The sequence below is a fragment of the Hemitrygon akajei genome, chromosome 6 (genome assembly GCF_048418815.1).
Source record: "Hemitrygon akajei chromosome 6, sHemAka1.3, whole genome shotgun sequence".
NCBI lineage: Eukaryota > Metazoa > Chordata > Chondrichthyes > Myliobatiformes > Dasyatidae > Hemitrygon > Hemitrygon akajei.
The window spans coordinates 41,095,936-41,215,799 of NC_133129.1; the positions used below are offsets into that span (position 1 = coordinate 41,095,936).

The 119,864-nt window shown below is 39.6% G+C and overlaps 1 protein-coding gene and 1 long non-coding RNA gene across 4 annotated transcripts; one reads left to right on the plus strand and one right to left on the minus strand.

The window, feature by feature from the left end:
• Window positions 1–2,780: 2,780 nt before the first annotated feature.
• On the minus strand, window positions 2,781–56,100 carry tent2 (terminal nucleotidyltransferase 2). 2 transcript variants are annotated; one of them, XM_073048212.1, is made up of 16 exons: window positions 55,963–56,100; window positions 48,875–49,006; window positions 47,615–47,728; window positions 42,274–42,466; window positions 39,875–39,989; window positions 31,164–31,255; window positions 31,002–31,065; window positions 29,927–29,993; window positions 27,183–27,259; window positions 23,892–24,020; window positions 22,986–23,029; window positions 19,334–19,470; window positions 15,529–15,620; window positions 7,175–7,254; window positions 4,749–5,133; window positions 2,781–3,366 (listed from the first exon to the last, which is right to left on the minus strand). In XM_073048212.1, the coding sequence occupies exons 2-15, from the start codon at window positions 48,967–48,969 to the stop codon at window positions 5,053–5,055; spliced, it is 1,380 nt and encodes a 459-aa protein (XP_072904313.1). In that variant the 5' UTR covers window positions 48,970–49,006; window positions 55,963–56,100; the 3' UTR covers window positions 2,781–3,366; window positions 4,749–5,052. The 2 variants fall into 2 exon arrangements, with proteins under 2 accessions (XP_072904313.1, XP_072904315.1); XM_073048214.1 differs by lacking the exon at window positions 55,963–56,100 and having other exon boundaries at window positions 48,825–48,957.
• On the plus strand, window positions 56,081–90,010 carry LOC140728998 (uncharacterized). 2 transcript variants are annotated; one of them, XR_012099231.1, is made up of 5 exons: window positions 56,081–56,180; window positions 63,058–63,200; window positions 70,498–70,611; window positions 89,289–89,416; window positions 89,516–90,010. It is a non-coding gene; the product is annotated as an uncharacterized lncRNA (long non-coding RNA). The 2 variants fall into 2 exon arrangements; XR_012099230.1 differs by lacking the exons at window positions 89,289–89,416; window positions 89,516–90,010 and having other exon boundaries at window positions 70,498–73,180.
• Window positions 90,011–119,864: the final 29,854 nt, after the last annotated feature.

Here is a 119,864-nt window from a genome sequence, read left to right on the forward strand (position 1 = left end):
GTGTTTCATCACTGTAGATGTGAATGCTACTAGGTGATAGTCATTAAGGCAGCCCACATTATTCTTCCTAGGCACTAGTATAATTGTTTCCTTTTTGAAGCAAGTGGGAACTTCCTCCCATAGCAGTGAGAGGTTGAAAATGTCCTTGAATACTCCTGTCAGTTTTAGTTGGCACAGGTTTTCAGAGCCTTACCAGGTACTCCCACCAGGACCTTCCGCCTTGTAAAGACCGTCTTTAAAGACAGCCTAACATCACTGCCATTCATGCTATTGGGTTTGGCTTTGTAGGAAGTAATGTCTTGCAAACCCTGCCAGAGTTGTCGTACATCTGATGTCGCCTCCAACCTCATTCAAAATTGTCTCTTCGCCCTCCGCAAATCATACCTGGTTTTCTGGTACAGGCCTGGGTCGCTAGACTTGAATGCCACAGATCTAGCCTTCAGCAGATGACGTACCTCCTGGTCAATCCACATACATTAGTTCAAGTTGATGCTTCGCTATCCTGAATGTGGTGCATCCATAGGTAACAACCCAAAATGGTTACATCCCAGGATGCTTTGCAATGCTCTATACTCACTCACTCTCTCATTGTTACCAATTCCTGCTTCTTTTATATTTTAATCATTTTCCAAGACAAACAAGGGAGTGCCTTTTTCAAGAGTCTATTATTCTATTATTACAACCTGCTCACCATAGCTAGCCGAGTATAATTAGGACCTCAATATTGAGAATGCCAGCCTGACATTCATTTCCTTGACCTTATCAAAAGTCTGCCTAAAGTCCACAACACCTTAGCTTCATACTCTTTTGGTTCCTTTTGAAAAAGCTCCAACAGATTTGTCAGATGTGATTTCCCCATGCATAAAGTCATGCTGCTTTTCCAGAATTAGTCCTTGCCTATTCAACTGCTGATACATGCTGTCTCTCAGAATCACCCCCACTATCATATCCACCAATAGTAGCCTCCCTCCATTCTTCCAGAACTTCAATTGGGGCTAAAGGTGAAGCAAATGCCTCTACAATGTTATCTCTAGCTTCCCACAAGATCACTCCTTTTTTTGCCCTCCCAATTTCCTTCTTATATGTACTTTGAAACTTTAAGGTCATTGATGGATTTGCTTGTTCCAGATTGCCGATCCAAATTATCCCTCCTCCTTTTTCTTGATCAAGAGCCTCAATATGTCTCATCAACCAGATTTCCCCAAACTTTCCAGCCTTACCTTTCACCTAAGGAGCATGCTTTTACTGTAATCAAAAGTAGTTTGAATACAATAGACATTGATAGCATTGCAGCAAACTTTAAACCATCTTTTGTAGTATTATTTGTACATACTGGAGATGGTCTCACTCCAATCATAGCAAGATTCCTTTTGCTTGCCCCAGGCTCCACCAAAACACCATCTTACTCAAGATCTGAGCCCAACCTGCCATTCTACTGAGCATGAAACCAACTGATTTCACATGTTCTCAGAAACATGTTGGCCAGCGTGGCTTGAAGGGTTTTTCCCATGCTGCATCTCTAAATAAAATAAAACATGCTGATTCGGCCCAGGATTCAGAATGATACCAAAAGACTGTGCAGCTGTTCAATTGTTTACCCAATGTTTTTGGGTAAAGAATGGAATAATAGGAAAGGGTCAGCCGAAAGTAAAGGGAAGCAAGTAGAGACACGAAACAACACTTCAGTCATGGTGATTTAGAAGCTTTTTTATAATATGCTGCTGATGGAGTTCATTATGTCACATTGCTGCATTGTTAGAATATTTTAAAAATGAGAAATTAAGCATCAATGTATCTGTTATCTCCGACATTTCTATCTTCTTTTTGGAATTAATGTTCAAGTCAATGCTGTTATTGAACTCTACTTTCTCAGGAGGTAAAGAAAATTTGGCACGTCTCCGTTGACCCGTACCAATTTTTATCAATGCACCACTGAAAGCATCTTGTCTGGAACTATAACAGCTTAGTGTGGACACAGCTCAGCACATCACAGAAACCAACTAACCTTCTATGGACTCTGTCTACTTCCCGCTGCCTCAGTAAAGACACCACCATAATCAATGATTTCCCCCCACTCCAGAAAATTTTGCGTTCTCTTTCCCATCAGGCAGAAGATACAAAAGCTTAAAATCTCATATGAGGCTTAAAGACAACATCTACCCTGCTTATCTGATTCTTGAAGAGACCTCGTGCAGGATGAGATGGACTCTTGACCTCCCAATCTACCTCATTATGATTCTGAAACCTTATTGCTTACCTGCACTGCTCTCTCTGTAGCTGTTGCAGAACAAAGTGCATCTTGGTGCATGAGACAATAAACCAATACCAGCCCTGAAAAAGGCTGCACAGATTTAAATTTTTGGATTAAAATTTCAAATTAAGAGAAAAATCTTTTAAATTCACTATTTGTATCATAAACCAACAAGAGCTATCAAAATAAATTGGGCAGACACTTGCAGAAGTATGGGGAAAAGAGTAGGAGACTGGAAATAACACATCTGTTCTACAGGAGCTGGCAGTCTCATTGGCCTGAATAGTGTACTTTTGAGTCACAACAACTTGACAACTTCCTAATTAGATAGGTCAAAGTTATGGAAATAATTCTTACCCTTCTGAACAGTATACTTCCCTGCCTGCATGCTATGTTTTAATTATAGCACACCGAAGTTGTCTTAAGAAACTGAATTTTACTTTGAATATTGTTAAATCTTCTAGGAAGTAGCCCACATTGTTGTAACCCTATATTAAGAATAGCAAAGTAAAACAGTCAATTAATAACACTGTGTAGCAAATATTTCTTTATTTACAATATAATTCATGCCATTTTATAGAAATCACTTGATCCATTCAAGTAAATAAGGAGAGGCTTAATAAATTTATTAATGTTTCAACCTTAAATGATATTCACATGAACATGGGCAAAGTAGCTGTGTAAAATGTGCTTTGCTAACTAGGTATAATATAATTCTATATAAACAAAGATACAAAACATCTACAAAGTTAGGATTTCACAAAATACATTTGTGTACTTGGAATGTTAGGTTTAAAAACACATAGGTCAGTGATTTGGGGTTAGAATTTTAAAACAAATCTCATTCTATTCTATTAATGAGGAAATTCAACTGAAAGGGTTAAACTTTCCCTTAAAAACACAAGATACTTTTACATGCTATGTTCATTATCTTCAACTAAAAGCAAGTTTGTGAATTATACATTGACCACTGTGTATATTGTCTAACTTTCATTAGTTGGTAACTTTCTTGAAAGGGGGTGAAGTGGGGGAAAATGCAAACTTGTAAAAATAATTATAGCCTTGGGTTGAATCAATGTGCAGATGATTCGGCCTCTCCGTTTACCCGTTTTCCTCTGCAAAAAACAAAAACAATTTATTCAAAATATTTCTTTAGAAATCCAAAATGACAGAAAATAGGTCTATTTAAGTGACACTTATTAATTCAGAATTGGATTGATTTGGCAATCATTTCAATTTAAATAAAAGATAAAATAAAAACATTAAGTACTGGTCACACTGAGTAAGTCAGATAGCACTGTGGAATGAGAAACTGATTTCAAGCTCAAGACCCTTCTTCAGATCAGATGAAGTGGAGTCTAGTACCTGAACCATTAACTGCTTCTTTCTGTAGATGCTGCCTGACTTGCTCAGTACTTCAGGCTTTTTCTTTCAATGTTTCTTTCTAGCATCTGCAATTTTTAAAAAAGTTTCATACAAAAATCAAAGTCGCCTCATATGTCTGTTACCCAGCATAGCAGTAAACTATTCTCTGAGCTAAGTATTTTATTGTGGCTGTGCAAACATTTAACCAATTCAAATTTCTTCTTGCAGCAGGCTAAGCGATTCTTCGCTCTATTCATAAGAAGGTGCAATATTGTGTCAAACTGTATGCAAGTACCAAGCTTAAATACTGTATTCCATTGTCAGTTTCAAATTATAGTTGTCATTTCTGAAACCAGTGTGATCTTGGGGTCTCGATTCACAACAACAGAATGGAAGCTGAATAAACAGCCATGAAAATAGTACAATATTTCACTGTAAATGCTCAATTCAGAAAGTTTTTTTCCATATGCAAACTTTATTTAGATTTAGACATACAAAATACAAAAAGGAATTTCCAAAAAAAAGAACATAGCAAAAAATTATTTTCATACTTTATACAACATCAGTAAACATAAAAGGAATGATATAATTACTTAAAAAGAGAGCACTGTTTAGAATTTGGTTGCTAGAATGGTTTAATAAATAAATTGAAAAAATTACATCACCCTTCAGCAGTATTTTGCTCATTATCCTACAAGTTTTTTTAAGATAATTAAAGATATTTCAGCTTTTATTCTTATGAAGGATAACAAATGTTATTACCATGCTTAAATAAAGTTTTATTGATTTTAGCGGTAAGAGACCAAAGTAAGAGAGAATGTATTTGCTCAGCATGTTATAGCAGGAGGGAAACTGGATAAGTATGTCATTTTCAATCTGAAAATGGAGGCAGCAATCATTGTTATTAACAAAATAGGATATCTACTTTCAACAAAACAATTGAAAGTTAACTATAGTTATTACATTGCAAACAATAGACCTATCATCATTCAACATTGTGCAACTAAGATGATGCACATGATAAACATCTTTAATTGAGTTCTATATCCTTTGGGCTCCCCCACTCCTTACCACATTGCACAGACCGAACTTTGCAGCAAATCAATTAAAATCATTTAAATAAGTGTTTTACCTTTGAGGATTCAGAAGGATCTTTCAAAAGAAGACTTTGTTTTATTAATCATCTGTCCTTAATTCTAGGATTCTATTCTTCAGTGTCCTTATTATGACTCCAATGCCAGCTTGTTGTGACAAATGTAGGAAAAAAACCCAAAAAGGTCCATAGTATTTGTTGCCATGTAGAAGTCAAAAAAATCTTAAGTCAAATATTGTAACTGACATCATTGCCAGATGAAATCTCCTCAATGTTTGTTTGCAAAAGGGTTTCTACTTCAATTTTTCTTAACTTAAATGCATCTGTAAGTAGGGCCAGTCCATCATCTTCTCCTGCACTCTGTTGCAACAGCTTCTGGCAGAATGCTGAACAAATCTCTCTTCTCTTTAAGTTTGTGCCATGACTAAAGAAAAAATGAAATCATAATTAAATCAGCAATAAAATTTACTGATTTCCACTGATATTAAACAGATAACTATAATTCTGACCAATTGAAATGCAGCAATATAGCAGGCACAACACTGGAATAACAACATTGAGCATGGGATTTCAAATCACAGAATAAGCTGAAGATTTAAAATTCTAACAAATTACATGACACCAGAAAAGTGAGTTAAAACTGATGGGATTGTGTGAATCTTCGTGTTGTTATAATTAAATGATTTTTAAAAATTTCATTCATAAGCTGTAGAAATCACTGGCAAGGTCAGCATTTATTGTTCATCACTTACTGCCCTAGAACTGAGACACTTGCTGGAACATTTAAGGAAGCAATTGGCTACACATCGTGAATTTGGAATTACTAATGGCAATCCTCTTCCTAAGACTGCAGTCTTCCAGTAAGATGGCAGCGGCTTCTACAGGGTCAACCAAAGGTGTTAGTGTATTTTGAAATGTAGTTTTTGCATTCACAAGATGCTGAACCTTGAGAACTGAAATGTACAGCAGGTCTACCCCATTAATGAGTTGCTGATTGGCTGGAAATCTGAAGGAACTGCATTTGGTGTGGACCGTGATACTGCCCACGACAGAGGCTCAACAGTGCACAAAGGAGATGTGCAGTCTAACTGTGAGTGACCGTTTTAAGTCACTTTTCTTGTGATTGCAAGACTCTGTTGGACATTGGTGGTATGAAACTCCATTGCATTGGTTTAATTGATGAATGACAAGGTCGCAGCATGCCCTCAGTCATAGCGAGGATGAGGCCTCAGGTCGTAGTGTTACCCATTTGCTGCCAGTCAGGGGAAGGCATTGGAGTTGGGCGCTCCACTGGAGTCCAGAGGCAGTGTGGCACAGCGTTCATGCAAGAGTCGGTGTTGCCCAAGACAAGCTGTATTGTTTTTGACTACAGACTGCTGCAAAATTCATGGACTCAGGGACTTGGACCATTTATTTTTTGTGTAACTGTACTTTACTGTTATATATATGCTAGCTATCCTATGTGCTATGTGCGCTTTGTGCTGTATATGACTGTTGGTACTGTGTTTTGTTCCTTGACCTCAAAGTAATGCTGTATCACTTGGCTGGATTCATGGGGATTCATGTATGGTTGAATGGCAATTAAACTTGAACACAAGCACATAAAATAGGTTTTTAAACAATCTTGTAGCTAAGCCCAGTAGCTTTCTTCAACCAGATTGAAAGTCCCAGGATTTCATCCCAGCAATCACAAAGGGAAAGTAATAAATTTAAAAATCATGATTGTGTGTAGGATAACAGTAGTGGTGGTGTTACCAACTTCTGTAATCTACTGATACAAAATACCTTATATTGGCAAACAGGTTAATAACGCACTGAAATATTATATCTGTATACAATTTCAACATGGTTTCAATTATATCATGAGTCAGACAACTTTAATGGTTTACTCTGTCCTCTGCCCTTGACATCTGCACTGTTCCAATTAAGCCACTATAAGTTCAAGGAACAGTGTCTCCTCTTTCGACTACTGCATCCGTGTGGACTCTGAATATGTCAATTTCAGATAGTGACTCTACCCTTCATATCTACATTCCCTTTAGACTTTTCTTTCTTAACCCATTAACATCCCCTTCTCCTTTGCACCATCTCTTTTTCTATTTACATTCTCTGGATTTGATCCCATATCATCAATCATCCCTTCTGCTTTTGCCTCATCTTTTTACATTTTCTCTATCTGCAAATTTGTTCTCTTTTTCTGAATGTGATGGAAAAATTAATCATCTGAAATGATAATGCTATTAATTCACAATGGAATTGGAATTTTGAACATTCCTTTGTTCTGGGTTTCTTGCTTCATGGCACAGACAAGCACGAGTATGTAGGGAATGCATGTCCTGCTCAAAAGTGCTTATTTTTAAAGACTTACTTTGAAATTAAAATAATGATCCAAAGTCTCCTAGAATAAAATCATGCCTGTAAACATTGTTGTTTATAATACGGAATCACATGGTTTCAGATTTTACCTGTACAAATTCCTTTTTGATCATGTCAAACTTGCATTTTTCATGTACAGCTCGAGCTGTGTTTGTTCTGTCAAAGGGTTCTGCAATGTCAAACAAAGCTGTCAGTGAGGATTTCTACAATTTTTCAAATGTAGAATAAAAACAAATTTTATTAAACAGATGCTATAGTAGTTGCGCTGAAACAATTTTTCTAATATATTCTGATCAGTGGTGGTCATAGGTAGTATTATAAAATCACATTACTGATTATTAAAGGAACAAATACAAGTAAAGATAAATAAAAATATATGCTGACCTTTCATCAGTTATTTGCTGCTCTCTTCACAGATACTCCCTGGCCCTTTCAGAATTGCAATATCTACAGCTGTTGAATATATTATGCTCTGAAGCTGCAAAAGAACTGTCTGAGGAATCTATGACTATTTTTCTACTTTGAGGAGCATATTCCATATTTTCCAATCTGATTTATAAATAATTTGTCAGGCAAAACTATAGGAGATTGTGTTTCCCAAAACCAAAGCCTACATTTGTGTCACACTTCCAGATCTTTTATGCAGTTTATGTTTTAAAATTTTTACTTAGAGATACAGCTTACAACAGACACTTCCAACCAAATGAGCCATACCGCTCAGCAACCCATCTATATTAACACCAGCCTAATCACAGGACAATTTACAATGACCAAATAACCTACTAACTGGTACTCCTTTGGACTATGGTCCCTTCCATATCAGCTTTCAGGTATCACTGATGATAGGTTCTTTAAATCATTGTTTTCCTGTGTATTTTAAATAAGCATTGCACATTCAAACAGTAATATGACAGAAGAATTTTTTTTAAATCCGAGCCAGTGAGGTGTTGCACTATGCAAAGTTTAATGCAAGGTGAAGGCATACAGTTAATGGCAGAACTTTTAACATTATTAACGTACAGAGATCTTGGATCTAAATTCATAGCTCACCAAAAGAGGCCATGCAAGTCAATAGAGTGTTAAAGGAGGCATATAGCATGCTTCCCGCCGCCCCTCCATCGGTCAGAACTGAAGGAGACAGTTAATAAGACTTGTTGCGGCAATGTAAAATTTTGTTTAGGCTGCACATGGAGCACTGTGTGTTCTTTTGGTCACCTCATTACAGGAAGGACGTGGAAGCTTCAGAAGAGGTGCTGAAGAGGTTTACCATTTACCACAATGTTGTCTGGATTAAAGGGATTATCTGTAAGTAGAGGTTGGACAAACTCCCCCCCCCACCGCCCCGCTGAAGGTTGACCTGATTTAAAAGTATACAAAATGAGAAGCATAGGTAGGGTAATCAATTAGAATCCTTTTCCCCCATAGTAGAAATGTTAACTAGAGGACACAGTTAAAGTAAGGTTATGAGTATTTAAAGGAAATGTCCAGGACTAGGAATCAGATACAACAATGGCACTTTAGATACTGTTAGGTACAAACAATTTTTACGCAGAAAACAGAGGGATATGGATCATGTACAAGCAGGAAAGGTTTAGTTTAATTTGACATCAGCTTGGACAATGAGCTGTTGGGCCTATTCCTGTACTGTACTGACCTATATAATGTTCACCATTTGAGAAAGCAAACAAAATATAAGAATTTTATGTAGGAAAATAAAATTTGCTTTAAAAAGTTTTTAATATCTTAGAAAACAAAACCCAACTTGAGAACAATGCAACAATTTCTAAATATAACAAACAAGATTGATGAAGCCTTAAAATATTATTCCCCTCCTTAATTTATGCAAGTCTAATGCCTTCCTAGGTTCTTCTCATCCATCAACCAACTGCCTCTAAATCGGCACACATCTCCTAACTCACAACGAGCTCTTATTTCCCATACATAACTTCTTTTTGTTAAACAGCATGAAACTCAAGTCCACCAAGGTTGTGGATTGTTTCAATTCCATTCCATGGAAATCAACTTTAATTATAAATCTTAGAAGTGGTTTCATGTTCTTTCCTTTTAAGCTTATAATGAAATTACCTATTTGGCAAGGTGGAGACTAAATTGCCTGCTAGGCAATGAACTCACCCACCATCACTTTCTATTCTTTGGAAAGCACATGGTCATCCAAACCTTCCTGTCAGTTCCTTACAGGCACCTTCCCATTCATCACTCATCTCTGTGCTTGCAGGCCTACATAAACTTCAGGTTAAACAATGTAACAAATTAAAGTGTCCTGTCCCTTCGAATTACTATTACCTCAAGTTCTAAAGCCCTCCAAGCTCTCTATACTGTACTCACACTGTACTATCGTGGCCACCATGCCTTCAGTGACCATACTCCTAAATTCACAAATTTCATTCCTAAAGCCTTTGCCCCTCTCCTTCTCCGGCCTGCAGTAAGTCGACTAATAACAGCTATCTTTTTACAGAGGCTTTAGCAATCAGCACTAACATTTCTTTATGAAACTGAAAGACCACTTTATGAATATACAGCTTGCGAGTAGAAGTAAACCATCCAGCCCAAATGAGGCTCCAGCACTAATCCCCATACTTGACTACTTGATTAAGAAAAATCCATTTATAACTATTCTGTTTTCTGTTAACCAGCCAAACTTCACTCATACCAATATAGGACGAGATGTTCATTTCTACAATACATTTAACATGGCACCTACAGTAATGTGCTGAATTCATCTACCAATTCTCCAACATTCCCCTTACTTCAAAAAAAAACCTGGTCAAACATGTATAATTTCACTGGACAGCAAATTCCCCCCCCCACCCCCGCAAAGGTGTTGCTTCCTCAGATTTTTTTTGGTTATGATAACATGCTTGAAGCTGAATACAAGTACAATTTCAGAATACTTGTATCATGTAGGAATTTGGAGAAACACGAAACTAACTTTTATTGAATGTCTTTAAATGCATAACAGTGGTGATGCTTTGCAATCGTTAAATCGTTAAGCTAAAAATGTTTTGTTGATGATTCTCATTTGTACTCAGTATCTCAGGCTTCTCATTTAGGTGTCCAACAATAATCTGCCAACATTGATAGATTCCTGTTGTCCTATACTATTTCTCAATGACCGCAATGTCCTGGTGTAGCCTTCACCATGCTCATCACTGACAGCACCAACATTTGCAGGCAAGAAGTCTAAATGGGAATGCAGACAATGAATCTTCAGTGACATGTTGCACTCCATGGCTTTGCATGCTTGAAGCATGATGTCAATCAGCTGCACATAGTTTGGTGCAAGGAAATTTTTGGCAACATCCTTGAATGTCTTCCACGCGATTTTCTCCAGTACTACTAGAAATTGCTTCTCTTTAAAGACCGGTTTGATTTGTGGACCAACAAAAATGCCTTCCATAATCTTGGTTATCAGTTATTCCGGGAAACATCTACCTCAAATATCCAAAATCCTTCACGGAAATTTTTTGAGTCTGGTGACAGTTGTGAACCCAGTAATTCTGCTTTTGCCTTTGACAAACCAAAGTCTCAGACCAGATCATCTGATTAAGTTATCAGATGAGGCTCACTCAACATAAAGGGTTCAAAATCTGTATCAGAATCAGTGTTGTTTTCAATTTTGGGCTTGTGCATCGTAGTATCTTCGTCTACCTTCTCTAGACTCCATGTCTCTGGTGGTTTCAGTACTGGAAGACTAATGTCATGCAGCACAGGTCTCATGGCTGAAGGAAGTTTGGAGTATTCTATGTATTTCTGGTTTTTAGCAGAGAAACCAGACACACTGGTCAGTCAGAAGTGACAGTCTATCACGTGGTCCTTCTGCTCTTGCCATATCATACGGACAGTGACATCCAAGTACCTCTGAGCCAAGCTCCAAGATCAACAGAGAATATTGTGCAACAAATGTGAGACCAGGCTTTGTCTTGGTTACCAATTTTACACCCAAGGTAGAGCTTGTAAGCTTTCTTAATAAGAGGAGTCATGGTCAGTCTTTTGAGATTTCAGCATATACTCGCCACAAATATAACAAAAATATCGCAGCTGTCACAACATTGGCGAGACATTTTGCTATTACAAATACTCCTGAAAATAGAGTTACTTTATTATAATGAGTCCACATAATATATTACGTGCGTAGAGCATGCATATCAATGTGATCGCAAACCGATGTACACGCAAATGCAATGCATAGCAGGGTGTGTGCTTGATGCTTTTATTGCCCTTTTAAAACCTGTCCTGCCATGCATCATCTGCCCTGCACAAGCATGTGCAGATGTGCCTGGACAAGATAGAAAACTTCTCAGCTTACATTTTAGGTACTATTTTAATTGATCTGAATTATGAATTAAAGTAATAAATATAGGCAATTTCAAAAAAAATGGCGCATGATAGGGAAATTTCATGGTGATTCTCATGATGAGCAACCCAAAATCCATAAGATACACCCAAAAGTAATCAGAAAGCAAAATCTTTATTGTCCAGTGTTACCTTTCTTCTAAGTGTTCAACTATAATGTCTTTAATAATATCTTCTAATATTTTTCCCATGATAGATGTAAAGCTAACTACGTAAGTTGTGGTTTCCAGCTTTCTCTCTTTCTTTTGAATGATGGAATACTTTATAATTTTCCATTCTATTGAAATTATCCTCAAAACTAGGGATTTTGGAAAACTAAAATGAATGGACAAATTATTGCACTAGCCTCTATTTTTTAAACATTGAAGAATGAAATTCATCAGGATCCGATGTGCTAGCACTGGAGAGGGTCCAGAGGACAATTACAGAATGTTCCAGAGGTGGTTTACAAGAATGATCCTGAAAATGAAGGGGTTAACGTATGAAGATTGTTTGATGGCTCCAGGTCTGTACTAACTGGAGTTTAGAAGAAAACGGTGGTGGGGAATCTCATTGAAACCTACCCAATACTAAAAGTCTTAGATGGAGTAAACAGGGAGTAGATGTTTCCAATAGTGCAAAAGTCTATGACCAGAGCCTCAGAATGGAAGGGTGTCCCTTTATAACAGAAATAAGGAGGGATTTCTTTAACCAGAAGGTGGTAAATATGAGGAATTCATTGTCACAAATAGTTGTGGAGGCCAAGTCATATTTGAAACAGGGATTGATAGGCCATTGATTCCTAAGGGCATCAAACATAATGGGGAGAAGGCAGGAGAATGGGGATGCGGGGGAAAATAAATCAGCCACAATTGAATGGTAGAGCAGACTTGATGGGTCAAGTGCCTCAATTCTGTTTTATGGTGCTACAGTAATATCAAGTTCAGCACAATTTCCTCCTTGTTTGGCTCCAGAACCTGGTTTTCTACAAAACTAAAACAAAAGTAGAGTATGAGCTTCTGATCCAGGTTAGCTTTGCCCATCTGATTTTATTAGTCAACATGTAGGTTTTATTTAGGACCTAACTTTATTAAAAGGTACAAGTTGCTATCCAATTCCAAAGTTTAATTATGCTTACTTAAAACAACAACCTAAATAAAAGCTCTTAATATACCTGGTTTATTTTTGATTTAAATTAACTATATGGACTACAACACTTTTCAGTACTTTATTTCACTTCACATCTACCAAGACTCAAAGATTCAAGATGAAAAGAGCGCTCACTGTCCTCTGAGGTTAGCACTGTGATTTACTTTAAACTGTAGCAAGTTATAACCAGTAATTCACAGATTTTGTAGAATAAACATCTATAAGAAAGTGTCTAAATTTAGATCAGAACCAATGGATAAGGAGATGCTCATAACCCCCAGTCTGACCATCTTAAGAACACGAAGCAGGACATCGCAGAAAAGGCTCCCTTAGCCCATCGTAAACACAAGATGTTCTACAGATGCTTGAAATCTTGAGCAGCACACACAAAATGCTGGAAGAACTCAGATAATCAGACAGCTTCTATTGAGGAAACGAACAGTCAACATCCTGTGTCGAGACCCTTCATTATGACCGAGTTTAAACAATTTAAACTGTACATCAGACTGCACACAGTCTATGTCCATTAACTTTTTTTAACCTGTTCCTGTGTCAATCTGAATGCCTCTTAAATGTTGCTTTCATATGAGCTACCACAAACTCCCACGGCAGGAAATTCCATGCACTTGTCTTTCTCTGTATGAAAAACTATAGACCTCTTTAAAATTTCCCCACTCTCACTTTAAAACTATGCTGTGTAATATCTGACATTTCCATCCTGTGAGAAAGACCTACTTTGTGTGATTTTCATAATCTTATATACTTCTCTCTTCCATCAGGTACAAGATACAAAAGCTTGAAAGCGTCTACCACCAGGCCCAAGCACAGCTTCTACACTGCTCTTACTGGACTCTTGAATGGACCTTCTGTACTTCACAGTCTACCTTGTTATGATCTTGTACTTTGTTTACCTACACTGCACTTTGTCTATAGCTTCTACATTTTGTTCTGCATTGATATTATTTTTACCATGTTCTACCTTAATGCACTGTGTAATCAATTGATCAATATGAACAGTATGCAAGACAACCTTTTCACTGCATCTTGGTAACAATAATGAGCAAAAGACAACACCACTGACACCCCAGAGAGAAAAAAATATCATCCAACCTCTCTTTATAGCTTATTTTCTCTAAACTAGGGAACATACTGGTAAACTTCTTCTGCACCCTTTCCAAAGCATTCATGTGCTTTTTATAATATCACAACCAGAGCTTCACGCAATATTCCAAATGTAACCTGACCAGTTATTATACAGCTGCAACCTGACTTCCCGACTTTTATACTCAACACCCTGACCAATGTCTACTCTACACCTTCTTTAACACCCTATCTAGTAACAATGAACTTATTTAAAATATATAAGGCATTAGCACTATGTGCAGTATTACAGCAAGGATTGTTACATTTTAAACAGGGTATAATCTACAACAGAGGAGTGTCAATCTCACAGATTGTCCAGTAATAGCAAGAAATACAAGTCATATCTCATGAAATGAGCTGTTAGCAACCCATTAAAAAACAGCTCTGTGTCTTATGGTTTGCAACAGTGAAAGCTGATAGCAGTGCTGCCAAATGCTTATTGAATAGCCAACAGAAAAGAACTGCCAACTAAAACAACTGGCAATAACTACAAGCATCTTTAAAAGACAGTCAACGGCTTCCTCCAAGGTGAAACAATTAGAAGGATGTTTATGCTTTAATGGCCCAAACCAAACTTGAATGAAAGCAGTAGCAAGGGAATAAGAGTGAAGGGTGAACAGAAACCCTTTTGTACATTACACTTTTTAGGACTGAAATGAGTTTTTCTTTCAATTCTCTAGTCTAAACGATCATGAAGAGGTTCATAAAGTCATCTTAAGAGGTTGATATACATTGTCCCCTTGTGTTACGGTAGTTTGGCTGATGGAAAATTGCCCTCACATAAATGACCAATCACTACCAAAATAGTGGATATAGAATATATGCGAGAATGAAAAACTGAATACAAAATACGAATGAAAAAACATACTGTGAAAATTTGCCAAGTGTTTGAGTTACAAAGAACCATGATACAAACTGTTTTCTAAGAACACAGCACCACGGTAACATACAGATTTGTTGCATTTCTGGCATTAAAGAAACTGGAATGTAGTGTTTGTGTAGGAAATTCAAACATGATCAGGCTAATTGCAGAGCATTCCTGATGCCTTCACGTACAAACAAGCTGGATGAACTCAGCAGGTCGGGCAGCATCCATTGAAATGAACAGTCAACCTTTCGGGCCGAGACCCTTCATCAGGACTGACGAAGGGTCTCGGCCCGAAACGCTGACTGCTCATTTCAATAGATGCTGCCTGACCTGCAGAGTTCATCCAGCTTGTTTGTACATGTTGATATGACCACAGCATCTGCAGTGTACTTTGTGTTTACTATTCCTGATGCCTTGCATGGCTTACTACTGCTCCTATTCCTTATATTTTTACAGTCATATCTTTGGAAAACAGAAATTGGATACGTTTTGCTCGTTTACTTTAGTGAAGCACAACTGTAGTAAGTTGTTTTAGTGAATTCACAACCTTTAAGTAAAAATTCTGAATATTATTCTGATTTTAGGTACATAAACAAACATAAAAGACATTGGTATTTATACTAGAGAGAAGTATAGTTTTTACTACATACAGTGGTTTGAATCTATGTATTTTCTGTATTTAATTGAAGAAGCCTCCAAGTTATTACCTCTCTAGTTTGCAAAAGAGAAACAATTGGTGTAAGCGTCCTTTAAATTGTTCAGGTCTATATGTTCCTTGCATTGAGAATGACACTTGCACTATATTTAAATATCTGATTAAATTTTAATAACTAAGGCTGGGATGCTCAGAACCTCTATAAGGTAGAGTTCCACAACCAGCTTTTAAGCATCGAGTAGAAAATGTCCACATCTTGCAAAATTATTACATACCTTCAACACAAATATATTTATTTTTCCACTCCATTTCATTGGTTTTGGGAATCACTTTGGCTTCACGAATTGAAATTATTGAATTACTCCAACTGAAAGATCAGAGTCAGAAAATATATATTAACATTCAAGTTTGAAACAATTGCCTTAGTTAACTATTAACATAGTGCAAACCTCTCCTTCATATCTGAAATTATTGTGTTATTTACAGAACACTTGCATCAGAAATCATAAATAAATGCTTCATTATTTTTGCATCTCACATAATGGTGCACATTTTTTCAAATTGGTGTGTAATTTTTAAAAAAAATAGCTTTAATCTATTTATCTTCCAGTCACGACATTAAATGCCGTCATGACATTAATTGTTTAATAAGCATTTATTAGAATAGTTGTGGAAGCCAGAACAAATAAGGCCAACCAAAATTAAAATTCTCTTGCCCTTTCTTTAGAATTAGAATACCTGCATTTGCTTCAATTTACCTACGGTGCATTTAATTCTTCCAAAATCATGCTTCTCTGTTTTATAAAGAGAAAATAACCTTTGCACACAATTCACACCTTTTGTACAAAGAAGCGAGCAGTAACAAATACAGACATAAAAAATGCTAATTATGCACTCAACCCATGCAATTTACAAATCTCCACTGGCAAAACAATATGCAAGTAATGTAAGCTGCATCTTTCTTCAGTGAAGGACTTCTCCCCCTGGCAAACATTTACACACTATCTATGCTATAACAGCTGAACATTAAAGCTTGCATCTCTGGCTCCAACACTGATTTGCATCCAACTTCCACCTGTTGCCTTCACTCACTTTCTGAAATCTGAACTCAGAAAATTGAAGCAGCATAACCGTCACCAAGATATTCAGCTTTTATCTTAGGCTAAAAATGGCGGTCTTAATTTCTAGATCTGGATAGAAGTACGACTCAATTGCAGGTTTTCTTTATTTATAGTACATGGATGTTGCCATTAGGTCAGCATTTCCTGCACGTGACCCAAAGAAGTGATGGCAAGCCACCTTCGTCAACCACGATGTTCATGGTTCAAAGTAACTTTATATTCAAAGTATGTACTTATATGCCACTATATTCTACCTTGAGATTAATTGTTTTAGCAGGCATTCATGGGAAAACAAAAAAATACAACAGAATCAATGAAAGACTACACACAAAGACCAACCAATGTGCAAAAGTCCTTCTGGTGAACATTTTTCCAGAACGGTGTTGAGTTCGAAGTTCCAGGATTTAAATCCTGGAATAATGAAGGTAGCGGGGTATTTCCAATGCAGAATCATGTGCAAGTTGGAATGTAATGTGCTGGTGATGTGCTTGTGTCTGCTGTGACTGTTGTCTTTAGTGGTAAAGGTATTGTGGGGGGGTGGGTTAGGAAAGGGCTATGAAAGCAGAATAGAGCGAGTTACTATAGTAGGTTAAATAGTTTGTAGCCCATTTCAATTTGACTTCCCATTCCCACACTGACCTAACACCTCCCTCTGGCTACCTACCTTCTTCTCTTTACTCCACTATTCCCTCCTACAAGATTTATTCTTCTTCAGCCTCTACACCTTCCATCCATCACCTCCAAGCTTCTCTTATCATTTCTCCCCACCCCTACCTTCCTCCTCATTTGGTTTCACCTATAACTGCTAGCTTGTACTCCTCCTCGCCCACTTTTTCTTATTCTGGCTTCCAATCCTGATGAAGGGTACCAGTCCAAAGCATTGACAGCTTACTTTAATAGATGCTGCTTGACCTGCTCAGCTCCTCCAGTACTTTGTGTATGTTGAAGATTTCTAGCATCTGCAAAATCTTGTGTCCCTTAAAATGTTTAATCTTTCTTTTTAACTTCTCTTCCTTGACCTCACCTCTCCCTACAATCTTCTGATTTAGCATTTGGTACATTTCTCATCTCATTCCCAAGAGATTACACAGTGAGATTCCCTGTGCACAACTATGCAAAACTATATAACCATATAAAGCAACACATATATAATTTATAAGAACCATCTAGAAAAGGCAGGACTTACAAAGACACAGACATAATGTGGGCAAATTAGTTAAGTGTAAAGGCAAAAAGTTGACATGGATAGGGTGAGCTTAAGGGCCAGGAGGAGAGACAGAAGAGATTGAAGGGCTGCTGAGAAGAACTTCCAGGTTTGGAGTGAAAGAGATGCAGGAGAGGGCAAAATAACAAAAAGTGCAGCTACTGAATTGAAGATTACAGGAATGGGGGGGGGGGGGGTGAGAGAGCATTCAGAAATTTTGACACAAAGTTAAACAATTTAAATTCAATGCACAGGTAGCCAATGTAAAGTGCTTTGAAAAACTATTCAGCCCCAAACCCTTTGGTTACAAAAATGATTATTATTACAACCAGGGATTTTGATCAACTTAACTCATAATTTTTATTTGTGAATCATTCTCCTTCCCACCCACCCCCCACAGAAGAGCCAAAAAACCAGGGAAAATTGAAAAGCATGAAAAATTACAAATTCAAAAACAGAAATGTCAGCAGTTCTAAAGTATTAATTCCCCTTTGCTTAGTACTTAGTTGAACCACCTATTACAGCCAGTAGCCTTTTTGGATTAGTCTGTATTGGTTTTGCACAATGATTGGAGCAAGATTTGCCCATTCCCTGGGTCAGGTGGGAAATGGTGGTGAACAGCAATCTTGAGGTCTTGCCAAAGATATCTGATTGGGTAAGAGTCAGGACTTCAACTGAGCCACTCAAGGACACCAATTTTCTTCATTTGAAGCTACTCCATGGTTGTTCTGGCAGCATGCTTTCGGCCATTGTCCTGCTGAAAGATGAATTCCCTCCCCAGTTTAAGCTTTCTGGCAGAGGCTAGCAGGTTTTTATCCAGGAACTCTCTGTATTTAACAGCATTCATCTTCCCATCAATCCTGACGAGATTTCCAGTTCCTGCTGCTGAAAAGCATCCCCATAACACGATGATACCTTCACCATACTTTATAGTAGGGATGGTGTTTTCTGGATGATGCATAGTATTAGATTTACGCCACATATACCAGTTAGTGTTGAGGCCAAGAAGTTCCACTTTAGTTTCATGAGACCACAAGACTACCTTCCACATCTTTAGAGTATCTTCTAAGTGACGCAAATCTAATACCGTGCATCAGGCAGGCAACACTGCCTCTACTGTAAAGTATGGTGGATGTAGCACCATACCTCAAGATTGCTGTCCAGTGCCACTCACCAACTAACCTGTCATACTTGGGCAATTTTGCAAGGAGTAATGGACAAATTTTGCTCCATCAAGTTGTGTAAAGCTAATAGAGACTTATCCAAAAAGATTACTGGCTGTAATAGCTGCGAGAGGTGGTTCAACCAAATACTGAGCAAAGGGGGATGAATACTTTAGAACTGCAGACATTTCAGTTTTTGAATTTTTAGTTTGTTATGCTTTACAATTTTCCCTGTCATTGGGCTCCACTTTGAAAAAAGGAGCAGTGATTCACATACAAAAATTGTCTGTTAAATTGATCAAAATTCCTGGTTTATGTGAACAAAGGATCTGGGGCGGAACAGTTTTTCAAAGCACTGTACATCAGAAAGAACAAAAGTTCACCAAGAGCGCAATGTCGGTGGCTGGTCACAGAACTTAGGAAGAATTAAGTCTGAAGGTGTAAAGACCATGACTGACTGAGATAGTTAAGGCAAGATAACAGATGAATTAGAGTCAGGGAAAATGCTGAGAGAAACATTCCTCATTTCAGTAATATTAGTTAACGAGAAAATAAGTGGGACGAATAATCTATCTTAAAAAAATCTACTTACTCAAATTCTGTAGCATAATATCTCAGAAAACCCATAAGCAGATCTCCCAGATTCGAGTTATTTAGTGAGCTGTATGGGCTAATGTTGCTTCCTCTTCGGTGAACAAATTGCAGCTGCATAGTGGGTTCAAAGCACTCCTAGGGGTATGAAATTGCTTTTTTAAGTAAGTAGAACATTTAAAAAATGATAATAGACAATAGGTGCAGGAATAGGCCATTCAGCCCTCTGAGCCAGCACTGCCATTCAGTATGATCATGGCTGATCATCCACAATCAGTACCCCGTTCCTGCCTTCTCCCCATATCCCTTGACTCCGTTATCTTTAAGAGCTCTATCTAACTCTCTCTTGAATGCATCCAGAGAATTAGCCTCCACTGCCTTCTGAGGCAGAACATTCCACAGATCAACAACTCTCTGGGTGAAAAGGTTTTTCCTGAACTCCGTTCTAAATGGCCTACCCCTTATTCTTAAACTGTGGCCTCTGGTTCTGGACTCACCCAACATCGGGAACACGTTTCCTGCTTCTAGCATGTCCAATCCCTTAATAATCTTATATGTTTCAATCAGATCCCCTCTCCTCCTTCTAAATTCCAGTGTATACAAGCCCAGTCGCTCCAATCTTTCAATGTATGACAGTCCCGCCATCCCGGGAATCAACCTCGTGAACCTACGCTGCACTCCCTCAATAGCAAGAATGTCCTTCCTCAAATTTGGAGACCAAAACTGAACACAATACTCCAGGTGTGGTCTCACCAAGGCCATGTACAACTGCAGGAGGACCTCTTTGCTCCTATACTCAACTCCCCTTGTTATGAAGGCCAACATGCCATTAGCTTTCTTCACTGCCTGCTGTACCTGCATGCTTACTTTCAGTGACTGATGAACAGGGACACCTAGATCTCGTTGTACTTCCCGTTTTCCTAACTTGACACCATTCAGATAGTAACCTGCCTTCCTGTTCTTGCCACCAAAGTGAATAACCTCACATTTATCCACATTAAACTGCATCTGCCATGCATTTGCCCATTCACCCAACCTGTCCAAGTCACCCTGCATTCTCCTAACATCATCCTCATATTTCACACTGCCACCCAGCTTTGTGTCATCTGCAAATTAGCTAAAGTTACCTTTAATCCCTTCATCTAAATCATTAATGTATATTGTAAATAGCCGCGGTCCCAGCACCGAGCCTTGCGGTACCCCACTAGTCATTGCCTGCCATTCTGAAAAGGACCCATTAATCCCTACTCTTTGTTTCTTGTCTGCCAACCAATTTTCTATCCATGTTAGTACCCTACCCCCAATATCATGTGCCCTAATTTTGCCCACTAATCTCCAATGTGGGACCTTATTAAAGGCTTTCTGAAAGTCCAGGTACACTACATCCACTGGCTCTCCCTTGTCCATTTTCATAGTTACATCCTCAAAAAAATTCCAGAAAATTAGTCAAGCATGATTTCCCCTTCGTAAATCCATGCTGACTCAGACCGATCCTGTTACTGCTATCCAAATGTGCTGTTATTTCATCTTTTATAATTGACTCCAGCATCCTCCCCACCACTGATGTCAGGCTAACTGGTCTATAATTCCGTGTTTTCTCTCTCCCTCCTTTCTTAAAAAGTGGGATAACATTAGCTACCCTCCAATCCTCAGGAACTGATCCTGAATCTATAGAACATTGGAAAATGATTACCAATGCGTCCACGATTTCTAGACCCATCTCTTTAAGTACCCTGGGATGCAGACCATCAGGCCCTGATGATCAAACCAAGAAAACTGCAGCTGCAAGAATTATGCACATAATTCTCTGTGACATTAATATTGTACTTCAAGTTAGTAGCATTGCCATACACGTTTCCTTCATGCATGAATTTTAATTTTTTTAAAGTCAGGTGCAACTACTAAAGCAGAAAAAGGCAAATATTCTTTTTCCCTCATCGAGAAAACAGGAGAAGTTATCCATTTTTCCCTCAATATACTGAATAAAAATTGAATTGCATCGTATCATGAGTAGAGTAAATTATCTGCTATGGTTGAAGCTGTAGGTTTGATTCTGAGATTTAGAATTAGGAAATTATCCATTTTATTTTCAGTCTGGAGCATGACTATGACGCTTAAACTGTTAAAGCAAATGGCTGCTTTAATGCTTTTGTCTAGATATTCCCCAAGAGGAAGTGTCTAAATAAATGCATCCTGAAGTTAGGCAGAAGTAGCTAATGTCATAATTTTTCAGGAGTGCAGCTGCTGCCTGATAAATCTACTTTCTGCAGAGTCCAGGCCACTACAACATCAAAGATCTGACAGGCCTTCTTTTAAACTTTGTTCATCTTCTCTCAAGAAAAGGTGCATATTAGTTCATGTCATAAAAATTAATGAAATACTTATCAAATCCATATGTATTTTGAGGTCCTCTATTGCTCAGGATCAACCACAGATATAGCATCCTAGCTGTCTACATGATATGCAAGTCAGTGCAGTACGATATGGAGAGCAAGCTGTTGCCCATGTAGCAGGATCCCCCTCTCCAAACACCTGATGGATCCAAAAGAATGGCAGAGACCAATACAGTTTGGCACCTGCAGCATCGCAGAAGTTGCCTGTCAGCATTGAACTCAATATAGGATTGGCTTGGGGACTGCAACTCTGAATTTCTCCCCAGGGTTTACTCTCAAAGCCTTTCCCACAAGTGGGCAAGCCACAAGGCAATGGAGGTTTGAGATCAGATTTTTCCTTCTCTGAGATGACCTGCCAACTATGGCTAACGAGCCCCATCTGACCAAAGCGACTGGCTTTAGGGCGCTAATAACCTGCCTTTTCCCCCTTCTTCTGTCAGTAGAAACAGTTCTCCTGTTTCTTGAATCTTGAGGGGACATAGCCTCAAGATTCGGGGGAATAGATTAGGAATGGAGCTGAGGAGGAACTCTTTTTCCACCAGAGGGTGGTGAATCTGTGGAATTCTCTGCCCAATGAAGCAGTGGAGGCTACCTCAGTAAATATATTTAAGACAAGGTTGAATAGATTTTTGCATAGTAGGGGAATCAAGAGATGGGGAAAAGGCAGGTAGGTGGAGATGAGTTCATGGCCAGATCAGCCATGACCTTATTGAATGGCAGATCAGACTCAACGGGCCAGATGGCCCGCTCTTGCTCCTATATCTTATGTTCTGCTGAGCTTAGAAGGCCAGGAGCTGGACTTAACAGGTACTGGAAACAATCCTATTACCACCCTCCACCCCACCCCCCGTTAATAAAAAGCATAATCAAAGGTCATACTTTCAATACAGTTTCTATTGTACATTTAGAAGACAGTTTCAATTTGGGTACAATTATGCCCATTCATTTCCTTAACATAGTGCAGTTTTGGCACAAATATGGGTAAGACCCAAATTCTAGAGGGAAATGAGAGTGAACATATCAAAGATGAACTGGTATATGCAAGTGTGCATGGAATCACCTAATGTCATAAAGTGAGATAAGATATAGAAGCAGAATTAGGCCATTCAGTCCATCATGGCTGATGCCGGATCCCACTTAACCCCATACACCTTTCTTCTCGCCATATCCTTTGATGCCTACTTTTGATCAAAATACAAGTGGTCAAATTTTTTTTTTACCATTAACATCATCCTAGTCCAAACGAAGAATGGTACTTACTGGGTACTCCTTCTGGAGAGATGGAATGACAGGTTCAGGTAAAGCTTAAAAGCAAAGTAATAAAATTGGAAAACCAGGTTACAACCAAAACACTGATTTACTATAGTAATGTACAAATACTCAAAATATTTTAGGAATGCTAAAGGAAATGTAAAATTAATTGGATACGTATCAAATAGTATTTACATAGTTATGTTATTGTCCACAGCAAATCAGTATTAACAGGGCAAACTGATAGAAAAAATAACCAGGGAAACTGAATGGCATTCAGATGTGGTAGCAAAAGAGTTTTAATGAACAGGAAATCACTCTGGTTGTTTTTCAGGTGTTTATAAAATATAGTGATCATAATTAATTTTTCCAAATATGTCCTCTCAAACTGGTCAGATACAGGATGGACTTCTTAACCAAGAACCTTGTTAACTTAAAAAAAAATTTCTGATCAAAAACCATAACATTGTGGTATTCACAATAATATTTGTCAATATTTACATTGGCACATTGCACATGTTGGTGATAATAAACTTGATTCTGAATCTCTCATGATAGGAATGAGTCTGGTGAATGTTTGCTGTAGTCCGTCAATGTCAACATTATCTTCTACTTTAGGCAAGGAGACCAAAATAATACATAATGCTTCAAATATGTCTCCCTCACGAAGGCCCTTCATAATTATCATGAGTGATACTACTTGGCAACTTACCACTTGCCTCCTAATGACCTGCTGTTGCTACATGCTAGTTCTCAAGTGATTTGTGTACAAGGACAGACAGGACGATCTGAAAATTTACACTTCCCAATCTGCCACCAGGTGGGCAAGTGGTTAAAGAAGGCGTTGGACCATTACCTTCTCACAGGCAATTAGGGAATGGTGGGATTATCAGCTATGTCCATAAAAAGACTTACTTTGTAGATAGTGTAATACCATCAGTACTAAAGAATAGCTACTCAATGTGCCACGACTAGCATCGTTTATTCCATGGTAACGTGCCCACTTTTTCACCACCAGCACCAGAGGACGAACTCGGCTCTCAGCTGAATGAAAATAAAACACACAATAATTAAGGTAAACTTAATAGGAGAACATGTTTCAGAACAAATTTTTTAAAACTTCCAGCTCTGTGCATTTGTGATAATGTTATAGTGTTTCTTTCTTTTAATCCAACAGAAGAACAAAATCAAAACTTCCAGATGAGGAGCCAAATACTCATTCAGTTTACTTTCTATCATCTTGGCAGTCATACTACAGTTTGTTCCATTTCGCACCTTGTGGGTGGCATTTTTTGCAATTTCCATAGCATCTGTCTATTTTCACAAGGCCAAGTTGATAGCGAAACGCTCAACCCAGCATGGATGGAAAGGTGTAAGGAGCTGTCCAGATCTGAACCCAGGACCATTTAGCTTGAAGTCCGGTGCTGATGCCACTATACCACTGGCTCGCTACCGTGACAGTTTGGTTGTGGGCTAATTATGGCAATGAGTCCCAGATGGATGGTCAAAACAAATGTATTCATTTGATTAGAAGGGAAAACAATAGAAAAGAAATTATTTATGCCAATTGGATGAGGGCATTATAGTCTAAATACTGTCCCAAGGTTTTTCAGAAACAGCGATGGTACAAATCTCTTCTGCCAGCAAAAATTGATGCCAAATTTTGAAAAATGCATTTATTACAGGATACCGGGGGGGAAACTGGGTTATATTGCTATTAAGTAGTAGAACAAACTCTTAAATTTTGTGGAATAAATAGCCCACTCTACTCCTTTATTCCCAACACTAGGGACTGAATGCTTTGGGAATAATAGCTCTAAAATCACCTGTTCCTTCCAAGTATTATATGTTTATCATGTCTTCTCCCAAATTACGAATGTATGATTTCTCAAAATGCTATTTCCTGAAAGAACTGTGTTCAACTTCCATCAATTAATGCAAAAAAGAATTAACAGAAATAATGGAAAACGCTAGAAAACTCAGAAGACCAGGCAGCATCTGCATAAATATAAATGAGGTCAAAGACTCCGTCAAAACTGGGAAAGAGAGCTACTGGGCATTTGCAACTTAGTGTTTTTATTTCAGATGTGTAGCATTTGCAGATTTTTGATTTTCATTTGACGATGGATTGGCTGGCTGGGCAACAGACAGTTATTGCTTTTTAAAAAAAAATAAAATTCCAGAGTAAATAAATTGTTTAATATTTCAACTAATCTAATGCAATTTAAACAAGTATCAGAAAAAATTAGAGATAAACTAATTTACCAAAAAGCCAACAATGAAAACTAAAGATTATTAGTTATTATTGAAAAAGTCTGAGTCTATTTCTACACAAATAACACTATCAGGGATTACGGCAAACAGAGCACGTGAATGCTAGAACTTTAAATTATCGTGGAATCACTCAGGACTAAAATACTTGCAGGTAGGTAAAACCCCCGCAACCACAGCGAGACTTTCTATCGAAGCTCATCTAAACAGAAGTGCCTCACAGCAGCAAATTGATCCTTTACAATGGCTTTCATTTTCAAGAACATTGGTTTGCTGGTAATTTTAAAAAGGATTTTACCCACAAGTAAAAATAGAATAGCACAGAATGCATTAAAAATGTTAATGTATGATTATATTTGTAGTTACAAAAGAAAGTAAAGTGTCTCTAAGTTAGATTGGAGAAAATTAAAGGATTTGCATTCTTCTGCCACTAAAATCTGTTCGAGGAAACAACACTGACCTCTAGTGGGCAATATTACTAAAACCCTTGCTGTTCTGAAGAAACATAACCATGAAAGTCTATAGCATAGGAAGGAATAATTTGGATCATTATATCCTGAACAGTTCCTTAATAGATCAATCCTAAAATATGCAAATCTGCTCAAAAACCAATAGAGATTATTGAGTGCCTAAACAAACATGTATTCACATAGCATGTAAATGCAGAGATAAAATTTATACGGAATGCCTTATTCACCAAGGTTTTAAAATGCATTGCAGCTATTCTGAAACAAAACAACTCAGATGTAGCAGTTATATTTCATGCAACAAGACTTCACAGCAATGAACAGATTAATTGGAAATAGTTATGTGATTGTCGGTCTGATGGAGTGGATCAAAGAACCTGTTTCCATGCTGTGTACAAATGATTTTAAAAGATTTAGATTCTTGAATTCAGAAATGATTCATTTTTAAAATATGCATAATTTATAGGAGATGATACCATATATTGAACTATGTGCATTTGGCTACATCTGGTTTACTGGGTGCATTGTTCCAATGCCAAATCTCAGTCTTCGTATTTACGAAACCAACATGGGAGATATGGGCACTCTTCCTGAGGATGAGACATGACTTCCAAATTTGTACAAGTTGTAAAAATGTGAACAATGGTCCACAACAGAGATTTAACAACTATTTCTTTTTAACAAATCAATCCTAAACTTGCTGCTGCCTATCTGATTATGTGACTCATTAAATTTAATTTACAATTCCTTAAACTTGACTAAAATTCAGCTAGGTTGTTCAACATCCTATTAGCCCTGACGAATGTTGCTCTGCAAGAAACAAAGGTTTGGTGTCTTTAAACTTTATAATCAGATACAAAATCCTGGAGGAACTCGGCAAGTCAGTCAGCATCTATGTAGAGGAATGAACCATTAAAGTTTTGGGACAAGACCCTTCATCAGGACAAAGCCCGACAGGTCATCTGTTCATTCCTCTCCACAAATGCTGCCTGACTTAAAAGTTCCTCCAGCATTTTGTGTATACTCCAGCATCTGCAAAATCTCTTGTGTTTATAATCTATATATAATTTTGAATTAGCTATGCATGTAACTCACTTTACCTTCCTACATGCCAAACTTTATATGTGAATTTTATGCACTAAATTACTCAGTTCAGTTCGTTAAAGTGAGAAAGCAACATTGAAACATACTGCATCCTCAAGGAATGGACCACTACTGTATTTCTTATGCATCACACTTCACACTGATTTTACATAAACTAATTTTAGAATTTAAATTCAAGACTGTTTAATGTCAGTTCCACTGCACAAGTGTAAAGGAAAACAAAATAATTGTTAATCCGGATCCAATGCATGTTTTCAATTTAGGTTAAGATCAATAGCCTAGACTGCCAATTTGGTCGGATTACCTAAGATTTTTAAGTCACACTGGAGGCAGAACAATGGCATGTCACATGTACAATACTTACTAGATGCATAGCTCCTCAGAAGGAATGTATTTCTTATTCCCACGACATTGTTTACATTCAAGTCAAATTCCACACCACTAAAAATTAAACACAGACAAATTAGTTTTAAAATTGAAAAATGTTAGATTCAGGACATTCCTGAAAATTGACAGTCACAGCTTTAATTTTGTTAAGTCACACACAACATGGATTACTACAGTAACTCTCAGCTGCATTTAATTTTTTTTATGGTCAGTTTATCAGGTAATATGGAAGTTATTTGAGTCAGAAACATCCTATAAAGCAAAACCTGTTATAATACCTCTCTTCCCCAGCAAAAAAAGGGTGGAACAAAAGATACAACAGATGCTGCAAACTGGAGCATCAACGTGCTAGAGGAACTCAGCAGATCAAACAGCATCCATGGGGAAAAAAGAACCGTCTGCGTTTTGGGTTTACACACTGTGTCAGAATTGAGAGTGGAGGAGTGAGATGGACAGGCATAGAGACGAGAAGGGAAATGGCAAGAAAGGATTCTGGGTTTTTCGTGATCTGAGGAGGGGTACAAGATGACAGTCAGGTCAAGGAGGGAGTGTAAGTAGGGCTGGAGTTGGAAGACTTGACAGGTGAATCATAGATCAAAGACAGAGAAAGAAAAACAGGTGGAGCAAAGTGAGCAGGAAGGAAATGTGAAGATGGGCAACAGCTGTTGGAGGGAGACAGCAGGAATATAAAGCTCAATTGAGACAAGGAGGTGAGAATGGGAAGCATTAGGAAAAGTGATTGACAGTTGGAATCAAAAGGGCAAGGGGTGCAAACTTGAGCATGAAGTGGGTAGCTGGAGCCAGGAGGGGAAAGGGGACAAAGATGGGTAAAAGGGGCAGAAATAGAAAGACCAGAAGATCAGCTGTTGGGGAGGGGGGAGTGGGTGGAGATCAGTGAGTGAAAAAGTTGGCTCTTTTTCACTCAACACAAATAGTACGAAATCTAATTATAGACAATAGGTGCAGGAGTAGGCCATTCGGTCCTTCAAGCCAGCACTGCCATTCAATGTGATCATGGCTGATCATCCACAATCAGTACCCCACTCCTGCCTTCTCCCCATATCCCTTGACTCCACTATCTGTAAGAGCTCTATCTAACTCTTTCTTGAAAGCATCCAGAGAATTGGCCTCCACTGCCTTCTGAGGCAGAGCATTCCAAAGATCCACAACTCACTGCGTGAAAAAGTTTTTCCTGAACTCCATTCTAAATGGCCTACCCCTTATTCTTAAACTGTGGCCTCTGGTTCTGGACTCCCCCAACATGTTTCCTGCCTCTAGCGTGTCCAATCCCTTAATAATCTTATATGTTTCAATCAGATCCCCTCTCATCCTTCTAAATTCCAGTGTATACAAGCCCAGTCACTCCAATCTTTCAACATATGACAGTCCCGCCATCCAGGGAATTAACCTCGTGAACCTACGCTGCACTCCCTCAATAGCAAGAATGTCCTTCCTCAAATTTGGAAATTAATTATTTCTTGTGTTGAATTTGATTGTAATTTTCAGGTCAAATCACACTTTTTTGGAAATTCTTTCAGGCATCGTCCATAAGTGATTCACACTTGATGATGCGACCCCTTATCAGTCACTTAGATTTTTGTAAAGACTCTTAGTTGAGAACTGTTAAAGCCTCAAGATTTACTGCTGATTCTGAAAGCTGCAGGTAAAAAATATTTTGCTTAAACTTACAGTACTGTGCAAAAGTCTTTGGATATATATTAGATATAGATAGCTAGGATGCTCAAGACTTTTGCACAGTACTGTAAATGGCGATGAGATTTACTCCATGAAGAGCTCAATGTCTTTTTATGCTTGATGTTAGAGAGAATTCTGGAGATATGTGAACAGAGCAGATATTAATTCAAAAAACAGCCTTCAGTTCTCAATGTAAACTTGTAAACTGCAAGCAGTAAATTGAAGATACAATACTGTGCACCATAGCTATAAATATGTGTCTTTGACTTATGCACAGAACTGCATTCTAGATTTATGATTAATTTATCATTACACAGCTTTGGACCAATGCAATATCTTTATTGTAATGTTTTGTACTGTTTACATTCTGGGTTTCAGTAATCAAAATTAGTGCTACACTACTAACTAGGGTACAAAACTATCAAGAATCAAGGCAAAAATTACACAATTGTAATGATGTTCTAAACAATGAAATTAAAACACAAAAAGGACTTTTCTCAGCAACTAACCAGTTTTGATTTTTTTTAAAAAATTCAATAGATTTGACCTTTGACAGGTAGTTTAAAAACAAAATGACAGAATTGTAAATCAATCCAAAAGTTAAATGTGGCACAATTCATCATGGTAGTCAGAATACAAAGTTAAGACCAAAAATATCTGCAGTATTTCATTTACAATGGACTGGATCTCCAGGACATTTACAAAATCAGGTGTGTAAAAAGGATCACTGAGGACCCGTGTCACCCCAACCACAAACTGTTCCGGCTACTACCATCCGGGAAACGGTACTACAGCATAAAAACCAGGACCAACAGGCTCCAGGACAGCTTCTTCCACCAGGCCATCAGACTGATTAATTCATGCTGATACAATTGTATTTCTATGTTATACTGACCGTCTTGTTGTACATAGTGATTATTACAAATTACTATAAATTGCACGTTTAGACGGAGATGTAACAAAGATTTTTACTCCTCAAATACATGAAGGATGTAAGTCAATTCAATAAATCATTCAAATTATTACCTGACTTTATCCCTGAATTTTACTATTGGCACTTTTGCTCGGATCAGTTGAGGTCTGTCAATGTAAGCTGAAAGGAGAAAAGATTAAAATTTGAGAATATTTATAATTACTGTCAAGTTTTACTATCCAAATACTGATTTCAAGTCTACTTGAGATCAGGCAATTCATCCACAAATCCTCTGACAACTGATGTAAAATAAGAGGGAAGATATCACCATTTGATTCAATGTTCAAAACTACTAATGTTCTAGAATAGCATGTGGTCAATGCTTACCTCCAAAGCATCTAACATCTATTGCCCTTTGCTTAATTACTTTGGGTAGAAATGTGACAAAAGATTATTTAAAATGCAAAAAATTCACTGTACAAATTCATATTACATGCCCTAATGAAAGGCCACATAAGGAGAAACAGTATTAGTATGAAACAAAATTACAAGTCAAGTCACTTTTATTGTCATTTCAACCATAACTGCTGGTACAGTACATAGTAAAAATGAGACAATGTTTTTCAGGACCATGGTGTTACATGACACAGTACAAAAACTAGACTGAACTAAACAACAACACAGAGAAAGCTACACTAGACTACAGACCTACACAGGACTACATAAATTGCACAAAAACAGTGCAGGCATTACAATAAATAATAAACAGGACAATACAGCAAGGTGTCAGTCCAGGCTTCGGGTATTGAGGAGTCTGATAGCTTGGGGGCAGAAACTGTTACGTAGTCTGGCCGTGAGAGCCCGAATGCTTCTGAGCCTTTTCCCAGACAGCAGGAGGGAGAAGAGATTGTATGAGGGGTGCATGGGGTCCTTCATAATGCCGTTTCCTTTGCAGATGCAGCATGTAGTGTAAATGTCCGTGATGGTGGGAAGAGAGACCCCGATAATCTAGTTAGATTAATATTACTTGGAAATGCTAACAGTTATACAGGTCATTCAGCCCAAACAGCCCATTTTTGCTATAATTGTCTCTGCTCTTTTCCTCAACCCAATCTAACAAGCCCATTTTTCAAGGTTTGATATTCTATTCATTGCAACATAAGCATTACATCTTCATAATTGACTTACAGAGTCTGTACAAAAGTTGTTGGATTAAACTGAGTATATGACATGCTTCACTCCTTTGGTTCATCTGTAATATAAAAAGGTACGCCTTTCAATATAGCAAGTGGCTATATAAAATAATTGACTAAAAAGTGAGGCTAAAACTAAACCATTAAGCCAACTTACTGGCACTTCCTTCAACACAAGGCACAGGTCTGCATCACTGTATCGAGTACCAAAGCCATTCAGTGATGAACCAACCAAGTACAACTTTGTCTCTGTGATGAGGAAAAGAGAGATAAAATTAGAAAACTCAACCATGGAAAGGTTACACAACTTTTTTAGTTTGATATTATCCAATTCTTTTATGCTTTCCATTTTCAGTAATTCTCACTGAATCAAAAAGTTAAAGTGCAATGCTCCTTCACATTAAATGTGAAAAGATTATGTACTGGTTATAAAGTATTAGACCATAAGACATAGGAGCAGAATTAGGCCATCTGACCCATCGAATCTGCTCTGTCATTCAATAATAGCTGATCCTTTATTTCTATCTCCTTCTCAACCCCAGTTCCCGGCCTTCTCCCCATAACCTTTGATGCCATGTCCTATCAAGAACCTATCAATCACTGCCTTAAATACACCCAACAACCTGGCCTCCACAGCTGCATGTGGCAACAAACTCCACAAATTCACCACCCTTTTGCTAAAGAAATTTCTCCGTATCTCTGTTTTGAAAGGCTGCCCCTCTAACCTGAAGATATGCCCTCTTGTCCTAGACTCTCCCACCATGGGAGACATCCTTTCCACATCTATTCTGTCTAGGCCTTTCAACATTTGAAAGGTTTCAATGATATCCCCTTCACCCTTCTGAATTCCTGCAAGTACAGACCCAGAGCCATCAAACGTTCCTCGTATGATAACCCTTTCATTCCTGGAATCATCCTTGTGACCCTCCTCTGGACCCTCTCCAATGCCAGCACATCTTTTTTGAGATGAGGGGCCCAGAACTGTTCACAATACTTGAGGCAAGGCCTAACCAGTGCCTTATAAAGCCTCAGCATCACATCCTTGCTCTTGTATTCTTGATGTCTTGAAATGAATGCTAACATGGCATTTGCCTTCTTCACCAACGACTCAACCTGCAAGTTAACTTTCAGTGTGTTCTGCATAAGGACTCCCAACTCCCTCTGCATCTCCCCATTTAGAAAACAGTCCACACATTTATTTCTACTTCCAAAGTGTATGACCATGCATTTTCCAACATTGTATTTCATTTGCCACTTTCTTGCCCATTCTCCTAATCTGTCGAAATCCTTCTGCATCCTACCTGTTTCCTCAACACTACCTGCCCCTCCACCAATCTTTGTATCATCCACAAACGTGGCTATTCCATCATCTAAATCATTTATATACATCATAAGAAGTGGTCCCAACACCGACCCATGCGGAGCACCACTAGTCACTGGCAGCCAACTAGAAACGGATCCTTTTATTCCCACTCGCTGCCTCCTACCAATCAATCAATTCTCTAACCATGATAGCATCTTTCCTGTAATACCATGGGCTCTTAACTTGGTAAGCAGCCTCATGTGTGGCACCTTGTCAGAGGCGTTCTGAAAGTCCAATATACAACATTGAATGCATCCCCTTTATCTATCCTGCTTGTAATCTCCTCAAAGAATTCCAACAGGTTTGTCAGGCAGGATTTTCCCTGAAGGAAACCATGCTGACTTTATCCTATCTTGTTCTGTGTCACCAAGTACTCCATCACTATGCCAGAGTCCAATGATTTTTGAAAGATCATTTCTAGTGCCACCACAATCTCTAATGCTACCTCTTTCAGAACCCTTGGGTGCAGTTCCTCTAGTCCGGGTGACTTATGTACCTTGTACCTTTCAGCTTTTTGAGCACCTTCTCTCTTGTAACAGTAACTGCACCCACTTCTCTTCCTTCGCACACAACATCAGACATACTGCTAGTGTCTTCCACAGTGAAGACTGACGCAAAATACTAATTTAGTTCAGCTATCTCCTTGTCCCCTGCTATTATTTTTCCTGCCTCATTTTCTAGCGATGCTGTATCCACTCTCATTTCTTTTATTTTTAACATAGTTGAAAAAAAACTTTTACTATCCACTTTGATATTATTTGCTAGCTTGCTTTCATATTTCACCTTTTTCCTTCTAATGACTTTTCTAGTTGCTCTCTGCAGGTTTTTGAAAAATTCCCCTATCTTCCCACTAATTTTTGCTTTGTTGCATCCTTTTCTTTTGCTTTTACCATAACTTTGACTTCCTTTGTCAGCTATGGTTATACTATTTTACCATTTGAGTACTTCTTCCTTTTTGGAATACACATGTCCTGCACCTTCCTCATTTTCCCCAGAAACGCATGCCATTGCTGCTCTGCTGACATCCCTGCACCATCTCCTTCCAATTTACTTTGGCCAACTCCTCTCTCATACCACTAATTTCCATTACTCCACTGAAATATTGCTACATCAGACTTTACTTTCTCCCTATCAAATTTCAAGTTGAACACAACAATATTGTGATCACTGGTTCATAAGGGTTGTTTTACCTTAAGTTCCCTAACTGCCTCCAGTTCATTACATAACACCCATCAGTTTAGCTGATCCCTTCATAGGCTCAACGACAAAATGCTCTGGAAAGCTATCTCAGGCATTCAACAAACTCACTCTCGAGATCCATTACCAACCTGATTTTCCCCAATCGACCTGCATGTTAAAATCTACCATGACCACCATAACATTGCCCTTTTGACACATCTTTTCTATTTCCTGTTGCAACCTGTGGTCTACCTCCCAGCCACTATTGGGAGGCCTGTATATAACTGCCATCAATGTTCTTTTACCCTTGCAGTTTCTTAATTCAACCTACAAGGATTCAACACCTTCCAATCCTATGTCATATCTTTAACATCCTTAGTTTACATTAATGACTAAAAAGGAACATAGTACAAAAGATACTGCAGCAGCAGGAAAATTGAAATAAGTGTTCAGATGCAAGATATCCATTCTTAAAATTATGCTTGCTTAAAGGCAGCACTGTAGTATACGCCATCTTTTAACAACATGCAGCTAAAAGGGTAGAAGTCTCAGTGTAATGCAGCACAAAGCAATAACTTAAAATACAGTGGCATGCAAAAATTTGGGCACCCCTGGTCAAAATTTCTGTTACTGTGAATAGCTAAGCGAGTAAACGATTACCTGATTTCCAAATGGCATGAAGTTAAAGGCGACACATTTCTCCAATATTTTAAGCAAGATTATTTTTTTATTTCCATCTTTTAGTTTCAAATTTACAAAAAAGGAAAAGGGCCCAAAGCAAAAGTTTGGGGACCCTGTATGGTCAGTACTTAGTAACACCCCCTTTGGCAAGTATCACAGCTTGCAAACGCTTTCTGTAGCCAGCTAAAGAGTCTTTCAATTCTTGTTTGGGGGATTTTCACCCATTCTTCCTTGTAAAAGGCTTCTAGTTCTGAGAGATTCTTGGGTCATCTTGCACGCACTGCTCCTTTGAGGTCTACCCACAGATTTTTGATGATGGTTAGGTTGGGGGACTGTGAGGGCCACGGCAAAACACAGCTTGCGCCTCCTGAAGTAGTCCATTGTGAATTTTGAGGTGTGTTTAGGATCATTATCCTGTTGTAGAAGCCATCCTCTTTTCACCTTCAGCTTCTTTTTAAAAAACAAAGTGTGATATTTGCTGGTATTTAATTGAATTTATTCTTCCCTCTACCAGTGAAATGTTCCCCGTGCCACTGGCTGAAACACAAGCCCAAAAGCATGATCGATTCTCCCCTGTGCTTAACAGTTGAAGAGGTGTTCTTTTCATGAAATTGGAGGTTTTTTCTCCAAACATACCTTTGCTCACTGCGGCCAAAAAGCTCTATTTTAACTTCATCAGTCCGTAGGACTTGTTTCCAAAATACAAAAGGCTTGTTTAGATGTTCCTTTGCAAACTTCTGATGCTGAATTTTGTGGTGAGGATGCAGGAAAGGTTTTCTTCTGATGAATCTTCCATGAAGGTCATATTTGTGCAGGTGTCGCTGCACAGCAGAACAGTGCACCACCACTCCAGAGTCTGCTAAATCTTCCTGAAGGTCTTTTGCAGTCAAACAGGGGTTTTGATTTACCTTTCTAGCAATCCTACGAGCAGTTCTCTTGGGAAGTTTTCTTGGCCTTCCAGACCTCAACTTGACCTCCACCGTTCCTATTAACTGCCATTTCTTAATTACATTACAAACTGAGGAAACGGCTACCTGAAAAAGCTTTGCTATCTTCTTATAGCCTTCTGCTGCTTTGTGGGCATCATTTATTTTAATTTTCAGAGTGCTAGGCAGCTGCTTAGAGGAGCCCATGGCTGTTGATTGTTGGGACAAGGTTTGAGGAGTCAGGATATTTATAAGGCTTTGAAATTTGCATCACCTGGCCTTTCCCAACTATGACTGTGAACAAGCCATAGCTCTAACAAGCTAATTAAGGTCTGAGACCTTGGTAAAAGTTATCTGAGAGCTCAAATCGCTTGGGGTGCCCAAACTTTCACATGCTCCTTCTTTCTTTTTCCCACTCTAAAATTGTACAAAACAAATACACTAATCTTGCTTAAAATGTTGAAAAGAATGTTTCATCTTTTAACTTTATGACATTTGGAGATCAGTTCATCTTCTGCTCACTTAACTATTCACAGTAACAGAAATTTTGACCGGGGTGCCCAAACTTTTGCATGCCACTGTAAATTGTCAAGGACACAAATGCACCAGTATTACATGACAACTTTCATGGCAACAGTAACCGTCCCATTAAAAATTGAAAAGTTTTCACATGCCCTGAAACACGATGCACCCAAAGTGCACTAATAATTGATGTCTTAAAGCTTTATTTTCATATTTTAATTAAGGAATAGAGGGTCCAAGCACACTTCCTTATGCCCAGTACTGACTTCCACTGCTTCTACATTTAAGGACTTGGCAGAAAAATCCAAACTTAAATATGCATGGGTAACTGGATTATTTTCAGTTAAACTTCCAGATTAACACAGCACTGGAAATTCTATCCTGTGATTAACAGCAAATAAAAGACCAAGAATTTAACTTTATAATAATAATGCCATAAAACTGTCAGTTAATTTCACATAACCAGCTATCATTAATACAACCAAAAGCACTGCAATTTCTTCTGACTACACATAAATAACATAATAATAGGAATACAGCTATTACATTGATTACATCCTTCTGTTCAAGGATGAAATAAACATCAGTTACTTGAAATGATAGGTTAAATTAATAGTTACATTTCCAACAAATGGACAAAAAAAATCAGATTTATTATTTATTGGCAATAGAACAGTTTTATTTCAAAAAGAATTTATTTTACTGAATCAAATGGAAGGATTTGGAATGCACTCTCTGATCAGTTGGATATAAACTAATGGCATCACTGAAAACTAGATCAATATCTCAAGGGAAGGAAAATGAGTGTTATGGAGAAAATAACGAGGAGTGGGACAAAATGGACTGCCTTTCAAAATGTCAGAGTCTGAGTAGAACAAATTACCCTCTCAGTAATGAAGTATTTATTGACTCTATAAGTTAAACAAGTCTGAACAAATTATTCTTGGGTAGACCTCTTATGCAATAAAGATGAACTCTTCACAAGCAAAAGAAAATCTGCAGATGCTGAAAATCCAAGCAACACACACAAAATGTTGGAGGAACTCAGCAGGCTAGGCAGCATCTATGGAAAAGAGTACAGTCGACGTTTCGGGCCGAGACCCTTCATCAGGAAAGATGAACTCTTCATCTCTCAATCTATCTTCCCATAGCTCTTGCAGGTTATATACTTTCGTATGAAATTATCCATCTAGAAAGCATGCAAACAGCTTTTAAATGCATCTCAGTACATGTAACAATAATAAATCAATTATCAATTACACTTTCTACACCCTTGGAAAGCTCTTGGCTGGAAGGTTGTAAACATGGGCATTCTACATGATCTTCAGTACTCAGTGTTTTCCAACTGAGCATAAATGCAGTTTAAGATCAAGAAGAACAGAGACATTTTTCTTTCAAACCAACAGACCAAAATTTGAAGGGTGGGGGCAGGGAAGGAGGAACATCCAAGGGGTGACTTTTGATAAAAGTCCAAGCCAAATTGCAAATCTTTTTAGTGTGAAAGATCAATCTTTAACAGCTCTTCCAATGTCATTAAACAAGAAATAAAAACAAAAATTACTGAAAACACTGCAGTCAGGAAGCATCTATGGATAAACCAAATGATTTGTTTCATGCCAATAAAACATCAGAATTTACTGATGAAACTTACTTAGTACTTACTTAGAAACTTAGTAAGAAACTGCTTACTTTTCAAAAGTTTTTCACTGATTTGACGAATTATCCAAGCTTTTTGAATAATTTTATTATGCTTGGTAATTTGCTTTTAATATTATTATTCTTTTAAGATACAGTGCAGAACAGGCCTTTCTGGCCCAACTAGCAGCTCTGCCCAACAACCCACCTACTTAATGCTAGCCTAATCACAGGACAACCTCCATTGATTGTCACCTTGTCATGGTGGAGAAGCTTGTGTGGTCCTGAGATCTGAAAAGCGATGTCATCTGGAGCTATACTCCTGGTAGGGTCAGCCATGGCAGTAAGGTCGCGGGTGAGGTCCCTGACAAAGAACAATCCAACCAAGACCTCAACGGTGGAACAGGCGGGCGAAGTTATTTTGAACTCAACAGATGTGAAGGCGGATGAAGGCTGCAACAAATCCATCAGCTGCAATCGTCGTGGTTTCCATGCCATTGGAATAGGTTGATTTGTGAAGTACCGTGTGCTTCTTGGAGTGCAACATCAAGTACACGTTAAACAAATACATGCAGAGGCGTCTTCGCTCTGTGGAAATGGAACGAGACCATCATCCTCGACCTTGAGGGATAGCCACGACGACGAATCACAGGACAATTTACAATGACCAATTAACCTACTAGCTAGTACCGGTACGTCTTTGGACTGTGGGAGGAAACTGGGGCACCTGAAGGAAACCCAGATGGTCATGGGGAGAACCTACAAACTCCTTACTAATGGCGCAGGAATTGGAATCCGACGTCCAGAGCTGTAATAGCATTGTGCTAATTACTATGCCTTTGTGGCACCCCAAGTATTCAAGGTACACCCTCAATAAGGGGAAAAAATCTAATTTCAAATTAACAAGATGAATTGGAGAATATGACTCATTACATAATGAAAATTTATATTATATTATAATATTTATAGCTGAACTTCATATTAAAACTCAAAACTGTAAAGAGCAAAATTAAAAGCAACAGTTTTATCAGTTTAAGTACCCAAGGTTCATAAGATCTAAACTATTAGTAATGCAATTCCTTCAACACCAAGCTTAAAGTCAAAGCCTCATTTCAATGGCTCACAGACATTCCAGAGAAGATGTTCAACCAAGACTGTATGTCATCTTGGGTAAAGAACCTATGAAGCAATTTAGAAGATGAGCAGAAAGATACTGTATCTACAGTATTTATCCTTCAAACCAACATCACAGACATCCTAGCTATCTGTGGGATCTTGCTGTGTAAAGTGAATGCCACTTTTCCTCTTCTTCAGCAGTTATCATATCATAAAGTACTTCACTGGAGAGAGAACACTGAGACTTAGAAACAAATATACAAATGTCATTAATTTTTTTCAGAAAAGTAGTGGTTTAGTATATTAATTCTTGTTCTTAACTTTTTTCTCCTTTTTATGTTCACAGGACATGTACATCATTGGCAATATCAGATTATGTGTAGGTGTGATTGCCTTAGTAAAGCAGATGTGCTTTTACAGCAGTTCAGTGTTGTAAAATGGCTACTGCTGGTGAAGTAGATTTTTTCAGTTCTGTTTTGAAAACTTAGTTACTTAAACATAAATTCCACATTTGCTATGATTGGATTTAAATTTTGATCTTTGGAAGAATGATCAGAAATCTGTTACTCTCATAATTTAAACATTACACTAGCATATAGTATAGTCAAGTAACTTAGGACTTTTATTCAACTTTGAGGGACATTGTTCAGAAATTACCCTTTTAAAGAAAAAAAAATTGCTTTGGTTAAAAGTTGAAAACCACAACAGAGAAGTTTTAATTATAGTAATTTACCTATTAATGAGAACACAATGAGCTGAAACTGAATTCCCAAAATTAATTTTTGATCAGATCATTTAAATTCTGAAACAGGAATCCAATCTGCAGACTTCCATCTGAAACAGGTGCAGATTAAGGAACCTGAGCAAACTGTTCACATCAGATGTGCTAGTCATTTAAATAGTACTTGAACACCAAATCCCTTTGATGTAGAATCATACACTGTTTTTAAATAGTTTCCTGGGTCTCAGGAATCCAGCAGGTAAAAAGAGGAGAGAAGACCCAAATCAATGAGGTAATTTGCTTTTAAGCTACTGATCAGCCAGGAGAAAAAGGGACACTTCCACTAGACTGCAAAGCTACCCAACAAGATCCCTACATTGCCCAAACATCATCCAGTGAGTGGTTCACTCCCTGAATGAAACACAACACCTTACTAACCAACCCCATGCCACCACCCAATTATTGTTGCTTTCCTCTTAGTTAATACATATTCAAACTCTGCTTCAATCTTACTAGACCCAACTACTCTTAAAGTCAGCTTGTTGGACTTCCTCCCCAAAATGCTCCTTACCCAATCAGCCTGACTACAAATTGTAAAATAGAAGTTGCAGAATGCATCATTGTTTCCTAATCTCATAATCTGGGCTCCCAACCATAAAACAGCACTCTTTACAGTTCACTTAGAAAACCCTGTCAATGAACCAACAGCCAGAAATTTAACTTACGTGGAAAAATTCGCTGGATTTCTCTCTGGATTTGAGTTCTGCATAGATCCTTTTTTTCCAGATCAATCGACTGTTGTTGGCAATTACAGAAGAGATCCAAAATTTGTTGACTCAACTGCAAAAAAACCTCAAAATATTAAATCTCATCTCCAAATAACCACAATTACATTTAACTTAAAAATGCAATTTGTTGCAAAGATTTTCTCTTGAATCATTTGTTAAACTGTAAATAATCTACCATAGTAATTAGAGATTCTTTAACTGTGCTTATAAATATTCTCTGGAACTTTTCAAATAGACAACATTACTAAAACAAAATGATAGATTTAAAATTTCCAGTCAACTCTAAACTTAACAAAATAATTGATTTGAAAATTAAAGATAATTGGAAGCATATGTAGTAATGCAAAGATATCCAATAAAATACAAGAGAATACTGGAAAAACTCAGCAAGTCAGGTGGCAGCTATGGAACGGATAAAGAGTCAACTGACCTGATTAGGGTCACAGCCCAAAATGTTAACTCTTTATTCCTTTTCATAGACGCAGCCTGACGTGCTAAGTATATTCAAAAGAAATAGCTTTCTGATTAAAATTTAAATTGTTACTTATAAATGATATCACCACTTTTCTCTTTACAGATATCAATCCAAGATTCTGTTATTTCCCATATCTACATCTTTTGGTACAGTTAATCACTGTACCAAAGTGACCCTAACCAAAGTTGCTAATCATTATCTGCTTATAGTCATGATACATTATCATTCCACAGTGGTCTAGTGGTTGGCACAACGCTTTACAGGACAGACAACTGGGGTTCAATTCCTGCCACTGCTGGTAAGAAGTTTGTACGTTCTCCTCATGACCATGTGGGTTTCGTCCGGGTGCTCCGGTTCCCTCCCACAGTCTAAAGACATAATGGTTAATAGGTTAATTGATTATTATAAATTGTCCCGTGACTAGGCTAGGTTTAAATCAGGGGAATTGTTGGGCGGTGCAGCTCGAAGGGCCAGAAGGGCTATTCTGCACTGTATCTCATTAACTAAATAAATGTTTCTCATCCTCTTGGTTATAACTGTCTTTCTCACCTTTATCCAATAACTGTATACTGTCACCAGCTGCAGTTTCAATTACATTCACTTGATCACCATCTGTGTCCTTATGACATACAATCTGAAATTTTAATTCCACATCCACTACGACACAAAGAATCTTTAGTCCTAAAAACATGACTGGACCCTACCCCATCTCATCCTACTTGTTACGAATGGTGTGGTTTTCAGTAACATTATCCAATTATAATACTGTTTTTAATAAGACAAAATAAACTTAGTACATTGACATCTAGAAAGGAGCTTGAGAATTTTTCAGTTAAAATGCAATATAGATGTCAAGAAAAATGGGTATTAAAAATGTAGTTGTTTAAAAATGACACAGCAATTCAACCCATTTTAACAAGAACAAGAGATACCACCAGGTTTTGGCCAGAAGTAGAGGCCAATGTGGCAGTTACTAAAGAAACATTCCTGAAAACAAAATGAAAACTTAAGGCAGTTACAAATGAAAGTCTTATAAACATCACAGGAATACATTTTTGAACCTGCAACTTCAAGCATTATCCCTCTAATAACAACTTTCAATACAGCTTTTGTCTCCAATAACTTCTTGGTTGATTGTCAAATAAAAATAAATCCCATTTTAATCTCTCTGTTACCACCTTCCTGCATCATTCCAATAAAACTTGATGCAAGCTCAAGGAATATAATCTCTCAGTAAGACCTTCTGGACTCATCAATTCCAAATTTCTAGTCTGCCTTTTGCATTTGCACTTAAACAAGAGATTCTGCAGATGCTGGAAATCCAGAGCACGAATTTCCCAATGTTGCTCCATTTACACCTCCTGTCTTTTGAATAAAGAAACCATTTCTTATCTACACCATCATCTCTGCTGTCATTTAATGTCTTCCACCCTATACTGGAATTTCTAATTGTTCTTTCCTTTCATCTTTCTCTGTACTTCAACACTTGATTAAAATCTTTTTTTTGTTCTTATGAAAAATCAATTATCTGAAACATTAAATCTGAATTTCTCTCCTGAAAAACCGATGTCTAACTTGAATATTTTTTAAAAATGTTTTTATCACTTTTAGAGTACAATGAAGAGATTAGAATAAATCTGGCTCCAATCTAACCTACAGCTATTCAAATATAATTTTGTTTACCAGATACACCCTCCATAAAAATCAGATTTCCTGTGCAAACAAGGTTGCCTTTTTAAAAAAAAAATCAGACTGTAAAACGGAATTTTCCAAAATATGTTAATGCCTTCCAGTCAATTCTAGCACATCTTCTTCAGTATTGAGTAGCATGTTACTATAATATTTATAACTGAATCAATACCTTATCTCCAGTCCCTTTGAGTGAATTTTGTGGAAACTCAGCAAGTGGAAGCAGAGCTGATATTCCAAGTGAAGGTACAGAATTCCTGTGGTCAACTAGAAAAGGCACTGATCTGCCAGATGGTTGAGAAGATGGTGACTGAAACCGTTGGCGCTTAACTTCATAAGGACTGCTCTGGTCATCATTTCTTCGCCTGTAATTCATATTAGATTTCTTGTGCATTAGATTATTAGACATTTAAAATTAAATCCATACCTTTGAAGTTCACAATTTCACTAGTATTGACAGGAAAGCCAGAAACTTACTATTTCAGATGTATAAATATAACTTGAAGCCAGTGAGCAATGTTTGACAAGGTGTTGCAAATAAAGCTGCTAAACAAGATAAGAGGCCATAGCATTACAGGAAGAATATTAGCAGAATATTAGAAATATTAGAATAATGTCTAATTGGCAGGAGGAATAGAGTGAGAATAAAGGGGGTCTTTTCTGGTTAGCTGCTAGTGACAAGTGGTGTTCTACAAGAGTCAGTGTTGGGAGCACTTCTTTTCACATTATAGAGTACGTCAATGATTTGGATGATGGAATTGGTGGCTTTGTGGCCAAGTTTATGGACAGTACAATGATATTGATAGGCAGAGGGGCAAGTTGTGTTGAGGAAGCAGAGGCTACAGGACAACTTAGATTAGGAGAATGGGCAAAGTGGCAGCAGATGGAACACAGTGTCAGGAAGTGCATGGTCATGCACTTTGGCAGAAGGGATAAAAGTGTAAGTGATTTTCTAAACAGATTGAAAATTCAGAAATCAGAGGTACAAAGGGATTTCGGAGTTCTAATGCAGGATTCACTAAAGTTAACTTGCAGGTTGAGTTGGTGGTAAAAAAAGGCAAATGCAATGTTAGAATTCATTTCAAGAGGACTAGAATATAAAACCAAGGTATGATGTTGAGGCTTTATAAGGTATCGGTCAGACCGCATTTGAAGCATTGTGAGCAGTTTTGGACCCCTTATCTAAGATAGGATGCACGGATATTGGGAAAAGGTCTAGTGAAGATTTAAAAGAATAATCCCAGGAATTAAAAGGTTAATGTATGAGGAGCATTTGAAGGCTCTGGGGCTTGAAACCTATCAAATATTGGAAGGTCTAGATAAAGTGAATGTAGAGAAGATATTTCCTATAGTGGGAGAGTCCAGGATTAAAGGGCACAGCCTCAGAATATTAGGGCTTCAGATAAGGAGGAATTTCTTTAGCCAGATGGTGGTGAATCTGTGGAATTCATTGCTACATACAGCTATTGACCAAAGTCATTGGGCATACAGTGAATTCCAAGTAATTGGGATACATTGGGCCTAGTATATTTTGGCTCAATTAAGCAGCTGCCCCAATTAGCTGGTTTCATGGAAATAGTTAAAAAGGTATATAAAATGACAAACCACCATTTAACTGAGTAACAATTTATCTTTAAATGAAATACAGAATAAATTAGAACACTACTACAGTACTATAAAACTGTGTGTTAGTTCTCAATAGTTACAAAACAAAGGAATTCATCTGCTATGTTCTTTTGACTGACTGTAAGTGAACAAAATCAGTGCAAACATCTAGTGCAGATAATGGACTGCCTTCATACAATGCTTTTGAAGACTGTATCCTCCAATCTTCATTTTCATTGTAACATTCAAGATGATTCTCAATACCTCCACAATTTCTAACTCATTGAAGTGGTGAAATTGTTTTATTTTCACTCCCAGCCATTTTTGGCATCTCCATGCCTGAATGCTTTAAACAGCGGTGAGCAAAATAGTTCCAAATTGTCATAATTGCTTATTTCTTACTAACTAGCAGTGAAAAAAATCATTGCTTTTTGAACACAAACACACACAGCTAACACTATTTAAAAGCTGATCGCTCTCGGCCTGGTGTGGTGTCTAACAGCCACACAAGTGACCGCAACAAATGTTAGGCAGAAACTGTTTGACATGTCTCCTGCCCCAATTAAGCTGTTTTCTTAATTTAGATTCTGTTCTTTAGTTGTCCCAAATAAATAACTCCGCGACTAACAAGTGGCCCAATTAACAAGAATATTTAAAGTGGAGTTTTGATAGGTTCTTGATTAGTAAGGCTACGGGGCGAAGGCAGAAGAATGGTGGTTGAAGAGGATGATAAATCAACCATGATGGAATGGCATAACAGACTTGATGGGCTAAATGCTTTATGTCTTCTGTTAATGCTCCATTGTGTTTATCATCAGTTTGAATATTGGATTTGAGCACAAGAAATTTATCAAGTTTGTTTCCTTTTTACGCTACTGAAAGTTACAGCACATACTGCAAAGTACTGTAACGGTAGCATACAAGCTGTTTGCAAATAGTAACCTTAACAGAACATAACAAACCCTGATACTACACTGGCCCATATCCCAACTCTTTCCTAGTGCTCCTTTAAGTTGCCAACAATTCATCATTTGCCACACTTGGCTGATAACAGATGTGTATAATAGAAAACAACCTAATTTGTAATATTTTAAAAGCAGATACTCAATAAAGTGAAAAGCTGGGCACAGAAATCAAATTTTATTTTAGAGTATTTGGATTATCATTTATGTGCAATTTGATAAAGAAAAAAATCAGCGACATCCAATTTCCACCTATTGGTCCATGTGATTTTACTTCAAGAGCACATCCATATACATCATAAAACAACAGCCTCTATCTCTACCAACTTTTAGTGAGTTCAAGGCCATTGTGCACTGGATGATTTTTTCCCCTCTCTAATCCCTTAAAGAAATTTATAACTGAAATTCCAAGATGGCGGAGCGACGCAGCTTGCAGCGGCCACTCCGGAGCTGATTATCTGTTATTTGTGAAGTGGGGTGCCGTGCGCAATCATAATCAATTGAAAACGGACGTGGGAGCACGGAGGAACATCGGGAAATCTCCAGGAAGACCTTCTTCATTGCTGCTGTGAGGTCCGGGACTCTGCTGGGAAGAACAGGCCCCCAGTCCTCGGGGTCGCGTTGCCGATGGCCGTTGGCGGGGCCGTCTTAATACGCTCGGCAGAGGATGGTGCTCGGAGAAGCTGTGCCGGAGGGGATGGTCGGAGGCTCGGAGGTTCGACGGACTCGGAGTCCGCTGCGGTCAGGTCGCTTTCGGTGTGTGCTGCGTCTGCGAGGCTGGGTCGGGCGGTGCCGTGGAAGTCCATAGCGGGGGTATTCCCTTCTGCCACCGGCGTGGGATGGCAAGTCTGTCGGGACCCTGGGGACTTGCGGAAACTGTGTGGCGATTTCTTTTGAACTTATAGTCCTTTAACATCTTTGGACGTTTTTTATCAATTATGCTATTGTTTGCACTGTTGTAACTATGTGGTTTTGTGCAGGTCTTGTAGCTTTAATTTTTGGTCTTGTTTGTCTGGTGGATTTGGAGCTCCTTTCCGGGGAACGCGCTAAGACGGTAGCGTGATATTAATACACAGCAGCCTCTCCGGACTCTGGATTGGGGATTGCCAAACGTTATGCGGATTTTCTAGTGTAGTCTGTTTTGTCACATGCTTTTGTGATATCATTCTGGAGGAACGTGGTCTCATTATTTAACTGCATTGCATTTGTGGTTTCTAAGTGACAATAAACTGAATCTGAATCTTATCTGGTCATCCCTCATGGGAAATCATTAATGGCTTTGAGTGTGGAAAATTATGTCTCACAAATTTGGTTGAGTTTTTTTTTGTTAATTGAAGAGGTGACCAATAGGATTTACAAGGGCAGGTGGTGGAAATCACATGGACATTAGTAAAGTTTTTGACAAGGTCCTACATGGTAGGTTAGAAATTGGATGCAAAATTGACTTGGTGGGTAGGAATCAGAGTGGTAATGCAGTATTGTTTTTCAGATCGGAAGGCTGTGAGCAATGGTAAGCTACAAGAATCACCGCCAAGACCTTTGTTGTTCCTTGCATGTATTGATGATTTGGATGAGATAACATGACAAGTAGATGACAGAAATTGGTAAGATAGACAATGAAAGATATACTGTAGATCAACTAGCAGGGAAGGGCAGGTGGAATTTAATTCAGATGATTATGCATCATCAGAATTCAGATAAAGTGATGCATTATGCAAGTTAAACTAGGCCAAGATGTGCATAGTGAATCATCGTGCCCCAGAGGTTGTAGCTGAACTGAAAGACCTTGGGATTCAATGACAGAGCTCCCCTGAAAATGGCAACATGGATAGGCATAGTGGTGGTGAGGAAGATATATAATACACCAAGTGTAAGAGTTGAGACATCCGTCACAGTTGTACAAAATGATTATTAGGCTGCACTTGGAGTATAGTGTGCAGTTCTGGTTGTAAACTATAGGAGATATGTGATTAAGCTAGAGAGGGTGCAGAAAAGATTCACAAGATGGTACCTGGCTTAGAGGGCATGTATTGTCAGAACAAAATTGGATAGCTGTGTATTTTCTCTGCAGGCTGCCAGATGACATGACAGAATTATATAAAATTATAAGAGAAATAGAGTAGATAGGCAAAGTCTGTTTCCATGATAAGGAGATGTAAAACTAGATGGAAAAAAAAGCTCTTCTGTGTAGTCAACTCTATGACTATTATGTTTTCCCTTTTACATAGAGTTGATTTTTAACACAATCAGACAAAAATTGTTTATCCATCATTAATTCCAATATTAGTTATCTGGCCAATCCATCACAAGATCTTGTATTTTACATAGATTTCACAAGTATTAAACACCAAATATTTCAATCACTCCAATCCTCACTCTTAAGTATTCAAAGTATTTATAGCAAGTACATCAAACTCATTCTGATTACAGATCACTGCCCTGAATTATTAACACTACTTTCTTCATAGACATTCCCTGAACTGTCAAGTTTTCCCAACATTTTCTTATGCAAATAGTCAAACATGACTTGTCACTCAAAAAAGGCATGATACTTCCTTTAATTCATACCTTTCAAATAGCATTTAATATCATCCCAATAAAACAAAAAATCTGCCATCAAAATCAAGCTGCCCCACTCGTCTTCTCAACATTGTTACATTAGCCTTTCTCACGTCCTCCAAAACCCAAGAAAAACTGGAACACAATAGAAAATTATATAAAAACATCCACTAATCCTCTTGAAAATACCCCTTGCTGATTCTTCAGCTCCCTTAACATCCAGACTCTGATACATGTTCTCAGGAATTTACCATAATAAATCTACTTCTCTGATCCAACCTCCCCAAAACTCCTCATCTTAAAATTCATCATCCTTTCAAGGGCTGTACTTTTCATTGAGGTACAGTAGTTTAAAAAAATACAAGATATAAACTGAACAAAACTTACTTCCTGCCATGATTACTGGGCACAGCCAGTGAAAAGTTAGGGCACATATTACTGAAGGGCCACACCCGTGGTGATTGCGGAGCAACGACTCCCGCCAGAATGGTACCGGAAAGGCTGCAAATAAATAAATGTATTTTTAAAATTAGATAAATTACTTGTATTTGTTTACACATTTAAAAAATATATTGAAACCTCTACACCGCACCCAAAAAGTTAAGAGATTTTGATAGAGTAGACATTATGAGAACATATCCCTTTGCCCCAAAGGGCATTTCTAGAACCCATCAATATTAAGGAAGAAAACCATAAGAAAATTCAAAAACAAAAGTCTTTAGTTGGAAAGTAAAGGGAATTAATCAGCATCTTGCTGTCCTTTGAATGAAAGTTATATTTGCATACAAAGGAGGGAACAAACAGGCATGCTAACAAAGCAAAATAAAGGAAGTTAAAACTCCTTCATGGAATGATTTGACTGAATGGCTTATTTCTGTCCTGAACATTCGACTTCTACACAAATTAGAATTGGAATATTAAATGCAACTGCTTTAATCAGAAGTACTTTTAGACTAGCAGAGAATCACACTAGTTAGATTCTTTTTCATAAATCAGAATATTGTTACTATAAATGTGAGGGGGAACAACTCAGATCAAGGCAGAAGCTGACTAAATAATCAGTTATTACTCTCAATGCTAAGTTCTAAGGCACACCGGCAGTAGCCAACCAAAATGAGGCAGTATTTTCAAAACTGTCCAGGCAATACATGCACTCTCAAAATGAGTCTTACTTTATTCGAAATAAAGATCATCCAAATAACTGAACAGGAGCTTGAGCACTTTGCTCACCAACATACTGCGAATTTCAAGCAATACACACCAAATACTGGCGGAACTCAGCAGGCTAGGCAGCATCTATGGAAAAAAAGTACAGTCGACGTTTCAGGCCAAGACATTGCCTGTACTTTTCTCGATAAGTGCTGCCTGGCCTGCTGAGTTCCTTCAGCATTTTGTGTTTTTTTTTGCTTGGACTTCCAGCATCTGCAGATTCTCCCTCTTTTGCAAATTTCAATATTGATTACCAACAGAACTTGCAGTTTCCAATACAAGTTAATGTCACTGCCCTAAAGTAATTAAACTCAGGTGGCTTTTCTAATTATTTCATAAGTAAAATACAAAGTAATAATATACGATAAGGGAATTAAAATGTGTGCACCGGCTATTAAAATATGAGAAGATCCATCAGTGGAATCCTGCCGCACTCACGTTGTATTCCTGAAGTTGTGAGCATTGATGAACTGTTGCTGTGAAAAGAGGGCAGGAGAAAAGGGTGGACGACCCAGATTGGAATTAGGGAACATGCTCTTCTTTACTTGAAGTGAACATTTAAATCTTCACCTAGAAAACAAAAGAACAAAACTGCTGAATTCACCACTAATCAAATATCATGCCAAAAAAAGCAAATAAAGGGGATAGAAATGAAAACAAAACAGATTAAAATCACAAGGCAGTAACCATTAGTTAGGCTCTACTCACTTTACAGTTATCATCATGTGGCTAAGTACAGCTCAATGCCATATTTAAGTTTGCTGATGACATTGCTGCTGTTGGCCGAATCAAAGGTGGTGATGAATTGGCATATGGAGGGAGACTGAAAATCTGGTTGAGTGGTACCACAACAACCACCTCTGATTCAACGTCAGCAAAAACCAAACAACCCATTATCGACTCCAGCAGGAAGAGGTCAAAGAGCCAGTCCTCAATGGGGGAAATGGAGGTAAAGAGAGTCAGTAACTTTAAAGTACTTGAGCATTTAGATATCAGAGGGTCTGTCCTGCATCTTGCACGCAAGTGTTATCACAAGACACAGCAGTCCCTCTACTTGCCTAGAAGTTTGCAGAAATAGATGCACAGTATCCTACCTAGGTGGGTCACGACCTAGTAAGGAAACAACAACGCCCAGGAATGAAAAAGGCGACAAAAAGTAATAAACACAGCACAGTCCATCACAGGCAAAGCCCTCACCACCAATGAATACATTTTCATGGAGCACGGCCACAAGAAAGTAGCATTCATCAAAGCCCCACCACCCAGACCATGCCCTGTTCTTGCTACTACCATCAGGTAGGAGACATAGAAGCCTTAGGATCTACACCACCAAGTTCAGGAACAGTTATTACCCTAAACCAGCAGATTCCTGTAAAGAGTGGATAACTTCAATCACCACTACTTTGAACTGATTCTACAATCTACAAGCTCACTTAAGGACTCTTTACATTTCATATTCTCAGTATTTTTTTATTTACAGTTTCTTCTTCTTTTGCACATAGCTTGTTTGTCTGTCTTTGCCATTTATGTATAGTTTTCGTAAAATTCTATTGTAATTCTTTGTACTAACAAAGATTTGAACTTTATGAGAATATGGTATTTAGTAGGAATTCAAAATAAAACTGATCTCAGAAGTCTGAATTAAGTAGTACTTGGTCAGAAATGTCAAGAGTGTTTGGGAATTAAAACCACAATACAGTATAAAGATTCCAGGAGAAGGATTGCAGTCTGGGAGCAGAGAGAACATTGTTTCCCCATGCAAAACAAAAATCTAGATCACAAACCAGATGTATGATTAGGAACATAATAAGAAACACAAGCAGGATTAATCTATTTGCATTTGCTTCTTCATTATGATAATAACTGATCTTTTACCACACTGCCAATTTCCTAGACAAATCCTACATCCTTTGATTCCCAGTCCAAAACTTTGTATTGAAATAAGGGCTACCTAAAATGACTAGTCACTAATTTCAGCTTGACTTTGAGCTACAAACGAAAACCTATTGGAGCTGACAAGAGCCAAACAGGGATGGCTTCAGTTTTGCAAACTGCTAAATTTGATTTATAAGAGATTTAGATCATTAACTTTTCTAAGGGCAAGAAACAGGGGTCAGCAGTAAACTAATGGCACAGAAATAAAGCAATGGTAAATGGAGAGTTTAATAATGACTTGGGAAAAATGAATTGAACAGATTTCCAAGAGAGAACATTAGAGCAAGTGAGAAGCTCATTTCAATCAGGGCAGGGCCCAAATACCATCACAGGCTCTGACAATGAAACATCTCTACCGGATGAGTTCAATGCCTTTTGTGCCCGTTTTGAGAAGGCAAACAAGGTTCCAACAAGGTACATCCCCTCATCTCCTGTTGGCTCTGCCCTTACATCTCAGTAGCAAAAATCCAATCTACTTACACAAAGATAAACTCTCAGAAAGCATTCAGTCCAAATGGAGTCCCAGTACAGGTTCTGAAATAAGTGCAATCAGCTGACCATCACATTTGCTGATATCTGCCAACCTCTCACTTCAATGATCTATTCTCCCATATGCTTCAATGAAACCTCTATTACTCCAGTCCTTAAGGAGCATTGTGTTCTGTATCAATGACTACCAACCAGTAGCTCTAACATCAACATAATGTGGTCTGAGAAATTGATAACAACCCACACCAGTGCCAGACAATGTAGACCCCTTGCACTGTTTATGGAAGAAAAATAAGCCAACAGAAGAAGCCATCTTCCTCACACTACATTCACCTTTGGGATACCTCAACAATATGAACACAAATGTCAGCTTCAACATCATAATACCAAATAAACTCATCTCCAAACTCTTGCACTTTGCGGTTCCCCACCTGCAACTGACTTTTAGACATCCTGACCAGCAGACATCAGTCACTTAGAATTGATCATAACATTTTATCCACTCTCTCAACACTGATGCACCTCACATTTGCATGCTTAGTCCCCATTCTACTTCCTGTATATCCATGATTGCATGGCTTGATACAGGGCCAACTCAAAATATCTTTAAGTTCATCAATAACATCACTGTCATAGGCTTAATAAACAGTAATAAGACGGCATACAGGAAAGAGATTGTGGAACTTGTAACATTGTCCAAATAACACCAAGGCTCTTAACACCAGCAGGATGAAAGTGCGAATAATAACCCCATCTATCCTCATCAATGAAGCTGTAATGATGGTTGGCAGCTTCGAATACTTTGGTATCTACACACACAAAGAATATAAGATCTAGGAACTTGCAAGCCCAGAGAACCAGACTTCTTTTGCACCAGTGCTATAAGACTACTGAATCCATCACTACTTTTATATCCCTTTTACAATGGTGCTGCCACATTTTCAGACTCTTAATTCTACCTCAGTTATTGAATCTATTATTGTCACTTTGGCATTTATTTTGTATCACAACCTTTGCACCACTGTATGGTTTTGCACACATCATTGCATTTATTACTACCATAAATACTATTTACACAGTGAGCCTCACACAAGCAAAGAATTTCAGTGTGCACCCAGTATATGTGGCAATAGACTAAACAATCTGAACCTGGCTAGTTGATATGGTGTATAAAATTTCCAGTGTCTTGCATAAAAGGCAGAAGTTCTCTTTTTAAATATAAAATACAGAGGATGCTTCCCCTCATGGAAAAATCAAGAACCATGACAGATTTTAAAAAAATATTCTCCATTTAAGACAGGAGATGAAAAGGAATTTCTTCTTGCAAAGTCATGAACCTTAGAAATTCTCCATTACAGAGTGCTGTGGAGCTTGAGCCACGTTCAAGATACAAATTTGGTTTATAGGGGAATTGAGGGTTATGGGGGAAACAGACAGGGAAATGGAACCATCGTAAAGCTAGATCAACAATGATCTCTTGGAAGGGCACAGCAGGCTCAAGTGGAATACCACTTCCCCTATTTATGTTCTTATGGACACCTTGTCCTGGATGTTGGCAAGAATCTAAATTGTCAAGGATTATTCAATCATGCTTCTGAGGTGCTTCCTGAGTGACAGAAAGGTGTCATGGAGACAAAAGATCATCAGAAAACAGCTAGCTAGTGGTCTGGAATTTCATTAAAAGTTTAATATTACAGTTTATATTGCTGACTTCAATAAGGTATTAAAGGAGGTATAATTTGGAGACCAAGATTTATTGTGTATTCTACAGTAATTCAATTGCTTTTTTCGTCATTTATGATCTGTCATTAGCACAGGCACCGGTATCAAAAGAATGCACATTATGAACAGTCGAGGTGTGAAAAGGGTCCAGGACGCTGCAAATGACTTCTCAAAGTCACCATGAAAAGCGATGGCTAGCAGTTTGTGATCAACTTATACAGTAGCATAGCGGTTAGCACAACACTATTACAGCTCAGGGTATTCTGGTGTTCAGAATTCAATTCTGGTGCCGTTCTATAAGGAGTCTCTGTACATCCTCCCCGTGGAATGTATAGGTTTTCTCCAGGTACTTTGGTTTCCTCCCACAGTTCAAAGACATACCTGGCAGGTTAATTGGCCATTGTAAATTGTCCCGTGAACAGGTTAGAGTTAATGAGGTTTGTCAGTGGTTGCTGGGGCCGCATGATTCAAAGGGCCAGAAAGGCCGAGTAGGCATCTCAAAAATAAATAAAGTAAAACTTGCTGTCCAGAAACTAGGACAATCAAAGGTGTGCATCTTACAGCACTTTGATCAAAAGGTAGAAAAAAGTCAATTACATTGCATAAGTATCAGTAAATCTTTATGGCTATTTGGTGTCAGAACATTTTTTTTTAAAAAAAAGTCATTTGAAATTCTTGATAACCACAATGGGATTTAAATTTTAATTATTTTTCATGGTCTTTTGCAGTGGAGATGGACTTGCTTTGGTTCCGATTATGAGAGCTGATGATGGCAATGTGTTCTGTAGACTGTTCAATGAGGTATTGAACAAGATGGGAAAGCAGCTTGGGAAGTGTCACATTCTTCCTGATGTATATAACCAAGGTGCTCACTCCCATTTTGAATGCTCCTATTGAATACCCTGTGCAACAAATATCTCCTGTCTTAAATGAAGAACCCCTTTTACTATATCCTGTGGTTCTAAATTCTTTCAAGAGGATAAGCTTCTTCTCAGCATTTTTTTTAAATCTTGAAGAAAATAGAAAAGAGCCTGCCTATGGAAATTCCTCTAGTTTCTAGTGATGTTATTCATGGAGAATATTTGTCAATTTTTCTTCTGTCCACCTGGTATTTTCTTGCCATGAGAACGCTCAGTTTTGGGACTCTAGTGTCAGTCAATGCCTGCCCATCAGAACCACATTAAGACATCATTCTAGTGGCAAAACCTAGCAAGTACACACTGCTATTTTCAATTCACTCCCAAAAAAGTTGGTAACTTGTCAGCGCCAGCCAAGTTAAATAATTAGTGATGAAATTGAAAACATTTAATTTGAAGCCAAGACTTGCAACATGCTAGAGATCTGGTGAAAACCAAGCAAACGCTGCAAAAAAAAACTTACCAAGATCTTTGCGTGATAGATACAAGGCAAATACCCTTCCTCATAAAAGTAAACACTAAACCAGACCTTGCCATTCCAGTCCACATGCCTGCAATATGTCCTCACTTCTTCTCATGCTCAAACTTACCTGGTTCAGTATAGAAGCCAGTTAGGCTGGGCTAAACCATTTAGAGACAAGAGCATGAGCACTGACAGGCCCTGGCAACAGAGCGAGTAATCCCTGACCCTGAAATTGACTTGGAAGCTGTGATAACCAGAGAAAAAGGAAAGGCAAGATAAACTACAGGGTTCAATTCTAAAATGTAACAGAAAGATTGGGAGATCATTGTGCATAAGTTATTAAAATGGCAGGGCAAGTTTAAAAGGGAAGCTGGGCTATGTACAGAGCCATGAAGTCAAAGAACATGGACATCAAGATGAACTTTTATAAAATGCTGAATTGGTCATATTGGAGTATCATATCCAATTCTGGGCATAGAACTGGGAGAGATTTGCAAACCCTAGGGAGGATGCACAAGAAGCTTACCAAAATAATTCCTGCAACAAGGGATTTTGGTTACATAGATTGGAATATCTGGAATTGTTGACCATCAGGTTCAAAAATCATGAAGTTTTGACAGAAAAGGCAGCAGATTCATTCTAAAGGAAACAGAATACACAATAAAGGAAACAAAATATTGAGCTACAGGCAACAAAGAGGTGAATGACACCAGATGGTTTCAAACAGCCTTCTGGTATACTGTTATCCTTTTGTGATTGTGTAAATTTCACCAGTCTGCTGCATCAGGTTCATCACACTGCCAAAATTTTCATTATCAGCAGAATTTGAAACAGTACTCCATACACACAAAAGTAATACCTAGACAACACTCCAGGAATACTGTACCTTCCTCCAACCCAGACCACTTCATCACAACTTTGATTCCTGCCTGAAAGATGATTTCACATCCCTTTACACCAAACAAAATCCCTTACATAAAAACAAATGCTTCCAACTGGAGAACGATTATCAGAAATTTCAACGAATCTTGCTACCTCCTCACGGACATTGTTTGCCAACATCTTTTACAGTATTGTCATTCTAAAATTGATTTCCCAATTGTCTTACAGGCAGATCAGGACATCCTGAAATTTAAGCATGAAAAATTATTTGTTTCTGACAATGAGAACAATCCCTTGTCATCTACCTGTAGTGTATGGAATTTAGCCTGCTAAATGGATCATAACCTGGTCCATGGAATGGTCAGCTGTCTACAATTTTTCTGATACCTTTGTATCCCGGTCTACTCAATATTTGCTACAAACAGGGAGCACCACAATGGTAGCAGAGCCCGGTGAGTCACTGAGATAAAATCCACCACCTCCTTATTTTAAGCATAAAGGATACTTTCGTTTAGTAGTGGAAGGGCGTCAGTTTCATAATTGGCCAAAGGACGTGGATCTCAAAGCCTCGGTCTATTTCTCTCCATTGATGTTACTCATCCTGTTAAATATTTTATATTTTATTAAACTTCAGATTCCCACCTGAATAATGCTGTACATGTCTCTCGTTTGGTTTTAAAGGACCATTTGCCATGTTATACGAATAGCAACTATTGTCGCCTTCCATGAGCACAGTGGGTGCAGAAGAGGGTGTGGGGACAGTTTCACATCAGAAAACTACCACGTTTAACAACTTTATCAGTGAGGAGCGGCGTGTCCACAGGGCTGAGGTCGGCCCGCGTCAACCTTCCACCTCCAGCGAGTTCTCAACACAGCCCAGCCCCTCACAGATACTGGCTACTAACAGGTGCTGCGGGCTTCGTCCATTTTGTTTCTGTCGGACGGCGCCGGTGACTTTTAAAACAAAATTCTAGTTTAAAAAAAAACTTCCCATTTCTTTTTTTTAAAAAGCCCCGCGAGCTCACGGTGCCCGGCGGCTGGAACCGAGGCCGCACAACCTCTGACTCCCCGCCGAGGCGACCCCACGGACGTCACTTTACCCCCAACTTGTTTCTTACCATCTGACGCGTTCTTATTGAATCACTCGCCGGCCTTCTGCCTTCGTCCCCCTCCACGGATTCATCTTTGCTTTACGTCAGAGCCAGCCAACTCTGTCAGCCTCTCTACTTCCGTGTCAGAGGTTAAATCCGGCTCAGCTGGAGCGCTAGGCAACAACGTCGCCTCGCACTACTTCATAACGCGTTGCTAAGGTTGCTTTTGCGTGTGGCACGCTCTGGTTTGTTGAAAACTTCCACGTTTTAGGGCTAAAGATGTTATAAGAATACTTTAAGTTTTAGGATGTGCTTAAATAGAAAGACGATGTTTTAAGGTTTACGGAAATGGCGATTTCCAGCGTTAATGTGAAGCATTTGTTATTGAGGGTAGTTATCACAGGTTTCGTTTTCTCGGGGGTTGTATTTTCTAGTGGTGCTCCAGATTCCACCGTCTGCAGTTTTTACTTGTCTTATTTCCTAAATCACTTTGCTGTTCCAGAAGCCAATATGAATTAGAGATTGAGTAATGTATATAGTTCTTATATCTTTAAGAACTATGAAAAGACTTTGGATGCATTGTTGTATTAATATTGATTGCTTATTGACAGTATTTCCCACTGCCGTCTAACATAATCAAAGACTCATTCCCAGCCTGGTTATTCTCCTCCCTCCCTCCTTCCTACCTTCGGGCAGAAGATATAAATACAGTGGATTCCGGTTCATTGTGACACCAGCATATTTTGGCCCGATTAAATAGCTGCCTTAATTAGCTGAATTTTCATGGAAATAGTTAAAAGCTATAAGAAGACAAGCTATCGTTTAACTTAATAATTAATTATGTATTTAAGTGAAATACAGAACAAATTAGAACACTACAGTACAGTAAAACTGTGTATTAGTTCCTAATTGTTATTGACAGAGGAATCCATCCAGTGTTTGTTGCCATGTATGGGGTGTCCAGGGAGGGGTAGTACCTCTGGTGAAGGGGCTTTTTGTGTTCACTCTGGGGTAGCTCACTAATCTTTGGTCCCCACCAGCCACTCAGCTCTCAACGGTTTGCATGTGACTGCAGCCTCACTCTAGTACTGTACACCATTTTGACAAGCAAGCTAAATGAGGTGAGGGTAGCCAGGGGGCCTCATACCCTGGAGAATTAGGAAGTTGTCTGATCTGGCATGTGAAGTCAGCTCTGGCAGATTGGGTAGATTGGATCAACAGTGAGATCCAACAGCCAAGAAGGCGGTCCTGCAACACTTTGTGTAGAGCGAAGGGCATAAGGAACAGAAGAAGTCATGGTTATCCACTGCAACCAAGGAAGACTGCAGTCTGTGACGATTATTCGTACCATGGGACCCAGACTAAAGGGGTTGAGAGAGTGGAACTGTCTCAATGCGTAGGCTTTTATACTTTGAAAACTCTCCTGCACAGGTTTCATCATTATCGTCGGATACAACAGACAACTAACACACTGCCATGTCCTTTTTAATGACTAAATGATCAAAATTAGCACAGATAATGGACTGCCTTCATACAATGCTTTTGATGACTACATCCTCCCAATCTTCATTTTCTTTGTAACATTTAAGATGATTGTTGATGCCTTCAAATTCTTTGTAGTTTCTGACTTGTTGAGAAGTCAAATCTTTTTATTTTCACTCCCAGCTATTTCTGGCATCACCAAGCCTGAATGCTTGAAACTGCAGTGAGCAAAACAATTCTAAATTGTGTTACTTCTTATTTCTCGCCAACTGTCAGTGACACAATATCACTGCTTTTTGAACACAAGCACACACAATGGATGTTATTTAAAAACTGGTCGCTCTTAAGCACGGTGTAGTGTCTAACAGCCATACAAGTTCATGTATCTGTTGCTAGTTGGAAACTGTTCTGCAACAGCTTACTGCCCCAATTAAGTTGCCTAGTGTCCCAAATAATGAAGGGAATCCTGGCTGTCTTCTCAACTAGACACAAATACTCTCAACTCTAGCTGGTGACCAGCATGCTTGAGGCGTTTCCTGTAGAAAGCATCTCACTGCTTTGGGTTGTAAAAAAAGAATTCATTTTCGTTTGGCTGTAGAAACAATGATAATGTATATTTTTATTACGGGTAGGGGTTAAAGAATCGAGGGGCTGCACTGCAATCCGCATGCCAGCAAAATTGTTACTATAGGTTTGCCACCTCAGCTCGGGCAATGCACTTTGATACCCTCACTGGAATCTTTGCATGACTCCACTTGCAGACTGCCTGGAGATGTCTGTACTCCTCCAGTCTCTGTGGTAGAGACTACCTGGCCACTTGAGCCTGCCCTACAATTAATCAAGATCATGGCTGATCTTTCACCAAAGTGCCATTTTTCAGTAACATCCCTTGATTAATTAATGCACACAAATCTACTGATTTTGCTTTTGAATAAACATACTGACTGAGCCAAACTGATAGAGAATTCCAAAATCACCATTCCCTGAGTGAAGAAATGTCTCCTCATGTCAGTTTTAAATGGCCTGCACATTACTCTCAAACTATGACCTCAGCCCTTGATTTCACAGTCAGTGGAAACATCCTCCTTGTATGTAATCTGTCAAGCCTTTTTAAAAAAAAGTTTGTAAGAGCAATCTACTGTCATACATCTAAATTTAAAGACTGCAAAACTAGTCTACTCAATCTCCCCTTCAATAGCAGACTTGTCACACCCAGAATCAATCTAATAAGTAACAACAGAAAATGCTGGAAATATTCAGCAGGTCAGAAAACATCTGTGGAAAGAGAAGCAAAGTTAATGTTTCAAGCCCAAGATCTTTAATCAGTTAACTGATGCTGCCTTGCTGAGTTTCCAGCATCCTCTGTTTTCTTCGACTACTAACATCCTGCAATTTTATTGATTTTCATCAGGCCAGTAAGTCTTCACGATTCTATACTAAACCATTCTTAGGTAATATGACCAAAACTGTACTTCAGGTGCAGTTTTACTAAGACCTTGTTCACTCACAATAAGGCATTCTTACTGCTGTAAAGGCTAAGACACAATCAGCATTCCCAATCATTTACTGAATCTGTATGTTGGCATTCAAGCTCACTTGGATCCCTTTGCATAATAGAAGATGTAGCTTCCAGTTCCTTTCTGTGGCAGGTAGTGAGCAAACCAATACAAGGAATAAACCTACCAGTCCTCACCAATATATCAATGATAGATGCATCTATGCCTGATATATTGATTGATATATAAATGACCTGGATGAAAATATAGATGGTATTTAGAAAGTTTGTAGGTGGTACAAAGATTAGTCATGTTATGGATAAATTAGAAGATTGCAAAGGATATAGTAAGATACAGATCATTTGCAGATACAGGCAGAGAAATAGCAGATGGAGTTTCATGCTCTACTTTGGGAGATCAAATGTAAGGAAACATAATGCAGGACCTTTAGTAGTGTTGATGGACAGAGATATCTAGGGGTTCAAATCCATAGATCTTTGAAAGTGGCTGTACAGTTTGACAGGGTGGTGAAGATGTGTGGTATTTGACTTCGATTGGTAGAGATGTTGAGTTTATGATTTGGGAAGTTACGCTACGTTGCAGCTTTATAGAACCCTGGTTAGGCCACATGTGGAGTATTGTGTTCATTTCTGGTCACGCTGTTTTAGGAAGAATATGGAGGATGCTGAAAAAGTTCAGCAGGATGCTGCCTGGATTAGAAGGTATGTGCTATAAAGAGACATCGGACAGACTTGGATTATTTTCTCTGGAGCAGCAGAGAAACATGTTTAATAAGATTATGAAAGGCATGAATAGACTAGACAGCCAGTATCTTTCTCCCAGGGTCAAGTGTCTAATATTAGAGGAGTGAGGAGGGGTGAATTCAAAGGAGATGTGTGGGAGAAGTTATTTGCATGAGGAGTAGCGGGTCCTTGAAATGCACTGCCAGGGGTAGTAGTGGAAGCAAATATGATAGAGGTGTTTAAGAGGCTATTAGATTGGCACATGAATGTGCAGAGAATGGAGGGACATGTACATTATGTGGGCAGAAGTGACTAGTTTAGTTAAGTAATAATTAGTTTAATTATTTGGGCACAATATCGGCCAAAGGGCTTTTTCCTGTGCTGTACTATACTAGTTAAAAACAATGCAGCTAGTCAAACTCCCCTGCAAATTTCTCCCTTTCTCCCTTTCTCATTTTCTCCAGCACTTTTTTGATGGCTGCAGTTCAATCTGCCTCCACATACAATGCATTCCACATCCAATAACCTCATGGATTAGCATATGCTACACTCTGCCATTATCAACCAGCCAGGGGATCAGCACTAGTTTAATAACAAATGCAGAAAGGCATGCTGAGGGCAAACCTAAAAATACCTGGTAACAGAAAAAGGAATACAAGAGATAGCCAGACAATTCCATAACCAACTGGTGAGATAAAAACTCTGTATTCTTGTCATATCCAATTGTGAGTGCTAATAAACAATTGAACAGTTATGAGGAAGAGAAAAATCCAAGAATATTCCCATCATCAATAATGGTGAGTTCAGCATGTGAGTACTGAAGAATGTGGCTGAAATACTTGCAACCATGTTCAACCAGTTGTGCTATTGGATGAGCCATCTTGACTTCCACTTGGGATCCCCACCACATGAGCAATTCTTCAAATAATTTTGGTGGCACATGATATTAAGAAACAGCTGAGAGCTTTAGATGCAGAAACCTCTACAAAAGTAGACAGCATCATAACCATCAATAAACTTAAACACACATTCTGGAATTTGAACCAGAAAATGCTGGAAGTACTCAGCCAGTTAGGTGAGAGGAGTAAAGTTTAAGAGAAATGAGCAAGGTGAATTTAGGGTCCAGATCTAAGGTGGAAGTCAGGTATAGAATCTGGCAGCAGGATTGAAGTATGGAGCAGGGGCAGGGGTGCACAGAAAAACCACAGGATAGAAAGCAGATGGGAAACCATTGGCAGGGGACGAATGAAAGTCTTGTGGAGGAGATCAATAAAAGTCATCGAGTGATCTGACATTGTGTGCTAAAGATCAGAGTGATTGGGGAAGGTTATAGAGTTGGAGGTGGGGGAATGAAGATTGGCAGGAATAGGGATTTCCAACTGTGGCAGAGCAGATGGTAGATCAGACAGGCTTCATTCAGCAATATGTGAAAATACAGTAATCTCATAGATCCAGCTACTGTACCTTTTTATTTCTTCAGTTGCTAGGTTTACTGAAGCCCAGCATGTTCATCTGACAGAGGGTAAATTTAAATTGGCAGAGAAATATGAAAAACACAGCTTCATAATATTTAAATTACTAAGGGAGCTGACTAGGCTCACTTATTCAATGCCAGAGATGCACCAAGGATCAAATTGTTAGGATTCTTAATTGGGTATCCAAGGCAAATGTCTGTTTTTAATTTTAAATAAAAGATACTGCTTACAGCATAGGACATATTTGTGAAATTAATTTTTTATATTACACTGCTGCTGTAGGGCATAGCAGATTTTCCTTTTCTTGCACTGCTAATTATATCTTTACTGAAAATGTTTGGATTCATACTTGTTTAGCAACTGTTAGTGATAAGTCAATAAACATACAATCTAAAGAACTCACCCCTTCATACCAATTAGTTGCTGTGTGTCTTCTTGGATGGCTAGTTAACCTCCCAACCTTTTTAAGTTTATTTTCTGCTTCCAACAAGTGAATTCAGATTCCTAGGATTAACTTTATACTGATACTGGAGCAACACATAGTGTGCTGGAGGAGCTCAGTGGGTCGAGCAATATCCGTTAGGTGAGAGAATTTTTTAACATTTCAGATCAAATCAGATTGAAGAGTTGAGAAAGGAGATAGCTGGTATAAAGAGAAGGGAGGGAATGGTGTGACAGGAGCCCAAGGTGATGGGGGTACTGAAGAGGAGTGAAGGGTGACAGGTAGGGAAGGAGAGATTTGAGTTGGGAGACAGAGCAGGTGGCTGAAGGTTGGAGAAGATGCAGAGGGAAAAAAAGAGGCAGATGGAGCAAAATGGGAGGAAGGAAGGCTGAAAGTTTGAGACAGCTGCTGGAGGGTGATATGCAGAAACACCAAAGCTACTGACTGATGCTGGAATCTGATAAGTAAGGGAGGTGATAATGTAAACCATTTGGGGAGAGATGAATGCATGTGGAAACCTAACCAGGTGTGTGGGGAGAGAGGCCTGCAGGTGAACTGCATGTGCATGTCCAGTTGGAATCAAATTTATAAGTTAACAGAAGGTCAAGTTTACAGGACGTCTACACAAGACTATTAATAAATAAATATATCCAACTTACATGTATTGGCTCAACATGCTCCTATTAGTTGATGACAGGCAATAGCTGAAGAAAGGTGACTTCACCATATTGTTTGTAACAGAATAGGTCAGATCTACAGGTCCCATTTAATTCATATTCCATTCATTGTATCCCCTCCTGATAAGTGTCATTTATCAGTTGTTAAATCACAAACAAGAAAATCTGCAGATGCTGGAAATCCAAGCAACATACACAAAATGCCGGAGGTACTCAGCAGGCCAGGCCTGATGATAGGTCTTGGCCCAAAATGTTGACTATATACTTTTCCATAGATGCTGCCTGGCCCTCTGATGTTGCCTTATCAGTTGATGGGTGACTAAATCAATTTTTTTTCTGTTGGAACCCTGTTTATTATAGTTATATTGGGCATAGAAAAAATAATCTGCATCTAATAAAAGTAAAATCATGTAATTTCGGATATTATAAAGTAGTCAAAGATAGTACTGTAAAAATATTACTATGGCCAAGTTATTTCCCATGGTAGGGGAGTCTAGGACAAGAGGGCACGACTTCAGGATTGAAGGATGTCCATTTAGAACAGAGATGCAGTGAAATTACTTTAGTCAGAGGGTGGTAAATCTGTGGAATTTGTTGCAACGAGCGGCTGTGGAGGCCATATCATTGGATGCATTTGAGGCAGAGATAGATAGGTTCTCGATTAGCCAGGGCATCAAAGGGTATGGGGTGAAAGCAGGGGAGTGGGGATGACTGGAAGAATTGGATCAGCCCATGATTGAAAGTTTGAGCAAACTCAATGAGCCGAATGGCCTACTTCTGCTTCTATATCTTATGGTCTTATTACAGATATGGTAATGAACAATATAAGAATACAAGATGAGACCCAGAGGACTGATGGGAGCAGAGCCATATGCACTGTCTACTACATGGTCTTTAACAAGACCCTGTATCTTATGCTGGTCTGGAAGATGAGAACACATGGGATCCAGGTAAGTAAGAAAATTGGAAACAAAATTGTTTGAAGGTAGGAGGCAGAGGGTGGTATTGAAGGGTTGGTTTTTTAATTGGAGGTCTGTGACCAGTGTGTATCACAGGGATCAGTGCTGGGTTCGCCATACATAGTAATGGTTCAGATGAGAATGTAGGTGGCATGATTTGTAAGTTTGCTGATGACAACAAACTTGGTGAGATAGTGGACAGTGAAGGTGTCAGCAGGAGTTGGGTCAACCGGGAAAGTAAGCCAATGAACGACACTTGCAATTTAACTCAGACTATGCTATGACTCTGTGACACAACATACTTTCCTAATTGCTTGCTGAATCTGCATATTAATTTCAAGTGATTCATGCACAAGAAAATCGTGGTCCCCTTAATTGCTCACAAAAGAAATAAGATTGGCATAAAGTGACAGAAGAAACAAAAGCTATTGCACATAAATAAATTGTTTTTTTGTGCAGAGTGGGTGGATCTAAACTGATTCTATGCATGATCTATGCAAAATCCATGCATAATCTAAGCAGGATTACTCTGGTATTACAGAAATGTTAACTATTGATATAGCCTTGTGTAAGTTCTAGATTTTATAAATGTGAAATTTATCTGCTTTGTTTTAGTTTTTTAGCAGCCTTTGGAAACTGGGCACCATAAGTAAGAGTTTAAGCAGATATTTGCACTGTCTCAATGTATATAATGGCATACGATGAGAAGTCTCTTGTTACTTATCTCCCTGGTAACAAGTTTGCGAGGAAGTTCAAAATATAATGCCAAATATAAGCAGAATTTGTAATTGGTCATGATTTTGAAATGCAGCTGTTTATTGAATGAAATGACCAAATATGAATTTCTAATTGCAACCAATGAAAGAGGAAACCAAAAGAAGTGCATCAACAGAGAGGAATTAAACAGAATAGTCTTCAAAGAATGACAGTTTTAGTTAACTCCCATTCATAGCTTATAAAGGAGCCAAAAACAAGGACTTTTTAAAAGAACTCACATGCTTTTATTTTTTCTCTTTGTTTTCTTTTTTGTGGAACAAGCCAATAATTACAGTTTTAATTATAATTTATTATTTATTGATATTTGCTTTGTATGTGCTTGTTCAAAGCTTAATAAAGGTAATTAAATAATGTTAAGTGAGTGCTAGTTCTAAAGCTTTCTTTTATCTTTCATTGAAGATTGGAGAACAAATCTGTGGTGCACTAGAATTATTTATGTGACTTAACAGTTCTTGAAAACAGTTCTTTTCAAAAGCATGGTATTTTCTTTCCTAAGTGTGAAGTGAGATACTCACAAAAGTATAGGGAGTCTCATTTCTTGTTGAGAATGTTAAACTTGTCCATTTTGTGCAAGTGTTGTAGGGTCATAGAGTCATAGAAGAGTACAGCACAGAAAAAGGCTATTCACCCCATCCAGACAGCGCCAGACCATTTGAACTGCCTACTCCCATCAAACTGCACTGAGACCAGAGCCCTCTATACCCCTACTGTCCATGTACCTATCCAAACTTCTCTTTAATCTCTTCGAGGTATGCCTACCCTGAAGAAGTTCAAATCTTCTCTTCAATAGGAGTTCAGTGAGACCCTCGTTCACTGCCCACCCTCAGTTATCTCTGCCTCTCTCTATCTCTTCAACCACATCCTGACCCAGACACGGTACCATAGCCATGTCTCGTTTCCACCTGGCGACTCTAGGCCCTACCCCCTCCCCTATCTCTATTACTGGGCTTCGGCCCTCTCTTCCCCCCCATTCCTGATGAAGGGTCTCGGCCCGAAACGTTGGCTACTCTTTTCTCACAGATGCTGCCTGACCTGCTGAGTTCTTCTAATGTTGTGTACGTATTCTGTATTTTTGTGTTTCAAGCTTCTCTTTAAATGTTGAAATTGAGCTTGTACACACCACTTGTGCTTGCAGTTCGCTCCACACTCTCATGACCCCCGAGTAACAAAGTTTCCCCCCATTCCCCTTAAATTTTTCACCTTTCACCTTAAGCCATGACTTCTAGTTGTATTCTCACTCAACCTCAGTGGAAAAAGCCTGCTTGCATTTACCCTATCTAATTTTGTATACCTCTATCAAATCTCCTCTCAATCTTCTACATTCCAAGGAATAAAGTCCTAACCTATTCAGTCTTTCCTTATAACTCAGATCCTCCAGACCCAGCAACAAACTTGTAGATTTTTTCTGTGCTTTTTCAACTTTATTTGCATCTTTCCTGTAGGTAGTTGACCAAAACTGCACACAATGTCCTAAACAACTTCAGCATAATATCCCATCTACTGTACTCAATACATTGATTTATGAAGACCAGATGCCAGAAGCCTTCTTTACAACACTATTTACCTGTGACACCACTTTCAACAAATTATGGACCTGTATTCTCAGATTTCTATTGTCTAGCACACTCCTCAGTGCCCTACTGTTCACCGAGTAAGGTCTACCCTAGTTGGTCCTACTGAGGTGCAACACCTGGCACTTGTCTGCTTTAAAGTCTGTCTGCATTTTTTAGCCCATATGGTCCAGAAATGGAGTCAGCTATTCACTACTGATGTAAAGGTTTCAGATCTCATCATTTCAGAAGAGAAATTAAATGATTTTTGCACATAGGACTTAGTCGCTTCTTATACCGTAAACCTCTTTATGATTTTGATTTTGTTATAACTGACAGATAAAAATGGTGTGTGGGTAAAGAGCCAACATCATTCTGAAATAGGTTGTTTTGGTGGGCTTTATTTCCTGGCAGTAATGTTTGAAATGTTAAGGAAATGTTAATAGCTCTCCACACAGCTTTAATCCACCTGGACAACGCAAACACCTATGTCAGGATGCTGTCCATCGACTATAGCTCAGCATTTAATACCATCATTCCCACAATCCTGATTGAGAAGTTGCAAAACCTGGGCCTCAACTTCCTAGCCGTAAGACCACAATCTGTGCGGATTGGTGATAATGTACCCTACTCGCTTACGATCAACACTGGTGCACCTCAGGGGTGTGTGCTTAGCCCACGTACTACTCTCTATATACACATGACTGTGGGGCTAGGCATAGCTCAAGTACCATCTATAAATTTGCTGACAATACAACCAGTGTTGGTAGAATCTCGGGTGATGAGAGGGCTTACAGGAGCGAGATATGCCAACTTTTGGAGTGGTGCCTTAGCAACAACCTGGCACCCAATGTTAGTAAGATGAAAGAGCTGATTGTGAACTTCAAGAAGGGTAAGATGAAGGAACACATACCACTCCTCATAGAGGGATCAGAAGTGGAGAGAGTGAGCAGTTTCAAGTTGCTGGGTGTCAAGATCTCTGAGGATTTAATCTGGTCCCAAGATATCAATGTAGTTACAAAGAAGGCAAGACAGCAGCTATACTTAATTAGGAGTTTTAAGAGATTTGGTATGTCAACAAATACACTCAAAAGCTGTACCGTGGAGAGCATTCTGACAGGCTGCATCACTGTCTGGTATGGAGGGGCTACTGCACAGAACTGAAAGGAGCTGCAGAAGGTTGTAAATCTTGTCAGCTCCATCTTGGGTACTAGCCTACAGTGTACCCAGGACATCTTCAGGGAGCGGTGTTTCAGAAAGGCAGCTTCCATTATTAAGGACCTCCAGCACCCAGGGCATGCCTTTTTCTCACTATTACCATTAGGTAGCAGATACAGAAGCCTGAAGGCACAGACTCAGCAACTCAGGAACAGCTTCTTCCCCTCTGCCATCTGATTCCTAAATGGACATTGAATCTTTGGACACTACCTCACCTTTTTTTAATATACAGTATTTCTGTTTGTGTATGTTTTTTCAATGTATTCAATATATGTATACCACAATTGGTTTACTTTTTTTTATTATTTTATTTCTCTGCTAAATTATGTATTGCATTGAATTGCTGCTGCTAAGTTAACAAATTTCATGTCACATGCCAGTGATGATAAACCCAATTCTGATTCTTATTCTGAAATATAATTCAAACACATTCACATTTTACTTATTTAAAGCTGTCATTTGAATTAATCAACAATTGGTTGTTATTTCTGAATGCTGTAACTGCCTTTCTGACAAGTTATCTTTTAATGATAGTAGAGAGAATTTTAACCCAGCAAAAACTAGATAGTGAAAGCAGTTGATCTGAAGATGAAAAATTCAGTGCTTATTTTATACCAGAACACATTGCACAGGCACAAGATAGGATGTTGTTCATTTGGTTATAGTTAAGAAAAACATCTTTGTCTCCTGTACAAACACTTTGCACCCTTCTGGAATTAACATTGATTTTTTTCAACTTCATACAAACTGTTCTCTCATTGTTTGCTGTTCTTGTGTCCCCTTCTCACATCATTTCTTTAAAATGCCTTGCTAACAGTTAGTACTCATGTTTCTTATCATCTTAATATACCTTAATATTCTTATTGAATTTTTTGAAGAGGTTACTAGGAAAGTTGATGAGAGTAAAGCAGTGGATGTTGTCTATATGGACTTAAGTAAGGCCTTTGACAAGGTTCCACATGGAAGGTTAGTTAGGAAGGTTCAATCGTTAGGTATTAATATTGAAGTAGTAAAATGGATTCAACAGTGGCTGGATGGGAGATGCCAGACAGTAGTGGTGGCTAACTGTTTGTCAGGTTGGAGGCTGGTAACTAGTGGTGTGCCTCAGGGATCTGTACTGGGTCCAATGTTGTTTGTCATATACATTAATGACACATCAGACTTCCAATATAACTCGGAGTCCTGCCATGTGCAGAAGTTCGCTGATGACACGGCCATAGTGGGGTGTGTCAGGAATGGACAGGAGGAGGAGTATAGGAAACTGATACAGGACTTTGTGATATGGTGCAACTCAAACTACCTGCGTCTCAATATCACCAAGACCAAGGAGATGGTGGTGGACTTTAGGAGATCTAGGCCTCATATGGAGCCAGTGATCATTAATGGAGAATGTGTGGAGCAGGTTAAGACCTACAAGTATCTGGGAGTACAGTTAGACAAGAAGCTAGACTGGACTGCCAACACAGATGCCTTGTGCAGGAAGGCACAGAGTCGACTGTACTTCCTTAGAAGGTTGGCGTCATTCAATGTCTGTAGTGAGATGCTGAAGATGTTCTATAGGTCAGTTGTGGAGAGCACCCTCTTCTTTGTGGTGGCATGTTGAGGAGGAAGCATTAAGAAGAGGGACGCCTCACGTCTTAATAAGCTGGTAAGGAAGGCGGGCTCTGTCGTGGGCAAAGTACTGGAGAGTTTAACATCGGTAGCTGAGCGAAGGGCGCTGAGTAGGCTACGGTCAATTATGGATAACTCTGAACATCCTCTACATAGCACCATCCAGAGACAGAGAAGCAGTTTCAGCGACAGGTTACTATCGATGCAATGCTCCTCAGACAGGATGAAGAGGTCAATACTCCCCAATGCCATTAGGCTTTACAATTCTACCGCCAGGACTTAAGAACTTTTTAAAAGCTATTATTAATGCTTTTTGAGATAGTGATTTTGATGCATATCATATTTTTTACTGAGTTAAGTATTGTATGTAATTAGTTTTGCTACAACAAGTGTATGGGACATTGGAAAAAAGTTGAATTTCCCCATGGGGATGAATAAAGTATCTATCTATCTATCTATCTATCTATCTAATGATCTGGATGATGGGGTGGTAAATTGGATTAGTAAGTATGCAGATGATACTAAGGTAGGTGGCGTTGTGGATAATGAAGTAGGTTTTCAAAGCTTGCAGAGAGATTTAGGCCAGTTAGAAAAGTGGGCTGAGCGATGGCAGATGGAGTTTAATGCAGATAAGTGTGAGGTGCTACATTTTGGTAGGACTGATCAAAATAGGACATACATGATAAATGATAGGTCTTTGAGGAATGCAATAGAACAGAATGATCTAGGAATAATGGTGCATAGTTCCCTGAAGGTAGAATCTCATGTGGATAGGGTGGTGAAGAAAGCTTTTGGTATGCTGGCCTTTAAAAGTCAGAACATTGAGTATAGGAGTTGGGATGTAATGTTAAAATTGTACAAGGCATTGGTGAGGCCAAATTTAAAGTATTGTGTACAGTTCTGGTCACCGAATTATAGGAAAGATGTCAACAAAATAGAGAGAGTACAGAGGAGATTTACTAGAATGTTACCTGGGTTTCAGCACCTAAGTTACAGAGAAAGGTTGAACAAGTTAGGTCTTTATTCTTTGGAGCGTAGAAGGTTGAGGGGGGACTTGACAGAGGTATTTAAAATTATGAGGGGGATAGATAGAGTTGACGTGGATATGCTTTTTCCATTGAGAGCGGGGAGATTCAAACAAGAGGACATGAGTTGAGAGTTAAGGGGCAAAAGTTTAGGGGTAACACGAGGGGGAACTTCTTTACTCAGAGAGTGGTAGCTGGGTGGAACAAACTTCCATTAGAAGTGGTAGAGGCAGGTTCGATTTCGTCATTTAAAAAAAAAATTGGATAGGTATATGGACAGGAAAGGAATGGAGGGTTATGGGTTGAATGCAGGTAGGTGGGACTACGTGAGAGTAAGCGTTCGGCCTGTTTCCGTGCTGTAATTGTTATATGGTTAACCTACTATATCTTTAAGTAGTCTTTTGTCTTACACCTCACAACTTTTCCCCCTGTAAATTGTAAACGGTAAATTAGGTGACCACTTTGTCGAACACCCCCGCTCCATCCACCAAAAGCAGAATTTTCCAGTAGCCAGCAATTTTAATTCCTATCCACATTCCTGTTACAACATGTCGGTCTACGGCCTCCTCTTTTGCCACGATGAGGCCATTCTCAGGATGGAGGAGCAACATCTCATATTCCATCTAGTAGCCTACAACCTGATGGCATGAACACTAATTTCTCCTTCCAGTAAATTTTTCCCTCTCCCTTCCCTCTTCTTGTATTCCCCACTCTAGCCTCTTACCTCTTCTGCTCACCAGCCTTATCACCTTCCCCTGGTGCCCCTCCTTCTTCCCTTTCTCCTAACAGATCATTCTTCCCCAGTCATTTACCTTTCACACTCACTTGGCTTCACCTATCACATTCTAGACAGATAGCCCTCCTTCCCCTCCCCATGTTTTTATTCTGGCATCTTCTTCCATCCTTCCAGTCCTGAAGAAGTGTCTTAGCCCAAAACATTGACTGTTGATTCATTTCTATAGATGCTGCTTGACCTGCTGAATTCTGCCAGCATTTTGTGTGTGTCACTCTTTTCCTTGTTCTGGTGAAAGGTCTTTCACTGTTTTGTCTCTCTAACAGATGTATCTTGGTTGACCAAGTTCTCTACTTTTTCTGTTTTTGTTTCAGATTCCAGCATCTACAATTGTATTTGTTTTCTGACGACGCTGGAAATACCCTGGGCAGTGATCATGTACGATATTCACATTTCAGCAGCTTCTGCGATCCCCTCTCAGGGTGCCAGTGAGTTTTTGTTTTATTTTGTGTTCTCTCTCTAAATGTTCTTGTTCATCTATTAATCAGTGACTCAAAGGGCATTATGTGATCTGAGAACTTTGATCTACACTTCATCATAAATATTTTCTTTGTTCTGTTCATCCTTCCTCCTCGCTGTAATATTCATTTCTTCAGTTCTGATGACGGGCCTTTGACCTGAAACATTAACTCTGTTTCTCTCTTCCCCTATGCTTCTTGTAATGTTGAATGCCTACTATTTCTATTTCAGACTTCCAGCACCTGCAGATTTTTTGATATTCAGTTCAACATTCACTGATAGGTCACAGGAAAATAAAGTAAAGATTTGCAGCTAACACCTAGATTAAATATTCAGTGTTGTAATCTACTGTTTCAGATAAGATATTTCTTGTTATATGAATCTTTATATTCTGCTTCCTCTGATTAAAAACTCTCCATAGTAGTTGATTATTGGGGATGCTGTGTGGTATTAGAACATAGAAAGTACAACACAGTACAGCCCCTGTACATGATGTTGTGCCAACTTTTTAACCTACTCTAAGATCAATATAACCCTTCCCTCCCACATACCCTCCATTTTTCTTTCTGAGTCCCAAATCTGTACCGCCACCCCTGCCGGCACATCCCACATACCTACCATTCTCTGTGTAGAAAAAAAACGACTTTTGAAATCACCCCCCCCCCCCCCCATACTTTCCTCCAATCACTTTATACATGCACTCTCTTATGATAGCCATTTCCATCCTGAAAAGAAGGTCTCTGGCTGTCCACTCGTATGGTACACCTCTTATCCACCTCTATTAAGACAGCAAGAAACTGCAGAGAGTTATGGACACAGCTCAGCACATCACAGAAATCAGCTTCACCTCCGTAGACTTTATCTACATTTCTCATTGCCTTAGCCAAGCAATCTCACCCACTCTGGACATTCTCTCTTCTTCCCCTGCTATTACACAGAAGGTACATGAAAGCACATACCACCAGGATTTAGGATACCCTCTAGCCAGCTGTTATGAGACAATTGAATGATTCCCTAAATTGATAAAATGCACTCTTGACCTGACAATATACCTCATTATGACCTTGCACCTTACTGTCTCTCCTATTTTCTCCATATAACAATGACTGTGTTTCCTGCAATCCATAAGTTAATCTGATAAAGTTTGCAGATGACACCACCGTCATAGGACTAATCACCAGAGGTGACGAATCCAAATGCCACCAGGAAGCAAACAAGCTAGTGTTCTGGTGCAATCTGAACAATATGGAGCTGAAAGCCCTCAAAACTGTGGAGATGTATATCAACTTCAGGAGAAATGAGTCTCTTCTCCAACCAATCATCATTAACAACTCTACAGACAGCACCATTTTAACATACAGGTTCCTGGACCTCATCTGGGAGAACCATATCTCCTCTATTAATAAGAAGGCTCAGCGGAGGATATACTTCTTGTGCCAGTTGGTACAATTCCATCTTCCCCAGAACATACTGGTACAATTCTACACTGCCATCATAGAGAACATCCTCACATTAGCCTTCACTGTCTGGTTTGGTGCAATATCCTCTCACAATACATGAAAAATGCAGCAAACTGTCAGGACATCAAAAAAGGTGATTGGCTTCAGTCTACCATCACTGCAGGACTTGTATGCGTCCTGAATAAAGAAACGGAGAAAAAGTTGTGATTATTACCCACCCAGAAAACTGTCTTTTTCCAAAGCTTCCTTCTGGAAAGTGCTGCAGGGCTATTAAAACAAACAGAAAAAAAACCACGCCACCTGAAAAGTTCCTTTCCCCAGGTGGTTAATCTGATCAGCCATTCTTATTAGTGCCCACCCCCTCTATTATCTCTGTCACTGTAAACACTTTAAACCACTTTTTAGTGCTGTTTACATTATAAATACATGGTATTAATGCATATTTTATTCTCTATCTATGCTTCTAACTTTATTTTATATAACTCATCATTCTGTATATTTGTTTAATGTTGCCATTTTTGTTGCATGTGGTGCCAGCACACCACAGGGATTTTCTACTGAATCTAAATGTGTATGGTGAATAAAGTTGATCCTTGATCCTTGTCTACCTGAACTGCACTTTCTCTAATAAACCAATTTACCAAATCAATTATACCACTACTACATTCAGCCAATAGAAATCAACTGACTCAACATGGACACAGATTCAAATGTGGAACCTGTATGGTTTGCATTGTTCAACTTTTCATTTCAGAGACTTTATGATGTATTGTGGCAGGAAAGGCACATTCTAAAATATCTTTCAAAAGATGATGTTTTTAAGAATGTGTGTACCTTCAGTCTCAGCAAGGTTATCCAAAGATGGCATCAAACATAAGTGTTTATTTCACCCCTGGGAGAAAGTGAAAGAACATTAGTTTACAAGTTACCTTTTGCTGAAGGTGTTAATGGCTAGATATTAAGAGAACTTGTCCTGCTTTTTGGAAATAAATTGTGCTAAGGAATAACTTTATCTCTCTTGATGAATGCTTAAACATTTCTAATGCATGTACTTCATTGTCATGTCAATGTAATCTTCAAATGAGTCTCTAATAACATGCCAATGGGCATCCTTCTAAAACTGGTATCATTTCTGGAAACCTTACCCGCTTGCTGGCTCTGAAAATATAGCAAATCTAAAGATTTTAAAAACCATTAAATACTAATTCTTGAAATCATGAACATGAGCTAAAGTATTAATGCCTGGTCTCCATATTTTATGTGCTTGTGCTGCAAGCCACTTCCAATAGTAGTGCCCAATGATCATAAGGTAAGATTAACACATTCCTATCAAACCTGGACAATGTCGTCTCCTATATCAGAAGTTCATTGACTTCAGTTCTGCTTTCACTGCAACTGGTGAGAAGCTGGTGAGAAAACGGTCTGTGTTGGGTCTCAATACCTTTCTCTGTAACTGGATTTTGGACCTCCTAACAAAGAGACCAAAGTCAGTTCTTATTGGCAACAACGTCTCTGGCTCCATCACACTGAGCACCATCACCCCCACCAGGGCTGCATGGTTGCTCCCCTGCTGCTCATACTGCAAACATAGGACTGCACTGCCAAATCCAGTTCTAACCACATTATTAAGTTCGCTGATCAGTCAACAGCGGTTGGTTACATCAGTAACAATGATGAAAAAACACACAGGGAGGGGGTAGTGTGGTTGTAGAATGGTGTTATCAGAACAGTCCGAGCTCTGGGCAAGACTGAAGAGATGATTGTGGACTTCAGGGAGATGCAGGCTGATCACTCTCTACTGCACATCAATAGCTTCTCCATGGAGAGAGTCAGGAACACCAAGTTTCATAGCATGCTCAATACTCATGCTCTCACCTGGTGCCTCTACACCACCTCTTTAGTTAGATAGCACAGCAGCACCTCCACATCCTGAGGAGATTGAGGCAAGCGAGGCTTACCCCTGCCCTCCTCCATTCTCACCACATTCTACTGGAGCATTATCAAGATTGTCCTGACCAGCTGCATCACTGTCTGGTATGGGAAATGCAATGCATCAGATTGCAAAACCCTGTATTGGTTGGTGAGGATTGCTGAAAACATCATCAAGGTCTCTCCCCCCCCCCCCCCCCCCCACCACTCAGCACATGTATCGGAAGCACTGCGTACACAGTGTTGTCAGATAACCCTCCCGTCCTTACCACCTGCTGTCAGACTGAAGATACCAGAATTTTTAGGCTGGGTAACTGCTTCTTTCCCCAGGCTGTTAGATCTCTTAACATCCTGCTGCCACCTAGCACACATGTACTCTCTGTCTGAATGGTCTGCGCACCCCCCACCCTGCTGGAGTGTAACTACATGTTTTGTGTGTAACCCTATGTACTGTGTTTTGCACCTTGGCCCAGAGAACTGATATTTTGTTTAGCTGTATGCATGTGCATGATTGAATGACAATAAACTTGAACTTGAAGTTGACTTTAATAATGCTAACCATCCTCTGCATTGCTCAGCATCAGCAATTGGCTATAATAATCATTTTGCCTCTAAGTAGCCTAAATTACAAGCGAATTATACCAAAATGCTTCATTGTGTTATAATGCTATCATCGGAAAAAACTTTATATATTGCTTTCCATGCCATTAGCATGTCCCTAATTTCTTCAGAACCAAAGGACTACTTTTGAAGTCTGCAATATCAAGAAGTGAGACGGCCAGTATAGATGCATCAGAATCCCAAAACACCTTGATGAAATAAATGATCAAATAAACTTTAAATGATGTAGCTGAACGATAAATGTTGTCTAGGATACCAAGGGAGCTTCCTTGATCTTTTGCAAATAGTACCAAAGCCTGCCCACAAGAGAGAGCAGGAGACCTTGCTTTAACACCATCCAAAAGAGAGCAGTTGAATATTAGCCAAGAATGTAACCACACAAGCATAGAAATAGAAATGGGAGTAGATAATATGATTCTCTGAGTCTTCTCTGCCATTTAAATGATCTTGGATTGTTTTCTTCTCATCTTCACATTTCAGGATTCTCCCCTGATATTATGCTTTGCTCTGTATCCAGAGATATGGTCAGTGGCTGAGGCCACTTTATGATGTACACTCACTTGTTAATGCTAATATCTAATCACCAATCATATGGCAGCAACTCAATGCATTAAAGCATGCAGACAGGGTCAAGAGGTTCGGTTGTTATTCAGACCAAACATCAGAATAGGAAAGAAATGTGATCTAAATAACTCTGATCGTAGAGAAAGCAGGATCTCCCAGTGGACACACATTTTAATTCCACGTCCCATTCCCATTCTGATATGTCTATCCACGGCCTCCTCTACTGTCAAAATGAATCCAAACTCAGGTTGGAGGAACAACACCTTATATACCTGCTGGGTAGCCTCCAACCTGATGGCATGAACATTGACTTCTCTAACTTCCGTTAATGCCCCTCCTCCCCTTCTTACCCCATCCCTGACATATTTAGTTATTTGCCTGCTCTCCATCTCCCTCTGGTGCTTCCCCCCTCCCCCTTTCTTTCTCCTGAGGCCTCCCGTCCCATGATCCTTTCCCCTCTTCAGCTCTGTATCACTTTTGCCAATCACCTTTCCAGCTCTTAGCTTCATCCCACCCCCTCCGGTCTTCTCCTATCATTTCGCATTTCCCCCTCCCCCCACTTCTTTCAAATCTCTTACTATCTTTCCTTTCAGTTAGTCCTGACGAAGGGTCTCAGCCCGAAAAGTCGACAGTGCTTCTCCTTATAGATGCTGCCTGGCCTGCTGTGTTCCACCAGCATTTTGTGTGTATTGTTTGACTTTCCAGCATCTGCAGATTTCCTCGTGTCTGATCGTAGAATGATTGTTGGTGTCAGACAGGGTGAGTTGAATATCTCAGAAACTCTTGATCTCCTGGGATTTTCACGCACAACAGTCTCTAGAGTTTGTACAGAATGATGTGATAAACAAAAAAAACATTCAATGAGCAGCAGTTCTGTGGACAAAAACGCCTTATTAATTAAAGAGATTAGATGAGAATGGGCAGACTGGTTCAAGTGGATAGGAAGGAGATGAAATCAAATAACCATGTGTTACAACAGTGGTGTGCAGAAGAACATCTCTAATGGCACAACATGTCGAACCCTGAAGTGAATGAGCTACCTCCTGTACCTAATAAAGTAGTCACTGAATGTATGTCAGTGTTACCAGTTTTTGAATATAAAATTCCCCTTGTCTCAGTCCTAAAATGCCTTTCTTTGAGAATGTAGGAATTCCCCAGTTTAGCATTTACCTTATCAGTCTCCTCAGCAATGTATTAACAAAAACATTCCAGGAGCAGGAGTAGGGCCTCTCCAACCAGTTCTGTCACTCAATAAGACTGTTACATATTTGAAGTTGGGCTGTGAACAGGACTGACAGTGCTTGCAAATTCTAACTTCCATAATAACTATCGAAAACTAGGAACTTCAAAAGAAAAGTAAATAATGAATTTTGGTTACTGTTACGTACCCCGTAACTGGGTGTCTGACCAGCAGAGAAAGAAGAATCCGTTGGAGTCTGGTGGTACCAAACTAAAGGTGTTTATTAGTAAAATAAGCAAAACAATACCAATAATGCAAATATACATATAAAACAAGTTAGCAGTAATAAACCTGAAAGTGTAGGAATAATAATAATCAATAATAAACAAGCTCTATCGATGTCTAGGGGTAAATGAATTGTCATAGGAAAGTATAGAGTTCAGTTCATAAATGCCGAGGTGGTTATGGTTGTATTGAAATCGTTGGAGAGAGAGAGAGAGCGAGCGAGATGTAACAGCAACAACAGGCAAACCTTCTGTTGCTTTCTTAATCCGTCGTATCGTTGTGGCTATTCAGTTATGACCCCTCTGTCCTTCAGCTAGACCATTTTTCTATGGTGGACTCATCACTCTGGCATGAGTGGACACACACACAAGTCCCCACCGGCCCTACTGTAACACTGTGAGTTTTACTGACCGATCTCCTGGTTCGGTCTCCGAAGGCCCCACCTTTCTGTGGGTTCCCAACACTCAGTCAGTGTCCACTGGTGTGTCTGAAGGGTGTCTCTCCAGACCCGTCTTTTATCCCCACTCACGGGGTCTCAGCTATCCGTCAACCGTGAATGACCATGTCCATCAAATCAGGCCACTCCTGCTATCTCCTGAGGAATGTTAATGAGCAAAGTAAAGTCCTTGTAGTGGAAGGTAAATAATCCAGGAAAGAGTCAAAATACAGTAAATCAACAGTCTCTCTCCCCCTCATCTGTAGCCGATGTTCTTGCCTGGGCTTTATCTCTCTCTCAATAGCAGCAGAGCAACAGTAATAGTTCGTAGTTCTCAGAAGGGGGGTTGGGAATGGTTAACTCTGCACCCCATTGACCATCAGGTCTGTTCATCACTCATAACAGTTACTCAGCTACAAAAGGAGAACAAGTGGTGTTTTGTTGAAATGTACACATGATATATCATTATGCTTACAAGACTAATTTACCCCTCCCCTTCTCTGCAACTAAAAATCTGTGTAACTTTTAACTCTATAACTTATAACTACTCATATTTACAATTAATTCTTATAGAAGGAACCCAATCAGCTTATCACATGGCCATCTGATTCTCCAGTCAACCACTGCATAGGGGCAATATACCAATTAACCTATCAGCATGCCTTTGGAGGATACAGGAGTACTAAGGGAAACCTATGCAGGAAATATCAGTAATATCAATGTGTAAATAATTACCAATGGTTTTGTATGCTCACCAAATATTGTTAAGGATTTGGAATAGATAAACAGACTGCCAGCAATACAATGCAATACCACCACCAAACCTGAAAATGCAGAAAATATATGGAAGGTCTGAAGAGAGGAACAAAGTTAATATTTCATCTTTCATAAGAAAGCAGAAAAATTAGAACTCACACATACTTTTAAGTTGCAATGAGGTGTGGTGCTTGAGATAAGGGAATATTCGTGATGAAATGGAGTCCAGGAGTAGGATGCAGGCTGAGAGAGAGTGGTGAAGGCATTTTCAAATCTGTCTGAGGAGACATTATTGCAAGGAAATGAATGAGGATATAGAGATGTGAGAAAAACAAAGCTGGCATCGCGAGATACAGAAATTTGTAGTTGCTGTATGTATGATTTCTAACCTTTCCTGTTTCTGAATACTGTCAACTTAAAGCGTAATTACCTTTCTCTCTCCACAAATGCTGTTTGGCCTATTTTTGCAGCATTTTCTGTTTTTATTTAGACGCTATTTTAGATTTCCAACACCAGCAGATTTACTTTTGCATTTTGACTGCAATAACATAAATTGCTCATTTAACATTATCAAAAAATAAACTGTAATTTCCTCATTCTTATCTGTGTACATTTGAAAGAGATTGAAATCAGAAGTGATTATAATTGTATTACAGTGAACTGTGTTATTGAAGAGATAAGGTGGATATTTGCAATACATGAAGTACTGGAAGAGTTAGTGTCTTAGAGTAGATGACCAGTCACTGCATTTGTTTGAGAGTATCGTGTGGTGTGGTGTCATCAAACATACATTGATCCCTCGTGGGAGCCAGATATTCTCTGGTATGAGGAACTAATGCAATCCCAGAGACTAGTACACATATGAGGAGGTCAGAACATCTAAGGAAGCTAGTTAAAGATTAAAACCGTAGCAGTTGTGCCTACCTGTAAAGAAATGCTTACATTTTGAATTTGATAGTATTTGTAGTTTTTGTAATTCAATCAGGATACCTATTCTGAGAACACTTGCAGCTCACCTCTGCATCCTCATTTGTAACAGTTTTGTTTAAATTAACATTCTATTGTAGAATAACTGTAAGTCTTCATTTGAAGACCTGAGTGGACTGGTCCTCCCTCTCCGAATGAATTTATTGGCTTGCATCAGGAGTAATGCCCGACCTGCTGAGTTCATCCAGCTTGTTTGTACAGGTTTATTTCACCACAGCATCTGCAGTGTGCTTTGTGTAATCTTGCTGAGTTGCCTAAGCAATACCTGTGATTATGACCAGGAAATCCTCAACTACAAGATTTCTCTCTGAATATGTCTGCTTCTGAGATTTAATGACATCATAACTGCAAAACATGAGGAGACTTTCGCCCTTCTACTGTGGTCTAAGAGCAACAAGCCATGTTTAAACTCTGCATTCATATGACAAAGTCATTAGTTCCCAAACTCATTCTTTATCATTTACATATATAACTTCTTTATCACCCATGATTCATTTACCTATCTTACATAAAAACACTACAAGGATCTTGGCCAGTCCTTGACCTCATCCATTTTCTTGCATCATCATCATATCCAACTCAGTTTTGAAAGGCCGCAACAACCAATGATCCATAGCCCTCTTGACCAAAGCTTGACAAGACTCTTACTTCATCATTTCAGTAGCTTCTTCTCAGTTTTTACAACTACCAGTCAAACGAGTCCTGGGTGGAGACTCGAGAATACTGTCGCACTCAGATGTAGAAGGATTCTTCATTGCTGCTTACGTAACAATTTTGTTTAACCAGTCAGGGATATCAGTCCTGAGCTGAAACCCCAAACTTGGAGGACCAGTGGACAACTCTTTGCCTGGCCTTTAACCTTTGACCTGTTTGACACAGGTGACCCCCACCAAGAGCTAAAGCGTAAAGCCCTGACTCCAGCCAGCATAGCTCTCCAGGTCGTTGAGGCATGCAAGCCTCCAAATCATGAAAGGTTGTGAACCTCTTGGAGACTGATAAGACTCAGTGATTTTTTTTCCTCCAAAAGGCCAATACGTTAACCTGAGATATTATCCTCTATATCCACATTTTCCTGCCTTTCAAAATCAAGGAATCATTGGAGCTTGTAGTACAGGGAAGTCCATTGTTTTCTGTGTCCATGTTAGCCTTAAGTGGAGCTATTTAGATTAAAAACATAGAAACACAGAAAACCTATGGCATAATACAGGCCCTTTGGCCCACAATGCTATGCTGAACATGCACTTATTTTAGAAATTACCTAGGGTAACTCATAGCCCTCTATTTGTCTAAGCTCCATGTACCTATCCAAGAGTCTCTTAAAAGACCCTATTGTATCCGCCTCTACTGTGGTTGCTGGCAGCCCATTCCACACACTCACCACTCTCTGCGTAAAAAACCTACCCCTGACAGACATCTCTGTGCCTACTTCCAAGCACCTTAAAACTGTGCCCTCTCGTGCTAGCCATTTCAGCCCTGGGAAAAAGCCTCTGACTAACCACGTGATCAATGCCTCTCATCATCTTATACACCTCTATCAGGTCACCTCCTATCCTCTGTTGTTCCAAGGAGAAAAGACCAAGTTCACCTAACCTATTCTCATAAGGCATGCTCCCCAATCCAGGAAACATCCTTGTAAATCTTCTCTGCACCCTTTCTATAGTTTCCACATCCTTCCTGTAGTTAGGTGACCAGAACTGAGCACAGTACTCCAAGTGGGGTCTGACCAGGGACCTATATAGCTGTAACATTACCTCTCGGCTTTTGAACGCAATCCCATCATTGATGAAGGCCAATGCACCATGTGCCTTCTTAACCACACAGTTGACCTGCACAGCAGCTTTGTGTCCTATGGACACGGACCCCAAGATCCCTCTGATCCTCCACGCTGCCAAGAGTCTTGTCATTAATACTATATTTTGCCATCATATTTGACCTACCAAAATGAACCACCTCACACTTATCTGGATTGAACTCCATCTGCCACTTCTCAGCCCAATTTTGCATCCTATCAATGTCCTGCTGTAATTTCTGACAGCCCTCCACACTATCAACAACACCCCCAACCTTTGTGTCATCAGCAAATTTACTAACCCATCCCCTCCACTTCCTCATCCAGATCATTTATAAAAATCATGAAGAGAAGAGGTCCCAGAAACAGATCCCTGAGGCACACCACTGGTCACCAACCTCCATGCAGAATATAACCCGTCTACAACCACCCTTTGCCTTCTGTGGGCAAGCCAATTCTGGATCCACAAAGCAAGGTCCCTTTGGATCCTATGCCTCCTTAGCCTTTCATGGGGTACCTTATCAAATTCCTTGCTGAAATCCATATACTCTACATCTACTGTTCTACCTTTGTTTTCTTCCGTGACACTTAGTTATATTAAAATAAGTTGATCCATTTATTAGAAGACTGACTTGTCTGATGACATGGACCCCAGGGTAAGGTCAAATTAGACCATTAATTTAACATTTATGCTTATATATAGTTGCATAAGCATGCTGGCCTCAACCATAATTGAATATACAATATTCATGAGCGGTTATTTAATTGTACATTATCCTTGACCATTTGATGTGGTAGGACTGCCTAGATTTAATCTAATTCATTAACTGTAGAATCATTTAGTTCTGCCAACAGCATGCATTTAGATCTGTGTTGTATCTTCAGTACATTGACACTTCAATGTTGTGCTTCAGCCAGGCACTTCTTTCCTCTTGACTCTTCACTGAATTAAGGTTGGTCTCCTGGTTCACTACTAGTTAGAGCATTACAGCTATGCCAAGCCATAGTTTGGTTGTTGCTGATAGCTCTTAGTACTTTACAGATACACAGTTTTGTATTTGGTGGATCTGTTCTGAATCAACATAATTGAACACAGAGTAACGCAAACAAAATGCTGGAGGAACTCAGCAGGTCAGGCAACATCTATGGAGAGGAATTAGCAGTCGACGTTTTGGGTCGAGACCCTTCATCAGGACTGGAAAGGAACATAGAAGGCTGTTTCACATGCTATGGTAGATTAAAGAATCTGAGTTCAAGTTGTTTTCCCAGTCATTTTGTTTCTTTCGTAATTTACCTCAAAAACAATATGGGAAGTTGGTGATTCAGGACTCAGCTAGATGTGATGCTTGGACATTGAGGGTCCCCTCCCTCCTGTCTCTGTCCTTGATACCATGTTCTCAGCTGCTGTATAACATGGAAGATTACTGAGCCAGACATTAGTTAGAGATCAACAGGATATCTTGCTTCTGTTTGGAAAAGTCAGAGAGGTTGGCGAACCTGAGGTGATGTCAGGCTGCAATGAGAGCAATCCATTTAGATTGGATTGTCCTTCCAATTTAGATATGAGTGCCCTGATGCTTGTGATAAGGGTAACAAGATAACAAGGCTGAGTGTAATGTTGTTGCTTTGAGTTTCCAGCTCAACACAAGGTGGTTCATCTAATTTAATTTGTTTAATTGTTGTGAAGTACTGCAGTGTTTTTGTGCAATGAGGTGATTTGCTAGGCCTTTTTAGAAGGTAATGAAAAACCAATCATACTTTTCAGAACTCAAATCAAAAAAATGTTGGAAACACTCAGCAGGGTCAGTAGTGAGTCACCATGTCCTTTTGTAGCCAGGAATATGATAAAAAATAAGCAAGACGATAAAATGCTGGCTGATGGTTTGGTGGCATCAGTGCCAGACTTCAAGGCAAGTGATCCTGAGTTTGAATCTGGCCAGTGCCTTGCACACTTTCCATCCGTGCTGGGCTGAGCTTCAATCTAGCAACTCGGTGTCATTAAAAAAAAACAGACAAAGTGCTAAGGAAACAGCAAGATTGTCGCCTGATGCATCGAGGCACAGAAAACAATAACAAGAAGATAATAGGGATGCATTTAGATTTAGATTTATTTATCATAAGAACATTAAAACCTACTGTAAATTGTGTCATTTGAGTTGACAGCTAACATGCCCAAGGGTATACTGAGGACAGCCCACAAGTGTCGCCACACGTTCCAGCACTAACTAGCATGCCCACAGTGTTCAGCAGGATAATACAGAACACAACAAAACAGAGCTTACTAAGCAACAACAGCAAAACAAGCCCCATTCCTCCTTCCCAAGCACCTTCCCTCCAACACACATACACAACACTCCATTCCCAGGATAGACTGTCTTCTTCGGCCTCCAGCTTCCCACAGACTCATGGATTCACAGACTTTGGGCCCTGGGTTTCCCAGCAGACTCTCAGAGGTTCATAAACCCAGGCTTCTGCCACCGGGTCTCAACTCCTGAACCTCTAATCCAGGGGTGTCAAACTCATTTTAGGTCACGGGCCGGATTGAGCAAAATGCAGCTTCATGCGGGCCGGATCAGTCGGACGCGTGCGAACGCAGCTTTTGTTGCCTCCGTTTTTTCAGCCTGCTCTCATGTGTCTCAGTCTCTGCTATAACTACAAAGTGTTTCACTTTACAAATTCCGTTTCTTATGAAGAAGACTGTCGAGCAAGACTGCCGAATAAACACTAAAAACCCTGAAAACCTGGTACCTGAATAAACTCAGCATTAGCCATATCATACGCCATAGGCGCTTCGATTACTGGGGCCAGCTTTAATAGTAATTAGATATTATCTCGCGGGCCAAAGATAATTCCACTGCGGGCCGGATTTGGCCCGCGGGCCTTGAGTTTGACATATATGCTCTAATCGATCTTCGGCGAACTCTTTGTTACAAACTTACAGAGTTCTGAATTAGAAATACTTGTAAATTTTGACATGATTGCTGCTTTTTTAAGAGATTAGCTACAGAGGTTACCAAAATTTATAATTATACTCTCCCTAATGGAAGTAATTTAACCAGCCAAGTTTCATTAATGAAACCCATTCTAAGAATTAAAAGATAATGTATCTTATTGTTCCTTGCAATGTAAGAGTTCAACAAATCATTGCAGACTCATTCTTCTCCCGAAATAAGACTTTCTAAATAATAATAACATTACTTATAGATCACTTTTTATACAGACAATGCAGTTCAACGTGCTTTACAATGGATAAAAGTACAAACATAAAAATAATATAAAAATAAATGTGAAAATAGGAGACAAATAGATGCTAGTTAATACCTAGGGTAAATAAAAAGGTTTTGAGCTGGCATTGAAAGTGTCCGCTAAGTCTGCATCCCTCATAGTTTTATGTATTCCAAAGTTCAGGAACATAGTTCAAAAAAATTATCTTTTGAGACAGATTGTTTAAATTTAAAAGACTGGCGGAAGACAATTAAGAGTTTTTAAAACAAGGAAAAGAACTTTAAAATTAATTCTAAAGGATACAGGAAGCTTAGTATGGGTGTGATAAGTTCCTTAATCCTGGTTTTTGTTAAAAGTCTAGCAGCTGTACTCTGAATGAGATGAAGTTTAATAGATTGCTTTGGAAGGCCAGTAAAAATTCATTGCAATAATTTAGTGTATTCGATATAAACCATAGAACGATAGAACACTACAGCACAGTACAGGCCCTTCAGCCCTCCATGTTGTCCTGACCCATATAATCCTTAAAAAAAAGTACTAAACCCACACTACCCCATAACCCTCCATTTTTCTTTCATCCATGTGCCTGTCCAAGAGGCTCTTAAATACCCCTAATGTTTTAGCCTCCACCACCATCCCTGGCAAGTCATTCCAGGCACTCACAACCTTCTGTGTAAAAAACTTACCCCTGATGTCTCCCCTAAAGTTCCCTCCCTTAATTTTGTACATATACCCTCTTGTGTTTGCTATTGGTGCCCTGGGAAACAGGTACTGACTATCCACCCTATCTATGCCTCTCATAATCTTGTAGACCTCTATCAAGTCCCCTCTCATTCTTCTACGCTCCAAAGAGAAAAGTCCCAGCTCTGCTAATCTTGCTTCATATGACTTGTTCTCCAATCCAGGCAACATCCTGGTAAATCTCCTCTGCACCCTCTCCATAGCTTCCACATCCTTCCTATAATGAGGTGACCAGAACTGAACACAATACTCTTCAAGTGCAGTCTCACCAGAGATTTGTAGAGTTGCAACATGACCTCTCTACTCTTGAACTCAATCCCCCTGTTAATGAAGCCTAGCATCCCATAGGCCTTCTTAACTACCCTATCAACCTGCGCAGCGACCTTGAGGGATGATAAACCCCAAGGTCCCTTTTGTTCATCCACACTCTTAAGTAACTGACCATTAATCCTGTACTCAGTCTTCTGGTTTGTCCTTCCAAAATGCATCACCTCACACTTGTCCGGATTGAACTCCATCTGCCATTTTTCTGCCCAACTCTGCAGCCTGTCTATATCCTCTTGAAACCTTCGACCACCTATAGCTCCATCCACAACTCCTCCAATCTTCATGTCATCCGCAAACGTACTCACCCATCTTTCCACCTCTACATCCAGGTCATTTATAAAAATCACAAATAGCAGGGGTCCCAAGACAGATCCCTGTGGCACTCCACTAGTCTCCGACCTCCAGGCAGAATACTTTCCCTCCACAACTACCCTCTGCTTTCTTCCTTTAAGCCAATTTTTTATCCAAACAGCCAAGGTTCCACTTATCCCATGCCTCATGACTTTCTGGCATGACTAATAAAGGCATGTATTGGTTTTTCAGCATCATTATGTGATGTACCTTTGCAATTTTTTTTTGTGTAGAAATGCTGCTCTGGTCACTTCCTTATATGGGATTTAAAATTCAAACCTAATCAAGGATAACACCCAGGCTATTGCTTCTGATTTTACGAGAGAAACCAAATTCCCAAATCAGGTTTCTCTCTTTTGGTTTTGGGACATTACCAAAATTGTTTCAGTTTTACCTTTATTTACTTTTAGGAAATTACTGCTCATCCACTTGTTTATGGCAGTCAAACCAGAAGTCGGAGAAGATAGGGTGTTATCATCGTCAAGGTCAACAGAGATATTCAATTGTGTGTCATCTGCATAACTGTGGAAGTCAAGTTTATGCTCTCTAATGATGTCTCCATGCGCAAGTGGAAATGTAGGGGGCCAAAACAGTTTCCGACCAACACCAAAAGATACGTGAAACTCTTAGCAAATTGGTCTTCAAAACAAACAACATTTTTCTCTCTAATATATAGAGTATGAACAAAACCAATTAAGGGTACTATCAGATAGGCCAACCGAGTTCTCAAAGTGATCTAGCAGAATGCTGTGGTCAATTGTGAAGACAGCACTTAGATGTAGAAGAATTAGAACTGAGGCTCTGTTGGTATCGGTGCTGAGCTGAAGGTGAAGGTCACTGACAGTTTTGGTTAAATGCCATCTCCATGCTGTGGTTTGCTCTAAAACAAGATTGAAGCTTTTCTATAATAATGTTATCATCCAGAAAGTTCAGTTGGTTGGAAATTCCTTCCTCAAGAATCTTACCCCTGTAGTCCTGTAGTTAGCTAGTACCTCACTATCAGGGTTTGGCATTTTAAATAGGGGTGTGACAGCCACAGCTTTGAAGGCACCTGGAAAATCTAGTTTCAAGAGATGCGTTAATAATTTACCAAACAAAATTAAAAGTACTTTTAAAAGAGTTTTTAAAACTTTTAAAATAGTAGGACAGGATCAAGACAACAAGTAGACTGTTCACTCTTTGTTACAAATTTATAGTTCTGAATTAGAAATACTTGTAAATTTTGACATAGTTGCTGCTTTTTTTAAGAGGTTTGCTACAGACGTTACCAAAATTTATAATTATACTCTCCCTAATGGAAGTAATTTCGTTGATAAAAGTTATTACGAATTCCTCACATTTTGTGATAGTAGTTTTGAGATCAGCTCTGCTGAGAGGAAGATTTTTCAAAACATTTAGTTGTTTATTTAAAGTCCCAATGAACTGTGAAGATTTTTGATTTCATATATCTACATCATTGTTCTGGATTTTTAGGACATAATTGTCACAAGGAAAAAGAATAAATTTGTAGTGAGCTGAGCTCTCAAGTTACCTAGGAATGTGATGGGAGCAAATCACAAGGACAATAGCAATGTATTACTTCACCAGCTGTGTACTATTAAGTGATCCCTATCCTAAGCACCAGCTTGCATTTCCTCCCTTCCCACTGGGTCTGACATACCAAACCTATATAATTAGCTATTGATGTGTCAGGGAAAAAATGGGAGATCAATCTTAAGGCTGTTAAAGTCAATGCCAAAACCCTAAATGTTGCAAAATACCTAAGCTGTCACTTGAACTTACTCAGACCTCCGATGAGACAGTGTTAAAAGCCAAGACCCTGAAGGTCAGAGTGGAACTGTAAACTAAAATAGGTAACCGTAAATTTGTGTATCCGCAAGTCAGGCACAGATTCTGCTCACCTTATATAAAGTGATAACATCATCTTTCATTCTTCACAAATATTTCCCGATCTGGTGAGCGTGTCACTAAATTTTGTTTGCTTGCTTTTATTTCAGAATTCCAGGAGTATAATATTCTGTCATTTGCTTACGTGCTGAAATATGTTGAACAGAGCTGGAGGCGGTGACCTTCTAAATCAGAGGGAGGAATGTTGCCTCTGAGCCAAGACTGACTGTTTGCAATGCTTTTAGAGCACAGTCCTGCCATTGATAGGCTTTATTCGATAACTGAAAAATTTGTGACTGAATGACCTTTTGGCTTACTGGTAGCATTTCTTGCTCCAAGTCAAAAAGTTAAGGTTTGAGCAATGTAATAAAATCCCTGGTTATGGAGAGTAAAACAAGTTCTCTGTCTTCAGATCCACATACCTGTAAGAATATACACAGTTGGATTTTGTTCCATTATTCATTCAGGTCATCGCTGTTTAGCTTTGAACATGATCAGCATCACTTTCCTCTCTAGTTCCTCATTGTCCTAAAATCTAAATCAGCCTTGAATATTTTCAATAATTCACTTTCCAGTCTGTAATGGAGAACTCCAAAGATGCATGAACTCTGAGAAAAGAAACTCCTCCTTATCTCTGTATAAATAGTTGACCTTTTCTGGAACTATATCTTTTGATTCTAGATTTTTTTCAGGAGGGAAAACATCCTCTCAGCATTTATTCTGACAAGCTGAAGAAATCTTACAGGTTTCAAAAGGAACACTTCTCATTCTTCTAAACTTGTTATTGAAATGAGTATGGACTGAAGCAGGAAAATTGTTCTCCTTTTGACAATCACTTCCTCCCAGGAATCAAGCAAGTTTTTAAAGAGATTAACTTCATTTGTCACATGTACATCAAAACATACAATGAAATGCATCGTTTGCATTAACGACCAACACAATGTGAATATCCTGGGGGGGGGGGGGGGGGGGGGCAGCCAGCAAGTTTCACCAGGCCTCCAGCACCAACATAGCAGGGTCACAACTTGCTAGCCCTAACCTGTACATCTTTGGAATATGGAAGGAAACCAAGGCAAACAGAGGAAACCCACGCAGTCATGAGTAGAATGTACAAGTTCCTTACTAACAGAAGCAGGAATGGAACCCCAGTCTTCTAATCACTAGTACTGTAAAGTGTTATGCTAACCACTGCACCACTGTACTGCCACTAAAAAGGTCACTATTATTTGCCTCATGTATATCAAAACATCAAAATGTACAATGAAATGTGTTGTTCTGCATCCATGAACAACACAGTCTGAGGATTCTGCTGGGGGCAGCCCACAAGTGTCGTTATGTTTCCAGCACCAACATAGCATGCCCACAATTTACTCAACTTAACCTGTACACCTTTGGAGTGTGGGAGGAAACCAGAGCACCCAGAGGAAACCAACATAGTCACAGAGAGAATGTAAAAACTCATTTCAGGAACTGAATCCTGATCTACCAATCACTGACGCTGTGAAGTGTTAAACTAACCACCACACTAGTGTGCCACTCATCCAATTATATCCCTTCCTGAATGAGAAAACCAAAGCTGCACACTGAATTTCTCAATAACACTGTGGTTGCAACAGGCATTCCCTTCTTATGTGCTCCATCTCCATTGCAGTAAAGACCGACTGGAAAAAATATATCATGACCTCACCAGAAGGGTGAGGATTATAGACATTAACCAGCACTTTCAGCAATCACTTTAACTACAACACAATGACCTCAGGCCCAAGGTCACACTTCCCACATTCACATTCCGTCAAATAGAAATTGCCCTCTTCCGCAGTCACTGACAACAGGACAGTGCATCCCTACTTCCCTCACTACCCTGTAATCAGCTGTATGTCCTTTCCTCCTGACATTCACAGATTGGTAGACATTTGCTACTCTCTCCCATCCTCCTACATACTCTTTGAGAGCTGAGAGTCGCTTCTCTCCTCCACACTCTGAGACAGCCAGGCAGAAATCACTCTTCCTCCATTCTTTCATTCGTGTATATTCAATTATTGACACAAATATTCATTAAGCCAAACATGTCATAAACGGTGTGCCTCCATAATTTATTTTGTTCAAAGGCCAAGATGCCAAAAACCGCTGGACTAAAGGACTGACAAATAATGAGGTGAAGATTCTCCCACTGAGCATTGGAGCAACTGAGCTCTGTACACAAGAAACTGGAAAAAAGACATATTATCAAAGCCATGTAAGTATCCTGTACTCCCTTTCTTAATGAAATAAAGGAACAATACATACTACATGGCTGAACAAATACTTATGTCCTTCTCAACACTGTTTCACCCAGTAGAATTATCACATCATCTGTAAAGGAGCAGGAGAAGGACCAGGAATTGAAGGATGAAGTTTCTGTAGCTGATACAGCAGCAGAAGGACACCATGAAATATTGCGTCTATCCCCACTAAGTCAGTAACTGGCATTGCAGGGGTGGAAAACAGTTTAGAAGGTTTGCTGCATGGGGAGAGACAAGTGGCACAATTGGGCCACAATCAGGCAGGACACATAAAAAATCTGTTCTGATCACTTAGCATCAGAAGGAAGCATTTCAGAAAAAGGTTTCGGAGATTCACAGTGAAATACCTGGGTTTCTGCACCTAAGTTACAGAGAAAGGTTGAACAAGTTAGGTCTTTATTCTTTGGAGCGTAGAAGGTTGAGGGGGGACTTGATAGAGGTATTTAAAATTATGAGGGGATGGATAGAGTTGACGTGGATAGGCTTTTTCCATTGAGAGTAGGGGAGATTCAAACAAAAGGACATGAGTTGAGAGTTAGGGGGCAAAAGTTTAGGGGTAACATGAGGGGGAACTTCTTTACTCAGAGAGTGGTAGCTGTGTGGAACGAGCTTCCAGTAGAAGTGGTAGAGGCAGGTTTGATATTGTCATTAAAAAAAAATTGGATAGGTATATGGACAGGAAAGGAATGGAGGATTATGGACTGAGTGCAGGTCAGTGGGACTAGGTGAGAGTAAGCATTCGGCATGGACTAGAAGGGCCAAGATGGCCAGTTTCCGTGCTGTAATTGTTATATGGTTATACAATATGTTTGAGAAGGCAGCAGAGAGTCATAAAGAGCAAAGTGAGCATTACTTCTGTTTTGGAAATGATACTTGCTTATTTAACATACATGATCAATATTTCTGCAACACATTGACTAACAATCCAGGTACAGTGTCTGCTTTCATGGTGGTACTTCGGTAAGATTATCAAAAGGTTTATAAATGAAGTCCAGTAGGATCTAGGTGTTCCAGTATAGGAATCACACAGTAAACAGGCAGATCGAACATGTAGCTAAGAAGATAAATGTCATGTTTGTTGAAATTGGTGTAGTTTAAAAATAGGAAAGGTTTGTTACAGTAGCACAGGGTGTCGGGAAAGCCAAACCTGAAATCTTACAACAACCCACACAAAACACTGGAGTAACTCAGTAGGTCAGCCAGTATTTATGGAAATGAGTAAGCAGTCTGCATTTCAGGCTGAGATCCTTCTTCACGACTGTGAAAGAAAGGGAAAGATGCCAAAATAAAAAGGTGGGGGGAGGGGAAAGAGCCTAGCTGGAAGGTGATGGATGAAGCCAGGTGGGTGGGAAAGGTCAAGTACTGGAGAAGAAAGCAACCAATGGGTGAGGGGAGTGAAACTTAGGAGAAAGGGAAGGAGGAGGGGACCCACGGGAAGTAATAGGTGTGTGAGAAGTTGTAAATGGTCAGAGTGGGGAATAGAGGGACGGTGGGGAATTTGTTTAGCAGAAGGAGAAATCAATATTCATGCCATCAGCTTGGATGGCTCCTCCACCCTGAGGGTGGCCTCATCTTGGCACAAGAGAAGGCCATAGACTGACATATCAGAACAGGAATGGGAATTGGAATTAAAATATTTGGCCTGTGGGTAGTGCCGTTTGTGACAGATGGTGCAGAAGTGCTTGAAGAAGCAATTTACGACAGGTCTCACCACTGTAAAGGAGGCCACATCGGGAGCACCAGACACAATAGATAGCCCCAGCAGTTTACCCTCCCCTTCCCTCTGCTTTCCACAGGGATTGTTCCCTCCATGGTTCCCTTGTCCATTTGTCCCTCCCCACTGATCTCCCTATCCCTAAGTGCTACACCTACCCTTAGACTCCTCCCTCACTTCCATTTAGGGCCTTAAACAGTCCTTCCAGGTGAGGCCACACTTCACTTGTGAATCTGCTTCCATTTTTCCTATGGATCTCCTCTCCTATCAGGTTCGTTCTTCTCCGGCCCTTGACCTTACCCACCCATCTAGCTTCACCAATCATCTTCTAGTTAGCTTCTCACCCCTGCACCCAGCTCAATATTCTGGCATCTTATCCCTTCCTTCTCAGTCTCAGCCTGAAACATCAACTGTTCATTCTTTTCCAAAGATGCTGCCTGATGTTTCTGAAACACTACATAGAGTTTTGGTCTGTTGACTTAAAAATAGAGACAGTCCAAAGAAGATTCACTAGGCTGACTCCTGGGATGAGAGTGTTGTTCTATCAAGAGTCAGGAAACAATTTAGAAGAATGAAAGATGATTTTCAAGGGGTCTTGACAGGCCTTGACATGATTTTACTGGTGGGAGAATCACATGGGGGCATAATTGCATGATAACTAGCCAGCCACTTAAAACTAGTATGAATCAGCTATGGTCATATTGAATGGCAGGGCAGGCCTATGGCCTTGGTTATCCTACTCCTGCTCCTATTTTTTGTGTTCTTCTGTTTCCATCAGAGTTCTGCTAGGTTTATAAGATGATGAGAGGCATTGATTGTGTGGATAATCAGAGGTTTTTTCCCAGGGCTGAGATAGCTAACACAAGAGGACGCAGTTTTAAGGTGCTTGGAAGTAGGTACAGAGGAGATGTCAAGGGTAAATATTTTTATGCAGAGGGTGGTGGGTGTGTGGAATGGGCTGCCGGTGACAGTGGTGGAGGTGGATACAAGAGGGTCTTATAAGACATTCCTGGATAGGTACATGGAGCTTAGAAAATTAGAGGACTATGGGTAGCCCAAGGTAATTTCTAAAGTAAGTTCATGTTCAGCACAGCTTGTGGACTGAAGGGCCTGTATTGTGCTGTAGGTTTTCTATGTTTCTGTGTTTCTAACAGTGAGCCAGCAATTGGTCAGACCCTATGTGTACCAATTACAGTTCTGCAAGAACAAGGAGCTATCTCAGTAGACGACCTTTCAGCCAACAAAAAGTTTTGCAGTTGCTGGTCACTGGGATAGAGACATTCTTCGGGCTTTTGTGATAGTAGTGTACCTGGATCACAGGCAGATGTGTTCAGATTCAGATTCAGATTGATTTATCAGATGAATATCAAAGCATACAGTGAATTGTGTTGTATGCACTAAAAACCAAGGCCCCTTACAACCTTATATGCTTGAAGTTCAACTCCCATTCTATAATGTACACCATTGTCTGCCTGATCCCTTGAAAGTTCTAGAAGAACTGCAGAGTTTCGAAGTCCTGTCCTTCAAAATAGGATATCTTATTCTACCAGTGGTTCACAAGGCATAACTATGGACAGCTTTCTGAAACTACAGCTATTCCAGATGAAATATGGCAGTCAGAAGCCAACCCTTTGAGGATTAGCCTTCAGCATGGGCATTTGTTGTCCACAGCATAAAAAAAAAGGAGCAGCTTTCCAATAGCTTGGCAATAGCTGACATGGATGCACTTCAATGTACTAGTAGGATTGTGAAGTATTTGTAAAAGACCAAGTACAAAGGGACGAATCAGGGATTTCAAATCATATTATCAATCGTCAATAATCTAAATTTAATTAATCTATCATCTGTGTCGTAAAGGAAAGGGTTTTTATAGTGACACCTTGTATACATTTTGTTTATGCTTGAAACTTTATGTGAAACGAAGAACTTGTGTGGAGCAGTATGCTCATGAAGCAGCAGATAATTATTGTAATCAAGTGCTCCACGGTCATTTGGCATATCATGGCAATGTAATATAGGTGCTAAGGTATTCACTTACATCCGATTGAAAGAAAAAGCAAGTGTCCCAGCCTCAACATCTCAGAGCATCTGACCTGAGCCTAGTACATTGATGTAATCATGAAGAATGAATGCCATTAGGAGTTTGAAGAGTTTGGTATGTCACTAGGGACTCTTTCAAATTTCTACAGATATACAGAGAAGAGCATACTGAATGATTGCATCAGAGCATAGTATGGAGGGTCCAGTGCAGAAGATTGCAAAAGGCTGCAGAGGGTTATAGACTCAGCCAGTTCCATCACAGGTACAACACTCCCCTTCACTGAAGGCATCTTCAAGAGGTGGTGCTTCAAGAAGCCAGAATCCACCATTATAGACCCACACTCAACATTTTAAGAACAGCTTCTTCCCCTCCAATGTCAGATTTCAGAATGGTCCATGAACACCACCTTGTTATTCATCCTTTACACTTTGTTTATTTTGTAACTTCTAGTAATTTTTGTGCCTTGCACTGTATTGCTGCTGCAAAACAACAAATTTTACAACATACAATCTCCATCAGCACAGTGTAACACAAGGCTGTGTGCTTAGCCCCATGCTTTTCTTGCTTTATAGTTATAACTATGAGGCTAAGCACAGCTCCAATGCTATATTTAAGTTTGCTGACAATACCACCATCATAGGCCAAAACAAATGTGGTGATGAATCAGCATATAGGAGGGAGGTTGAAAATCTAGCTGAGTGCTGCCACAACAACAACCTCTCACTCAAAATCAGCAAGATCTTTGAACTGAGTATTGACTTCAAGAGGAGGAAACTAGAGGTCCATGAGCCAGTCCTCATCGGAGGATCAGAGGTTGAGAAGGTTAACGAATTTAAACTCCTCAGTGTTATCACTTCACAGGATTTGTCCTGGGTTCATCACGTAGATCCCTTTACAAAGAAAGGAGAGCAGCGGCTCGCCTTCCTTTGAAGTTTGCAAAGATTCAGCATGACATCTAAAACTTTAACATACGTCTATAGGCCATGTTATCTTCTTGTTGCTTCCATCAGGAAGAAAGTACAGGAATCTCGGGGTCCACACCACCTGGTCAAGGAACAGTTATTACTTTCAACCATCAGGCTCTTGAAAAAAAGAGGATAACCACTCAACTTCACTTGCCCCAATACTGAGCTGTTCCCAGAACCTATGGACTCATCTTCAAGGACTCTTCATCTCATGCTCTTGATATTTATTGCTTATTTATTTATTATTATTTTCTTTTATATTTGCCCATTGTTTGTCTGTCCTGTTGGGTGTGGTCTTTCATTGATTCTACTGTGTTTCTTAGATTTACTGTGTATATAATAAAAGTAACAAACAATTGTAAGTCAAAGCTCTAGGTCCAATAATACAGATATATAATTTAACATCTGCATATTTTCAATCATGAAAATGTTTGTACTCCTCAATAAAAGTTGCAGACAAGTTTGAATAGTAATTATCATTTCTGTCTCAGCAGCTGTCACTGACCCTGCAGTGGGCTGGACCCTGTATGCTCAACATCCAGCTTGATAGCATCTCAGCTACCAAACACTTTCTAGCCCAGGGCTTCTGAATCTGGGGTCCACAGACTTCTTGCTTAATGGTATTGGTCCATGGCATAAAAAAGGTTGGGAACCCCTGTTCTAGTCTCTTTAAGTTGTCTGGGTTGCATCTCCTGCTTCCTTTGAGGAATCCACCTGGTGGTTCATCAAAGTTGTCCGACAAACAAAACCAGATTAGTGTGGATCTCTTTTTCTGTGCAAAAGTTCAAACCTTTTTGGATTAAGAAGTTACGCAGCATGCAACTGATCATGAGTATGTAATGCATCACTGTTAGTGAATATTGAAATGTTGCATTCCTAATGATGGGACACTAGGAATGCAATGTCAATACATCAATCTCCCACTCCAAAGTGGGCATGTGCACAGATGTACTCTATTTACCCTTTTCTGGTAACATTATCAATTCTCAAATACAGTGAGTAAACAATGTCTCCACTCATCCTCTCTCAGCCTGAGTGCATCACAGTTAAAACACCTTTGGTAGAGAATTGAAGGCTCATACACACTCACAGGGTGATCTGTACTGGCGCGTGTGGTGTGAAGATGCAACTGAATATATCAATGCTGAAAACTCTTGGCATGCACTAGGGTTGGCAAAGCAGCTTCTCAGCAGATCCGCAGGCTGATTCATGATCATGAACATGCACAGCATAAGGGTTGAGATCTCCACATTATCTTTTGCCCCAGTCAGTAAGCAGCAGAGCACCAGCAACAATTTGTTTTGGATTTGTGATTAACTGCATAGATTACTCATTTTTAAAATTCTTGACATTTTTTAAGCTGTACCAAGTCACTGTTGATGCGCCCTCATCTCTTGAGACTGCCATCACATCACCGATTTTATTTCTTTCTTTATTTTACAATAATGTGCAGAGTAGGTCCTTCTGGCCCATTGAGCCATGCTGCCCCAGCAACCCTTGACAAACCCAGTTAACCCTGACCTAATCAGGGGACAATATACAATGACCAATTAACCTACCAGTAGACTTTGGACTGTGGGAGGAAACCAGAGCACTCAGGGAAAACCCATGCATCCCATGAGGGGAGTGTATGGACTCCTTACAAGTGACATCAGAATTGAACTCCAAACTTCAAACACCCAAGCTATTGTAGTATGGCACTAACCGCTATGCTACAGTAGCATGCAATTGGACCCCCTTGTGACTGGTGAGGCACAATGTACAGCTGTAAAATCAGGAAATGCAAAAATATCTAGTTAAATACTATCGAGCAACAAAATAAACAAGGGATCAACAAAAACTTTAAGGCTCTCAGTTGATACCAGGAAGTTGGGTAAGGATGGTCTATATCTTTCCATCTCTGCCTGGCGGCCAACAGGTTTTGGCACTGTGATCTGGTGGGAAGTTGTACAAAGTTTGTGCAGACGTTACTGAGCCCATCTGTTGACCTTGCAATGAGAAACTGATAACGTTGATGATCTAGGAAGCTGAAAGCTGAGGTAAATTCCTTTCTTTTTTGCCATAGTTATGGTGGTGGTAATTTATTCCATTTCTAATTGTTGCTGTAACATTTTTTCCCAGTGCTGGTTTTTAAAGTAATTGTTACCTTGACAATTTTAAACTGTATCCTTTTACAGACATTCCCCTTGTTCTTTTCACTATCCATCCCCTTCTCACTTTTTCAGTTCCAATGAGAGGTCCTTGACATGAGACATTTGCTGTGCTTCTCTCCCTACCTAAGCTGCCTGACTAGCTGAGTGCTTTTGGTATTGTCTGTTTTAGTTTTGGATTTCCATTATGGAGATTTCCACAGAGCACTAAAGCACAGAAGCAGGTTCTTTAGCCCATCTAGTCCGTGCTCACCCAGTTTTCTATCTGGTTTTATCTATGTGCGCCTAGATCATAAACCTCTCTTATCTATGTACCTATCCAAACCTGCTAAATGCTACAGTTGAATACACATCTACCACTTCCACTGGCAGTTCGACCCACACTTGCACCACCCTCTGAGAGAACAAGTTGCCTCTCAGATTCACCTTAAATATTACACCTTTCACCATAAACTTATGACCTCTAGTTCTAGTCTCACCAACCTGAGGGCCTGTGCATACCTATTCTTTTCTATAGTATCTCATCTATTCAACCTCTCCCTTCAACTCTGGCCCTCAAGTCCTGGCAACATACATGAAAAATTTTCTCTGCGCTCTTTCAAGCTTATTGATCATTTTCATGTAGGTCGGTGACAAGAACTGCACACAATACTCCATACTTGGCCTCATCAACATCTTATACAACTTCAATGTAGCATCCCAACTCTTCTGCTCACTGCTCTGATTTATGAAAGTCAAATTGCCAAAAGCCTATCTACCTGTGATGCCACTTTCAAAGAATTATGGATGTGTATTCCCAGGTCCCTTTGTTCAACAACACATCTCAGTGCCCTACCATTCACTGGATAAGTCTTACCTTGGTTTGTCCTCCCACAGTGCAACATCTCACAATTATCCACATTAAATTTCATCAGCCATTATTTTAGCCCATTTTCCCAGCTGGTCCAGACCACTTTGCAAGCTTTGATAGCTCTCCCCAGAATCAACTATGCCCCCAATCTTGGTGTCATCTGCAAATTTGCTGATCCAGTTAACCACATTTTCATCTCAATCATTGATACAGATGACAAACAGAGTGGACCCAACACCGATCCCTGTGGCACACCACTAGTCACAGGACTCCAATCAGAGAGATAACCATCAACTACCACTCACTGGCTTCTCCCTCTGAGCCAATGTTGAACCTAACTGATGACAATTTTTCATTCAAATTTCGGGGAGAGTGACGGGACTGGTACATTATTGCCACTACAAGAACTTGGCATGTGAGTGCAGCAGTATAAGCAAGTATCTAATGCTTCTGCAGTGAGGAAGTTGGGCTTGAAAAGTCACTGAAATTGGATGAGAGGCTTTGGGCTGTAAATTAAACAGATACTGCAAAGGTGGGAAAACTTCGTCCATTATAGTACACTGTTGACAGTTGTGGCCGGAAGGACACCAGCAAAAGATCTGTTTACCCAAAGGTTCGTTATTTTGGAAGCACAGGGTCAGTTATATTGGAAACTCAAAGTCAGGTACATGAGCCTTTCAGTTTATATTTTGGTTCATTCTGTTTGTTTAAGCATACACTGAGTGCATGGAATTTTTTTTATGGAGTGCATCTGGAGTAATGGTGAAAATGTGCCCTGACAGAATACATGGGGTGCTAAGAAAGCTATGTTTCTAAATAAAATGTGTTATAAAACATAAACTTTGTTAAGAAATCTTCTAAAGTATAGAAGGCAGAAGTTTCTTGTAGTAAAATGGTACAAAAGTTCAATGCTAAACATCCAGAAGATGTAGAAATCTGCAAATATGGAACGAGGTAAGATGGCCAGCAAGTACATTTTCTTATTGAAAGAACTGCCTTGGCACTCATTGGGTATATTTAAAGTGGAGGTTGATAGATTCTTGATTAGTAAGGATGCCAAAGGTTGAGGGGAAAGGGCAGGAGAACGGGGTTGAATAAGTGAGGCCTCTGTTGGTTTGGGTCAAACGTGGAAGCTGCATCCCAGCTGTCAATGTGATACGCAAGCTAGGGCAGTATAATATGGAGAGAAAACTGCTGCTCACGTAGCAGGCCACCCCGTCCACGAAGCTGATGAATCTAAAAGAACAGAGGAGACCAATACAGTTTGGCACCAGCCACATCATAGGAGTAAAAGAGTGACACAGGTAGATATAGGACCGATTGAAAATAATGCTGGAGAAATTATAAAATTATAATGGGTAACAAAGAGATGGCAGAGGAACTAAATGAGTATTTTGCATCAGTCTTCACAGTAGAAGACATTAGCAAAATACCTGATAGCCAGAGGTCTCAGGGAATAGAAATAGGTACAGTCAAGATTACTAGAGAGAAAGTGCTTGGGAAGCTAAATGGACTAAGGATAGATTTAAAATATAAGAGGGTCTGACATCAGTAGTTTGGAAAGTTATTGGAGTTGATCCTCAAGGACGAGGTTATGAAATACCTCGAGGTGCATGACAAGATAGGCCCAAGCCAGCATGGTTTCATGAACGGAAGATCCTGCCTCACCAATTTTTTGAGGTAACCTCAATTAAGATTGACAAGGGAGAGGCTGTGGATGTTGTGTACATATTTGGATTTTCAAAAGGCCTTCGATAAGGTGCCGCATAAGAGGCTGCTTAATAAGATGAGAGCCCATGGGATTACAGGAAAGATATTGGAATGGATGGAGCATTGGCTGATAGGCAGAAAGCAAAGGGTGGGAATAAAGGGATCCTATTCTGGATGGTTGCTGGTTACTAGTGGAGTTCCACAGGGGTCGGTGTTGGGGCTGCTTACTTTTACACTGTATATCAATGATTTAGATTATGGATTAAGTGGTTTTGTGGCTAAGTTTACGGATGACACTAAGATAGGTGGAGGAGCAGGAAGTGTTGAAGAAACGGAAAGGTTGCGGAGAGACTTGGTCAGTTTAGGAGAGTGGGCAAAGAAATGGCAGATGAGATACAATGTTCAGAAATGTACGGTTGTACATTTTAGAAGAAGAAATAATTGGGCAGATTATTATTTAGATAGGGAGAAAATTCAAAAATCGGAAGTGCAAAGGGTCCTTGTGCAGGATACCCTAAAGGTTAACCATCAGGTTGGATCAGCAGTAAGGAAAGCAAATGCTACGTTGGCATTCATTTCAAGAGAAATAGTGTATAAGAGTAAGGAGGTGTTGATGAGGCTCTATGGGGCACTGGTGAGACCTCATTTGGAATACTGTGTGCAGTTTTGGGCCCTCTGCCTTAGAAGGGATGTACTGATGTTGGAGAGAGTTCAGAGAAGATTTACAAGGATGATTCCTGGAATGCAGGGGCTAACATATGAGGAGCATTTATCAGCTCTTGGACTGTATTCATTAGAGTTTAGAAGAATGAGCGGGGATCTCAGAAACATTTTGAATGTTGAAAGGGTTGAACAGAGTAGATGTGGAAAGGCTGTTTCCCTTGGTGAGTGAGTCTAGGACAAGAAGCCACAGTCTTAGAATTAGAGGGTACCCATTTAAAACAGAGATGAGGAGAAATTTTTTTAGCCAGAGGGTCGTGGATTTATGGAATTCATTGCCACATACAGCTGTGGAGGCCTGATCATTGAGGGTGTTTAAGGAGGAGATTGTTAGGTATTTAATTAGTCAGGGTACCGAGGGATATGGGGAAAAAGCCGGAAATTGGAACTAGATGGGAGAATAGTTTAGCTGATGGTGGAGTGGCAGAGCAGACTCGATGGGCCAAATGGCCTACTTCTGCTCCTTTGTCTTGTGAGTTGCTAGTCAGCTTTGAACTCAACATGGGCTGTTTTACGGTCTCCAGCTCTCAGTTTTTCCTCAGAGTTTGCTCACAATGAGTGTGTATTGCTGCAATGCAGTGAGTATTTGAGATTTTGTAGGTTTTGTATTGTTCATGTAGCACCATGGTCCTGAAAAACGTTGTCTCATTTTTATTGTGCACTGTACCAGCAGTTATGGTCAAAATGACAATAAAAAGTGACTTGACTTGACTTGATTAGAGTTTTCCTTCTCCTAGATGAACTGCCAGCCTCTGCTCCATTTGCCCAAAGCAACTAGTTTTAAGGCACTAAAAACTCCCCTTTATCCCTTCACCTGTCAGTAGAAACAGTTTCACTGGGCTTAGAAGCTAAGCCACACGTGAAGGCCAGGAGCTGGACTTGGTTGTTAGAGGCTATTTGAAACGCACTCCATTGGGTAGATTTAATGGGTAGTGGGAGCTTAGCCCCACTACCTCCCCCGGTATAACAACCTTAAGGAACCTTATTGGGTTGAAAAGGGTAATAAATCAGCCATGATTGAATGATGGGGCAGACTCAATGGGCCAGATGGCCTAATTCTGCTACTATATCTTATGGTCTTTCTGTCCATGCGCAGCATGACTAGTTTGTGTTTTAATCAATGACCAAGTTCAAAATTATCAAACATATAGAGGCTCATGTTTGATCCTCTGTGTAAAATTCTGATGTCTATGGAAATGGCATTGCTGAAGGATTTCATCTAGTGCAAGTTACAAGTATGATGCAGTTGATTGTCATAGGGCAGTAACAAAAACTAGAGCTCCTTAGGAGACTGAAGCATGTGGGTGAGACTGGTGCAAACTACTGTTTTAACTGTAATATAAACCATCTATTGCACAAATGTCAGTTCCAAATGGAAAATGTTAGAACTACTGTATTAGAAAAAGAGTACATATTCACAGCTTGCAAGTCTAAACCCAAGGTAGTCAATGAAGATAAAATTTCACTTAACATAACATAAACATAACATAAGAATTGTGCAGAAAATACAGTGAGCTCAAGATAAAATTATGAACAGCCAGTTCATCAATACCAGCTTCAATATGGCCCCGTAGAATCGTAGAAGTGTATCGCACAGAAGCAGGTCTTTCTCTAGTTTAACCATGATGTCCACTTACACTAATCTCATTTGCCTGGACTAGGTCAATAACCCTCTACACTTTTCCCATCCAAGGACCTGCCCAAACACCTTTTAAAACATTGTAATTGTATCTGCCTCCATTATCTCTTTGGCAGCTTGATTCAAATATCCCCATTTGTGTGAAAATCACACCTCTCAGATCTTTTTATTTCTTCCCTCTCACTTTAAATCCATGCCCTTTAGTTTTGGACTTTGCTGCCTTGGGAAAAAGATTATGACTGGTTATCATATCTCTGTACCTCATAACTTAATAGATCTCTGTAAGGTCATCTGTTGGCCTCTAACTTTCAGTGAGAAAAAACTAAGCCCATTTGATCTCTCCTGCAGTCCTCCATTCCTGACAACGTCTTGATGAATCTCTTCTATAATCTCTGCATTGCTACCACACATTTTCTGTAGTGTAGTTACCAGAACTATACACAATGCTCTAAGGATTGTCAAACCAATGTTTTGTACAGCAAAAACAAATAAACTAGCCAGTATATTTCATTTCTTGGCCAATGAAGGCAAGCATAACAAATGCCTTTTTCACTACCCTCTCCCCCTATGTTGTCACTTTCAAGTAGATATGGACTTGTAGCTCAAGGTCTTTCTATACCTCAATGCTCCAAAATTTCCTGCCATTCATTCTGTATGTCCTGCCGGAATGTCAAACTCAGCTTGACCTAACTGGACACCACAGTAGCGTAGCAGTTAGCACGATGCTATTACAGCTTGGGTGTCGGAGCTCAGAGATCAATTCCACCATCCTCTGTAAGGTGTTTGTGCATTCTGCCTGTGAAATACATGGATTTCCTCCCACAGTCCAAAGGTTTACCACTTGGTAGGTTAATTGGTCAGTATAAATTGTCTGGGGATTAGGTTAGGGTTAAATCAGGGGTTGTTGGGTGGCACAGCTTGAAGGGCTGGAAGGACTTATTCTGCACTTTATCTTGAAATAAATAACAATAATCTAAACTTGACTTGATGAAAGTATATCTAGACGACTTATTGGGGACTGTGAGCCAATTGAAATGTTCAGTAAGTCACAAGGGTTGGAAAATAGAAATAATAATGATTGTTGCTGACTCTATTAATTAATGGGCAAAAATCAGTGCAGAAAATGAAAGATGGACTGGAGAACAGTGTTCAGCATGGATTTTCAAAAGTCACACTTAAACGTCAAATGACAAGTACACAGAAATGTTCCAGGATACGAACATGGGTATTTACTCTAAACCTTGACTTGTCCCATGTGTCTTAACAAATGAAGTGAAGGAAGAATTAGGTTAATTAGAACAAACTGAGTTCTATTGAGGATAGACCAAAGTAACATGGCCACACTGGTATAGTGGTACCTCAAACAGACAAGACTGTTCATCAACTTGGTGCTTGTAAGGTAACAGACCTAATAATAAGCTATACCCATTCCTACTTCACAGTATCTACTCAAAGGAGTGAAAGTTTTCACCAAACTACATCTGTTTAACTGAATGTATATGAGGAGAGTTGGCTAAATTTGACAATTAGCAAATATAATTGTCTTTGTAAAAGAGAATGTGAAATCATTTTTGCAGATCCTTCAAGCTACAATGAAAAGATAACACAAAGTATAGATCACTGTGTGTGCAATCAAAACAACATATTAGTAGCCACAAGTACTGAAGAAAAATTCTTTGAATATTAGGAAGCATCTTCAGGTGAATACACAAATAATAAATTAAACTCAAAAGAAATAGGTGCACATTTGTACAGAAAGAAATAGTTTATCTTGGGTTAAAAGCAGATACAGATGAATTCAACCAAAGAATTTGTGAAGGCAAAAAGACCTGGAAAAAAATTGTGGTATATAGATCATTTCTGGGTACAGTTTGGTACTAAGAATTTTTTTTACCAGATCTTGCAGCAGCTCTCTGCCATTTACATCAGTTACTGAAGAAAGATGAAAAATAGAACTGCAGCAAAGAACCTAGTGAATGCCAAAAAATGTGTAAAGCAGTCTTCATTTTTTTTCACACTATGATACATGGAAACTTGCGTATGGTGGGTTAGAGTAATGGGGTAGGTCACATTATGGACAATAACCACATAAAATGCTGGAAATACTTAGGTCAGAAAACAAGTGCAAAAGAGATTTTTAAAAAGGTTGACTATAATTTCTATAATGTAAAGGGAAAAAACAAAATCAATATATTAAAGAGCCAGAAAATCCAGATATTTAGTGAATGTTCAAATAGAAAATAGAAAATGCAAAATTTGTGGTACGAAATGCAGACTTTACACGTTTAAAAGCTTACCAACTTGTTAGCCATGAACATAAACTTAAGCATCTTGAAGGAAATGTAGGATTACAAAAGAGTAATTGTAGGTCTAGATTTTGTCATTTTTTAAAGGTACTGTCATCTCATTCACTCTTGTCACAGATCAAAAATGTTGAATTGTACCAGGTTATAAATTGATCTGTCAAATGGAAGAAATTAGTTTGATTCGGAAGAGATGTAAGAGGATATAAAGCTATGTACAACTATATGCTTGTTAGGATCAGAGAACCTGTTTTCTAAACAAGTGTAAATTGTGGTCTAATTTGTAGATTCAGAAGCTGCCCCAAGGGCACATCACAGTTCAAAGTAATGATAACAGTAATGAATCTAATTTCAAGCAAAATAGTTTCCTTTCTTTGATCAGCAAACACGAGGAAATCTGAAGATGTTGGAAATTCAAACAACAACACACACAAAATGCTGGTGGAACACAGCAGGCCAGGCAGCATCTATAAGGAGAAGCGCTATCGACGTTTCGGGCCAAGACCCTTCGTCAGGACTAACTGAAAGGAAAGATAGTAAGAGATTTGAAAGTAGTGGGGGGAGGGGAAATGCGAAATGATAGAAGAAGACCGGAGGGGGTGGGATGAAGCTAAGAGCTGGAAAGGTGATTGGCGAAAGTGATACAGAGCTGGAGAAGGGAAAGGATCATGGGACGGGAGGCCTCAGGAGAAAGAAAGGGGGGGGAGCACCAGAGGGAGATGGAGAACAGGCAAACAACTAAATATGTCAGGGATGGGGTAAGAAGGGGAGGAGGGGCATTAACGGAAGTTAGAGAAGTCAATGTTCATGCCATCAGGTTGGAGGCTACCCAGCCGGTATATAAGGTGTTGTTCCTCCAACCTGAGTTTGGATTCATTTTGACAATAGAGGAGGCCATGGATAGACATATCAGAATGGGAATGGGACGTGGAATTAAAATGTTTGGCCACTGGCAGATCCTGCTTTCTCTGGCGGACCGAGCATAGGTGTTTGGTGAAACGGTCTCCCAGTCTGCGTCGGGTCTCACCAATATATAAAAGGCCACACCGGGAACACCAGACGCAGTATACCACACCAGCTGACTCACAGGTGAAGTGTCGCCTCAGCTGGAAGGACTGGGGCCCTGAATGGTGGTGAGGGAGGAAGTGTAAGGGTAGGTGTAGCACTTGTTCCGTTTACAAGGATAAGTGCCAGGAGGGAGATCGGTGGGAAGGGATGGGGGGGGATGTGGACAAGGGAGTCGCGTAGGGAGCGATCCCTGCGAAAAGCAGAAAGAGGGGGGGAGGGAAAAATGTGTTTGGTAGTGGGATCCCATTGGAGGTGGCGGAAGTTACGGAGAATTATACATTGGACCTGGAGGCTGGTGGGATGGTAGGTAAGGACAAGGGGAACCCTATCCCGAGTGGGGTGGCGGGTGGATGGGGTGAGGGCAGATGTGCGGGAAATGGGAGAGATGCGTTTGAGAGCAGAGTTGATGGTGGACGAAGGGAAGCCCCTTTGTTTAAAAAAGGAAGACATCTCCTTCATCCTGGAATGAAAAGCCTCATCCTGAGAGCAGATGTGGCAGAGACGGAGGAATTGTGAGAAGGGGATAGCATTTTTGCAAGAAACAGGGTGGGAAGAGGAATAGTCCGGGTAGCTGTGAGAGTCTGTAGGCTTATAGTAAATATCAGTAGATAGGCCGTCTCCAGAGATGGAGACAGAAAGATCAAGAAAGGGGAGGGAGGTGTTGGAAATGGACCAGGTAAATTTGAGTGCAGGGTGAAAGTTGGAGGCAAAGTTAATGAAGTCGACGAGCTCAGCATGCGTGCAAGAGGCAGCGCCAATGCAGTCGTTGATGTAGTGAAGGAAAAGAGGGGGATGGATACCGATATAGATTTGGAACATGGACTGTTCCACAAAGCCAACAAAAAGGCAGGCATAACTGGGTCCCATACGGGGATGTTACTGGTATTGTTATAGAACGGTTTATTATCTTTGCTACTTTCCTAAAGTCTCTTCATTTGTATCTTTCTGAAGGTGGTGGAAGGTTGCAGTCGATAATGTGGGTGCATTCTTGCCTGGTACCTTTGAGGTGCTTGAGCTTGAATTTATATCCAGTTGTATGTTACTACCCTGTGGATACCCCAGTACAATCTGATCAAGCTATTGGCTGGCACCAGGGTAGATATTGGTTGCCAGGGTTGAAAGGAGCAAGTATTTTAATATCCTGAGAGACAGTAGCACATATTAGTAAGTCCCTCATAGTAGGCTGATCCAGAAGATTAAGGTACATGGGAATCATGGAGTCTTGGTAGATGGTATTAAAAATTGGCTGGACCATAGAAAACAGTAGGTAATGTTGGAGGGGTGTTATTCTGACTGGAGATCCATGACCAATAGTGTGACACAGGGATCAGTGCTGGGACCTCCTGTTTTGTTTGTCATACATTGAAACCCTGCAGGGGAACATAGATAGGCTGAGTGATTGGGCAGACATTTGACAGATGAAATATAATACTGACAAGTGTGAGGTCTTGCACTTTGGCAGGAAAAATAATAGAGCAAGTTATTATCTAAATGGAGAGAAACTGGAAAGTGCTTCTGTGCAAAGGGATCTGGGGGTCCTGGTGCAGGAAACACAAAAAGTTAGTATGCAAGTGCAGCAGGTGGTCAAGAAGGCCAATGGAATGCTGGCTTTTATTGCTAGGGGGATGGAGTATAAGAACAGGGAGGTCTTACTGCAGTTGTACCGGGTATTGGTGAGACCACACCTGGAGTACTGCGTGCAGTTCTGGTGTCCATATTTAAGAAAGGACATACTGGCTCTCGAGGCAGTGCAGAGAAAGTTCATTAGGTTAATTCCGGGGATGGGTGGGTTGATGTATGATGAGAGGTTGAGTAGATTGGGACTCTACTCATTGGAGTTCCGAAGAATGAGAGGCGATCTTATTGAAACATATAAGATTGTGAATGGGCTTGATCGGGTGGATGCGGGGAGAATGTTCCCAATGATGGGTGAAACTAGGACTAGGGGCCAAATCTTAAAATAAGGGGATGCCGTTCCAGGACTGAGATGCGGAGAAATTTCTTCACTCAGAGGGTAGTGGGGCTGTGGAATTTACTGCCCCAGAGAGCTGTGGAAGCTACTACACTCAATAAGTTCAAAACGGAGATAGACATTTTCCTGGATAAAAATGGCATTAGGGGATACGGTGAGCGAGCAGGTAAGTGGACATGAGGCTAGGTTTAGATCAGCCATGTGATCTCCTGGACCAGTTTTCGATAGCCTGGATGGGTCGGAGAGGAATTTTCCAGATTTTTTCTCCTCAATTGGCAACTCGGTTTTTTTCCCCGGGTGATCACATGGGTTTGGGCGGGATGAATAATAAAATAAAATGGGCGGCATGGTGCCCTGTTGGTTGGTATTGTTGCCTTGTGGGATTCGGTGAAAACTAGAGTTAAGATTGGATCAGCCATGATCTTGTTGAATGGCGGAGCAGGCTTAAGGGGCCGATTGGCCTACTCCTGCTCCTATCTCTTATGTTCTTATGTTCTTATACATATAAGTGATTTGGATGAAAATGTAGGTGGGCTGATTAGTAAATTTGCCGATGATATGAAAATAGGTATGGATAGTGAGGAAGATTGCCCAAGGATATAGAAAAATCCTGAGGTTCATAGCTCCCTGAAAGTGACATCACAGTAGATAGGAAAATAAAAAAGGTGTATGTCATGCTTGCCTTTATTGGTCAGGACACTGAATATAAAAACTTGTAAGTTGAGTTGTAAAAACTTTGATTAGGCCATATTTGATTAATCTTGTCCAGTCCCGGTAACCGGTATTGCAGGAAGGATGTGGAAACTTTTGAAAAATTGCAAAAGAGATTCATAGAGTTTTACCTGGATTAGAGAGCTATCAAGAGAGATTGGACAAACTTGGATTTTTTTTCCCTCTCCTACTTTAGAGACTGAGAGGTGACTCAGAAATATACAATAATTATGAAAGGCATAGCTAGGTTCGATGGAGTCATGTTTCCAGGGAAGAAATGTCTAATACAGAGACCACAGATGTGAAAAGTGAGGTGGAGACAATCTTAAGGAGATTTGCCAGGCAAGTCTTTTACACATAGAGTGGTACGTGCTTGGAACGTAATGCCAGGGAAAGTGGTAGAAGCAGATAAATTGCAGCATTTCAGAGGTATTTAGATACAAGAATGAACAGGCAGTGGATGGAGGGATACAGACCATATGTTTTGTATACAGATGGAATTAGTTTAAATTGGCATCTTGTATGGCACCGACAATGACGGCCAAAGGCCTCTTCCTGTGCTGTACTGTTCTGTGCTCTTCACATAACAATTTTAAACATAGTGGTGAAAATTAGTGGCAGGCTTTCCATTACTTCCTGTCATGGTTAGGCCCACTTTCCTCTTTGTTCTGCTGTACAGATCATGGAAAGATACTCACCTGACTCTGTATGGAGTTGTCTCTTCTGGTGCTTCTGTCACCAGTACCAGCTGCGACTCACTTGTTTTGGGACACTATGTGCTCAGCCTCTGACTCACTGTGTGTCTGACACACAAGTTAGTATCAAAGAAAATGGATCAAAGATGGATAAATGAATTTGACTTAGAGATCAGTCATGTCTAATTAAGTGATAGAGCACTTTTGAGAAGCTAATTAATCTATTAATGCTCTCAAGTTATTGTTCTTGGATCAGGATTATCAAGAACAGAAAGTTGAATGTAATTCCATGATTGGAGCATATTTAGCAAAAACCTATATTTTATCTTACCAATCCAAAATATGCTCTAAACCACATTATTGTACCACAGTCCCAAATTGACTAAATTATTCTGAAAGAAAATACATATCTCTAATTTTCAGATCTTTAAAAGAAGCAGATCAGATTTGCACTTACAAGGCAAGGCATTGGCAAGTTTTGTGCTAACAGTGATTCACGAAATAACACATTTAGGTGGAGAATCTTAATATTCGTACATAAGCTTCCCTGTTTGTCAGAAAAAAATGTGGTATAATTCTCTATAGATCTTTGAAACACCATTTAAAAAATATATTACAGGTCTTTACCATCTGCAAGAAACACTGGTTGAGTTATAAGTGCTCTTATGGAGCCCCAGAAGGAGAATTTAACTTTGTAATCTGGATTTTCAGTGGAGTTCTAGAATAACCACTTGTTACAGAAACCACCTAATGCTCATTTTCATAGAAAGCACTGAAAATCAAAATTGATAGTTTTTATAATTGACTCTGATTTGTGTCTCTGTCTGTAAGACAATATAAATAATTGAAAATCTACCTTATCATGTTTAGGAAAAAAAAACAATTCCTTGACTCATACAACTAAAATTAAATTAAATAATTTAAATTTTTGGGAATCCAAATAAAATGTGGATTTGACAAATAAAGACTATCTGTCATCATATCATACAATTTTTAAAAAGATAGACTTTAAGCATTTATCAACATTTAAAATGAAAAGTGAATGTTGTCTGTTGCACTAGTTTCAGATGATTAATCTGAAAATGCTTCTGGATTCAAAAGCTTCCTATTAGGTATAAATAGTTTAGACATGGCAAAGATATTAACAGAGACGAAGACCCTATATCTTTAAGCAGTCTTTTTTTCAGTATTTAATGTTATAAACCTTGTTATTCTGAATTCCTTTGCTCAGTGGTAATATTCTTATCACTGATTCAAATGATTCTGTTTCAAACTTCATTGAAGCACCCATTTGTCTACTTCAGTATGGTACAGTAGGTATGCAGTATTTTTGGCGGTTCTATTGTCTGGTTGCATTAAACTAAGGATCTACACAGTTGGATTTAAAATATTCCTGGGATTATTCAAAGTGGAGTAGGCAAGCTTTCCAAAGTCATTTAATCATCAATCAATATCAACATAAGACAAAGTGGTTACAACAGAGAAGTTAAAACAATTCAGCCTGTTGAATCCATACTTGCTCTAGCCAGAAGCAATTTCCCTGGGCCAAGTTCCCACACACACCTCCCTTTTGAATGCTACACCTGAATATGCTTCCACTATCACCTTGCACAGAATTCCAGATCTCTGCCATTCATTTCATAACAGGGCTTGTCCTAATGTCAATTGCAAGAACGCAAGAAAACTGGGACCAGGCATTGACCACTCATCTCCAGCCTGCCCACTATTTAATATGGTTCTGACTGATCAATGCTGACCTCATCTCCTCTTCGATGCCAGTTCCCCACAGCCCCCAATCTCTCTGTCTTTCAAATGTGTATCCATGCCCAATATTCTGGTCTCTACCATCTTCAAGACGAGAGAAATCTAGAGATGCTCTACTCTCTGCAGCAAGTAAATTCTATCCAATTCCATTTTAAAATGACTACCTCTGGTCAACATACATTTGTATCAATGTACCCTCACCAAAAGGAAACAGCTCAACAAGTATTTTATCAAGTCCCCTTGGGATCTTATAGATTTGAATAAGACCCCTCATTCTGGTAAACTCCAGAGAATATAATCTCCAACTGGTTAACCTCTCCTGAGAAGACAACCCTCATATCCCAGGAATTAACCTGGTGAGTCCCCTTTGGACTGCCTCCAGTATTACTCTATCGATTTTTGGATCAGGGGATTCAAACTGTGCATAGTATTCCAGATGTGTCTTTGCCAATTCTCTACGTCTTCACAAAGCCTCCCTATTCTCAAACTCTGATTGCACTGCAGGAATGACCAACATGCCATTTCCCTTTTAAACTAGTTGTTGGCCCTACCTGCTGACATTTTGTGGTTCATGCTCCAGAACATTTAGATCACTCTCAATTTCACTCATTTAAATAATAATCCACCTTTTGATTCCTCTTACAAAAGTCCATGACTTTACAGTTCTCAGTGATCAAATCCATTTGCCAGGTTTTCACCTAGTCACCGAAACCTATATTATAAACCTATAGCATGATAAATCTATATTATGTTGCAGTATCACTGTGGTCTCATCACAATGTGCCATTCTGCATATTTTCATGCCATCAACAGACTGGGAAATCTTACACTTCATCCCTCCTCTTGGTCATTAATGTAAATAGTTGAGATCCAAGAAGGGTTTTAGCCCAAAACATTGACTGTTTATTCCTCTCCATAGATGCTGCCTCACCTGCTAATTTCCTCCAGTATTTTGTGTGTGTTGCATTGGGATATTACACTCGTTACCTCTCTCCAACATGAAAAAAGCACCCATTTATTCTAATTTTCTGTAGTCAATGTGACAGCCAGTTTTTGATCCATGGTAACACATCACATTTCTTCCAATATGTGCGGCTTTTAATTTGTGCACCAAGTTCTTGTGTAGGACTTTGTCAAGTACTTTTTGGAAATCTAAATATGCTATATCATCAGGTTGCTCTCTGTCACCTTTCCCTGTCATATTCTCCAAAGAATTTGAGCATATTTCTCAAACATGATTCATCTTTCATTAACCTAGTCAACATTCACTGTTGACTAGGTTTGATTATGTTCAGCTTTCCTAAATGATTAGTTATGATTTTTTTTTGATTGTTCACTTAGCTGCCTTCCTCATCCAATATTCTGAATAGTGTATGCTTTGTGATTCTGTGACTTGCTCCTTTATCTCCAACAATCACTTTTCTTCTCATGGCAACTGCAGATGACACCACACCGACTCATTTGATTTCTTCTGTTCCAGAGATCCAAAAGGTTCTTGCAAGGTGAAGCAGTAATTTACTTACACTTCTAAGTAGTGTATCATATTCAGTGCTCACTGTGCTGTCTCCTCTGCATTAGAGAAACCAAATGAAAATTGACCAACCACTTTGTGCATTGGTCTTTTCACTTTGCAAAGCACCTGTAGAATGGTAGACTGTAGAATTGGTCCTGAGCATTCATTTACACCAGAGATTCTGCTGATTCTGAAAATCCAGAGTAACACACACAAAATGCTGAAGGAACTCAGCAGGTCAGGCATCATCTGTGGAAAGGAATAAAGAGTTGCTGTTTTGGACCTAGTTTTCATTTGTCTGTTTCACATTCCCAGTTTTGATGGAAGTTGTTGACTTGAAACATTAACTCTGTTTTCTCTCTCCATAAATGCAGCCTCTGCTTTGAGTGTTTTTACGAACATTCTATTTTTATTCTTCTTCTTCTTTGTTACTTAAATGATCTACATTTTTAAATCAAAAATCTCTATCAAGTTAATTGAATACAAATTACCTTTAGCAATTCCATTCTGTCTCTTTCTGATACATGCACATTTGTCCAAGTGACTGCCAACACTTTACAAGTCATTATTAAATTCACTTAACATTAAAATATCAAAGCAGGTTCTAATCCTCAGGTGCTTGAGTCTACAGATATTTTGAATTTTCACCTCTAAGCAACATCCATCTGGAAATAGTGATTTTTCCACTTTAAGTGCAGCTAACCTTTCAATTTCCTCAGCGTTAAGTCTATACAGAACTTCCTTTGTTGAGGTTCAAACAGTATTTTCCTCCTTGTTGGAGACTGATATAGTAACTTAGTATTACAGTCTCCATCCCACCTCAACTCCATGAATAAATTTTCATTTTGCTGTCTGATCAGCTTCCTTTCTTATAACTTTTTCCCTGTTCATATGGCCAGGAGATATTTTTAGATACCTTTTTACGTTTACTGCCAGGCTGATTTTACAGTTTCTCTTATTTCCTGTCTTTACACCCCCTCTGAACTTTCTGTAGCCTGGTTGTCACTTGTGTTAACAACCTGGTATATGTCATATGCTGTTTCTTTTCCTGTTTTATTTTGCTTTTTATATTTTAGTCAACTATGGAAGTTTGGCATTAATATCTTAACACTTCTCCCTTATAGAAATGCATCTAGACGTTAGCTAAAGCATTTTTATTTCAATGACCTTCCATTATTCAATTACAATTTTGTCTGCCAAGCTTTGATTTCAATTTACCCAAGCCAGATCTGTTCTTATGCTTTAAGTTGGCCCTTGTTCAATTGACTGTTATAACCTTAGAGTGGTCAATATCCTTTTTCATTGCTATTCTAACCTTTTGATATTTTGATAGCTGTTTCCTAGACATCCCCCACTAATATTTGTTCCATTTGGCCTGGCTCATTTCCCAGAGCCAAGTCTAGCAATGGATTGACTTCCTTGTTTGGCCAGAAATCTATTGATCAAGAACATTCTTCTCAGAAAATCTTAACCACCTTCGTTATCACAGCCTCTATATGAATAGTTTAAAATCTCCATCTCCATAATTATTATCTCTTCTCCTCAATATCCTTCCATAAGAATCAGAATCAGATTTATTATCACCACCATGCATTCTGAAATATGGTAATTTAGCAGCAGCAGTTCAATGCAATACATAATATAGAGGAAAAGAGTAAGTAAATCAAATACAGTATATGTATATTGAACAGGTGAAAAAATCACACAAAAATAATATATGTTAAAAAAGTGAGGTAGTGTTCACGGGTTCAATGTCCACTTAGGAGTTGCATGGCAGAGGGGAAGAAGCTGTTCCTGAATTGCTGAATGTGTGCCTTCAGGCTTCTGTACCTCCTACCTGAAGGTAACAGTGAGAAAAGGACACCCGGGTGCTGGGTGCTGGAGGTCCTTGATAATGGATGCTGCCTTTCTGAGACACCGCTCCTTGAAGATGTCCTGCGTACTTTGTAGGCTGGTACCAAAGATGGAGCCGACGAAATTTACGACCCTCCGCAGCTTCCTTCGGTCCTGTGCAGTACCCCCACCCCCCATACCAAACAATGATGCAGCCTGTCAGAATGCTCTCCACAGTACATTTATATAAGTTTTTGAGTGTATTTGTTGACATACCAATTCTCTTCAAACTCCTAATGAAGTATAGTCGCTGTCATGACTTCTTTATATCTGCATCGATATGTTGGGACCAGGTTAGCTCCTCAGAGATCTTGACATGCAGGAACTTGAAACTGCTCACTCTCTCCACTTCTGATCCTTCTATGAGGATTGGTATGTGCTCCTTTGCCTTACTCTTACTGGAGTCCACAATCAGCTCTTTCGTCTTACTGACACTGAGTGTAAGGTTGTTGCTGTAACACCACTCCACTAATTGTTATACAGTATCTCACTCCTGCACACCCTCTTATCTCCAACTGAGATTCTACCAACAAAGGTTGTATCATCAGCAAATTTATAGATGGTATTTGAGCTATGCCTAGTCACACAGTCATGGGTATAGAGAGAATAGAGCAGTGGGCTAAGCACACACCCCTGAGGTGCAGCAGGGTTGATTGCCAGTGAGGAGGAGATATTATCACCAATCCATACAGATTGTGGTCTTCCAGTTAGAGAGTCAAGGATCCAATTGCAGAGGGAGGTACAGGGGCCCAGGTTCTGCAACTTCTCAATCAGGATTGTGGGAATGATGGTGTTAATGGCTGAGTTATACTCGATGAACTGCATCCTGATATAGGTGTTTGTATGGTCCAATTGGTCTAAGGCCATGTGAAGAGCCGTTGACCTACTGTGGCGATAGGCAAATTGCAATTGGTCCAGGTCCTTGCTGAGGCAGGAGTTCAGTCTAGTCATGACCAACCTCTCAAAGCATTTCATCACTGTAGATATGAGTGCTACCAGGCGATAGTCATTAGGGCAGCTCACATTATTCTTCTTAGGCACTGGTATAATTGTTGCCTTTTTAAAACAAGTGGGAACTTCCGCCCGTAGCAGTGAGAGATTGAAAATGTCCTTGAATACTCCTGCCAGTTGGTTGGCACAAGTTGTCAGAGCCTTAACAGGTACTTTGTCGGGGCCTAATAGGATAATTTACATACACATCAATTAATACTCCCTTGTAACATTCCTAATTGGCTATCTACAACATTGCGCAGAGATGGCAATAGAATATTCCAGAAACTTGATCACATCCTGTTTGCCCTTTCACTTTCTGATAGTTAAAACTATCTGTAGTGCTTATCAGTAATTACCCTGTGGGCAGGGTCACAGAAAGGTAACTTTGTTTCAGGTTCACAGGCAATAGTTCACATTCGATGCCACGAGAGAAGCTTGTCAAAATAATCTGACAAGTTTCTCAGTCCCTTTGATCAATGTACAGAAGGGCTTGGGGTGGTCTCTACTCAAATAACTGCAAGGACCCTCCCAGACTGTCCTTTCGATTTCTGGCTCATCCACTGTTCATTTGTGTTCCCTCCCCATTTGGCCTGGGGTGGCTGCTTGCAGATACCGTGGGCAATTTCTTCTCTTTCTCAGTCTGCATTGTTATTGAGGTTGTGGAACATGATGACTCTGCCACAACTCAGATCCCACCCATCTATTTTCTCAATAGCTTTCTATACTGATCTATATAATTAATCATCTACCTTCCAGAACAAGCCTTCTTCACAGAGTATAGTCAGTGTTGTTCACGACTTGCTGACGTACTCTCTCTGTGTCTTCTGCATCCATGTTTTCTTTCCTTCTCATCCACAGGCCTGCTTCCATCAGCAGTGGTCAGATGTGAAGCAGCAGGCTGGTGTCATTCGCTAAAATCCCTCTCTGCTCTTATTGTTTCACCTCCTGCACTGGTAATCGCTTCTCCAGTCTTGGACAAGGTTAGATCAGTTATTGATACTGACGACCCTGTGTCCACTAACATATCACATTGCTGGCCCCCTAATAAACCCTTTGTGTACATCCATGGGTGATTGCCACTGGCTGCTGCCAGCATTTGTCTGACCTGGACGCTGTCCTCACTAGCTCTATGATCCGCTCAGCGAACACACTGCTGTCATTTCTACCTGACTCTCACATCTTTCTCTCTTTTTAGGACATTGCCTCCAACTATAGCCTGATACGCCACGGCTGTAACATAGCATCTCCTTTTGGCATTCCCTTGCTAGATGTCCTGATTGCTGGCACACAAAACAAGTCTTCTACATCCACTACTGCCACTTTACAACTTCTCTTCCTCCTCAATGGCTTCCTTTACCAGGCGCATCAAAGTCAATCCTATGGTTATTGTGAATGCAATGTTGTGCTACTGCCGATTTCTCTGGGAAACCCAAACAGATACATCTCCTGTGCTCCTTGATGTGGGTTTTCACGTGCGTCCCATCCGGCCAAGATATGCTGCTCCACATTCACCGGGAAACACCAGCCAACCCGAGGCCCAGGTCACCTTTATGTGAATCAAAGATACTACTGTGTCATATCAATGGCTTTTGGGACCACTTGGTGAAGGAAACCATTGAAATAAAACTAGAGAAAAAGAATTTTAACAAAGATGAAGGTCTTGCTCTCAGTAAGAACTGGAATTCGATTGTAAATAAGGTGGGACGGCGGAAACCTGATTGAATGAGGACTAACCAATCAGGAGGGGCAGGTGACGGGGGTATAAATCCCACCAAACTGGACATGTCCAGGCATCGTCCCTGATGAAGATGGCAGACTTTGTCATCAGAACATTGGTTATAATCAATACCTGTGCCTGGTAGAAAATCCAAGAAGAGTTTATTCTTTATATACGCTGGGATAGCACTAGATCCTTTTTCCTGACATTATCATTCCCAGTTACTCTCACTTCCCCCTTAAAGGAGCAATATCTCTTCTCATTGCTGGTGTTCCCAGTAGTTGCCGTGTACCATTCTGCACTCCCTGGCCATACAGTCCCACATATTCATCAGGCATTTTGTTTTTACCAACATGTGTATATCTTTTGGGTGTAACTGGTGAATTTCAGTCAGCTCTTCCAGCCATCCAGATTTCTGAAATCCCACAAAACGCAGTTCAGACAAAATGCTTTGCCTTCCTCTGGAGGGTGAAGGGTCTGTGAATGGTGGTAATCAGGATCAAGGGCTGTCTGGGGTTGTCAGGATTCTCGACCTGACATTGTGTGATCTCAATAGGTGCCATGTCAATAGATATATTTAGGTATAACCTCTCCCCCAAATATCTCTACACGAATTCCCATACAAAATATAAAGGATGAATAAAAATTAAACAGTACATACTTAAAACCACAGAGTATGTACAGTACTGTATTTGCAATCTTCCACTTATGTGCAGCTAAACTCATGAAGCCTCTGTATTCTCTTTCAAACTTATTCTTCACACACACACACACACACACACACACACACACACACACACACACACACACACACACACACACACACACACACACACACACACACACACACACACACACACACACACACACACACACACACACACACACACACACCACACCACACCACACCACACCACACTTTTATATCTACCAGTTCAGCTCTCTGCCATGTTTTCTAACTCTTTGTGATCCTGTGATCATTGACCTGAACAGACCTAAACACAAGTGCTACTCTAAAAGTACTCACCCCCTTAGCTGGCCACACAGGGCATCACAAACATTTCCTGGGCGACTCATCAAATGTTGTGGCTGTGATTGAAGTCACTGGTGAGACACTGAGGCTGGTGATACAGAACTCTTTATTCGTCACAGCAAACAGGCAACATTATGGTGTCTCTCTTGGTAGAGGGTCACAAATTCAAATTATATCACATTTTTTACCTCCCGATTTGTCACCACCTTTGATTTGGCCAATGTCGTCATCAGCAAACTTAAATACGGCATTGGAGCTGTATGTAGCAGTACAGTCATAAATGCAAAGCAAGCAGAGAAAGGGGATTAGTATACTCTCTTGTGGCACACCTGTGTTGATGAAGTTTGTGAAGGAACTGACGGGTTTTGCAAGTGAGGAAACAGAGGATCCAATTGCATAAGGAGGTATTGAGGCCATGGTTTTAAAGCTTATTGATTAGTTTTGAGTGGATGATAGGATTAAATTCCGAGTTGTAGTCGATGAAGAGCATCCTGATGTATGCACCTTCACAGCACAGATGTTCCAAGGTTGAGTAAAGAGCCAATGAAGTGGCAACTGCTGTGATGCTAGGCAAATTGGAGTGGTTCCAAGTTACTTCTCAGGCAGAGTTGGTATGTTTCATCACCAATCTCTCAAAGCACTTCATCGCAGTGGATGTAAGTACTACTGAATGATAATCATTGAGGCAGGTTACCACATTCTTCTTAGGCACTGGTGTAATTGAAGCCTGCTTGAAGCAGATGGGTCCCTCAGACTGCCTAAGCAAGAGGTTAAAGATATCGGTGAGCCCTCTAGTTAGTTGATCAGCACAGGTCTTTAGTACTCAGCCTACTTTCCCATCTGGGCTGGGTGCCTTTCCGTGAGTTCACCCTGCTGAAGGATGCTCTCACGTCAGCCACAGGGTCATCTGGGGCTGTGGGAGTGTGTGAAGATCCCTTCATCTATTGACGGTCAAAACAAGTATAAAAGGCTTTGAGGTCATCTGGGAGTGAAGCTTTGTTGTCACCTGTGTGGCTTGGTCTCACTTTGTAAGAGGTAATAGCATTCAAGCCCTGCCACAGCTGTCGAGCATCCTTCAGTGATTCAAGTATGATCCAAAATTGCTACTTCTCACATGAGATGGTTTTTCGGAGATCACACCTGGATCTCTTGTACCTTACTTGGACACCAGACCTGAATGCCATTGACCTGTTCTATCTGCTATATTCACATAACTCCCTGACATACCGCATTGAGTTTTGGTCGCTCTGGTATAGGATGAATGCCATGAAACAGGAACGACTGCAAAACAGCTTTACAAGAATGTTGCCAGGATTGAAGGGGTTGATTAATAAGCAAAGACTGGTTAGGCTAAGACTTTTATCCCCTGGAGCAAAGGAAGTTATGGGGTGATCTTATAGAAGTTTATAAAATCACGAGCAGCAAAATTAAGCTGACCAGCCAGTCTTTTCCCAGGGTAGGAATTCAAAACTAGAGCGCAGAGGTTCAAAGAGAGAGGGGAAAGATTTAAAAGGGACCCGGGGGGCAAATATTTCATGCAAATAGTATTTGAATAGAACAGTATTTGAAATAGGACAAGCTGCAGAGGAAGCGGAAGAGGCAGGCACCATTACAACATTTAAAATACTTGACATAAAAGATTTAGAGAGAGATGGGCCAAATGTAAGAAAATGAGACTAACTCAGTTTGGCAACTTGGACAGCATGAACAGGTTGGGATGAAGGGCCTGTTTCCCTACTGTATGGCCATATGACTCCATGACATATACTGGTTACTGTGCCTTGTGTGGTACATTCAAAATTAACTCTAGTAAATTCAATAAGCAAAGTTTTCTTTCCTAAAATAAGGCTGGATCTGCTTGATTGTCTTTCAACTTGTTAAATTCTTTATTATTACCTCTTTAATAATAGATTTCATAATTTCCTCAGTAATAGATGTTACTCTCACTGTCCTTCTTTCTGTTTCCCACCTTTCCGGCACACAGAGTGCAGTTAAGTTTTTGTTCCTTCGATGGTTGTCTGTATTTAGGAAAGGCTGGATCTGCTGAATTCCTCTAGAATTTTGTGTGTGTTGCCCCAGATTTCCACCAGCCGTATCTCTCTTGTGTCTCCATTGAAGCTCTCATAGAGTTTAGAAAACTGGGAGGTAACCTCACCGAAATGTATAAATTCTCAAAGGACTTGATGGGTCAGGTGCGGGACGGATGTTTTCTCTGGTTAACAGATTTAGAATGAGTGATCAAAGTCTCAAAATAAGGGGTAGACCATTTAGTATTGAAACATATAGAAATTTCTTGATTCAGGAATGATGAATCTTTGAAATTCTCTGTCCAAGGTGATAAATTTCTGGATAATGAATGAACCAAGGGGTATGGAGATAGGACAGAAAATGCTAATGAGGTAGAAGATCTGATTATTCCCTGAAACCGGCCGAGGGACCAACCTATATATGAACCACCAGCTGAATGAAAACGTTGACCCCCAGCTCCCTTTCAATCGGCTTTCTCCGCCTCCTATTTCTTATATTCTTGTGTCCTTATTGTGGCCAGTGTTGAACATCAGTAGAGGAAAAGAAAGAAGTGAAGTGAACTGCAATGGAGAATTGGAATTAATTTTCCTGAAATGCACCCTGTTCAATAGCATGAAAGAATGAATGAACCTCCAGATGGTCCCTCTTCTTCTTTGTTCTTTTCCTTCTGATGGCAATGATCTATATGATTATTATAATCATATAGTCTTTCTGATTACACAAATAATCTATATGACTATTAGCTTATGTAGCATCCCATAGGTGACCACAAATCAAACGACCTGCTCAGCTGTGTACTGTAGGCACCTCACAGAGCAGTACAGAAACCTGAAGCACTGTTTGAATACACTTTCTTTTTTTAACCATTTACAGGATCTGAGCTTGCTAGCAACATCAGCATCTATTGCTGATCCCCAATTCCC

Coding starts and splice junctions, on each gene's coding strand:
- tent2 (XM_073048212.1), bottom strand. CDS start 48,969: ATGTTCCCTAATTCCAATCTGGGTCGTCCACCCTTTTCTCCTGCCCTC. Junction 27,260..29,926: donor AAATTCAGGGATAAAGTCAG/GTAATAATTTGA, acceptor TTTAATTTTTAG/TGGTGTGGAATTTGACTTGA. Junction 19,471..22,985: donor CTCTCCAGAAGGAGTACCCA/GTAAGTACCATT, acceptor TCATACCCCTAG/GAGTGCTTTGAACCCACTAT.